At 45.8% G+C, this 144,179-nt stretch overlaps 5 protein-coding genes across 10 annotated transcripts in view; 3 read left to right on the top strand and 2 right to left on the bottom strand.

Annotated features, from left to right (window-relative positions):
* The window catches only part of mmadhcb (metabolism of cobalamin associated Db), a 9,871-nt gene extending 3,282 nt beyond the window's left edge, over positions 1 to 6,589 (top strand). For all 4 annotated transcript variants that reach the window (XM_037489430.2, XM_037489431.2, XM_062565260.1 and 1 more), the window contains exons 6-8: positions 90 to 220; positions 1,342 to 1,428; positions 6,279 to 6,589. In XM_037489430.2, the coding sequence (XP_037345327.1) occupies positions 90 to 220; positions 1,342 to 1,428; positions 6,279 to 6,473 (413 nt within the window). In that variant the 3' untranslated portion in view covers positions 6,474 to 6,589. The remainder of the gene's footprint in view (positions 1 to 89; positions 221 to 1,341; positions 1,429 to 6,278) is intronic.
* A 23,916-nt stretch (positions 6,590 to 30,505) lies between these two features.
* Positions 30,506 to 42,379, top strand: dcbld2 (discoidin, CUB and LCCL domain containing 2). 2 transcript variants are annotated; one of them, XM_037487970.2, is made up of 15 exons: positions 30,506 to 30,900; positions 33,173 to 33,397; positions 34,093 to 34,230; positions 35,143 to 35,194; positions 35,275 to 35,347; positions 37,188 to 37,321; positions 37,507 to 37,547; positions 37,734 to 37,949; positions 38,283 to 38,407; positions 39,267 to 39,417; positions 39,499 to 39,648; positions 39,753 to 39,846; positions 39,936 to 39,985; positions 40,068 to 40,205; positions 40,587 to 42,379. In XM_037487970.2, exons 1-15 carry the CDS (start codon positions 30,798 to 30,800, stop codon positions 40,994 to 40,996), a joined length of 2,100 nt encoding a protein of 699 aa, XP_037343867.2. In that variant the 5' UTR covers positions 30,506 to 30,797; the 3' UTR covers positions 40,997 to 42,379. The 2 variants fall into 2 exon arrangements, with proteins under 2 accessions (XP_037343867.2, XP_037343868.2); XM_037487971.2 differs by lacking the exons at positions 30,506 to 30,900; positions 33,173 to 33,397 and adding an exon at positions 33,441 to 33,917.
* An 80-nt stretch (positions 42,380 to 42,459) lies between these two features.
* On the bottom strand, positions 42,460 to 44,885 carry tmem30c (transmembrane protein 30C). The gene is made up of 7 exons (XM_037487972.2): positions 44,565 to 44,885; positions 44,224 to 44,340; positions 43,947 to 44,054; positions 43,491 to 43,581; positions 43,279 to 43,419; positions 43,006 to 43,218; positions 42,460 to 42,887 (listed from the first exon to the last, which is right to left on the bottom strand). Exons 1-7 carry the CDS (start codon positions 44,760 to 44,762, stop codon positions 42,700 to 42,702), a joined length of 1,056 nt encoding a protein of 351 aa, XP_037343869.1. The 5' UTR covers positions 44,763 to 44,885; the 3' UTR covers positions 42,460 to 42,699.
* Positions 44,886 to 45,109: 224 nt separating this feature from the next.
* On the bottom strand, positions 45,110 to 73,460 carry cmss1 (cms1 ribosomal small subunit homolog). The gene is made up of 10 exons (XM_037487973.2): positions 73,306 to 73,460; positions 47,318 to 47,454; positions 46,959 to 47,009; positions 46,740 to 46,872; positions 46,592 to 46,651; positions 46,412 to 46,514; positions 46,253 to 46,313; positions 46,072 to 46,159; positions 45,901 to 45,989; positions 45,110 to 45,418 (listed from the first exon to the last, which is right to left on the bottom strand). Exons 1-10 carry the CDS (start codon positions 73,352 to 73,354, stop codon positions 45,335 to 45,337), a joined length of 855 nt encoding a protein of 284 aa, XP_037343870.1. The 5' UTR covers positions 73,355 to 73,460; the 3' UTR covers positions 45,110 to 45,334.
* On the top strand, positions 66,661 to 71,863 carry LOC119228433 (filamin A-interacting protein 1-like). Of its 2 annotated transcripts, none has more exons than XM_037487969.2 (2): positions 66,661 to 66,773; positions 68,091 to 71,863. In XM_037487969.2, the coding sequence occupies exon 2, from the start codon at positions 68,367 to 68,369 to the stop codon at positions 70,488 to 70,490; it is 2,124 nt and encodes a 707-aa protein (XP_037343866.2). In that variant the 5' UTR covers positions 66,661 to 66,773; positions 68,091 to 68,366; the 3' UTR covers positions 70,491 to 71,863. The 2 variants fall into 2 exon arrangements, with proteins under 2 accessions (XP_037343866.2, XP_037343865.2); XM_037487968.2 differs by having other exon boundaries at positions 66,661 to 66,845.
* Positions 73,461 to 144,179: the final 70,719 nt, after the last annotated feature.

Here is a 144,179-nt window from a genome sequence, read left to right as displayed (position 1 = left end):
GTTATTTATTCTGCATTGACTTTCTTCTGCTTTTCCTGCTGATGAGAAGTGGTTCCTGTCTGATGTCTTTTTCCTGATGTGATGGACAGATTTTCAGTCCATGTTCCCTGAAGCACCATCCACTGTTATGATGGTGGTCACAGTGACCCAGAAGACCCGTAACGATATGACATCGTGGTGTGCTGAGGTGGAGCAGGAGAGGGATCAGATGCTCAACAAGGTGAGGTGGGATCCGCTCCTAAATGTAATGGCTGTTGCAAGGCGCAGCGTTTCTGTAATTTTTCTGAAAAGTGAACCCAAAAACGTAAATCCTTGGTTGAGGTAATAAATAATTTGGCCCCTAATTAAGTGTTGAAGGATCAACTTGTTGAACTACTGTTCTCTAAAAACCTAAAAGATTAATTTTAAGCAGGCCACAACAAATATTTCTGCTTGGTCTCAGAAAGGTTGGACCAAATAATTGAATACTATATTGTAAATATCTACACATGTTTCCTATTTATAGGACTGTTACTGACTTGATAAACCTTTTATTTATGCTGCCTCTGTGCTACTCTGAGATCTGTTGATGAAAAGTGCAATATAAATAAAATTATTATTATTATAATTATTATTATCTCTAACATTAAAGGCCCTAAAATCAGCATTTATTAAATGATGATGATAGAATTTACAAGATCAAAGTTATCCAAAGTGAAATAGTCCACTTCAGTTACTGCTTTATATTCGTTCACGATAGGAAGCACAAACTCGTGTCATTAAGGCAGATCTCTCACTGCCTTAGATGTGCTGATGTCCAAAAATATGTCAGGATCCCTCCATCTCAGCACCAGTTACCTGTGGCAGGATTAGGGCTGCTGTTCATTTATGCTAACCGTTTTAGATGTGTAATGCTTGAAGTGATTGAAGGTTAGGGTAACAAGTCTCTTTGTTCCCAGAGCACAGGAGTGGCTTTACCAGCTATAGGGTAAATGTCTCTATTAAGCCCATGTCCCATACGAGCCCAGAGTCAAATAAAAACCTCACTTGATAATCAATACCAATGTTTAAATATCAGCGATACTGCATGGGTCAATTCATTCTGGATAGACCTATATTCTATCCGTAACAATTACTTTTTGAATTACACTTCATTTTATGTTTGTGACAACTTGAGTTTAGGGTCATAGCAGCAGGTAACTTGTAGTAAGAGGAAACAATGTAGAATGTCATTCCTGGCAGAAGATTATGGAGGAGACAATTAAATGTATACATTCAGCATCAGATTGGACGCTAAAGACGGTAAATCACCAGCAGACACCAAATGCACTAAAGCGACCAAGTTGTTTCTCTGCTTTGCAGTTTTGTGATGGAGCACAGGAGATCTGCCACGCTCTGCAGATGGAGGGCTTCTGGGCTGACTTCATCGACCCGTCCTCAGGCTTGGCGGTAAGAAGTGTTGTAAGAAGAACACTTTGTAAAGGATGTGTTCCAAGAGAACTTTGTGGGCAGAAATCTGACTTTCAAACCAAAACACATAAGACAAAAATCCACTATCTTGAAAGGGTTTCGGTCTGTATAAAATTGGTGGCTCTGACGTGTATGTCCATCACCAGTTTTTGTATGTCTTATTTGCAGAGTAGTGTCAAAGTGGCTGAAGAAAATCGTTAGGTAATTGGTTCATACCAATTTGAAGCCGAATCCAAAATGGAACTTGCTGTTTGCTCTTATTTTATCTGCTATCATTGATATGACTGAGAAATCTTTTCTCAGTGCAGTTGTAGTGCCAACTAATGCCCAAACTTCTTCTAAGTCAACTGTGCAGCGATGTGCATGTCGATGAAGGGTAATGAATGATGAGTCCAAGGAAAGACTCACCTGACCAACTAGATGGTATGTTACACTGACCACCTGAGAAGCTTCAGTGGAAACTGTCTGGAGATGGGATTGGTTTAACCATCTGTCAATCAGATAAGATAATCCTTAATTAGTCCCGCAGCGAGGACATTTCCATGATTTGAAGCCGGATGATGGGTTTCATGTAAAATGTGATCCTGAGATTCTCACATTCTCTTCAGACATGGTGAGAAACAACCGGCACAACAAGCGTAAGGATCGATGTGAACATAGCATAAATAGTCAATGGGTCGGCTTCTAAAGACATTTTCAACTAGTCTGGCCAGTTAGACTTTTTCAAGTACTGAGTGAGTAGCTTGGTATTAATGTGCTATAGTGTACTATACTGTACTACTGCACAGCACGTCACACTCGAACCAGAGTATCATAGGTTTAATGAAAGTTCACATTCACACAACAACATCCCGACTGTTTGCCATCGGAGCTTGCAAATGGTGGAATGAGCTCCCCAATGATATCAGGACACCAGAAAGCCTCTAATATGAGGGGCCGTTTAGGACTTAACTACTGAGACACTCTCTCACACACACACTACTGAGACACTCAACCTACACATGGAGGAAAGAAGGCCTACGAAGGCTAAATGTTGACAAACCGACTGCAGAAATTTTGCTTAAACAACTAATTTCTTGTCTGAAAAAGTCCTAAAAAAGTCTACAGGTTAGTTAAAATGCTCATTTCCAGGCCTGGAAAAGTAATGGAAAAAAATGAAATCACAAAAGTATTGGAAAAGTCATGGAAATTTGTTATATTTATATTTTCACGTGGTTCATTTTAAGATACGTTTCAATGGTTTTAAGAGAGACTTAAATATGAGCAGGACGCTCTCATACTTGCAGCGCAAATAGTGGACACCGTGGTTTTGTGAACGCAACTTAAGTGAACCGTTCAATGGCCATAAAAACAGTATCTCAGGAATCATCCACTGTGCCAGGGACATGTAGATTTTACCATGGTCAGCTAACGCTACATATGGAAACGTGCATTTCATGAGTTGGGACAGAGACCCGGGACGAGCAGACTGTAAGTAATGTGGAGGCAGGACGGTTAGATATTTTAAACATGGAGAGCGGCAACGAGCCGTGCTAAAGGAAGCAGTGCGCCGCTGCTAGCGAAGCTGCTACAGGAACCACATCATAGGGCGACTGCTAGCGAAGCTACACGCCGAGCACTACGTCTCTCTTCGGCCACCGCCTCCGTACGAGACACCGACATTTTCCGACGCGCTGCTCGTCTGCTGGCGGAAGTTCCAAGTTATAAACCGGGTGTGTGGCGTTGTTCCTTCGGTGGTGTTTGTCAATGAGCTGCAGACACGTAACTTTATTTTCTTACGCGAATGACAGGAGATCGTTTGATTATTTTCGTTTGGTCTTTATTTTACGCTGCAAAGCGTCAACTTAAAATACTATTACATTGTCACACGGTAGATAAACGATATGCTCTCGTGCCTCATGCCGATCTTCTGTGTTGCACCTACTGCCATTGTGACGTTAACACATCGAGACACATAAGGGGCGTTGGTTCAGGCACTCTTTAGGCAGCGGTGTGTTTCGTTTTAGCACTGGTATCAGGAAAACGCCTAACGATACTCATCCATAGTGGATAATTGTAAACATAAAAATCATACTTTACTAATTTAGTTTGAAGTCATGGAAATCCGTTGGTCAAAATGTGTATGAACCCTGTAAAATGACATTCTGGCACTTGAATATTGTAGTATTTTTATAAACCTGGACCTACAAAAGGACGGGCAAGATTGGCGCTTTTGGCTGTTCAAAATCAGCCCTCTTCGCTTCCGCCTTCCGGTGTAACTGAGATGCCTTCCGTATGCTAGTGAGATGGTATTGGTGTCTCAGTAGTGTGCGTGAGAGTGTCTCAGTAGTTAAGTCCTAAACGGCCCCTGATACTCTAAAGCTAAAACACACCTCTTCCTGACACATACTTGGACTAGGCAGAACTTTAGTAGTTGTTTTAAGATGTCTTTTATAGCACTTCCGTTGTTCTGTTCCCTCTTGGTTGAATGCACTTATTGTAAGTCGCTTTGGATAAATGTAATACAGGCTGTTTTTTATGAGGGGCCGTTTAGGACTTAACTACTGAGACACTCTCACACACACTACTGAGACACTCAACACTCTCACACACACTACTGAGACACTCTCACACACACTACTGAGACACTCAACACTCACACACACTACTGAGACACTCTCATACACACTATTGAGACACTCTCACACACACTACTGAGACACTCTCATACACACTATTGAGACACTCAGACAGCATCTCTTTATACAACATGAGAGCATCTCACTATACAATGTGAGAGAATCTCAGTATACAGTGTGAGAGCATCTCAGTATACAGTGTGAGAGCATCTCAGTATACAGTGTGAGAGAATCTCAGTTACACCGGAAGGCATCTCAGTTACACCGGAAGGCGGAAGCAAAGAGCGCTGATTTTGAACAGCGCAATGCGCCAATCATACGCCCTTCCTTCATATGCCTTGAAGTCTGCGGTCGCCCGTCCAAGTTTATAAATACTACCATAATCAAGGGACGGAATGTCATTTTAGGACGTTTTCAGGCGAGAAATTAGGTGTTTAAGCAACATTTCTGAAGCCATCGTAAAAAATTCCATGGAGGATGTCTGAGACGTGAGGCGTAGTTAACGGGACCATCTGATGCCCCCAGCACCGGGCGGTCAGCCTCATCTCACGCCGCAGACAGCAGCCTGTTCTCGGCCAGACTTCTGTGAAATTGACTACTTGTATTAGGGGGATGTTGGACCGTCCTGATTTGCAATGCCCTGACGCGTATTTGTCCTCCTTTATTGGAGTTGCGCTGGGAAAACTGTCGCCCCCCCCCCCCTCTCTGGCCGTAACGTCCGCGCCACCCCCGCTAACCTGAAACGACTTTGACACCCCTGATTTAGAGCCTCACGAAATGTCCTTTTTTATGGTGTTATGGATATGGTCACCCTACATTGTATCTACTTTTCCGCAGCGGAGACACGTGTGGATCTTACAATAGAAATATTCATTAAATTAATATTTGGATTTTAATGTATTATTTAATCGATTATTATCCTTCGCTTTGAAGCTAATGCCCTGCTGCCGGTTTCCATGACGATCTCCCCACAAGACGTTTAATAAAGACACGATTAGTTTTATTCCACAATGATAGACAGTACAATACGCGCGCACACTATGGATACAGTATAGTTTACGTATAGTTTATTAAGGTTATGAATTTAAACTCTGCTCGCAAAATAGCCATTAAACAAACACCAGTCTCAGATTAGAGGTTATGAACACTCATCCTAGTTATACTAACGTATATATAACCGCTACGGAAAAGTGGATCGAAGCGGAGCATTTCACGGAAGTCTGGCCGAGAACAGGCTGCTGTCTGCGGCGTGAGATGAGGCTGACCGCCCGGTGCTGGGGGCATCAGATGGTCCCGTTAACTACGCCTCACGTCTCCGACATCCTCCATGGAATTTTTTACGATGGCTGAATGTTAACAAAACCAACCGCAGAAATGTTGCTTAAACACCTAATTTCTCGCCAGAAAACGTCCTAAAATGACATTCCGTCCCTTGAATATGGTAGTATTTATAAACTTGGACGGGCGACCGCAGACTTCAAGGCATATGAAGGAAGGGCGTATGATTGGCGCATTGCGTTGTTCAAAATCAGCGCTCTTTGCTTCCGCCTTCCGGTGTAACTGAGATGCCTTCCGGTGTAACTGAGATTCTCTCACACTGTATACTGAGATTCTCTCACACTGTATACTGAGATGCTCTCACACTGTATACTGAGATGCTCTCACACTGTATACTGAGATTCTCTCACATTGTCTAGTGAGATGCTCTCATGTTGTATAAAGAGATGCTGTCTCTGTTTTTACATTGTTATACCGTCACCATTACGTATGTTAATAATTAACAGCTAGCCTTTACCCAGAAATATTAAGTTAAACCATTTCATCAATAAAAATAAAAAAAGACCAACACCTTTTTAAAGCTCTAATAGATTAGGGCCTACCCGCTTCACTTTAATCATCAGCAGGCTGATCAGTAACACCAGAGAAGTTGGCTAATAAGGAGTTGTAGCATTTCTTATGTTTAAAAGACTTCCACTACACTGCTGTAAATCAAAGCTAATGGGTCCATGACCATGAACACACGCAGTGAAGGATGGATTTACCCGGGTTTGTGCATTGGTAACCTTCAACTATAGCACTCATTCTGTAGGTTGACTGTTAATGACGAATCAAAAAATAAATCCATTTGTAGCATCCTCCGTCAACATTCAAAGCAAACATAGTTGGTCTGTTCTTCTGGAGATGGATGATGATGAATGTGTTCCTCCCCAGTTCTTTGGCTCGTATACCAACAACACCCTTTTTGAGACTGATGACCGGTACCGCCACCTGGGCTTTCAGATTGAGGACCTGGGCTGCTGCAGAGTGATCCGACACTCTCTGTGGGGGACACATGTCTTTGTGGGGACAATGCTGACCAGTGCTCCACCCAGCAGCCTCATTATGAAGAAGCTGCAGAGCAGCTGAACACAATGATGTAACACCATTTTTAAGTACATTATCAACTGCCTTCTTTGTGGTTTTGCAAGATGTATACGTTTTTTCTAGATTAAAATCTCACAGGAAAAAAGCTGCTGACTTCATATCAATGTCGTTCTTGACTACACTGTCAACCATCTGCCTCATTATTCGATTGGGTTGTGTGAACAGTATTTCATGGCATGAATGCTACTGTAGCTGTGAGTACAATGTAAACTCCAGTCTAACATCTTAAAATGTACATCAAGCAAGAGAAAATAGATCCTGCTTCCGAACTTAGCAAAATGCATTCCCTCTTAGGGAACTCAAGCTGCGTAAAAACGCTGTGGGAACGCCTCTGCGTGACCGCGTCATGAAGCACGTGTGAAATCTTAACTGATGGCGAGCTGGTACGTCATTGGCGGGCGACTAGTTAGCTAGTTAGTGGCTGAGCGGTATTGTATAGCGCGTCACACTCGGGCGGGACTGGTCTGAGGACGGCCACCGCGAAGAAGGCTTCGTCCAATAAGCCCTAACGCCTTAGGGGTCAGGGCCCGGAGAGTGATCCCCACCGGAGGGGCTAGGGTGTCACCGCATTTTTTCGGTGCTCCCTTCTCCCCGGTGCTCTCCGGGAGTCGGTTGTCCGTTGTACCCGCCGCCGCTTCGGGGCACGACCGGGTCCAGCGAGCGTGAGCCCGAGGGCCGTTCTCCCCTCCGAGGAGGGCCGAGGCCCGGGGACTGGAGACTCCACCCCGAGGTGGTGGAGCTCCTGTGGAGAGGCGGTCTTACCGAGGTAGACCTGTTTGCCTTCATAGAGACCACTCACTGTCCTCTGTGGTTGACCCGAGTAAGGTTCGCGGACCTAATGTCGCTCCTCGCAGGTCCTCCGTTGGAGATTCCCATCAGGGTGGACATGCTGTCTCAGGCGTCGGGGTCCATCGTTCACCCCCGCCCCGAGCTATGGAGACTATGGGCGTGGCCCTTGAGGGGACCCGCCTCTTAGGATCCGGTCTCTCTCGACTCCGCTACAAGGAAGGCGTATGCCGGTGGAGGCTTTTGCCACTTGGTGTGGGGAACAACAGCTGGACCCAGTTAACTGCCCAGTTGGTTCAGTACCGGAGTTCCTGCAGGAACGTTTCTCCACAGGTTTATCCCCATTCACTATCGTGGGGGCCCTGTCGGCATCTCATGCCCCACTAGATGAGCGTTCGCTGGGGAGACACCCACTGGTATCCCGCTTCCTTCGTGGCCCTGAGGCTGAGGCCAGCAGCCAGCACTAGAGTCCTGGGACTTGGCCATCGTACTAGAGGGTCTCTCCGGTGCTCCCTTCGAGCCCATGGCAGAGGTCGCAGTGAAGTATGTGGCTCTTAAGACCCTCTTCCTGCTCGCTATTTCTTCCCTCAAAAGAGTTGGAGATATGCAAGCCCTCTCGGTTGCCCCCTCGTGCTTGGAATTGCACCCGGCGTGGTGAAGGCGTTGTTACTACCTTCCCCCGGCTACATTCCTAAGGCCCCGTCTACTACGGTCGGGCCTATTGTGCTGCAGGCATTCTGTCCTCCTCCTTTTCTGACGTCGGACCAGGCGAAGCTCAACCTCCTCTGCCCAGTTAGGGCCTTAGACTTCTACGTCCGCAGGACCGCCCTGTGTAGGCTCTCCGAACAGTTGTTCGTGTACTTCGGGCCTCCCCATACCGGGGGCCCAGTGTCTAAGCAGAGGAGGAGCAAGTGGGTGGTTGAGGCCATCACACTCGCTTATGAATCGGCCGGCCAGCCAGCACCTTTGGCTGTCCGGCCCCATTCTACCAGGGGTATGGCGGCTTCTAAAGCAATTTTTTCGGAAAAAGTATCATTGCACGACGTTTGCATGCGGCAGGCTGGTCGTCTCCCCACACGTTCGTGAGATTTTACCGCCTAGACCTTAACGCTACCCCTGGAGCACAGGTGCTCTCGTCTGAGTGTGCGCATTAATGTAGCAGGTATGTTGGGTTTTTTAATTAAATTAAAGTATGAATTAAAAGTTCATTGTTGGTAATTGTGTATCTTTGTGTTTCAGTTATTATCCCGCTACCTGCTGTCCTTTTGTTAGTTTTGTTTTTTGTTTTCAGCGGTTAGTCTGCTCCTGGTCCATTGTATTTTGTTTTCTTTGCGTGTTTTAGATGTAAGAGCGGACTAACCACTTTAAGTTTTTGTTTGTTAGTTTGTTTGTTTTCTGATCACTTTCCCCACATTCCAAGGTACACCTCCTGCAGTGCTCCGGGCAAACCCTGACCTATGGTGTGAACTGAAGGGGGGGTGTTTGCAGTGTGTGCCGTGATTTGCCGTGGTTGGCCTTATACCCAGGTGTGCTGTGCCGTTTTAAGCGGGTTTGACCGCGGTGTGTTGCAGGGTAACTCGGGGGCGCTCAGAGCCTGCAATGTGTCGGTGTATGTGGGGTCGGATTAGACCCATTTGTAATAAATATTATTAAACTATATTCGGCTTCCGTTTCTTATATCTATAAGTTAACATTAACTTCACACCACGGTCACTTGCTCTTATGTTGGAATGGGTATTGGCGTTCCCACAGCATTTTTACGCAGCTTGAGTTCCCTGAGAGGGAACGTCTCTGGTTACGTATGTAACCGTAGTTCCCTGAAGGGAACGAGACGCTGCGTAAACTTTGCCATACTCCCGGCTTGCCCGTGGCACTTGATCCGGCCTTTCAGAGATGAATGGTCCTGCCTTTATAGCGTCCTGGCGTCGCCCGCCTATGACGTACCAGCTCGCCATTGGTTAGATTTCACACGTGCTTCATGACGCGGTCACGCACAGCGTTTTTACGCAGCTCGAGTTCCCTGAGAGGGAACAGATATTTCCGCAATTGGAACAGCAGCTGACTTGATGACGTCACCACGTGAGCTGGTCTTGCTAATACGTTTTAATATAGTTTTTGACTTAAGTATTTTACTATTAACAAGCTTTTTTCATTTTCATTTAAAATTCGAAATTGTATATATAATATTGAGCACCAGATATATATATATATAATCAGTCATAAAATAATTAACAAAATATCTCAATGGATCAGATTAGAGTTGTTATACAGTCCAACATCTTTTTAAAGCAGATGAAACACCTGTAGTTTGTGGTGCTGCTGAATTTTACTGGATTACACCGACAGGTGTATATCTAATTTGTATTCATATTGGACAAAACATTACTGAGGTAAACATTTAATTCAGGGCTTTTGTATTACATCACACTGCATTAGCTTTATCATTTTAGGAGGAGGTTGGATACAAAAAATAAACAGTAAATATTTTACTGGATAATAACACATTCCGCACACACCTACCGTTTGTCTTGTTACTCAAACATCAAGAGGCTGATAATCAGTGTAGTGGTCATCGTACAGTTAAATGCACAAACACCGCTATTAATTAAATTGGTGATCTACCTGAACCAGTTCTGTGTCTTTACATGAATAGTGATAACTCATAGTATTGTATGTATATAATATAGTGATCAATGAGGCTACATACTGTAAGATATATTCAATTGAATTCATTTTATTTTGTATAGCCCAAAATTGCAAATTACAAATTTGCCTCAGAGGGCTTTACAGTCTGTACACATGCAACATCCTGTCCCGAAACTCACATCGGCACAGGAAAAACTCCCCAAAATATAAAAAAAACCCTATAACATAGCATATAACATAGCATATAACATATTTAATATCTATGATGCAGGGATCAATGGTGCTACAGTTAGATGTACATTTTCAAACAATTAAATATATAGAAACATTTCCAAGCATATACAAGCATATGCAAGCAGCTGACCAGACATTAAATATCATATAGAGAAATATACAATAATTCATATGTGGAATTTTTCTATTTATTATTATTACAATTCAGAGCTTCAGAGTTTCCTGCTGCCGGTTTAGAGTCCTGCTGCCGGTTTAGAGTCTCAATGACGGTCTACTCATGTCCTTTAATTAAAACACCGTGCACACAATGCAGGTCCTGGTTTATTTGGCGAGCCAGCCAGGAGGACTGTATTGGACAACAGAGAGATGCAGTTCCTTCTTGAAAGACGAACCTAGAGGAAGAAAAATACAACAAGAACTAGACCAGCACAAGGCAAAGATGGAGCAACTTCAGGAGGAGATCAACGCAGCACTGTGGACTCTTGAGAAACCAGAACTCATCAAGGTGTGTCAGCATATAAAGTGCAGTGAACCAACTAGGGAGGGATATAAAGGACAGTCCCGTCGGGCACTAATTCGGTTGATAGAGAGCACTCTGGACGAAATTGAAGAAGGGGAGGAATCTCAGATATTTCTGCAGTTTGTCATGGATCTCCATCTATTCATTCAGTCTTTACAAGAACATGGTACTGACCGAGCAGAAAGTCATAAAACTGAACTAAATGAAATAGAGAAACTAAAGCAAGAGTATACACAGCTTCAGCAGGCTCAGGCAGAAGCGCGTCGTGTTCTAGAAGAGAAGATGGAAGTGTTGGGGACACAGTTTAGCACAACAACAATAAGAGAGACGGATATCAAGCAGCCGGTAACACTCACAGCACCAGAAGTCATGCTGAGAAAAGATTTCCGGATCTGGGGTCAGATAGGGGAGTCTGGACAGAAGGAGAAATTATCTTTCACAAGCCTGACAAACCAAATTGAGTCTGGGCTCAAGAAGGGCTACTCAGAGACTGAAATCATAGAGGCTGTGATTAAAGCAGTAAGCCCTGGCCTTCACCTTCGAGACTTGCTTGAAGTCAAACGAGACCTCACACTTCCAACACTAAAAACCATACTGAGAGGGCATTACAGAGTGGACTCATCATCTGATATGCTCCATAGACTCATGAACATATTCCAAGACACAAAGGAATCTGCGCAAGGATTTTTATTCAGGGCAATAGAGCTCAGAGAGAAGCTGCTCTGGAAGTCTGGTGATGAGGATGAAGGGGAGCAGTTCAGCTCAGATTTAATCCAGCGAAAATTCCTCCGCTCATTGGAGACTGGTTTGCTTGATGAGGCAGTGAAGTTCCAGTTGAAGCCTCACCTTAGCAACCCCAGAGTCACAGATGAAGTTTTAATAGAGAAGATAAACGAGGCTGCCAGTCTGGAGCTGGAACGTCAAAACAAATTTCGGAGACACATTTCAGTGAAGGCACCAAGAGTAAATGAGATACACACAGATTCCAACACCAGTCAGTGTCCTCTGGCTAGTGAGAGAGAGGTAAATGATGCAACCCCGGCAAAAGGGGTTGTGCCAGTCTTGACAAAGAAAAAACAAGAGCAAGGACAGGGAAAAAGCCCTGATCCTGAAACTATTAAGCTTTTTGAAGGCCTCAAGGCTGATGTCCTCAAAATGAAGGAGATGTTCGATAGAACATTTGAAGCAGCCAAGCCCAGACTCAGGATAGATCCCCGGCCATCGCCTACAGCAAGAATGGCCAGAGGATGCCAGGTATGCAGAGAGGCTCACATCGGCGACACATGTAGACAGTTATCGCTGTGGGCAGGAAGGCCATCTTTCTCGCGGTTGTAGGCAAACCAGAGTTACTCAGGGAAACGGGAGAGGGCTGCTGAGCCGGGACCCACAGTAGCCCACCCACTCTCTAGGCCCCAAGTAAATTCGGTTTCCTTGCAAAACTCCCTGTCACCTTCAAATACTCTCTATGCCACCCCACCGACAGACAGCAGCAAACTCCAAGGTGACACAGCTACTGTATATGTACCCTCACAACGTCAAAACAAGCTTATCAGTCTCATCGGGAGAAGATGTTTGGTCCAGTGCCACCTTGACAATGTTCCAGTTGAGGCTCTGTGGGACACGGGAGCTCAGGCAAGTCTCATCAATAATGACTGGCGGAAACAACATCTTCCACACAGCACCGTCAGGCCGCTTTCTGAGCTGCTGGGAGAAGAACCACTGGTTGCACTTGCTGCGAATGGTAGTGAAATCCCATATGACGGATGGGTAGAGATAGAGTTTTATTTGGACTGTTACACTCACAGAGAAAAGATACTCCTAGTCCCAATGTTAGTATCCAGTAACCATAATGTTGCAGCACAACCTATTATTGGATTCAATGTCATTGAACAAGTAGTGGGTAAGTGGACTAAGCAGCCGAAATCACGCGACATACAGAATATCAGCAGGATCTTTTCAGTATCAGTGAGAACAGCCAAATCGATGCTAACATTACTAAAAACACCAGACCCAAGCCAAATTGTGGGGACAGTGCGGACAGGGAAGAAGGGAATACGCTTAGTGGGTGAACAGATAACTACTGCATATGTCAATGCGCTTGTTGGAGACCAATTTGCAGGAAAAAGCCTGTTGTTTGTTCCAGATAAACTGTCACAGCTACCAGAAGGTCTGGTCATCCAAGAGGGACTCGTTACAGTTAGTGAGGGAAGGTCAGTGAACATACCAGTCTCAGTTGCAAACACCAACAAACTTGATGTCACTTTGATCCCTCGCACCATTCTGGGACATTTGGAAGAAATAAAAGCAGTGTGTCCCATCACAGTGGAGTCCCCTGACAAGACAGCAGGCACAGCTGGACAAAACTCCTCACAACTTCCAATCCAGCTAAATCAGGTCATCAGCAACCCACAACAAAGTCAGAAGCCATCTCAGTGGGATCCTCCGGTTAACCTAGACCATCTCAGCAGAGAGCAGCAGCAAACTGTAACCCAGATGTTAAGAGAGGAATGTCATGCTTTTTCTTATGATGACGAGGACATTGGAAGCATCCCCACTTTAAGTATGCACATCACACTGCATGACACCACACCAGTTCGAAAGACCTACATATCAGTACCAAAACCTTTGCACCAAGAGGTAAAGGATTACCTCCAAGATCTGTTAAATCGTGGATGGATTTCAGAGTCACGGTCATCTTACTCTTCCCCGATTGTCTGCGTCCGGAAAAAGTCTGGTGAATTGAGGCTTTGCTGCGACTACCGAGAACTGAACAGAAAATCTGTACCAGACAGGCACCCAATTCCCAGGATCCAGGATATGCTAGACTCCCTGCACGGCAGCTCCTGGTTTTCAGTGCTTGACCAGGGCAAAGCATATCACCAAGGATATCTGGACCCGGAAAGCCGCTCACTGACAGCCTTTATAACACCGTGGGGCTTGTATCAGTGGAATCGCATTCCATTTGGCCTCAGCTCAGCACCAGCAGAGTTTCAAAGGAGTATGGAGGACTGTTTGAGGGGCCTTCGTGATGTCACCTGCCAGCCGTATTTGGATGACAACCTCGTCCACTCTCCTTCGTTCGACAGTCATGTGAATCACTTGCGGGTTGTCCTGCAGAGATACCAAACGCATGGTGTTAAACTCAGTCCACGGAAATGTGACGTCTTTAAGAGGAAAGTCCGCTTCCTCGGGCGGATTGTGTCGGACATGGGGTACACTATGGACCCAGCTGAAGTAGCTCCAGTTCAAGCACTCAAAGATCAACCACCGTCTACTGTAGGAGAGTTAAGCAGAGTTCTTGGTTTCCTCTCCTACTACAGAACCTATATTCCAAACTTTTCAAAGGTTGCAAGACCGCTGTACCAGCTGCTGACCCGGCCTCCAGACACAGTACCACCATCGGTGCCCAAAAGAAACGGAAAGAGGGTTAGTACAAAGCAGAATGGCCGACCACCTCCCAACACACCTATTAGTTGGAATCAGAGTCACCAGGATGCTTTGAATGTGTTGACTGACTGTCTAACTGAGCCACCTATTTTAGGTTATCCTGATTTTGCAGAGCCATTCATACTCCACTGTGACGCCTCACAAGAGGGCTTAGGGGCTGTCCTGTACCAGAAACAAGCAGGCGAGATGAAGGTGATTGCATATGGTTCACGGACATTAACACCCCCTGAGAAGAATTATCATATGCATTCCGGAAAATTGGAATTCTTGGCCTTAAAGTGGTCAATTTGCGAGCGTTTCAGGGACTATCTTTTTTATGCCCCGCATTTTGTTGTCTTCACAGACAATAATCCCCTAACATATGTCCTCACAACAGCTAAACTGAATGCAACAGGTCATCGGTGGGTGGGTGAACTGTCGGACTTTAACTTCACCATCAGATACCGTCCGGGCAAGAGTAATGCAGATGCTGATGGGCTGTCCAGGTTACCACTCGACATGAGTCAGTACATGGCCCTGTGCACATCTGAAGTTAAGCAGGATGTTATCAGTGCTGCTGTAGAGAGTGCAGTGCTACAGAAGGTGAGCAGTTTTCATGAAACAACTGTAGTCAGCCAGTGTGCCATCAGGCTTGTACAAGACACCACATCAGCGTCAGTTGGAAAGTTTTTCTCGCAAGAGGACATCAGGTTGAGTCAAGAGCAAGATGCTGTGATTGGTCGCTTTCTACACTTCAAAAACAGAGATTATCTGCCACAAGGTCACGCCCTCAAAACAGAACCTTCTGGTGTTAAAATCTTGCTAAGACAATGGAGGAAACTGCACTTAAACAATGATGGAGTCCTTTACAGGAGAGCCAATGGCAGAGACCAGCTCCTTCTTCCCAAAGTACACCATGACACTGTATTCAGAGAACTGCACAAAGAAATGGGTCATTTAGGGGCAGAAAGAACCCTAGGACTAATAAGAGATAGATTCTACTGGCCCAGAATGCAAAATGATGTGGAGCACTTTGTAATGCATGCCTGTGAATGCCTGAAGAGAAAGCGACCAAGTAAGATCACCAGAGCCCCACTGGCGTCCATTACCACCACCTACCCCTTTGAGCTTGTGTCCATAGACTTTCTACACCTTGAGACTTGCAAGCATGGCTACGAATACATTCTAGTGGTGATGGACCACTTTACACGCTTTGCACAAGCATATGCAACAAAAAATAAGTCAGCAAAAACAGTGGTGGAAAAGATTTTCAATGATTTTGCCCTCAACTTCGGTTTTCCTGCCAGAATCCATCACGACATGGGCAGAGAATTCGAGAATCAGCTGTTTTCCCAGCTGCAAAAGGTCTGTGGTATGCGTGGCTCTCATACTACCCCATATCACCCACAGGGGAACGGACAAGTGGAGCGTTTCAATAGAACTCTCTTGTCTATGTTGAGAACGCTGACCGACACTGAAAAGACTGATTGGAAGAATTCACTAGCAAAAGTGGTTCATGCCTACAACTGCACTAGGAGCGAGGCTTCCGGGTTTTCTCCTTACTATTTGATGTTTGGCCGTACTCCTCGACTCCCTGTAGATATTTTGTTCAACTTACCATTACAGGAGCAGCAAGTAAGCTACGACGAGTATGTGGACAACTGGCAATCACGAATGAAAGAGGCTTATGAGATTGCTTCAACAACAGCTCAAAGAGAAGCTTTGAGAGGCAAAGGATATTACGACCGAAAGAGCCACGGTGTGCAACTTCACCCAGGCAACAGAGTTCTGCTCCGCAATCTCAGAGAGAGAGGGGGGCCTGGCAAACTTCGTTCTTACTGGGAGGATGCAGTGTATGTGGTGGTTAGTCAAAAAAGCCCCAACATTCCTGTTTTTGAGATCAAACCAGAAAGAGGAGGAAAAAACCGCACAGTACACAGAAATCTTTTGCTTCCATGTGACAGCTTGCCGGTGGAAAAACCCGAAAGAAAAGGGCAGGACAAAAGAGAGAGAAGTATGAGGCAAGACAGAGGTAAATCACAACAACAGCAGCTACTACTTCAGGACTCAGATTTGGAGAGTGAGGATGAAGGTGAACTGGTGTGGAGGTTCTCACCCCGAGGCAACCCCGACAACAGGGTTGCTACTCCTGACACCTGTGAACCCCGGGAACAACGGGCATGGGAACGGCAAGGATCACACCATGGACTGGACCTACAGGATGTGGGAGCTGAGGAAGAACTGGAGCTGCAGATATCACAGGATCATCACGATCCAGAAGAGCAGCAGAATGAGCACACATTTGATGAAGAAGAACAACATGAAGACAGAGACTCTGACACAGAACAAGGATCACCGGCTCTGGCACTAAGAAATCGGCCTCGGAGAGAGCGACGACAGCCAACGAGGCTGACGTATGATGCTCTGGGACAACCTACTGTGGGACAAGTTGGCATGAACAATATTGAGTTCTGCAACTCTGCACTTTGCAGTCAGAGACTGTGGAGACCTTGGGCATCCACAGAGGTACAGACAATCTGCTAAAGACTATCAAACAGAAAGGTTAAGGACAATTAAGATGCCAGATGTAGAAAAAAAAAAAAGGGAAAACGTTTTTACTGAATAGTTACTTTAAGAACATACTTTAGTGTCACCGATTGTGATTGTAGTGTGACAAACACATGCTATGGAGTCTTAATGTGTAAACGGGAAAGCTGGTAACAGACTAAAGTGTTGGCCGATTATTGAGTCTGGTTACAGGAGATAATTCACCCTAATGTGGTAAAAAGGTTTATTGATCTTGAGGGTAAATTAAGGGTTACTTTACACAAGACTTGGTATTGGTACCAAGTAAGCAGGACTAACTTATACCATGTAACCGAGCATAGTGTAATGGATGCTGTTATTGGACGGGTAAATGCCATTGGTGTACAGTACAGTAGCGAGTGTTGAAAAAAAAAAAAAAAAAAAAGTAACTGCATTTTTTAAATTTTCTTTTTATTAAGTGGGGGAGGGTGTGGCACCCTGGACATTTTAAGGACTGCTACTGGTTGTTTGGATTGTATTGTTTAGTGCCATTCCCCTGTCATTGTATTATTTTATTGTGTTCAAAAACCCTGTCTGACTGTTTGAGTCTGGCTCTTTCTCCCTGGAGTGGCTACGGGACAGCACTTGTTTCCGCCAGCAGGTGGCGGTAGCGGGTTTAGTAGGCGTGACGGGCGCTGTAACACTTACACAGAGCAAGTGACTCTGGCTAAAGTCGGAAGTACAACAGGTTGTTGTTGTTTTTGATTTTGAGTGCGCTGTCTGTGTTATCATTGCAGGTAAGCAAATATATATGTAAGCCTGTTCGCAAATGTTTATGTATGTTAAGTTCGCCCGTTTTTGGTGGTTACATGTTTTAATGTCCTGTATTTAAACGTAGCATGTCGGCGACCAACAACGAGAGTAGCTAGCAGATTTTCCCGCGCTAAGTGTTAGCGTCGCCGATATCGGGTTTTGAATGTTCATCTCTAACACAGAGCAAGTGACTCCGGCTAAAGTCGGAAGTACAACAGGTTGTTGTTCTTTTTGATTTTGAGTGCGCTGTCTGTGTTATCATTGCAGAATAAAACACCTGAACGGAGCCTATATCTCATGTATAACCGCTACGGAGACGTGAAAACCAGCGGAGCATTTCACAGAAGACTTTCCGATAACAGGCTGCTCTCTGCGGGCTGAGATGAACTGACCGCCCGGTGCTGGAGTGTCTGACGGTCCGTTAAATACGGTGGCCCTGAAGTGGAAAGCAACATTACAAAGAATGAAACACTTTTACAAAGCTCGAGACAAATTAACATTTTGGAAAACAAATTAACATTTTGGAAAACACATTTACATTTTAGAAAACACATTTACATTTTAGAAAACAAATTAACAACACTTTTACCAATCCCGAAACAAATTTACAAATGACAGATTCTTCACGGAAAGAGAATGTAACACATACCGGAAGTGTTGAGCGCGGTGTTTTTGAATTGTCATTGGTTGTGGAGTTTATGGCGACAAAGACATTCATGGTGACCGTCCGAACATGGATTGGGATGTTTTTCCCGTTTTGTGGCAAACACATGAACAGCTTAACGCGGTTTTGAGTTACGTGTGGTCGGTGTTGAGTTTTTAAAGGACGCGGACCAGACGGAAACACCAGACATACTGCATCATTGCGTTCAATATTTTAACGAGGGCCACTCGTACGCTGTAATCGTGGACATGATGTGAAGCAGGGTTGGGTATCGTTTGAATTTGAACGATTCAGATTCCGATTCCTGGTTTCGATTCCGGTTCCCAGCGATTCTCGATTCCGATTCTTTTAAGAGGCAGGGTCAAAAAAGTTTAAGTTTAAGATATTTTAAATGACCTAGCTAACCAAGGGTCTTTCTGAAGGAAATAGTCTGATCTTCTCCATCAATGTTAATTTTATGAACTTTTTACTTTTTATTAATTTTACTATGAATTTCTAACAGGGCTGTACACTTTCCTCAAGAGAGCTTTATTTTTGAAACCTCACAAAAACACATTTCCACATGAGTGTATGATACTGCAGGTACTTAAACGTTACCTTGCTCCCACTGATGGGCCCTTGGAGCCAGAGGAAGATGCAGCGGAGGACGGTCGGCGCAGCGCGTCACAGACGGGGCACACATAGGTGCCAACTCTTCCAACCCTAAATCAGGGACACTTACGCTGACGGGGGGGGGGGGGGGGGGGGTGGATGCTAGCGGTCGACGCGGGGAGTGCTAGCACAATATTTTTTTCTTTGCAGCGCCAGCCTCACTGCTCATTTTAACAGATAGGACAGCTCCGCTCGGGCCACCCGGCACCCGCGCGCACACTGGTCTGATGCGTCACAAATTCAACAACTGGGACGCTACCCATGTTCGATCGCGCTGTTATATGCCAACACTTCCGGTAAACGCTTCTTCGTTGGTGTTCAGCAGTTTCTATTTCCGGAACTTCGTGGACCTGGACAAATATTTGGTTACCGCACGATGTGGAAGGTACTTAAACAAAAGTTGAATCTTCGAGTGAAGAGAGATGATGTGATGAATTTGCTCCGGGAGCTTAATCCTCGAGGGTGTGAGAGCAGAGCACGCAGAAGGTTTACAAGAAGAACCTACCACTCAATGGAACCAAACTATATGTGGCGCGCAGATGGTTATGACAAACTTAAGCCATTCGGTTTGGCCATTTCGGGATGCATAGATGGATTTTCACGTAAAGTATTGTGGCTTGAATGTGGACCAACAAATAATAACCAAACAGTGATCACTATTGTCATGTCATGTGTGCAAAACCTCGGTGTCATCCCCATGAGACTGCGGACTGATTGCGGCACTGAGAACGGCATAATGGCTGCAATTCAGTGTACCCTACGCCACCATCACAGTGACTACTACTCTGGTCCAGCCACATGTACGGCTCATCTATAAATAACCAGCGTATTGAGTCCTGGTGGTCTATATTTAGAAAGGCTAGGTGAGTTGTCTTCATAAAGGGTCATTGCATCTTTTGGTCATTCGATTTTCTTCTCAGGAACGAGTAATGAAAAAGGAGCACAATAATGAGCAATAAAAATTACGACCAAGTCATAAGAATTTATGGTCCTGACGTCCTGGAGTGTCAATTGGTTAATTCACCAGCCATCCCGCGTGCCCCGCTGCGGCCGCTACCGTTGGTGGAGGTCCCGTTCGAGCGCATCGGCATGGACCTCATCGGGCCATTCCACCGGAGAGCACGCGGATACCGCTCTGTGTTAGTCCTCATGGATTACGCAACCGGGTGTCCGGAGGCAGTGCCATTGCGCAATATCTCTGCAAAGAGCGTCACCCAGGCTCTGTTTCAGGTCATCTCCCGGGTTGGAATCCCGAAAGAGATTCTAACAGACTAGGGCACCTCGTTCATGTCGCGCACACTGGGAGAACTTTACGGGTTACTGGGCATTAAGTCCGTCCACACCAGCGTTTACCATCCCCAGACCGACGGGTTGGTAGAGCGTATGAATAGGACGCTGATCCGTAAATTTATTAGTGATGATGAACGTAATTGGGACAAATGGCTTGACCCTCTGTTGTTTGCAGTCCGGCAGGTCCCCCAGGCCTCCACAGGGTTTTCCCCCTTTGAGCTTCTGTTTGGCAGGTCACCAAGAGGGGTGCTCGACCTTATTAAAGAAAGCTGGGAGGAAGGTCCGAGCCCCGGAAAAAACGAAATCCAGTACGTCCTAGACCTGTGAGCAAAGCTCCAAATGCTGGGTAGGATGTCACGGGAGAATTTGCTCCAGGCCCAGGAATGACAACAGCGGCTGTACAACAGAGGAGCCAGGCTGTGAGAATTCACACCAGGAGAAAAGGTACTTGTATTACTTCCTTCTTCCAACTCGAAACTCCTGGCTAAGTGGCAAGGGCCCTTCGAGGTCACACGCCAGGTGGGGGATGTTGATTATGAGGTGGTGCGGTCTGACAGGGGCGGTGCTACACAAATATACCACCTCATCCTCCTGAAAGCCTGGAGGGAGGTGGAGTCTGTTTCTCTGATTTCCACAGTATCGGAAAGAGAGGACCTGGGGCCGGAGGTGCCAAAAGCGGTCAATCCCACCCGCTCCCGTGTGAGGGTCGTCTCTCTGAGGACCAGAGGGCAGACATTGCCCAGTTGCAGAAGCGGTTTGCGGATGTGTTCTCCCCCCGGCCAGGCCGGACCGACCTGATAATGCACCGAATCGAGACTCCGCCGGGAGTGACGGTAAGGTCACGACCCTATAGACTTATAACACAAAAGAAAAGTGGTTCGGGAGGAATTAGCGGCTATGTTGGAGATGGGGCTAATAGAAGAGTCCAACAGTGCCTGGTGCAGCCCCATCAACTGTGTGGTTCTGCGTGGACTACCGCAAGGTGAACGACGTGTCACAATTCGACGCCTACCCAATGCCCCGTGTCAACGAACTCCTGGACCGGCTGGGCACTGCACGTTTCTGGGCTACTGGCAGATTCCCCTGTCGTCAGAGTCCAAAGAGAAAACGGCTTTCTCCACTCTGTATGGGTTGTACCAATTCACCATGCTTCCCTTCGGCTTGTTCGGTGCCCCGGCCACATTTCAGCGCCTCATGGCCGTTAAACTTCAAAGTGGTCCATAGGCCGGGGACGCAGATGGTTGTGGCGGACTTCCTCTCCCGCCCTCTGGAGGGAGGGGGGGGGGAGTAAGCTAGGCCGGACAGGCTCCCCGGCCTAAGTCGGGCGGTGGGGGTATGTGGTGGCGGGCGTAGTTTCAGCTCGGCTGCAGGGGGGAGAGAGGCGGAGTGGCTCGGGGAACAGTGCCACTTTACAATTAACTGGTGATGATTGACGTGTGTGTGTGTCCCTCCCTATTTTAAACGCAGTGAGGCGGGCGAGCGAGAGAGGGAGTACGAACGAGCTGGACGCCGGCACGTTTTACTGAGCAGAAACAGTTAAATAAAACATTGAAAATCACCACCCTGGTGTCAAGTGCAGTTTGTCCGGAGCCGTACCAACCCACACCGTACACACACGTATAGCAAAAGCGCGTTAAGCTGTTCATGTGTTCGCCACAAAACGGGCAAAACATCCCTCGGCCGCAATCCATCACCATGAACGTCTTTGTCGCCATAATCTCCACAACCAATGACAATTAAAAAACACTGCGGTCAACACTTCCGGTATGTGGTACATTCCCTTTATGTGAAGAATCTGTCATTTGTAAATTTGTTTCGGTATTGGTAAAAGTGTTTAGTGTCTTGTTAATTTGTTTTCTAAAATGTAAATTTGTTTTCTAAAATGTAAATGTGTTTTCTAAAATGTAAATTTGTTTTCTATAATGTAAATGTGTTTTATAAAATGTTAATTTGTTTTACAAAATGTTAATTTGTCTCGAGCTTTGTAAAAGTGTTTCATTCTTTGTAATGTTGCTTTGCACTTCAGGGCCACAGTAGTTAACTACACCTTACATCTCCGACATCCACGGAGCAAATTATTACAAAGGCTGAATGTTGACAAACCAACCGCAGAAAGGTTGCTTTTACAACTAAATTCTCGTCTGAAAAAGTTCTAAAATTACATTCCGATACATATAGTTGTGTTTATTTTGTTGCCTGTTGCTGAGATGAAATACATTCTGGGATATTTGCCTCTCACAAGAACGGAATAACCTGCTCCGAGGCATGACCGGTAAAGTGGGCGGGGCGAGTCACATCCGGGTATTATAACCGTTCTCGGCCAGATGCGGACTTTAGAATTGGAACAGTACTCAGGCTGCAAGTGATGACGTTTCACGAGTCAAAGAGAACAAAAGTCCACACAAGAACGCATATTGAGAAAGGGCCAGAGAGAACCCCTTAAAAGGGTTGACAGCAACTATGTTATTGGTTTAGCCACAGGGCCGCCTCTGTTGGTCGCATACACATGGGTGCAGCCAATCTCCGCTGATTGGATAACTCTGGGAGACCAGCTGAAGAATATCTAACTTAGGCGTGGCATAAAGGACGTCTTCCTTCCAGAACTACCGCTTATAGTTTTTTGAATTGCTAAGAAGCATTGTTCAATACTGAAACCACACTTTCAAAATTCTTCACACAGTCTGCATTTCCAAGATTAATATTGACCAAACAGTTAATCTAACCTACAAAATTCACTCAAACCAACAAAACACATGTGTCAAAAAAAGCTCGTTCCACCGATCACTGGAAGCTGATTCTTATTCAGTAAACGTACATGTCACTCATAATACACTGACCTAAAAAACATTAGCACCAGGGAGCATTACATTACAATTACCATTTTTGTATCTATTGAATGTACTAAAGCATACTTATGTTATAAGAAAAAATTAGAAAAAAATTGTTTTGCCTGCACATTTGAAAAGTTTCAGCCTCTCCCTCCCCGCTAAGGCAACCGTTGGATCCAACAGTAAAAGACAACAATTACTGTATTGTAATAGGATTTGAAATGTAGACTTTGTATTGTACTGTAACACGTATCATCTCACCTGTTGTTCTGCCGAATAAAATGTGTACTTTTGCCGCAACTATTGAGCGGTGCAGATTTGGCTGCAGCCTCAGACCGGCCTCTCAAAGTGAGACCCCGTTTTACAACATTTACTTTGAAGTTTTGAAAACAGTATGTAAGCATGTGCAAATTGGTCTGTAGGTACACAGACAGTTACGCTCTGTGTTTAGTTATTAGCCAGCATACAGCTCACTAGTGTGTGTTTAACTCCTCATAGCCTTTGGCTCGTCTGACTGTGGCGGTGCGAGACCCGTAGACTTGCATGTAAAGTCTTTTCTATTGGAATTAACAAAGGATGACCAGGTATGCAATACGGCATGATTTTAAGCACATTCGCCTAGGCAAAGCGACCGTGACATGGGCCATATTATTAGTTAGCCATATTACTATACGTGTAATGTAATCATACTGCCCTATTTTAATTAGTTAATTTTTTATTGTAGTTATTATTCTCAATGTTGTCTTTTTGTGAGTAGTAGAGGAATGATGTATCGGGAAAATGTGCAATATCTGCTAATGTGAACAATTTCTGTTGTAGATCTACAAACGATCATCATTTGTAGCCGGACCACTGTTTTCCTTGGTTTATTTCTTTTGTTTGTTTGTTTTTTCTTTGTTTTTTATACTAAAAGCCACGTGTCCTGTGCTGTTTGTTGATGTCTGTTCTCCTTTGTGGGCTCCTTTTTGGGCCTAACCCAGGTATAGCTCTACTGTGAGGGTATAGCTGGCATTATTCTGCCCTTAAAACCTTGCAGTGTAAACACTCTTAATGGTTGAGTTTCGATACAATTTGTTTCTTGTGTGATCTTGCTTGATGTCAACGTGTGATTTAACTTAGGCGTTTTAAGTTTGCAGTGCTACACTAGCGTATGCATGAGTATATTAGTAATCACGCATAGCTGATTTGTCCATTGTAAATTTAGCAGTACGACTAATTACTTGGGTTGGTCCTCTGGGCCTATGTTATGTGTTTTGTTTCCTGGTCCTTTGTTATGATGTACGGTATATTGATTAATCTATACTTTGTTACCCCTGCCAAGTACAAGCAAAGAGACAAACTAAACTATTGACTGTCTGTAACTGCCTCTGGTTTTATCCATTTATTTGGGTAACCTGCAATACGGAAATACATGGTAGCTATTGAAGCTTGCACCATGTTAAAAAGGTTGTTGATTTTAATTTATAATAATTCAATTATAAGAGCTAGAAAGCTGAAGTACATAGCACCCTTCTCCTGAATGAGCTGAACATTTTAATATTTGAACGGTTTAAATAGCTGAAAGTGTGAAGGAGTTGAAAGGGAGCGCGGAAGAAATATAATAAAAATAATAAGTTGAATAAAGATTCGAAGAACAATACTTGAATGCAGAACTGCATTCCAACAATTAACGATGACATCAGAGCTACCATAGTGGACCATTTAATCAGCCATGGAATGACCCTGAGGGAAGCTAGCCAAAGGGTTTGGCCTAACTTGAGCCGCTACACTGTAGCAAGCATCATAAGTATATTTTGAAATGAGAATCGGTTAGTACAGTCACTTTGCATGTTTTGTAGCAATGCCATACATGTAAAAATACTGACACTTTACAGAATCGCTAGGTGTCCAAATGCTGGGGGCAAAGGAAGAAGGATCACTGCAGAACAAGAGACCCATATAGTCAACATGATGATTGCAAATAATTCTGTATGGCTACGAGAAACATACACAATATGAGCAAGATAATATCTTGTGTACTCGTACAGAATCGGAATGAAACAAATCTACAGAGTCCCTTTTGAAAGAAACAGTGAACATGTGAAAACAACAGCGATATGACCATGTGCAGGTGCAAGCTTTAGCTTCATTGATACTGTTGTGCTGTGCATGGGCCTGCTGTGCATTGAGAGTGATGGAGCTGGAGGCAGAAGTCAGGGGTCATGAGCTGCTTTTTGTGGATGAGGCCGGTTTTAATCTCACTTAAACAACAAGACTCGGCAGGAACATTATTGGACACGTGCCACAATCAATGTCCCAGGACAACGTGATGGTAACATAACATAATATGTGTGCAGCTATAAGTGAAAATGGTGTTGTTCACCACCATGCAACCCTGGGCCCATATAACACTGTACACATCACTACATTCTTGGAAACTATACATGACATGCTCACTAATGTTTAGGGCAGACCAGATACTTCCTCAGCACAGGAAGCTTTCCAGTAAAGGTCCTCACTCCAACAGTTGATCACAGTCCTGGTAATGACAACTGGTTATTCTGTGCATTAATCTGTAGTGACCATGCATTTATTATTATTATTTTTTCCAACATAAGCTTATGATGTGTGATATTTATTAAAAGAAAAGTACTATGTTTTGACTTCAATACGACACCACCAAAACTGAGACCACATATGATATGATGATATGATCAGCACCTTTCCAGAGTAACAACCTTGTTATGCTCACAGAAGCAGCTCAAGAAAAACACACTTAACTTTCATTTTTCTTCCTGAAGTCACAGTGGACTGCCGATGGACCTGATGGCGGGAAAATGTTTTAGCTCCAGAACATGGTAAAAAATAAGGAATCTTTACTTAACCACTGGCCACTTTGTTAAGCGCAACTAAATAAAACTGTTCTGCCAGCCAGCCCCATTCTTATGTCTTAAATGTTTTACATGATCATAAAGGGGTTAACTTAATTATATATTTTAACATTGAGCTCATATAAGTGGTGAAGAGAAGTTTCTAAAATGACCTATGACCTTAGTTGTTTTACACAGTCGTGACAAGTCAACAAAAATGAACTTTAAAAGCTTTGTAACTTTGTTCATGGCGGATCTTGATCTCTGCATTGAGTTTATCAGTTAATGCATACTCCATTTAACATCAAATATTTCTCTAATTGGTGTAAGAAAGCTTTATGGTTATTAAATGTGCCAGGATGTTTGTCAACATTTAATAAAGTAACAAGCAAGAAACAAACAAAAATATTTGAAGAGGAAAAGTTGAAAACCTCCAATTTGATGCAGGAACATTCCACTGTATTCCATTAAACCTACCTTACAGATTGTTATCCATATTGAAAGTTTATGATCATTTATAAGAAGGCTTTTCAGGGAGGTGTCTTAGGAAGCCTGTCGCGGTGATTATATTGGAGTTCCCCTTGAGTCCTTGTGCAAATGTGTCATAGGAATACAGATACAGGGAATTTGAAAACAGACTGAGGGCGTGTATGGGAGAGAAAGTAGAAGTGGACCATTTCAGCATGAGTTACTATTTGGCTGCATTTCAGAACACTTTCTTACACCCTCGTGGCCTGAAGTAACACACAGATCACTCACACACACACACACACATCCAAAATGAAGAAAAAAAACGTCACAGGCTACAGGCTAAAAGTGTGTTTGTTGCCCCATGTTACTATTGGATACTCTTGGCATTTGCATCCCATCGAAGTGCTTTGCAAAGGCTGTATTGTGTAATGAAAATAATAACGGCTTCACTTGATGGTATCCTCAAGCCTGGGCATATGGTGTGTCATTAATTACGGTACATTTGGTTGCTTTTTAGTTCGGTTGTAGAGGCAGAGGCTCGTAAGTGACAGGACAGCACATTGAAGGATTACAGTTTTTTTCAACTGCTAACACACAATTTAGCAAACTAGTCTGGTTTTATCAAAATACTTAACACAATTCACAAATCCACACAACCAAACTGCAAAATACCTCATATATCCTGCAAAATGAAGCACTGCAACCAAAACTACACGTGGCATTATCAATATCAAACTTTTGCACAAAATGGCACACACTTTTGTTCTACAATCCACATTTTTGTCTAACCAACTACACATTGTTGGGCATAATGAAAAGCACCTTCATCTTTAGTGGTTTGCCATTATACTAAAATATGTATCAGATTGTTCACATGCACAGAAATATTTGCAGATACACACACATGCTTTTGAAACATTTATTTTTTTATTTTTCACCACAGTAAAAAAGTCAGTGCAACATATGCACAGCTGATATATTTACATCGGACTGAACACAAATATTCTCACAAAAAGACAGTAAACTGTAAAAGAAAATTTCACAATAAATATATTACAGTAAAAAAAGAGGCAAGAAAAATAATTAGGCAGCACAGATGGGTCTGGCCTCTGCCTCGTCAACATCACAAGCAATATCTTCCCTTGCCAGACATCAAGGGAAGAAGTGCCTTGAGTACCTTATGCATCCCTGAATCGCACCCACATCAATCTCATCACATGCCTCTTCCATGGCCTGCACAAAAGGCATGTGCACAAAGGGCTGCCGGTCGTATGCCTTTCACCGCCATGCCGAAAATAACTCTTCTACGGGGTTCAGAAATGGTGAGTATGGTGGAAGGTATTGCACAAGAAATGTTGGGTGGTCAGCAAACCAGTTTTGGACTGGGGCTGCGCGATGAAAGCTCACGTTGTCACATTCTACAACGTACCGGTTTCTTTGATGGTCTACATCATTCGTCCGCTCTGTTGGTATGAGAATGTTGTGAAGTCTGTCCAGAAATGTGAGAATATGGGCTGTGTTGTGTGGTCCAAGGTTGGCATGATGGTGGAGGACACCATGCATACTGGAGATGGCAGTGCACATTGTGATGTTCCCACCACGTTGGCCAGGAACATCTATAATGGCTCTGTGGCCAATGGCGTTTCTCCCCCTTCTTCTGGTCTTTGCTAGGTTGAACCCAGCCTCATCTATAAATATGAACTCATGTGGAATTGCATGAGCATCCTTTTCCAGAACTCCCTGAAAACAAAGAACAGAAATCAGTCAATATGGTGTTATCCAATACACTGGGAAACAGTGTTGCGTGTACTGTACTGCAGTTAATATTTTAATTACATCCACATATGCTCGTCTGACCTCTTTGTTTCTTTGAGAGTTCCTCTCAAACGCCACCTTATAAAGTTGTTTCATTCTGATTTGGTTTCGCTTGAGAATGCGAGCCAATGTGGACAGACTGACTCGTTGAATGTTGTTGGATATGGTGTTGTCTTGGATGATGTGGCTTTGAATTTCTCGTAATCTGATTTAATTATTTTCCAAAACCAAGTTTACAATGCCAGCTTCCTGTACCCCGGTGAACATTTGACCCCTTCCTCCACCATGGTTTTGTCTCTGTCACGGTGGTGGTACGTATCGGGCGGAAAGGATCCACACGCAGAGGGACGTCACAGAAATGAGGGTTTTAATATTCAACTGAAACAACGAGCCGAGCTCGATGGCAAAACATAGAACGAAAATGTATTCTCTAAGAGACCAGCTAAGCAAAAGGCAAAACACAAAGTAATCCTCCGGACGGGGAAGTCTCCTCCTTGAAGAGGGAAGCTCGACAGGAGCCCACGGGATGCAGCCTCCGAAGCGCGACGCTGGAGACCGGGCGGGCAGGACTAGGCTGTGCGCAAAAGACAGCGGGGTCTTGAGGCTGCTGGACAGGGCAAGAACTCGACTCACAATAACAATCCGACAAGACACAAAGGGAACACATGCAAGATATAGACAGGGTGATTAGACATGACGAGAAACAGGTGTAACAGCAAACGGGGCGGGCACTGATTGAAATGAGCGGCAGGTGGGTGGGAAGACTATGTGAGAAGTGGGTGTGTGCGCTAAGGTGAGACTAATGGGTAAATGAGTGTGTCAGTGAATGTATATGGCAGAGGGGAAGAGAGAGAGAGAGACCCGGATCCTGACAGTCTCTCAGTCCTTTAGATAAACAAAAAACACAAAAATATAGGACATGGACAATCCAGCCTAAAGATTCTTCCCCACAGTAGAGGACATTGTACGGGAAACTTGTACAGTTCATGAATGGCTGATGTCATACACTAAGTAAACAGGTGTCATCCAACTAATACACTATGACATGGGGTGTACTACATACATACACATTTTGGTTACATACCTGTTCTCCAGTTTACTGTAAATGTCTGGATGACAGAGGCGGCAGTAAAACGGCTCAAGTTTGGCTGCACTTTCTGTCCAGCCTCTTGCATTCTAAGCCCATGGTTGATGACATTATCTACTAATGTTGCTCTGATTTCATTTGAAAGTTGTTGTCTTCTTTGGCCATGAACTCCTCTACCTGCTCTACCCTTGCCTCTCACTCTTCCTCCCCCTCATTCTCAACCTTCCTCTTCCTCTCTCTGCAACGTCTTCCATTGTTGTTGTATAAACAAGGTGCTCACCTGTGGTCTTTTCATAGTGCTTACATTCTGATTGAAGGGTTAACAATTAACCATTGAAGTGTTTGGCCAGGTGGGACATATGTTGGCCAATTAGCTCTTGTAGTGTAATTTTGAATGGCAGTGTTTTGAAAAGGCAAACATGTGACTTTATGTCAGATTGTTGTGTCTTATGCAGCCAACTGTGTTAAATAGTACCATTTTTAATTGCACACAAAGCAGAAAATGTGTTGACTTGAGAAGAGGTTTTGCTCTCTGTGTGTCAGTTTAAATAAAGCATTTGGAAAAAACTGTAATAAAGAGTGGATGGGATTATGTGTTAGCGCATACAGACCTTTATGAAACATGTGAAAGAACAGACTGGAGTCATTAAATAGGACCCTTTAAACGACCAACACCCAATCCAGCAATGCTTATTCACGAAAGTATTATTTTGTTAAAATATACTTTCCAAGACTCCATACTTTTATTTACTAGCAATAGGGCAGAATTATTCCATACATCGCTGTATTACTTTTACACTGTTGTAGTCATCAGATGGTTGTTATAGTGATACTATGCAGACTGTGTACTGCATTATTTTATTGTATGGAGCTCAAAGTACAAATATGTACAAAGATACGATAGGATTTTAATTGATCTTGTCAAATTGTCTTGTGGGGATGAGATCTTCCTCATAATGAGTCGTTTTAAGAAAACAAAAACGTTAGAAATAAATCTTCCTTTATTACCTGGTCTGTTGCCTGAACTTTGATCATGTTTGCATTTGCAACAACATTATAAGGTACATGTTTTAAATAGCAGTGGTAGAAAGTGAAGTATTTACTGTGCTGAAACTCGATTCTTTTAATTTCCTGCTAATTATCTACAGCTCAGGGAGAAATATTCTACTTTTAAAACCACTACATTTATTTCACACCTTCCTTACTGTGAAATGTCTAATAACGAAAAAAAAAATATATATATATAATATTAGATTAGACATTGTAGATTTACTTACAACTTTTGTTCTTCCACTGAGCTCCAACTTTAAATGAAGTACATTTACAATAGTACTTCAACACCGCGACAAAGGAGTGATATCTGTGATCATTCACGCCACTGGGGGGACTCGGGTGCGCCAGTGCCAGATCGGGGTGTGTGCGAGGGCGGGGCCTCGCTGGAGGAAGTGGCTCTCACAGCTCGGACGTGTGTATCTGTTGGACGTGTGCGACTGTAAGCGCGTGGAGCAGCACCTCCGCCGGGGAGAGCGTCGCCAACCACTGAATCGCCCCCCCAAAACGACGAGCAAATCACGAAAAAAAACAACCCCACGCGCGAACTCGACATCGATGGTCGGTTTCCGTCTCGCCCCCTCCACAAGTTGGAGCGGTGCAACTGGTCCAGAAGCGAACACTACCATGCATTCGGACTGCAGGCTGCTATGGGCAGGGTGGTAATGGAGGGCAGGGACCCGCCAGCGGCCGGGGTTCTCCTCCGGTCGATCCTCGTCGTGCTCGCCGCGCAGGGCGGTCGAGCGCAGAAAGGTTGGTGACAACTGAGGCAGCGACATGCGGCCGTGGTGGGTTTTTTAAAGAGTGTGAACTCGGAGGCTTTTTTGACGAGTAGGGGGCGGGGGGTTAAGACTGTGTTTACATCGGTATTGTCCTCCCGACCTTACGAGGCCCCGCTCGGGTGACTGGGGGAGACCGGTGGAGAGAAACCAGGCGAACCGGTTATGGGAGGAACAAAATAAAATAATGATTGCTCGCCTTGGTAGGAGCTCGCTGGAGGAACGTGTGGCGTTATGGGATTTGTTAAAAGTTAAAGAGACAGTATAATACTTGTTTGCCACCCGGGTGAGCTAATAGTTTGTCTTTTTTAATGGAGTCCGAGTGTAAGGTTTAGGGCCACGAGACGACAGCGCATTTAGCCGCTCGGGGCCTCGTTGTTCGTGCCAGGTAGTTACGTTATTTCACTTTACACCCGTGAATTTACGTCGTTTTACCCCACACCGAGTGTTGTTTAGTAGCCTTGGAGAGGTGGTTGGCAGTGAGGGGAGGAGGGGGTTATCTCTGTCAACACGTGGACACATTTAGTCATAACTAAGATTCGCACGGACAGTAGAGTATGGAAGTATCTCCTGGTGTTTTGTGTCATTATATGAATACTCCTCCGAGCTCTGATGCCTAAACACAGTGGGATGGATTGAAGCTGTAATGTTTTTATTTTATTTTTTAATTTGAGGAAAGTAATCAGAACTGCTCGAGTTGAGAGGGAAGCAGCTTTTGTTTTTGTCCTGTTGAACTGGACAGTGTCGCTGAGGGGCTCATAACTCCATGCTCCCAGAACATCCACTTAGCACCCTGAGGCGTGACTGGGTGTTATCTGAGTCCACATCATCCACAGCTCAGATGACACTCAAACAAAACTCATCCTTAACGAGTCCACGGTCCTTTAGTATAATGATCCGCTGGGTCGTCTTTGATTCTTGCTCTTATCTTGAATTTTATGATTCCATCAGTTTAGGTTCCTGCAACATGACCAGATGTTTTTGATATGTTGCCGTAATGTTGCTCTGCAGGGATTTTCTCTGTCGATTAAGTTAACTCAACATCCAGATGTCTCCGACTGTCCCGTTTTCTTTTACTTACCGTCCCTTTTTACCCCAAAATATTCAGTTTGGTCACAAGCCAAAGTAATACTGCAGCTACATTTAAAGAGCTGGAAACCGAATATTTTGCTTTTTTATTTTCAAATTTTTGGAATTGATCAATTGTCCAGATACTTGAGGTATACTACTGACAAATTCTGTTTAATGTCGTACTCACAATTAATTTGAGGTTTCATAACTTGTTTAACGGCTCTGCAAATTGTCAACGGAAGTTGATCCACTAACCATTTATGGATGCATAAAGCTGTACATCTTTGTCATTACATGGCCTAATCCCTTTGTGTGCCAAAGGAGAGTGGGGCTGCTGATTTATTGATGAACAAACATGCGCTGTGAGGTAGATCCTTATCAGCCTGTGCTAGTCAGTAGGAAAATACAAGGAACTGGGGGTAAAAAGACATTTAAAATCTAGGTGGCATGTTTTTCTTATCAGCAAATCCAGTGTAAAAGAAAATAGAATATTCAGTATATAAGAAGAATATTTTCAAGTGTTTGAAATGTATTTAAAAAATACAATCAATAAAATCAAGTCAGTTTGAGGCAAAAGTAGAAAAGCGTTTTGTTGGTGACTAGTTTTACTTGTGGATTCCAGCACCCTTCATGTAGTTTGCAGCAGGAGATTATTTGTGGGGTTCACTCAAAATGAACGATAGTCCATATAATGAAAAATGATTCAACCGACAATCTCACTTTCAAATCCTTGCAGTTAAGAATACACATCTGTCTATTAAAATGCCATTGATTTGAACAGCACTCCTCTTCACTAAATCCATCTGCTTTCTATCAAACTAACTGAATGAGGGCTGAAAGTTGCATTTACAGCCACGAAAAGCAGGCAGAACACCCGCGTTCTGTCCACCTCTCTCTCTTTGAGTATTACGGACAGCGCACGTCAGACACTGTTGTCCTGAAATGACCCATATGTGAGTCACATGGGTTCCAGCCAATGATTTGTTTTGCTGTTTTTTTTTCTGTAGTTATATTCCAAAAAAAGTCTACGAGCGAACAGAAACCTGAGTTCAACAATCAGTCGACAGAAGGCGAGACTTGACCAAACAGATAGCACTTTTAGTCAGTTTTGTGTACTTTATCAGTTGTCTTTTTTTCCCTTGTTCTCTTAAATCTGTGTTTGTGTTGTCCTGCAGGTGATGGCTGTGGCCCCAGTGTGCTTGGCCCCAACAGTGGGACTCTGTCCTCCCTGGGTTACCCGAGGACATATCCCAACAACACGGTGTGCGAGTGGGAGATCAGCGTTCCCCATGGCGACCGGGTCCACTTTCGTTTTGCGGAGCTGGACATTGAAGACGGCAACTGCCAGGTCAACTACCTCCGCCTCTACAACGGTGTCGGGCCTGAGAGGAGCGAGATTGGTGAGAGACAAGCAGACACTCAACACAGTGAAGAAGTGTTTCCATACGTGTCTCAGGAGCTTCTTCTCTCTCTCTCTCAGGGGAACAGTAGAAATTAGGTAAACCAAATTCTCCCTGACCCTGGATACAATAAAAAAATAAAATAGATATATTATTGTGCTACATGAAGAGATGCTTAAATAATTTTAAAATTAGTGAGTTCACCGTGTTGGTTTTTAGGGTATACACCAGGTTGTTTTTCTTTCTTTTTAGCCATGAAGATATTTGATACAGGGCCGAATGGAACCGTTTGCACTATTCTCACTGTGATCCTGCAAACATCAAAGTATTTGTTTGCACAATTATCAAGATATCAAGCTGCTGCAGAAAGCCGGGTTACTCGAGTGTGTGTAATCTTAGTGAAAGCCGGGGGCCACATGATCGAGTCGGACACTTGTCCCCATGCCAGAGTGCCGCAGGGCCTGACTCCAATGACAGTGGCTGCTGATGAACATTAAGCTCAATAGGACCAATACATTTAGTAAGTTTTCCCTTTTGATGCCTTTAGCCACGCTACTTACACTCACCACTATACAAGCGTTCTTCCAGCGCTAACGTCTTTCATCAGATGTTTTTATTTAATTTTTTATGTGTTAAACTGAAATAAGCTTGTTTGACCGAGCCAAATGTCCTCCTGTCCCTTCCGTGTCTCACAGTGAAGTACTGCGGGCTAAATGTGATGGTCAAAGAGCTGATCGAGTCCACTGGAAACCAGGTCACTGTCCAGTTCATGAGTGGGAACCATCAAGCCGGACGTGGGTTCTACCTGTCCTACTCCACCACCAAACACTCCGGTAAGGCTTTTGTAGCAAGCATGTACAAACACTGAGTTTGGTGCATCATAAACGAGGCTGCACCGACAAAAGACGACTGGAGAATCAAAAAAGACTGCAAGTGTAACCGGCCCAAATCCCGACCAACACTTTGCCGAGGAGAGATGCTGATTTGTTGTGCATCGGGCCCCCTGAGTATCTCTAAACCATATTTCAGTAAATACAATGCATTGTATAAAATGCAGTTCTTCTTTTAGTGACAGTGTTGTTTCAGGTGGGGCTGTTTTTGCATGAGTTTGGGGTTCGGACACATTGGAGCTTTACAGCCCTCCGTGTCTAATGCTAAAGCTGTCAAAATTGCACAAAAAAAATCTTTGAATATTCCCTTTAAAAAACACATCTATCTATAGGTATAAACATATTTAACAACATACACAAAAATAAGAAAATGAACTAATGGCCAAGATCACAGACCTCGGTCGCTCGCTCACACGCGCTCTCTCTCTCTGTCATGTGGAAAATCTTCAGATAAACAGATAATTGAAGCCAAAAGAGGAGAACGGTGACTTTCTGTGTTTACAGGAGAGTAATTGTTCTGTTAAAATGCCCCGGTACTACAGATTCCCACAGAAAGACAAGCCCTCAGCGTCCTGTTGGGCATACGTGGTGGGCCTCATTGCTGAAATATTTGTGTCAAACACAATTCGACGTGGGGATATTTAGATGGTTATTCTCAGCCGTGTTGGACGCATAACCATAAGTTTAACTGGCTTGCTTAAGTTTTGAAATAATCATCAGGATCATTCTTTTGGGGGTAAAAATGTCCTGTTTCTGCTGTGAAAAGCCCTGAAGGGTATCGAGTTTCTGTCCGTTGTGCAGTGTGCATGTGTCACAGAAAAACTAGTTATGACACTGTTGGTCCCTCCGTTGCAGATCTAATCACCTGCGTGGACAAAGGGACGGATTTCCCCGAAGCAGAGTTCAGGTAAACAATGTTCAGTTTGTGTCGATATTTGTGCGGTGATCACGCTGGTCAATAACCATTTTGTGTGTGTGTCTTCTTAGTAAATACTGTCCGGCTGGCTGCTTGACTTCCACTGAGGAGATTTCTGGAACTATGCCTAAGGGATATAGAGAGGTGAGTACTTGTGTGTGGGTGTGTTTTTGTTGGGGTTTTTTTCACCTCGTTGTCTCGCTGGCGTCACATGCTCAGGTGAGTCAGGTTGGTCTGGTGCTGTTGGGTCACAGAGTCCTCCCGACTGCCGCCATCAGCTTTCTCCTGCTTTCGTGGCGCTGCCCTGTTGTTGTTTGCTTTTGTTGCCCACTGCTGGTCTGCATGCTTGTCTTTTGGGCCTCTGCTCCAGAGAGCGAGATCTGCACCGATGCACGCACGCACACACACAACGCGTGAGGTCATGGGCGCTGAGTCGCCGGTTGATGACTTCATGCCGGTAGCTCTGGAGGGGTGTTGCTGGCTGATGGGAGGACAGGGAGGAGCAAGTGGGGGGAGGGGGGGGTGCTTCAGGGAGTGAGGTGCCCCACAGGAACAGAGGAGGGGCAGGGTCAGTGGGTGAAAGGGAGGTGAGATAATAGTTTGGCTGAAAATAATAAGCTTCTAATCCAGTCCAGCTGCAAGAGGGCGCTGAGCTCGGCTGAGTGTGTGTGAGACAAAAAGCTGAGGAGAGCGATAGAGACCCTCTTTGTTCACATGCGTATGTTTTCTATATGCACGAATGATTCATTTATGCCTGTGTTTCAGGTGTGTCTTTGTGTGTCAAGGCTGTAATATGATAGTGACTGGAGGCCTGTTCCAGCCCGCCCAGCGCCTGTAGCTTACTTTCTCTATTCTTTTCTTCTAAACTTATATCTGGCGTTACTTACCTTGATCAGCATACTGGTTTCTCTAATTCCACTACCCACATACTATGTGTGTTAGCGCAGTGTCCTCTGTCGGACGCAGGGTGCAGGGAAAGCGCTGTGTTTGTGTTAGTGGTTTAGTATGGCGCTTTTTAGGATGTGCCGTTTGCTTTTTGTTTGTGTGTGTGTGTGTGTGTGTGTGTGTGTGTGTGTGTGTGTGTGTGTGTGTGTGTGTGTGTGTGTGTGTGTGTGTGTGTGTGTGTGTGTGTGTGTGTGTGTGTGTGTGTGTGTGTGTGTGTGTGTGTGTGTGTGTGTGTGTGTGTGTGTGCTGCTTAATCGGTCACCAATGTTTTCCCACAATCGTGTCAGCTGTGAATTCCACTGCGGGTCCACCTCACTCGAGCAGTTGTTGTTGTTGGTGGAGAAGGAACTCACGCCAGGGGTGATTTGGCAGCAGGTTGGGACAGGAATGCAGCCAGCAGTGAATCATTACCATCAGTGACCCTCAGTATCCTCCACACTGAGAGGTGACATAATGCTGACTCATCAGCCTTTTATCTGCAGCGGTCTGATGGTTGAGTGCTCGTTCTTCATGCTCACACTGTAAGGCAGGAAGTATTGCTTGCCTTCTAGGAACTGCATCTTCACCAAAGACCAGAGGTTGTTGTGTGAACCGCTCAGGGTAGAGCATGATGTCTGTCATGTAGGCAATATCAGTGTGCTTATTGTGTGACATGCGTTGCTTTTCAATTTAAAGGTCTTGCCATTGGCAATATATACTTACATTTATATTTCTGTCCCAGTCAGAACATCTGTTCTAAAGAGAGATGAATCTAATTGAGTTTGTTGATCATGAGGCCAACCCTGATTTCTGTAAGGAGTAGTATGCAAAAACGCTTGAGTTGGATGAAAAATACTTCTGCAAAGCGGGAACAAGGACAAATTCATGACCTAAAATATAATAAAAACAAAGAATTGGTGAATTGTAATTTTCCAGATCGTCTCAGTTCATCAGTCGCGCTGGTTTAGTCTTTAGGCTTTTAGTCAGTCGTCCCAGAAACGGAATGGCGCATGACCAGCTTGTCTTCATTCCGTCTCTATCTCTCCTCTACCCCATGCAGTCCTCGCCTGTGTGTGTGGCCGCCGTCCATGCAGGTGTGGTGTCCAACGCCGAGGGAGGGAGGATAGACGTGGTCAGCAGCAAAGGAATCCCTCACTATGAGGCCATGCTGGCCAACAATGTCACTTCCACCGGGTGAGGCGGAAGGAAACGCTGTGAACAAAATAAAACTATGCAAGACATGGTTTAAATTTGGATTGTTAAAAAACAACTTAAGGAGGAAGCGTGCTATAACTGCTCCTGTTTAATTACGTTATCAGGGTCAGAGAAGTCTTAGATGTACTTATCGATGTGTTTTAATCCTGCACTTCTTTCCTCAGAGGAACTTTGTCCAACAGCCTATTCACCTTTAAGACACACGGTTAGTTTTCTTATTTGTGCCTTCATGAGTGACCTCATGAGTCAGCATTTGTTGTTTTTGAATTGAGTGTAAATGTTGGTCAATTAGTGTGCATGGGAGTGTGTACATATATATTATATATATATATATATATATATATATATATATATAATCTGTATCTCTCTCTCTCTCTCTCTCTGCTTGCAGGCTGCTATGGAAGGCTTGGTTTAGAGTCCAGTGGTGTTGCGGACACCCAGCTGTCCGCTTCCTCTGTGTGGGAGTGGAACAACATCGTTGGTGAGGACAGTGTGTGGGCGCCATCAGGAGCCCGGCTTAACAAGGCGGGGCTGCCTTGGGCATCTTCTGAGATCAACTCGCAGCAGTGGCTGCAGGTTGATCTCAAGAGGGAGAAGAGGATCACAGGTATACACGCAACTACACACCATCATGTAAAAACAAAAATTAATGTCCTTGTTGTAATGACTCCATGCTAAAAAAACATGTTTAATATGAACCCCCCTGTCCTCCTGTGGAGGATTTTAGTCATGTACATTCATTAAAAAATTCCTCAGGAGTTTGGTGATCACCTGACTTTTCTCTAGCGCCACCAGCTGGTTATTTGTGGTTCTATGTGCAATGTCTGACAACTATGGAATCAGGATGAACAAGGATTCCTCGCCTCCCCTGACTTCTTATCACCAGGATCTCGATTTGTCCAATACAAAATATTTCCCGTCTTATCGTCCTCTCATTTAGGTATCGCCACCACCGGCTCCACCCTAAGAGAATACCAGTACTATGTTTCAGCATACCGGGTCCTGTACAGTAACAATGGCCAGCAGTGGTTCATCTACAGGGAAGCAAATTCTTCCCAAGACAAGGTAATACAATCACCAAATCAATAAACCCTGCTTGCTATCTATAATGTCATGGCTTTTAGGTTTCCTCCTCCTCTAAATTAGTGCAAATGGACAAAAATGTCACTTTAGAAGACCGCGGGGGCCACAGACTTGGACTAGTTTCCATAGCAACTGGAATAGACAAAGAGATGTTTGTGGAAGGAAGTGAGAGCCGTCCGTGGTTTAAGTTAAGTGCTGTGATAGACAAGCCGGGACACTTGGGCATTAATAATGAATGGATATGGATTTTGGGGCGGCGGTTCTCACAGGCTCTATGCATGTATGTGCGAGCACACATGTGCCTCGATAGTCCAGAGTACGACAATACTGTGAAATGGATATGGGTGAACGGCACATTCTAAATAGCAGTGAATTTTCTGTTAAAGACGTGTGTGATTTATGGTCTCGCCTGTCTTGCTTTTAAACCTGGAAAGAGATGCACGCCCCCCAAAAAAAGCCTCCCCATTTCTGGGCTAAAGGTGAAATGTGCGTACTTCAAAAGATGAAGTGAATAATGTGGACTGCCCTGCTGCCACGTCACAGGTTTTTGGATGTGCAGCCTTGGGACGTACATCACAGGGCATTTTAAATTATTTAGTATTTAGATTGCTGCATGTACATGTAAATATTAGCTACAGGAAACTGCTGAGAAGGAACATTGTTTTTGGCTATTAAGGGCAATACTGGATCACTCTGCGCATGTAATCAAAGTCATTGTCTAGAGGGAAGTTGTTGGCCTTCTGGCACAAGAGTTGCTCTGCTGAACTTGTATTCTTTCTACCAATATAAGTTTGGTTTAAATCTATGGCATTAATAAGAGTTTGTTCACATTTATTGGTAGATTTTTCAAGGCAACATAAATTACCAGCAAGAGGTGAGAAATAACTTCATCCCCCCAATCGAGGCCCGGTTTGTGAGGATAAATCCAACGCTGTGGCACCAACGAATCGCGCTCAAGTTGGAGCTGCTCGGCTGCCAAAACCCAAACGCAGGTCGGTGGGAGGTCGTCAATTCGCACAGACGCCAAAAAGACGCACATGCTCCTGCTCAATTCTAAACTCTGTTGCGGACAGGAAGGGGTAAAGCAGATCCAAGGTCGAGGGGGTCTTCCCCCTCCCACCATACTCCACCTCCCGCCGGTACAAAACGCCCCCCCCACCTTGACGGAACCACACACACCCCGGACATTAGAAATACCACTATGCCTCCTCACACTGGCAAAGGTGTGTCTCAGTTTTGATAAAACAATTTTTTTTAAAGAAATCAAGGCGCTACTTTGATCACAAGTGGGTATTCTGCTGTTTGCTCTTGTGTTTTTGGCTCTCAGATGTGGCCCTGGCAGCAGTTCTGTTGCCCGTGTTGGTCATGGTTCTGACTGCCCTCATCCTGATAGTGGTGTGTGCTTGGCACTGGAAGAACAGGTGTGTGTTCTCACCATCACACAAATAGAAGAGAAAAAAAAATCAATTTGATAGCTTTAGTCTCACTTTATTTTTCTATGTCTTGTCAGGAAAAAGAGCTCTGAAGGAACGTATGATCTCCCTCACTGGGACCGCACAGGTATGTAATCTGTCTCACGGCACAAGCGGACCCGTCTCTGTCTGCGCCACTCACTCTGCGCCGCACTCTGCTCCCGCTGCAGACTGGTGGAAAAGCATGAAGCAGCTGCTGCCCTCTAGGATGGTGGAGACTGAAGACGCGGTTCGCTACAGCAGCAGTAGTGAGGTGGGCCGACTCACAGTGGGAGGTGCTGCACCCAGACTGCATGCTGAACCTGCAGGTAAACGTCTGCTGGTCATAGTGATTCACTTTGAACCCTGTGGGATTTTTGTTTGCAAAATGCAGATTTTTTTTTTTTTTAGAAATTTACCAGGAGTTTGGAGAGTTCTCTCCCTTGCAAAATCTTTATTTTGAATTTTGTACGAGCTTTTCATATTCTTCCCCTCTTTTATTGTGTCAATGCCTCCCTTTTTAGAATGTCACAGGAGGCCTTACAGAATGGCCTAACCATCAAGGGGTGATGCAGCAGTTTTTAAATAACTTGACATGATTTGTCATTTCGGTCCTTTCTCATAAAACACTTTGCACAACACTGATCACGGAATACCAGACCAATAGTTTGTGGCTGATGGGACCCCCGTGTGCCACGCTGTGCTTTCAGAATATGCTCAGCCCCTGGTGAGCGGCGTTACGACGCTGGGGGCCCGGTCGACCTTTAAGCCGGATGAGGGGCCCGACCCGGGGTACTCTGACCCCAACCTGTACGATGCCCCCATCTCACCAGACGTGTACCACGCCTATGCTGAGCCCCTGCCCGCCTCGGGATCAGAGTACGCCACACCCATAGTGGTCGACATGGGTTGCCACCCGTCCTCTCTGAACCAGCCCCCAGCAGCGTGCGCTTTCATAGGTGCGGGGCCGGTGTCCCTGCTCCCGCGCACAGACAGCAGCCAGGCAGGGCCGTCGGACTACGACACGCCCAAAACATCCACGGGACAGGTCATGCCCACCGAGGATCTGACCTATCAGGTACCTCAGGGTAGCACTCAGAAGCCAATGGGCAAGAGCTGAAGAGCCTGGATGCAAATGGATTTAATCTGCCCCATCCCCCTCTGACTTACAACGCAACAGACAGAAGTAGAGAGTTGTTGGCGATGGAGGAGAATCTGTGAGCTGGAGTCTTGAATGAACACTACCGTAGCTCTAGATTCAGCTGGAGTTGTCTGTATTGCCTAGATTTTTCTTTCTGCATGGTCACAATCTGCTCGCGTAGCTCCATAACAGTCCTATCACTGAAACCACACAGATGAATGTGTTTTTGCCGGCGCGAGAGGGAAAGCCGACTACTGTTTGATAAAGACTTTGTCCCTGTTCTGTGATCCTAAGTAGTTGTTGCATTGTGTGAAACTGTGATCTCCATTGTTCTTCTGTTACATGCGGAACCAACTGAAATGTACCCGATGGGTGATAGCCATCACATCTAAAGGGTTCTTAGTGAATGAACGGTATGTTGCATTCAGGGCCCCTCGATCCACAGGAAAGGATTCCTCTTAGAGTTGTTTTTATCCATTTCCATGGTACGTCTTTGTCTTACTTTGTTTTAAAAAGCATGACTTGAAATGTTTATTGTACTATCTCCCTGATCCCCTTACTACAACTCTCAGATAATCCACTGATTATTTTTTATTTCACAACCTGCTGAGAAATAGCCCACCAGTACTGACACTGACTACAGAGTAGGTTTAGAAAAACAATACTAATATAATTTACCTTGTCAGAGAAGTTGTATGTTAACTTGAAAAAGGTAATCAGGAAGATTCATTCAATGGGATTCTCAAAGTGAAGATACTGTCACATGAAAGACCAAATGTTGCCCTTTCCTGTGTACATGCAACATTTGTTCTCGGCAGGACCACCTTTCACCATTGTGCCAATAGAGCAAGTTTAGCCAAATGAACCCGTAAAGCAGTCTTAATGTGGGAAGATTTTAAAGGCCTAGTTAGTAGGGCTGCACAGAGAAGTTAATCTGTTACGGCTGATCATTTTAGTTCTGTATGTTTGTCTGGAATGTTTCCACTTTTTGTTTGTGATTGTGTTGACATGTTCTTCCTCATCTGTATGTGTGGTAAATATGTGTTGTGCTTTTGGTTGTATAGGAAGTTTTTTCAGTAATTGTCTGTAGCACCAGTTAGACTGCATTCCTCTCCACCCGTGGTACCAATCTGACCAAACACTCTGTGGCAGGGGTGCAGATGGGACAGCTGCTTCATAAACTACAGAATAGCAACCTCTCCTGGTGGGAGGGGAATGATATTCACACAGCTGTGCCAGCAATCATGCTTTGATTGTCATCAATAACCAAGGTCATGTACATACAGAGTTGAGGTGCTCACTGGTCAGAGTATTATGTGGCTCTCACTGATTGTACACAGAAATAAAGAGTTTTAAAAGGAATATTTTTTCATAGCAACTAAGTACAATACGCCAGACATACTAGTAGTTTATCTGACAATGGATCAAAGGCATAAAATACAATAACCCCTCAGTAAATTAATAAATATCAGACATTGACAGTGCATCACCAAAACGGAATGTATTTAAAACGATGCAAAAGTTTAGAGAAATCTCACAATAAAATCCCTGATGTGTCTGGACATTGCTGGGATGGTAATGTCCAGACATAAAACACAATTCTAAATTTATTTTTCATCCCGTTCTCCTTAACCATCATTTGCTTGCATCAAAGTACATCTCAACGAATTGTCTCTCAGCCTTCATTCCTGCATCTTCCTCTCGTTCTTCCCAAACTTGAACCACACCACCGTGAGGACGACGGCCACAAGGAGGATCAGGCAGCTGGTTACGAGGTAGGCCACCGGCAGGAAGTGATTCTGTCCTCCGAACCAGGTCAGCGTGGTCAGCACCACTTCCTTTCTGCCTCGGAAGTACTGCACAGGGAAGTCTGGAAAGCACGAGGTCAAGGCCCAAAACGGGCGATCGGAGAGAGAAGCCTAAAATAGTCACTGTGTGGTCAACAAGGTAACACCTTCTCTCATCAAAAGACAGGCGGTGAAGGATACTGTAGGACACGTTAAGTCTGTAGTTCCCTGCAGGCAGACCCTTGGTGAAGGTCTTGTCGCCTCGGTGCAAGACCCCGTAGAGCTTCTTGAAGTTGGGGAAGGCCGCCTCTCTCATCCACACTATCAGGTCGTCGTTGATGAAGCCGTTGTTGTTTGGGCTGTGGGTGTCGAGCTCGTACACGGGTTTGTGCCAGTACGGCGGCTGCGCAGTACCTGTGGGGTCATTGCATCAGACATGACAAATTACGTATCATTTCCCCCCCACACACTTACCTTCAAACACTTGAGCTAACGGCATGCTGCCGTTCGCCGGGTTGCGGTACTTGATGTTTTTGTCAGTGTACCAGCTGATGCCCGTCCGTAACAGAGGGACCACGGAGCCGCTGGTGCCCAGATAGTGCAGCGTGAAGGAGTCTAGGAGGAGGTCAGGGGAGAGGTTAGGGGAGAGGAAGCGAAGGGTGGATGCATGTTGTGATTGAGTTTACCGTTGAAGATGCTGTTGGCCACAGCACCGCAGGGGGCAATGGGGAGGCCATCTTGGTTCGTTTCGAACGGCGTGCAGTATGTGCTTGGGTTCTAGTAAGGGAACATGTATCCAAGCAGTGATGTACTGTACTTCAGCACATATTGGTGGATTGTATTATACAATTGTTTCTTTCTAAGCATTACTTCAAATAGAATATGTTGCATGTAAAATCTCAATATATTTTTATATATTACAACATCCATTAGTACATAAAGTTAAGATTAACGCCATCTCCACCACTTCCTTATTAAAGATTGTTAACACACGGTCTTTAACTGAAGTAAAACACCAGATGCGTCTAGCTATCTGGGGGACAATCATTTATCCATTTCCTCCCCTTGTCTTTTCAGTATTTTATGTCAAAACATAATACAATGTTATTGTAATAAATTAGCACAGATTATTGAGTGAGTACCTTCAATTTATTCTTTCTTCCAACCATCTGTCCATCATCTCTGGAGTCCATGTATCTGCGGAGGTTCTGATGGAAGTTCTGGAGGCCATAGTAGAAGAAGACATCTCCCTGGTACGGCAGAAGAAGTGTGCTTGTTGACTTTCAGCCTAACGGCATGCAAAAGACATAATAATGCAGGAGCACATGGAATAATTTTAACTACGGTTCTCATACACCTTTTGACCCCACTTGAGTAACTTGAACGTTGAGATTTGTTTGTCAGTTAAGGGATAATTACCTTGAATGTCTCCTCAATTTGAAACTCCAGCGTGCATTTACAAGTATCTGCTGCTTTGCTCAAATTTTTCCGCATTTCAAAACAAGTTATACATGTCCCAGCATCTGTGTAGTCCAGCTGAAAAGACAAGCGAGAAACAAAAAAAGTTGTCAATGGCAAATAAATTTAACTCAAAATAACCTTGGACCTTCCCTCACCCAGTCACTCCCTTTTTTAATTGCCCACGAGAAGTTTATAGTCTCTGCGTCTCACATGTACGTACGCATTTTAAAACACATTTCCACATAATACTGACTTACTAAAAAAAAAAGAGTACTGTTCAGAAAGGCCTCCTCACTCACCTTTAGTTCCTGTGTGTCCTGCACAGTTAGCAGCAGCCACACGCCGAGGAACATGCACAACAGAGCCATGAAGTAGAAGAAGGGCAGCACGGTGTTAGCCGTTAGCATGGGAGACCAGGCAGGGAGCCGCTGCTGTTTGAAAGCAGAGTTGTCTGGCCTCCGAGCCAAGGGCCCACACTTGTCCTTCACTTTTCCCATGAAAGGAACCTCAGGCAGCTGGAGATCCAAGAAGTGTGTCAGAGATGGCTCTGCTCAATCTTCTCTTCCTGTTCTTTAGCTGAGCGTTGTCAGTCTGCTTGCAAAAATGGTTTCCCAGCAGGCTTTGCGGGGGCGGGGGTGACTGTCATTGCCTGTTACTTATTAACCACAATGCCTCACTACCGCTTTGTTTTCTCCTACTTCCATAACCTGTTCATTCTGGTCCAACACCCCAAACTGCTTTAAATGCTTCATCAAAAGACTTATGATGAATGGGACTCCCTCGTCGGCAAGTCTGATGACCTCATACTCTCAAGAAGGACTTCCTTGTCAAATTAAACAAACAAAAAAGATGCTGGTTTCTCGGACTCTGTTTATTCAATCCATCGTGTTGGACAACAAGGGCGAACAAACACCACCACACATTTGACTCTGAAAATAGCAAAAAGGTACAGAACACATTTTACACTGACACGAAAGAGAACAAACAGGATGAGGCGCCTCAGCTTGTTGTGAGGAACATTGAATTGTAGCTTTGAATCATCAGCACACAGCAGGTCAACAACGGCCAGTTAAAATAGTCCAATTTTGACTTTGTCTTCTTTGCAACGCTTCAGGATACCGCCCTCCAGCAGCTTCATTAAGTCCAGTTTGATCTGAAATAGACACGTACGAGATATCAGATTGATCAAAAACACTCCGCTTGAATAACAATCTGCATCAGATACGGTTTTTGACGCCCCCCCCCAAAATCATCTTAGCCACTTCCTTATTGACACGTTATAAGAGTTCATAGCCTCGGGATATAGCTGAACCAAAAGTTACTCATGATGCAAAGTGATTTAAGATATTTAGTATTCATACTGCATGATTTGATGATTCATTTATTGGTACACATTGATGTGGCAGCTGCAGTGCAGTGCAGCTGTATACCGCAAGCTGGCTTAACTTTATAGTTTGCATTGACAATCTGAACCTGCAGAATAATTTAGAATTTAAGCAGATGAATAAATGTAATGAGATAAAAAGTACAATATCTGCATTGAAAATGTAGTGGAGAAAGAAAGCGTGTGACTGTATACACTTCATAACCAGCATGCTTATTGTCTCTTTGGTCCAGCAGGGGGCAGTAGCTCACCTCAGGAACGTCCACCATCCTTCTGAGCTTTTGGTCCCTCCAGTTCCAGTCCAGGACCACGTACTTCAACGCATGCAGGCTCAAACCCTCTAAAAAACAGAGTTTGCACGGGTCAACTTTGAAGCTCCCGGAGGTCTGATCAGTCACAAGACCTGGGGGGCCAACACTTACCCTTCTCAACAAGAGCGCTCATCCTGCCGGGTGTCCCTACTCCTATGTGGGTGGTGCCCTTTTGGAGCAGCTTCACCTGCTCCTCTATCTGTGTGCGCAGAAAGAAACCGGCCATTCTCGTCACTCTACACACACGGCCCATATCATCATCATCATCATCACAACCCATCAGATTTGCTACCTTGATGTGTTTAGCAAAAAGTTTCACTGCTTTAGCTTCGCCCTTGAACGCCGTCATCTGCCTAGAAATAACGTGGCACAAAGAAATCGTATGAATAACATTTAGATGGTTTCAAAAAGAAGGAATCAAACTCACGCCACATGGCATGGTATCGCTTACTTGATGAGCTTGATGGCTCGAATGGCGGAGCTACAGACAACTAGCAGAACCAAGGCCCTCTTCTCAGTGTGCTGCTTTTGAATCTTCGACCACTTGGGGCAAACTGAAAATAAATAAAAGTAAAACAAAGTTAGATGCTCTCTTAAAAGTGAGACATTTTTAGTTTGGAACACCACGCACCTTGTTTGAGATACGAGGAGACTGTGTGCGTCAAGTCATTACTGGACAGGAAGCTGGAGTCTGCAGGTGTGAGAGGGCAGAGGGTGACCTCAATGGAGCGGCAGTATTGACCTGATTTCCCCGTGACAGTGGACTTGCCCCGACTCACCCAGCAGTTTGAGCTCCTCCTGCTCGATTACAGAGAGCTTGTCTGAGAAGTGCTGCGTAAGCAGGTTCTGCAGGTCTGCTGGAGAGCCCGGTTTTGGCTCCAAAGAGGACAGCACATCTGTAATAGTCTTCTTCTGATAAAGGAAGCACAGCAGTGTACAGTAATATTCACAGACTAGTTACAGTTGTCCCTCTTAAAAAGAGCTGACACGACACTCACCTTCCTCTTTCTTTTGGATTTTGTTGACTTTTCATCCTCAGCAGCTTTCTTCTGTGGGGTAATACACAAAGAACCAACATGAGGATAATTTTGCATGATCTTCAGCGGTTAAGTCTGAGTTCATTACAATGTGGGAAACTTTTTATTTATTGTGTTATTTATTTATTTTTAATCAGGTTATTTCTTCCCTGATGGTTCTGGTTCTAAAACACACAGTCCAATACGACACTATTCATTCTATACATGACCTATTCCGAATAGTAGAAAACACAAGCTTGTGCTCAGTGAGCTAGAAGAGTATTATATATATATATATATATATATAATACTCAATTGGCAGCTTGTGCAGAACATAATACCTGTTCAATCTCTTTCTTCTTCTTGGCTTTAACGGTTGCCTCAGTTACACACTTCCTCTTCTCTGGCTTTTTCTTTTTGTTGTCCTTCTCTTGCAGCTGTTTCAGTGGTTGTGTGTCCTCCTCGGCCGCAAACGCATCTGAAAAGGGGGAGACGTTTCCTCATTACAGGTCTGAGCGGGGGCGGATGGTGAATAGGGGCGATTTGGGCAATGCCCCACCAACTGGGAGAAGGGGGGGGGGGGGTTCAACAAATTCTATCACAGCAAAAGTAGTTTTCAGTGTTCTAGACATTATCTGTCATTGTCCAATCAGATTCGTCAGATTCGGGTCACGTTTCAAATGGTCGCGCGCGCCCGCCCCGAGTCCAGCCTCTCTCAGGGCCAATTCATTGACGTGGCAAATTGCCCAAACATTCTCAAACTTTTTTTCCCCAAAAATCGAGCCTTCAATGCATTTTCAATGGGGATTTGGGGCTCACACTTACGTGCTTGCGTCATACGTAACTGAGCAAAGCACACTTTTTTTTTGGTCAATGTACACACAGAAACAGACAACATTGTAGCAGAGTTTACTGGTGGGAGTGTGCACATGTCTGCAGGCGCATCGAGGCCGAAACGCCAGAGCACAATACAGAAATGACATAAGAAATACCACGAGGCTGTTTCGTCTGCTTCATGAGATACCACAGTTCAATGACTTCTGTTTTCATCTGCTGCTACATACAACTAGATTGAAACAAAATTAACTCAAAAAATCAATATGATGGTAGCTTAAACACTGGCATGGATACGGGTCTATAGACTTATAGAATCGGTTTCCATGGTTTTACCCACGCAAACCCTCGCCTCCTAATGATACTGTTAATGATACTTACATTTCAGTCACTCCAGAAAATAAACTGTCCTTTGAGAGAACAATCACGCAGCAGACCTCAATCAGAACGTTTAAGTACCTGCAGTATCATACACTCATCTGTAAATGTGTTTTTGTGAGGTTTCAAAAATAAAGCTCTCGAGGAAAGTGTACCCATTAAAATATATTCATAATTTATAATGTTTGTACAATATTCAAGTTCATAGTTTGATATTTATATTGTAGTTGAAAACAGCAGTTAGAAATTCATAGTAAAGTTAATAAAAAGTAAAAAGTTCATAGAATTAACATTGATGGAGAAGGTCAGACTATTTCCTTCAGAAAGACCCTTGGTTAGCTAGCTCATTTAAAATATCTTAAACTTAAACTTTTTTGACCCTGCCTCTTAAAAGAATTGGAATCGAGAATCACTGGGAACCGGAATCTAAACAAGGAATCGGAATCGTTCAAATTCAAACGATACCCAACCCGGAACAACTCTGACCCTCTGGCACCACAAACATGAGGGTTCTTTCAAAATACCGTAAACAGTCGATAAATGCAAGGATTCACTGTGTTGCCCTTCCTGAGAGGGCTTTTTTAAATACTTTTATTTTTCTTTGTGGCGATCAGTCTCCATTTTCTTCAAGTGCTTTAAGTTGTAGTGGTGACTATTTAAATGACATTTTGTAGAAGTTGCCAAAAACCGAGAAGCACCAAACAAGGTATTATATCATTAAGCCCTGAGGCAACATACCTGCTGGGACTCACTGGTGGGGCTGTGGCCAGAGGTGCAACACAAGTTTTGACCCATTAAGAAAAAGGCAACGAAGAGGATGAGTGAGGATGTTTGTCCCTGAATGTTTTAACACAACCTCAAGAATTAGGTGGGAAAACAAACAATATAAGTGCTAGATGCAGGCTAATATGCAGGCTAGTTTTTTGTCAATTTGGGTGTTTAAAGGATCTACGTGTACATCTACAAGTACATTGCTGCCACGAGGGCACACAACTCGAAGAGTTTTATTTAGTTTTTGGAAAATATTGTACATTTAAACTGAGGCGATTGCCTGCCTGGAGCTCTGCTTCCTTTTGAGTTTGTTACTCTCACTGTAGCAGGTCTTTTAATTATATTATTCAATAACCACACCCCTTCTCCACATCATCCCTCACACCAAGAAGTCATCTGTCCATCTGTACACTCCTCCAGCTGAAAGATCATTCCCACTTTTGATGAGTCCAAGCGATCACTTCCAACTCTCTTGCTCTGCCAGAACTCAACCTTTTCTCTCTCTCAATGAAGGATACACTTGTGCCAAAGAAAAGGGAAACCCAAGGACAAAGGGATGAAGGCTGAATTAATCACAGAGGACGACTTAAATAAATTGAAGATCAATGGATTACAAACAACGAAGTCCAGGCCTACCTATGACCAGTAGGCCTGCAGCAGGTAAGTGTGCATGGTGGTGATATTCACGGGTCGGGGTCGTGTTTTGGGGGGGCATGTGTGGTATCAGCTGGGAGTTTAAAAGGGAAAAGGAGATTGTAACCCATTATCAAATATCAGCTGGGTAAAAATGTCCAGAAGAAATCTGGCAAACAGTTCCACTTTCTACAAAACTTTTGGCATTGAGAAGTTAGCGGTTATAGAACATTTGCTTTGGTTTTCTTTATCTTTGTAAGTCCTGTCAAAGACAACATGTCCCTGGAGCCTTCTGAATTCATGAGAGCCTGGGGGCCCAACGTACCTAAAGTCTTCCTATCGGTTTTTAATTAGCACCTGACATATTAAAGCCTGGAAATGGATGGCGAGAGGCACGTTACCGCCGATTAATCGCGTGCAACTGGCACCTTTTAATGACAACCAAACTGGGCTGATGGTAATGTGCCTACCTGATCAATAATAAGAGTTTGAAATGAGACACACGAGTGAACGATGCACTTCTATTCATCAGTGCTGCAGTGAATTTGCCATGCATACATGACAATAAAAGGTGTGAAAAATCAAAAGGAAGGTTTGGGCTGCCACAGGCGTCTGAACAGTTTCACTTCTCTCAGAAGGGTCAACACCATTTTCCAAAATGTATTCCTTCATTCAGAATTGACAGTGGCACCAACAGAACAGTGTTTGTCCAACTTCTGCCACGGACAGTTAGTGGGTTAATGTGAAGGAATCTGCTGCGCTGGAAAAGTCAACTCAAAGAATGTTCCATGAATCAATTTGTTGATCTGATCGACCGATCTGGAACACCTTCTTCACAAGGGAATCGCACAAAAGCCACACTTTAAACGTTGGGTTTACCAGATATGTTCATAGTTTCTTGGAAATAAATTGTTCAGCGTGAAAAACCATTACCAAATGACAACTTTGAGAAGGCATTATTATGCTGTAAACTTAAAAAGGATATGTACAATTTTAGGTTTCTTTTTTATTTGTCATCCCGCTTTATAATGATAGCAATGGACTGTTGAGGTTTGTGGTAGTAAAATAAGACTGAAGAGGAAAAACAATTATTTTTAATTTCTTATTGTGGAATTCTGCATTTAGACTGATTTTAAAGCAAAACCTAGGCAACTATAAAATTCAATAGGCGATCAAATGACAATTAAGGAATTCTTACACTTGCTTGTAAAGAAACAATAAATGAATATATTGGGTGAGTGAATGAGAGCGGCTAACTAATCTGTATGCTGGATAAATAAAACGGCACAGTTGAAGTGTGATGATGTTACAGCTCAGCTGACCTTGAATCAATGCAAGGCAACGGCTGCGCAGAGGGGCTCAGTGTAGGGAAGTCGATCAACACTAGGGTCGTCACGATACCAAAATTATGACTTTGATACTGTACTTGCCAAAATATTACGATACTCGCTGCTTTCGATACCACAAATAAGATACTGGAACATTTATCTATGATAGTAATAAATAAAACATCTGTAAGGTTCTCTTTTTACCAGCCTGTTCCTGCCCAGCTTTTTGAACACTTAACAAATGACATTCATATTAGTATTAGCCCACAGCACGGTATTAATGAAAACGACATGGTAAAATCATAGCATTGATTATACACGGCTATGTAGGCCTATTGTCTGTATCTGACTATATGACTACATAGTTATTTCCATAATTTTACAGATGTGTTTGAGGTGGAAAAAAAACCTAAAGCTATGTGTGTTGGATACATTAAAGATGGACACACAATAAAAGGCCAATTTTCACCCTCTATTGAAAAACAATAAAAATTGCATTAAGTGTGTATTTTGTACAATTCTGTGTGCATTCTGACCTCATGATCATATAGGCCCATGAGTGAAATTGTAAGTTTTTTTTTTTGCTTGCTTTTCGTGTTGCACCTGCTTGATGTTTGACTGTTAGGAAAGTTGTTGTCAAGCCAACACAGCTACAGGGCTGCCATCTCTCACGGTTTCCCCTTGTAACACACGCTTTTGCATGTTTTCACACGCACTCACGCCACACATCCAATGTCTCACACTATTTCAAAGTGTACAGTAATGGTTTATGGAAATATACATGGGCATAGAGGAAAGGTAAATGACGAATATAATGGCATTTTTGCTGACTTTGTCTTCTATTAGATCAAAAGGTACACAGTAATATTTGATGGAAATGTACATGTTTAGAGGAGGTCCACCTGAACTAGGATCAAGTGTCAGTGTTAGCCAGCTTGGATCTGGTTTAACCCTTTTAGTCCTATAGGCGTTTTTTAGGCCTCAAGCTTAAAATTGCATTTACACACTAAAAATGTGATATTTATGAAAGCAAAAGGTTTATCTTGAAAATTCTGTATTCTTGTTGTCATGATACAAGGGAACATGTGTGTTTAGATGTGAAAATCAGTGTGTGTATATGTGTATGTGTGTATGTGTGTATATATATATATATATATATATATATATATATATATATATATATTATATTTGTATGGCACACACAAAAAAAGAAGAAAAACTTTGCTTGGGAAAAAACTACTTACAGGGGCTTTACCCCCATAAAACAAAGGACAAAGCCGGGAAGTCTTTTATGTTAGCCAGGTGTGTGGACAGTATATTTGTAAAGGTTTAACTTTGATTGAGTAAAGCAGAACAAATACAGAGAGGCTTTAGTGGAGGCCTCACGGCCACTTCACGCCCAGGGCGGACATGCAGTTTTCATATCTCAGCCGTTTCCCGGCAAAATTCTAAGTCCCGCCTCTCTATGCAATCGACAGAGCCAATGGAATAGAGCCAGACCCACGTGGGAGCGCCAGCTTCCCAGGCAAGTTAAAAAAGGAAACGTGTAGAGCGAGAAATGACGCTCCGCTCTGAGGGTCAAGACCGAAAGTGCCCCCCCCACTTCCCATGAAAACTGAAGGGAAGGTTTTGAAAGACACACACATGCGCTAAGCGTTTAGCATTCGAACCCCCGGGAATTATGCATTCTTTCATTGAAAACTCAAAAAAATAAGGCAATTTATGTTTGAAAAGTCATAATGTGATTTGAATGCTTTGTGCCTTTAAGGCTGAAAGCCCTTTTACCGTAACGCCCGCAGTAGAAGTGCTTTTTCTTTTTTTTAAATGCGGTCCACATGACCGCAGTTAAGAGTTGCATTCCCATGCTTTCCTAAAGACACTCAAATATATGTAGAAACAAATAAACGGAAGGTCTTCTAGTCTCTGACTTCTCGCTAGAAATGCCATCGAAATGCATACAAATGTTGATGCTTTCTTAAAATATTGCGTTTTTCACAGATAATATGCCGACAGTCCGCCATGTTTTTCTTTTCGCAAGGGGAAACTTGAGTCACGCGACCTAGTTGCGAGGCAATGTAAATGAATAGGCCCAAAAAACGTGACATTCTAACGTTTCTTGGGGGAAATCGTAACAATACCACGTTTTCCCTTGTGGACCAACTAGCTATTACACGTTTTTGACTGGGTTGCCTTGAGATGACTGAGTGACGGCTGCCTGTTGCATGTGAGAGCTGGTAGCCCGGCCCACCGTACGGATACACTGTGCAACACTAATCAACACAGGCTACTGGTTTTAATGGATGTGGTCGACGGGGTTGCCTTGGTGAAGGGAAGAAAATGGTCTATTGTTTCACTTTCAGAAAAACGACATTTGGATTTGGTTTTGCTGTGCACCATGTCGCCACAACTGCTCTCTTAATCGTCAACAGTTGGCTCTTAAAGACATCACTTTGGGGTCTTGGGGGGGTAAAAAAGTGTACTAATCTCTCTCTTCAGGCCGAAACACGTCCCATTATGTCCCACTTGGGGCTGGGCGATATATCAGTATAAACGAATATATCGATATATTTTTTAATGGGATATGGAATTAGACAATTTCGCATACATCGATATATTTCAATTTGCGCTCTGAAAGCAAGCTGCCGACCCGGAGCGCTCTGCACTGCTTCTCGCCCCGCCCATCCTCTTTGACGCGCAGAAGGGGGAGGGGCATCACACGCAGAGGGGGGAGGGGCAGGGACACACACTTCAACAAACATGGAGGAAGCAACAACGTCTGCGCAGCGTGCGGAGGAGGAATTGGTTCGTTAAAAAAAGCAGTGGCTCAGTAATTTGAAGATGGTTCGGATTTAAAGTATCCGATGAGAAACAAAACAACGTTATATGTAGGGAGTGCCATAAACAGGTTACAGTAGGGTTGCCAATTGTCCCGCATTACCCGGGACATCCCGAATTATGGGCAACTTTGATTTGTCCCGGCCGGGACAGCTCCAGTCCCGATTACCAATCACAGCCTGCTAAGTCAATGACGCGCGAAAAACTCCTGGTTGTTGTGAAGTTGTGACGTACCTGTTAAAATGAGCAGTGAGGCTGGCGCTGCTCATTGTGCGCTGCCCCCCCCCCCTCCTAAAACAACGGCTCAAACCGCTATACGAAGAGTGTGTGAAACTGAACCAGGAACAACAACCAGAAACAACCCGAACAAGCTCCAGCCCTGAAACAAAGCTCACTGCAAACCTCATTTTCCCGCAGTGTGCCTTATGAAAAGAGACAAGTGGTGTACTATAACGAAAGCGGTGTCCTATCACATTGCTAAAGATATGGTCCCTGTTGCAACTGTTGAACAAGTCGGATTCAAAATGCTGCTGAAAACGATTGACCCGAGATATGAGCTTCCCAGTCGCAACTACTTTGCAAGAGAAGCACTGCCAAAAATGTATCCTGAAGTCAGGCAGAGCCTTGCTGACCGGCTCGCTAATGTGACCCATTTTGCATTGACCAGCGTCCTACATGAGCGTGACAGTTAACTTCATTCATTACTGGGAGATGAAAACAGGATTTTTTTATTCATATGTGCACCTTATGGAGCTTTGTTTTCAAAAAATACTCCTGTTATACACTATTTATGTTTAAATATTATTATTTGAACGGCTGAACATTTGTTTATGGTTTCATTTAATTTATTATTTATTCATTTTTATTTGATTTTTCAACTCCTTACTGAAATAGCTGGTTTCAATTAAACGACTGATGACATGTCATATTTGGCTTTAACTTTGCTTTGACATTTGTGTTCAGGTTTTCTTCCCTTTAATGTGGAGAAAATATCGGGATATATACAGTATATCGATATCCAGCAAAAATATACTGGTATATGACTTTTGGTCTATATCGCCCAGCCCTAATGTCTTTGCATATATGTGGGTTTGTGAGTACTCTCACATTTTCCCCGTTCTGTTCTGGTTAAAGCAAACATTGGATCACATGATCTATGACCCAACCTCTGATGTCAGCTTCTCAGGAGTGGTAATTCGGGGAAGACATCAGCTACTCTTTTCAGTGGCAGTCTTCATGTTCTGTACAGCATTTGTTTTTTGATACCGTTAAGCCGCATCCACCCACATGTTTGATTCAAGTGTGATAGAAGCTCCTAATGATGTAGCAGAGGAGGTGCTAATCACAGACATACATGAGGAGATATAAGAAACCCAAAGCTCTTAAGCTTCCACAACCAAATGAGAAAAGCCTCTCCTCCACTTGCCTTGACAGCATATCGAACGTGCGCATGGGCATATTGTGGTCTGCCAAAGATTAGACTTCCGACCCTACACTTCCCATTAACGTTACTGCTCTTCCTCTTTTAGCCAACAGATCTTACCCTCATCTTTTGCTTTCACTCCTCCCTTATTATTTTCCTGACAGACATCGGATGATGTTTGCAACACTCCAGTCTTTCATTCCCGATCAATCATCAACAAAACACTGATGCAATAAATGAGGGATCAACATCCGGCGTCGGAGTGAGGATAGGGTTAATTGTGTTGAGTATTATTGTTCCATGAACTTCTTGCTCAACATGAATGACTTCTACTTGACCAACATTACATCATGACAAAGCGACGTTGACCATATTTCCTGACATCACTGATGTCACAATGGCTGTTTGCTTTCCACAGCTATGCTTAGCGTTTGATTTATAGGCCTCAGTCACTATAATCCAGCAGAGACCACCTACGTGCATACAAGTCATTCAAAACGTATGCGCAAATGCATCCATGTTATTGAGTGTAATGTATTCACAGTAACTCATTTGACAACTAAAATATTCTACTCCATTGTCAAAATACGTTCACAGTATGAATGTATGCTGTTAAAACAGGACCTTTATTTTAGTTCAGCAACAACCACCAGCATTATCTAGACTTCAAAGACAACTTGAAGATCGACAGTAAGGAAAAAACTATTGATGTAGCCCAGGGTTCAGATCATAGGAATCCAAATGAAAGAAACATAAAAAGTAGGTGCTCTTTCATCAAGTGCACACGCACCATTAAGCAGTCTGGTAAACTTTAAACCGCACTAACGTCACTGAGCGTTTCACTTTCACAATTTCCCACTACTCACCGCGCAGTGAGCTGTTCACACACCATCACCGTTAGTCAACCAAAGGCCGAGAGCAAGGACGCTGAGGGCTGGGTCCGGGATTGACTGCTCACATTAAACGGCCCTATCAGAGATAAAAAACTGTCCGAGGGCTTAAATAGAGAATACACCACAAAAGACCGCCAACTCCCATCCTCACCACCAGACGTCAGCTATCTTTATCGGTAGCAACTAGGGGATGAACCTGTTTATTCTGAGAATTTTTTTTCTTCCTTTTATTGTAAACTGTTTTATATATTTTGATTATAGCCTGTTGTAAATAGTGTCAGCCATCTACGATTCCTGTGTGGCGCAGCCAGTTCCGATCATTTTTAAACAGTGACCTCATGAAAATTCCCCAGCAAATGTGTTAAGAGCTTTCATCATCCCTTCCAGTCGCTGAAAACAAGTGGAGTTAAAGGAACGAAGGGACAGCTGAGACAGCTTCATCCGTCTCCCTGATTGATACCGAGGGTGGCGAGAAGAAGGGAGGGAGACTGGGATTGTAGTTCTCCTTCCTGCACAGGAGCCCCGAGAAAAAATACCTTAATGCAAACACAATCTATTAAGTGAGCCAACGCTCTGGGGTATTCAATACAGAGAGACAGCCCTGGCTGTGGTGTAAGCCAGCTCAAAAGGCACGTGTTCCGGTTTTCTTACACAATGATTGTCCGTCATGCACCCTCGTTGTTTCGGTTTGTTTAGAGAGACTCGTGATCGCTCTCCAACCGCGTTGACAACAAGCAGATGCGTCCCGTGTGTGTGTGTGTGTAGGAAAGTGACTGAGACAAATGGAGAAGAGGAAGTGGTCTCATTGCTTTCCCGTTCAGTAAAAACAACTGCAGTGACATAAACTGGCCTGCATACATTTGATAAAATCCAGACCTTTTCTGGGTGTTAGGGTTAGGTATAAATATGCCTTTGTATGCGCGCAGTCGGCGCTCGCATTAGCGGACAGATTAGTTTCCCGTTCGCCTGACTACTGCCCCCTGAAGTTGTAAACCTAGGTGAAACACTGAAACTAATTGCTTTTCGTAATGTCTAAAAAAGGTGGGAAACCCAAGGACCCACATTGTCCAGACAAGGCCTAGGGAATAAAAGGAGTCCTCAGACACGCTGAGAGCCTGGATCGGAGAAGCAGAGCGGAACAGCAGAGAGATTACATCATCCTCCACTGATACAAACCTGCTTGCTTTTTGTCTCTAAATATGGAATGAGAACACCCGGCCGGCCAGCCGGTCGCACACGCACACACACACACACACGCGCGCACACACACGCAACCGTCGGTCTGTCCTGTCTCCGGGTCGCACCGGACCGCAAGCTTGACATATGTGCTCTAAATAAATGAAGGCAACATGATGCATTTCCCAGAAGACCCAACATTTGCGTGATCAGTAGCTGCTAATGATTTAATAGCCCCGGAGCCGTTGAAAGACTGATTAGCCCGGTTTGACATGCTAGCTAAAGTTAGCTAAAATGGGCTTGTGTTCGCTTAAACTGCGGTTAGATTTTTATTGTATGCAGTTCAGGACTACAGACACAAAAATGTGTTAGACTTAACACATTCAGCCAGTTGGAACAGAAAAACAACCCCAGAACAGGCCTGTTTAGTAAGCAGGATTTGATGCCCGCATTTCTACACTTATAAAATGCAATTCAATGTGGAAGTAATCTTAGTATTCAGAATACAATACTCAGATTAGTTAATGTATTTCAATTACATTTTTGGGCATGAATTCTGTAACGGAATACGTTTTGAAAGTATCCTTCCCAACACTGCAAGGGGATTGCATAATCTGCATCTGACGGCCATTTACAAAAGCCTCAAAATAACCAGTTGTACTGTGAAGACACCGGGTGTAATAAACTGCTCCTTAGAGCGCACATTCTGTATATGACATGTAAGGTGCTTTAAATTACAAAAATAAAAACCCAATAGATCTAAACAACAGCACATGGTATGAGGTTAAAGACAGTCAGGTCTAGAAATCAGATTCTTTTATCAAACGTTTGTTTGCGTCCATTTTTCAGCTGCTGTTTCCAATAAACGCATCCCTCTTCACTCCCTGGTGACAGACTTGAAGCCATGCACCCACTTGGTAAAAACATGAAAATGGTTTCTTGGAATCGACATGATCAAAAGTCACACAAATCAAAGACCTCCCCCCCCCCCTGCAGACCCCAAACCGCCAATCCAGAGGGCCAACGAGCGAGACCAGAGGGAAGGGACGGAACGATTGAAGAGCTGTCACAGGATGACTTGTTCCTGCTCAAAATTCGGGAGGGAGAACTACAGGTAGGCTCTTTTACGTTCCATCCCACATTCACCTTTATTCTGTAGCTCAAAGTCACATGACAAAGGCTGTGTTCTCCTCGGATGTTTGTTACTCCAAGCCAGAGCCGAGGTAATTGTCGCGTTGAAAACGGCGACCGAAAGAAGCTTTCTGGATGGCTACAAATCCTGAGTGCCATGTTGAAGAAATTTCCACCTGCTGAATGGAGATATTAAAAATGTGCCACAGTGGGGGAGGCCTTAGTAGGCACACTAACATTTTCCTCTGAACATCTCTATACACCCCCCCCCCCCCCCCCCTTCTCCTCTCAGCTCAACAACTCTGTGGAGGCCCAGAAGCGCTCGTCCAAGTGGATGCAGAAGCCGTTCCTGGAGGTGTCCCACTCTCACGGTGATGCCCTGCATGGGCTTCTGGAGAAGAAAAAAGCCACAAGGCCTTTATCCAAAAGGGCGCTAGCCTCACCACTTTACTGGAGGACGACAGAGAGGTCAGGGCACTGAACCCTGGAGGTTCAGATGGTCGCTAATGCAAACATTGACATTCCTACTGAATCGTTCGCCTGTTTCTTGGAAAGACATGAGGATTAGACAGCAAGCGTCGAAGAGGCTCAGGGATTAAATTACTTCGGGGCACTGGAACAAGCCACATCTGAGCTCTGATGTACACTTGTGCCGGCTTAAATTCTCGTAGTCTATAATAGTCTTCATGGCTGAGTGGGAGAGCAAAGGCTCTCTTGGCTGCTGAAACAGTTGGTTTGTGAGTGTTGTCAAGACTGTACTAGTCCTCTTTACATTCTGGACTCGGTTAAACCTTGCGGTCAGCCTGGCTCTGCTGACTCTCCCTTGTAAACGCATAAACATACACTTGTATGCAATTACATCTTGAGTCTAAATTGGCACCCTCCTGCCCAATTCTACAATACAGGCCTTGCATCTGAAACCCAAAGAAGCCGACAGCTCGTTTGTGGGTGAAAACATTCCCTTCAGAAATAGAGAGGCCAGTCAGATGTGGCTCCGGGCAGAGCGAGGTCCGACATGAAGGAGGCCATCGGTTCTCCCTGTGCAATTTGAGGCCCGTTGTGTCGAAGTCCCGGGGCTTCTAGCTCATGTAGCATTAGAGTCTGCTCTGTAATCTAGTTTAGCGTTTTCCATATCTCAGACGATCTGTTCACCAACTACTAGGGTTGGGTTTCGTTTGAATTTGAACGATTCCGATTCTGATTCCGATTCCTTGTTTCGATTCCGGTTCCCAGCGATTCTCGATTCCGATTCTTTTAAGAGGCAGGGTCAAAAAAGTTTAAGTTTAAGATATTTTAAATAAGCTAGCTAACCAAGGGTCTTTCTGAAGGAAATAGTCTGACCTTCTCCATCAATGTTAATTCTATGAACTTTTTATTAACTTTATTATGAATTTCTAACAGGGCTGTTTTCAACTACAATATAAATATTAAACTATGAACTTGAATATTGTATAAACATAAATTATGAATATATTTTAACAGGGGTAAACTTTCCTCAAGAGACCTTTATTTTTGAAACCTCACAAAAACACATTTACACATGATGATACTGCAGGTACTTAAACGTTACCTTGCTCCCACTGATGGACCCTTGGAGCCAGAGGAAGAGGCAGCAGAGGACGGTCGGTGCAGCGCGTCACAGACGGGGCACACATAGGGTGCCAACTTTCTCAACCTCAAATCAGGGACACTTTCGCGGTCGGGGGGGTGCTAGCGGTCGACGCGGGGAGTGCTAGCACAATCTTTTCATTGCAGCGCCAGCCTCACTGCTCATTTTAACAGATAGGACAGCTCCGCTCTGGCCACCCGGCACCCGCACTGGTCTGATTCGTCACAACTTCACAACAACCTTGAGTTTTTTGCAGAGTTTTCGGTTTGTTCCGAAAAGTGTAACCACACTTTGGACCGCCGACGCACGCTATACATGTTCGATCTTGCTGTTATGCCAACACTTCCGGTGGACGCTTCTTCGTTGGTGTTCAGTGGTTTCTATTTCCGGTCGGCGCCGGCGGACTGAGAATCGAAACTAGGAATCGAATTTTAAACGATACCGGGTAAATCGCAAAGCTAGTCCCGATTCCAATCGATTCTCGATACCTAACCCTACCAACTACTACCTCTGAGAAACGCTGTAGCTATGTGGAGACTGGATCCGCACTGGGCCTGCAGCCTTGGGAGGAGACTAGTTGTCTGCATTCGGTGAGCCAAAGTGAAAAAAAAGTTTACTCATTCACCACAGGCACGTACACACAATTGAAGAGAAAAATAGCCAGGCTAGTGGAGTGATTAAGTTTACTAGAGTTCTGTCCATTCAAATATAATATGGAAACCCTAAGCATGCACACATGAAGGCTTTGTGGTTGTTCGCGCCCTAATGATGATTAATACATGAGTGGACGGCATGTCTGTGGTGCAGTACGAGCCATGCGTGACTCACACACCCCTGACTGTTTAAGCACAGATGAGGGTTCTCGTCTGCTTTGACACAAAATTGTTTAAAGAGCCACACTTGAATTTGTTGATGAGAAGTTGCAATGCTAGGTTGGTAAATCTACAAATCTTTTGTTGGTCTCAGACCAAAAACAATCAATTATTTGTGACATTTTACAGACCACCAATTACATGATTGTAATTGGGAAAATCATTTGCAGATGGATTGACAATAAAAGTAATTGTTGCATCCCTGAGAAAGCTTTAGCATATTCACAATCAACCTACCTTTTGCCTGTAGATGCTAACTTGGGTTCTAAGGAACACTTGAAAATAGGTTTACATTCCCTTTCTTTGTGTTCAACTGAATTTCAACTTCTTTGAGCTTGGCACAAAAATATTTGAGCTGAATCAATGCTTGCATTTATCCACAGGGTAAACAACACGAGGCACATGGCGATACAGCCGGTTCCTTTCATCTCCCGCTTTCTCACAATTTAGCTCTGCAGTAGCCTAAATATTTAACTGAAAAGATTTCCACTCCTACTCCGAATCCACTTGAACTCTTTCAATCTCCCTCCCTGTTACTTTTCAAAGAGTGTGCTCCGAGCTAAGAGAACCACTCAGCATGGCTTCAAAACAAAATTGGCGCCCCTCTTTTCCGTTTCAGCAATTAACTATATGGCAAAAGTCCAGTTACGGCATATAATCACTTTATGCCGTAGCATGATGCCCGTTGCATGTCAGAGGTTGATTACAAAGTAGACATCATAATGCAGCGATGTGGTCCTTCCAACCTCAGAGATCAGAAAGTGTGTGTGTGTGTTTCCGTTGGTCTGTCAATGGAGTGACAGCATCACAGCGTTAACCTCGCACATATGTTCAACACAAAGACATCCATGCTCTCATCTCTTGACTCCAGCTCTGAATCGCACACTTTTCACAGGCTCTACCCGTAAGCCACAAACCACTTTTAAAACTAGTTTTTTTTTTCCTTCCTCGACCTTCTCAGCTATAAGTCAGCAGCAGTAATTGCTACAGACGTAGGAAAGGAATGATCCAGAATTTTGTTTTGAAGAGTCCACAGCCCTTTTATACAAAAAAAAATGATTCAAGCCCTTCTGAGATGTTTAAATGGCGTTTGCTTTATTTGAATAGATCTAAAGGGTGAACATATATATAATCAATAGCAGCAACTTAAAATGGTTAAATAGTTTCGCTTATGAGATTTATTTAGGTTAAAATGTGTGTGTCAACTCAAATTCATTAATTCAGGACGACAGTTTGCGCATGTGCAACATTTCGCGCTTTGCCGACTGAAACTAGCTGCAACATAATTTTCTCTGGCTCTGGTGAAAATCTGTTATTTGGTAAGTAACGTTAACTATGTTTTTTGTTGTAGTATATAATGCAACTCATCAAATAACGCATATACATAAGTTGTGAAACGTTCTCAATAAGTTAAACCAGGGAAATTCTGCTCGATTTTACTGAAGTCCGATTTGGCAGCTGAGCATGGTTAGCATTATGAGTCGGTCATCTTCAAAGCCATGGGGACGTCAATCCCTGCCGACATTCTTTCCTGTCAGTTAACACGGCTTTGGAGCAAGCCCAAAGTGCGTAGCTTTAGTAAACGTTAGCCAACGTTAACTAGCGTAAGCCAACGTTTAACTTCTCTAATATATTTATCTTTTATAGGAATCAGGAAAGTTTATTGCCATAATATGTTGGACATAAATGGAAATTGTCTTGGCGGTTGGTGCATGACAGAAGACAGTACAACATAGTGCAGCAATAAGATAAAAATAAAATATATGCTATGGGTTAGTACGCTAAAGCTAGATCTATGGGTTAGTAAGTTAGAGGAGATAAGATAAAAGTAGAAATAAAAATAAAGTGCACCAGCTAAACAAAGTGACGAGTGAAAGTGACAAAGTGAATGAATGAACATGGGAGTCAGAGTCAGTCAGGGGGGGCCCCGGCCTCTGTTGATGAGCCCGACTGCCGTAGGGAAGAAACTGTTCCGTGTGGCGGAAGGTCTTGGTCCCGATGGACCTCAGCCTCCTGCCGGATGGAAGGGGCACAAACAGTTCATGTCCAGGGTGGGAGGGGTCGGCTACAATCTTTCTGGCTCGCTTCAAAGTCCTGGAAGCGAACAAGTCCTGGAGAGACGGTAGATTGCAGTCAATCACCCTCTGTGCAGAGCGGATGACACGCTGCAACCTGCCCTTGCCCTTGTCCTTAGCTGTGGCTGCAGCGTACCACACGGTGATGGAGGAGCAGAGGATGGACTCGATGATGGCCGTGTAGAAGTGCACCATCATTGTCTGTGGCATTTCTTCAGCTGCCTCAGGAAGAACATCCTCTGCTGAGCCTTTTTCGTGATGGAGCTGATGTTCAGCTCCCACTTGAGGTCCTGGGTGATGATGGAGCCCAGGAAACGGAAGGAGTCCACAGTGGTGACGGGGGAGTCACACAGGGTGAGGGGGGATGGTGGGATGGTTTGAGCACCTGATTGGTCAGGGGAGGTGGTGGAGTTGTGGGGGATGGAGTCAGGACATTGTCTTTCAAATCTGCAGTAGAACTCATTCAGCTCATCTGCCAGGCGGAGGTCATTCATGGAGTGGGGGGTTTTCGGCTTGTAGTTTTTGAGGTGTTTAAAGCCTCTCCAAACCGAAGCAGAGTCGTTAGCTGAGAACTGATGTTGGGAATCTCTCAGAGAAGTCGTTTTTTGGATCGGGATTTAAGGTTTATATTCATTTACATTGTTAATAATGCCTTCTGACTTCCTTGAGCATTTACAATAAAAACGTCTGAACTACATTATGTTTCATGTGTCATAATAGGGGAGCAAATAAAAATAAAATTAAAAGTATTAGATGGAAATCCTACACACAAATTAATTGACTTCTTCCAATGACTTATTTTTTTGAGTGTAGTGGCTATACTTGGGCACAGTAGTTCTATGGGCTGAATGCTAAAGTCATCATGCTAAAAGGTTCTCTGTGACAATGCTAACATGCCAATCGATCTAGTACTTGATAATTTGCTCAAAACACCAAGTACAGGCGGGCTGATGAAAATGACACAAGCCGCAAGTATTTAGTTATAAACAAGTGTTGCCCCCGTAATGAAAAGCAAGGAAATCTGCAAAGTCATTGTCATTCATCCTAGAAGAGACCATTAATGGAAATCCATCCAACAGTTGTTATAGATATCCCTCAAAATCACAGACACTCATTGTGCGTTAAAAGGAATGCTAACATCATTCAAGTTCAACCTCGGTGGACCATAAATTAACAAAAAGCCATTGCAATTTCATAGCTATTGATACAATAATAGCGGTTAGGTTTCACTGAAACTTCAACCTGCTTGTAACGCTGGAGACAGACAGAATCAACAAAGCGGACAGACCGACGTCGCTGCCCCTTCAGCTGCTCCGTTAACCTTGCTAATGTGTTACCAATAAAGGAGAAAAAGCTCTCTGGGCAGCTTTAGCATTAAACATGGGGTAGGAAACATTTTAGGAAAAATTCTCCCACGTCACAGCGGAAACAGACAGCTGTTCTGAATCCGTCCGTCCCGCACACTCAACACACCCACCATCTGGCCCGAGCCAATAATGTGTCAGAAGAAGAGGTGCATAATTTACCATAAGGGTCTGGCAGAGCGCCTCTTCGAAATAGAACCGCTGTTCTGATCACAAGCTGTTGGGCCTCTTTAGCTACAAGAAGGGTATGAGGTTGTTTTAGTCATCGCTTTGGTTTACTGAACCGTGTCCCGATAAATGAAGAGAAGGTAGTCAAGGGAGGAGGACTCAGCGTTTCTGGAGGATTGTATAAAACTCAATATCCCCAAATGACACTGCTGTATGAAAATAGGAATCCATGAAAACAGATCAGAGCGTGCTCTTCTCAAATAAAAAGGGAAATGTTTGGGTTTTTTCTTTATAATGCCTTTGAGGGAAAGGGCTGGGGATTCCAAACCCCACCTCTCGACTAAAACAAGACCTTGTGAACTCCGTTTGGGAGCTGGTCCGTGACAACAGGAACGGTCACGAATGAGGATTTCTCCCTCACATTCCACAACCAGAGATCTCCTTGAAAATTGACTTTAGTGTCAGAGCGGATCAATCAAGCCTGACGATTTATTAAAAACACACCGTTGTCTGATCTGCAGCAACACAGAGCTAATGATCAATCTGCCTGTGCTGACGGTGAAAAGACCATCCCTTAAATTATTCAACAACACGCAATACCCATCCCCGATGATAGCCTCTCTGTGAAAAACAACCAAAACCATTCATCATCAAGTTATCGCGGTTACAAACAAAAACAAGTCACGGTGAATTGCTATCCATGTCAAAGATCTCAGACTTTGAAGCAGGTGGCCGCGGTTGCAATCAATCCATTAAGAGATTAAAGAGAATGCATACGAGGAGTAGAATATAGGTCTTACATCATTAACTCACATAACAGCTTCTGATGGTAATTATTTATGGTAGACTACAACACATATGGTGTAGGGGTTAATGCTGCACACTTACTCTCTACTTCCACTATGTTGACTTAAACAACAACGAGCTTTGGTATGAAAACCGATGTTTAGAAGTGACTCACGATCGAGTGATAATGCAGTAAGGGATGACATCATGGGTGAAATACTCTAAGAAATGTGTTGCCACTGAGCAGTTGGATGTGGAGTTATAACCGTATAGACCTCATATCAATAAACTATAACTGTTTTCTGAAACACAAATGTCGGCCAGTGGCGCAACCTTCTGTTGTTTTCTCTGAAAATGCAAGCTATTTCGAGTCCCATGCCTGCTGAGAAAACTTTATAAAATAATAAAAAAAACTGAAGTCATTTGAATCCGCCTTTAAAGCAGTTTTGTACATGTTTGTGTGGCGACATCATGATACAGACTAACTGGGTCTCGGTTAATCTCCGGACACTTTCTGGGTTTGCAGGAGGTAAATTTTCAGTGAAAGCTGGAACTGAGCTCTCCACTGCAGGAGGGGAACGCACACAGTCATATCTATGTTTATTTTTCTGCTGCAGCGCTGGTGGTCGTGTCATCTAGTGAGAAGAAATGGCATTCATTTTACCATCACAACTTTTGGTATTCATGTTGGGACGGACGAGACCAGCAGGCGAAATTATGACGGTATGATAGGTCATCCCTCCCGACTCATCCCGGATTGCAAAGTAATAGTATAAATTGCAGTTAGAATTCATAACTACAAGCAAGAGTCAACAGAGGATTATTGTATATACATTTGTATTGTTATTCTTTGGCAAAGTTTACTTGAAATGTTTATGCCAATAAAGCCCTTTTGAATTGAAAGAGAAAGCGAGTGGGAAAAAGGGTGACAGATTTAATCAATTGTTCTTTAGAATCTCAAGTATCAATCTTGACGCTTTGGCAACACTGTCCTCAATAGATGAATGCCAATGAAGCATACCAAAAGAGACACACATGGATGGAATTATAGGCCTATGAACTGATGATGTCATCTCAGTCAGGTTATCAGGCCCCAGGGAAAGCAAAACACACAAAACATGTCTCTTCTAAAACACACACATCAGTTTCTAAGACATGTCGAGTTTGGCCTTGCAGCACTTAGGCAAGATAGTTAACATGTTTGCTCAGGCTTCTCCTGCACAGTGTTAGCCGTTTTAGTTTGAATGTGATCGAAGCTTCACACACAGCCAAACACATTCTGTCCTTCCCATTAGCCTCTTTGGCATTGCTACGCAATGACCTCATCTCGAATGGGCTGAACTCCAGTAAAACACACACACACCCCACCAGTGGAGCCTGTACAGTCCCATATAAGGAGTTGCTGATGATGTAATGGGCGCCAAGGACTGTGAGTGAGACTCAGTGTGCAGCGCACTTCTCATAATGTTTGGTTTTCCGGATGGAATGTCCACATCACTGGGATCTCCGGGAAAGGGAGAGGTAAAAGAATAGCAGCGATTTATTCTCTAAGGATTGTTTTTAAAAAGAACAGAGGCCAACGGCACAGCACAGGTAGGAGCAGACCGGCGGAAAAGTTATGTGTATTTAAAAAAGTATTGACCTACAAATGAAGTAAGTCACAGGCTAAATAAGTGCTCGACAGTCCCGGAGTTTCAATAGAACATCTTTCACTTTGAGGCAATGAAAGAGCATTACAAATTATGTCTAAAAAGTGTACGCTATATGTGTAAAAAACACAAACGAAGAAACTATCATTAAGTTTAGTTAAGTCTTTGCTATTTAAATGAGCATTATTGAAAAGACAATGCTCACAACTCAAAGTAAGAGCATTAAAAACGAATCTTGGGGTAAGGCACTGTAACCTTACAAACATCAACTTTCCAACCAATGATCAATTAAACTTGGAACATTAGATATAAATAAATATCTAACCCTTTAACCCACGCATGCACATTGTAGCTGCATGGAGATGATATGAATCAAAGTACAGATACTCAAAATGTGCAGACTCATACTCATCACATTAGTTTCCCTAAATATCCTATTCACAAAGCCCTTCACAGGCATCTCTCCAAATGTTAAACCTGGGCATTTTCTACTCGGACAGGTGGTAGGAGATGCACCGGTAAAGTCCTCGGGGACTCAACACCTCGCACGGGATTTACTCCAAAGAGTTCAAATGGACTGGGACAGAGATCTCATTGAAAAGTGTCTCGCTTGCAGTAGCACAAAAAGACTGTACAGTGTGTATTAAAATGTATTTGTACATTGCTGGCATGCGTCTGGGGAAAGGCAGGGGAGTGACAGCACTTGTAAATGTAGCTGGACTGTAATTACTTATGGAACTGGGGGGAATTCCTGCTTCTGCTCAATGAAAGTGGGGTAGTGCTGAAAGGGGCACAGAAGGAGGGTGATTGGGTGCAGTATTGAGGGTGCTCAAGGGTAGAGGAATTTCTTAATTAGCAAACACTTCCGGCCAAGGGACCATCTGCCAGAATGGTATAAACATCCTAGAGATTGCATGCTGCCTGGATAGAAGTGCACAATGACCTGGAATTACATGAACTCCGTGTTTTAGGTTAACCTTACAAGGGGCGGAAGCAAGGATAGGTGTTAAAAAATAGGGGGGGGGGATTTGGATTCCATTGAAAAATAAATATTTATGATGCAAATAAACAATTTAGGAACATATTTGTGTTTCATGTGTGGCCAAGAGATTAAGCATTAACAATACACAGTGTACTATAACATTAAACCATGCAAAATAAGTCTAACATCAGCTTTGTTTCTCTGCAGACCCATGATCCTCATTGTAAAGGAGAGCAAATACCAGCAGATTAAAGATAAAAAAGAATGATTAACTCTAAAAGGATGAGCTCACGGAGCTGAAGGCGGCTGGTTGTGGTAGAGCAGCTGCTTCTCGGCGAGGAGCAGAGGCGCTGCGTCCAAGAACTGACCATCATCACTGACCACATCGTGCAGGGGTTCGGCGCCGCTCTCCCTGCCCCAAAGGGGAAGGAGGAGCTCAAATACCCGCATCGCAATTAAGTCCCCCACCAGAGCCAGAACGCTATGACGGCGCCGGGCCTTCTGTCGGAGGTGGAGCTACTGAGGAGGCAGGTTGTGGAGATGGAGGGAAAGGACGAGGAGCTGATACACGTGTGGGACCAGTGTCGAGACCTGGACCACAGCCTGTACACGGAGACCAGCCACTGCCGGAGCTTGAAACTGGAGGTGGACAAACTCAACAGCCGGATCAGCGAGCTAGACCGGATGGAGGAGAATCTGGGGCAGAGCAGGCAGGACTGTAGCATCCTGAAGGGCAACTTGGAGCGAGAGAGAGAGGTCGCCAAGGGGCTGGCCAACGAGCTTGATGCTCTCAGAGTCAGGGTGAGAGAGCTTGAGGCCGCCAAAGGCCAACTGGAGAGGAGCGAGTCTGCGATTAGACAGGACCTGGCCCAGCTCAGGTCACTGACTGTGGCGCTGGTGGAGGACAAAAAGGCCATGGCCGAGAGGCTACGACTGGCCGAAGAGAAACTCAACAAGAAGGAGGGAAAGAGAAATGAGCACAGCAACTTGGCTTCAACGACGGAGAGGCAGCAGGCATTGAGGTGTAGGGCAGATCTGGATGAAAGAATTACCGTCATCACAAAGGAAAAGTACGAGCTCCAGGGCAGACTGAAAGCCGAAGGGGAGAAGAATGGAGAGCTGCAGAGCAAAGTCTCCATGATGAAGAAACGGCTGCAGATCTTGGAAAACAGGAGGGAGAAAGAGAAGTACACGCACAGCGACATTCCAAACAGCGTTGAATACCGCAGCCACGCTGGGGACAACAAGGTCAAAGAGCTGACCCTGGAGCTGGAGGGCCTGCAGAAGAGACTACGAGAGAAGGAGATTCTGGAGGAAGCGCTAACAAAGGTGGAAACTGAGTTTGAGGCGCTGCAGAAGCACTTCGGGGAGGAGCAAAAGAGCTGCCGGGCTCTGACGGAGGAGCTAGAGGTGGCAAAAAGGGAGCTAGCCAGGTACAAGCAGGCGGAGAAACAGGAGGTCAACCAGGAGCACCTGCTCCTCTGCCGCCTTCAGAAGGAGCAGGTCAAGTCCCGGCTGCTGGGCCGAGAGGTCGACGCCCTGAAGCAGAAGCTCCAGAAGCTGACGGGAACCGAGCAGTCCATCTGCAGGGTACGGATGGACCACTCTGCGCTGCAGAGGAAACTCACCCAGCAGGAGGCCAGCAACAGAGAGCTGGCCCGGGAGATGAAGGAGCTGTGCAGCGAGCTGCACCACCACGAGCAGACCAAGAGGATTGCGCATGACGCAGACAGAGAGCACCCCCGTCGGACCTCCAGGGAGGTTCAGACGGAACGCCGGGAGAGGCTTGGTGGGAAGGACGATGAAGCGAGCGATGTCAGAAGGAGCTCCCTCGTCAACAACCTGAACAGCGGCAACATCAGCCCGTACAGCGGCCGGGCCGATGCGAACCCAGGGGCCAACGGAGAGGTGATGATGCTTGCGCACACGCCGGGGCAGCCCTTGCAGATCAAAGTGACGCCGCATCACGTCCTCAACACAGCCACCCTGGAGATCAGCAGCCCCAACGGCGAAGCGGCAGCATCCTACACAAGCACCGCAGTCATTCCAACGAGCGGGGCCTCGCCGAAACAGAGAATCACCATCATCCAAAACGCCGCTCTGTCCACGGTCTGTGGCAGAACACCGCCTCTGAGCCCCGACCGCACTGCGGCCGCCCCACTCGACGGTGGGCCCTTTTCTTGGGCACTAAAGCCAAACTCGCCACGCTCCACCGCGCACGACCATGGCGGCTCCCCAGTTCAGGTTGTGAACGTCAGGAACTGCTCTCCTGAGACGCCGGAATATTGCGAGACGCCGGAGCGGCAGAACAGCTGGCAACGCGGGCGGTCTGGCAGCAGCGACGCGAGTCCCAGCATCATTGCCGCAGAGGACAAGATCCACATCCACCTGGGGAGCCCGGTCGTCCCGGCTCTGAGCGGGGGGACTCCCGGCATCCCGCAGCCCATTGGGCCGTACTACCTCCGACACGAGCAGAGGACTCAGGTGCTCAACAATGGCTGTCACGTCAAGGGAGTCGGCACAATTACGAGCAGCATCACCATATCCCCTGCTGCCTCGTCAGCGGCACATTCCTCCAATATTACAGTGAGTGGTCTTTTCGATTAGGGGAGAATGTGGCTGTGCTCGACATACTGTGCCGTGTCTTCAGTCACATTGTAGGACCAGACAATTGAAAACAATTCATTTTCCATGATGAGAACCCTTAGTTTTTCGATTTTATAAAATTTATGAAATAAATGCTTTGTATTTTCCCATATCTTGTTAGTGTGTACATGAAAACCATTTGACTGTATGAGCAAATGTGTAATGGTTTTTTTTGATTTTCTGTTTCATCAATGTTTATTTTCTGTTAATAAAAATTCTTGTCTTGATTCACTTTAAATACTTTAGCAAGCGTGTTGGAATCAAAATAGGTTGCCAGCCAGTTTAAATGCAGAGTAGTTTAGGGTGATTATTTGAATATTCTTCTAAAACATCAAGCTTTTGATGTTAAAAAACAAACAGCCCTAGGAAATGTTTGTTTTTGCTATGATTGATGAACAATTGAGTTAGCAGCTATTTCAACCACAGCAGAATGCCTCATAACCGTGTGTGTTTGAGTGCAAAACCTGTAGCAAAACTAAATAAAAAAGTGAATAGTAATGACCATAGTCTTTAAATGTTTTAAATGGATAACAACACACATTTGAATACCTTTTCGACTTTTGCACTACGCCGCAAAACATTCTTATAATTTTCTGCCAAAGAAATGGGTTCAGGATGTGTATGGGGTGCAGCCATTATCATGCCAATCCTGCTCAGCCGTTGTTAGCCGCATGTTTCCACAGCAGTAAAAGCATTTTGCACAGTCACCCCTCTAATTACAGACCAATAATACAGTTAACTCTATGGTTATGTTGATTCGCCTACGCCATATATATATATATAAATATATCCCCCGTGTCCTCTATCACAATTTTACTGTTTGTAAAATGCATGTGAAACTCAAAGTTAACAGAGTCTAAGTATCTAGTCGGAGTTTCACTTAAAAATGATAATCCAATACTATAATCAGATTTTTTTTCAAAAAATGAAAAACTTTCATTGCTCAAACTGCACTAATGTTGCACAGTGTATCGGTACTAGAAAGGTACCGCGGTACACTTACGTTGAAAACGGTACGGTTTTAAATATTTTTAGTTCTGGTACTTCGCAAAAGCGTGTGTGTCACACAGGGGAAAACCGAGAGAGATGGCAGCCCTGTAGCTGTGTTGGATTGACAACAACTTTCCTAACAGTCAAACATCAAGCAAGTGGAACACAAGACAAAGCAAGACAGCAAATAAGTTACTGAATAGTCCAGCAGAAATATATACATGCAAACCTACAATTTCACTCATGTGGGCCTATATGATCATGAGGTCAGAAAGCACACAGAATTGTACAAAATACACACTTGATGCAATTTTCATTGTTTTTTTTCCAATAAAGGGGGAAAATTGGCCTTTAATTATGTGTCCATCTTTAATGTACCCAACACACATAGCTTTAGGTTTTTTCCACCTCAAACACATCTAAAATTATGTAATTCATACTTATACAACTACATAGCCGTGTATAATCAATGCTATGATTTTACCATGTCGTTTTCATTAATATCGTGCTGTGGGCTAATACTAATATGAATGCCATTTGTTAAGTGTTCAAAAAGCTGGCAAAAAGAGATTCATTATTATCATAGATAAAGGTTCCAGTATCTTATTTGTGGTATTGTATTGAAAGTATCGAGTATCGTAATATTTTGGCAGGTATAGTATCAAAGTCATACTTTTGGTATTGTGACAACCCTACATGAAAGTCATACTGCTTCCTTTGCATCTCCTCTTCACTCCTATGACTTTAAGGCAGTCCCATGCACTCATGACCACGGCTAATTCCAGAGTTGTAAGGCTATGCTAGTAATAAAAGGCAAAATATTCCACTTTGAGAAGTGCGACATTTCAACATCTTCACACACACACACATAAAAAATGCTTCAATCACCCAACTTCAGGTGAAATGCAGCATAAGCATTGTCAACAATCGCATCAAATAGTACAACCCCAAACACTCTCCGTCAACTAACAGCATCAGCTCCAGTAGTATGAGATAGTACTCTAATAAAAGGTTAGTAAATTCCCACCACTGGCTTTACGAACTTATGCAATCTACAGTCAAATAATTGCAAACGTTTCATTTGGGAACGTTACCCCTCGAAAGTAACGTTATACTATAACCTATGACTCCATCCCAGTGTACTCGGTGACCTAACGTTAAGCCACAGGCCTCGGCCTGTCACAAGACTGCCCTCTATTGGTATACACGGTGCATGGAGCTACGGAAGAAACATCCGCAAGCAAACTAGATGAGGATGGGCACAGCAGAATAAAGAGCAGAAGGTTATTGGAACTGAAGCATCATGTATACGGTTCAGGGCTGTAGCGCTTGACTGACCTGGTTGGAGAGTTGACTTTAGCTAAAATAACCAAGTAACGTTAGTTAGTAGCACACGTGTTCACACTCACACACACACACACACACACACACACACACACACACACACACACACACACACACACACACACACACACACACACACTGCTCGTAACAAGTCCTAGAGCCAACGCTAACTTTCGCTGTCCGGTAGGGTAAGCCGACGAGAAAAAAGCCGGTGCTTTGTCAATTACTTTACTATTCCCCAAGTCTTTAATTGTTAAGTTCCAAGTTAACATACAAACTGCTGGTAAGCTAACGTTGGCATTCAGTTAGCAACTCATGTGTCGCAAAGGCTTCAAGGTAACGTTAAAGAGTTCGCTTATCGGGATCAACTAAAACGCTTCTGGAACGTTCATTTCAGAGACACGAGAAAAATAAAGATGTTTAATTTAGTGAATAAATATACCTGAGTTGCCCTCGTGTGTCCACCACTCTTCACCCAGGTCGTCTCCCATTTTCCTCGTAGCAGAAGTCCGTCCAATCAGAATCTACCGCTGAGAGCGCGTGCGAGGGGTGTGTTCACAAGCAGCACGTTAAAAACACGTAGTGAGTGTTGCGTAAAACTTAAACGGGACACCATGAAAACTAAACCATGATGTAACATAATTTACATTAGTAACGGCTGTAAGCGTTGGCCACAAAGCTGATGTACAAAAACAACGGTTCAAATAGAACACAATTTGCAATCACATATTTGAAAACTGTTTTTAAAAGTAGTTTTAATAAAGACTAGAAAGCAGAGCATCTTTTTCTAAATTTGAAAAATAAAAAACACGAACTTGTTGTCTGGTTGATGAGGATAATTTAAGTCTATTCGTTATTATTTGGGTACATACACATGATAGATGAGACCAATGACTAAGTTAGGAGGATTTTCCATCAGAAATGGCAAGTCTGTGGTGGGCCTACTCTACAACAACATTATTGTCCTAAATAATTTCAATTGAACCATTATTACTCAATTCACCACTCTGCCGTGAACTGTGTGAATCTTTGGCACAAACTAATATTCTTCAGTTGGAATTCACTAATGAAAAATGCCCCTGTTTTATTATTCATTTTTAAGTTATCTCAATTTCTCTCACTCAGTGAGCATCTATAACACGACATTGACAACACTGCGGTGAAACATCAAACCCATAATTTTCTCAACAGATTAATGAGGAATAAAGGCAGATCCTTTTGGTCCAGTTACCTCTATTAATTACACAGTCAAGTATACAATCCCTTATATTGTATTTAGCTTATGAAACACCAATGTTAACCTTTTCATAAATGACACATTCAATTACAGTCCAAATTCTCATTGATTACCATAAGGGGATATTTCCATAAAGGAGAAGAGCATTGACTATTCTACTGATTGTTTTCTCAATGGAGGACATTACAAAAAACCTCTTCACATCTTCTGTCATTATGGTTTGGCCGGTGTGGTCTTATTTTCTAACACAAGAAAGGAAAGCGAAGAGAAGGTGGTTGTGTTTGGAATAGTGCCCTCTGCAGCTGTAGCGGAGAGGAGGGACAGGTCCTGTGAGAGTAATTGCATGCTTTTGTCAGTTTCTGTCGGAACAACACATTTCTGGCTGGCGGATGCCGCGAGATGTTTGATTAAAGCTTTGTACAAAAAAAGAACGGACTGATTACTGCGGAAGTTATAACGGGTACAGAATGGCTATGGTGTATGACCCTTGATATGGGGGGAGAAAACAAATCAAGACAGAGAGAAAGGAAGGACGTCGTCAACACGCCTGCCAACAGGGAGGACAAAGGATTCTAAATGGCAGCTTTGTATGCAATTAAGCATGATTCCCATAAAACACAGACCTCTTCCTCATTCTCTCTGTTCGTTTGGCTGCATTTTTACACGGAACAGTGTGGCGTACAAAAGCACATTCCTTCACTCCAGACCCCGTGGGGACGGGTGGGGGGCTTATGAAACATTAAAAACAGTATGCCCTTTGTTAATCATCCAACCTGCATTTGAAAGAGAAACAGTTCTGTAAAAAACGTAAACTGCACAAGGAGATACACCATCCTTAAATACGAGCAGAAACAAGTAAAATAATCCTAGAGGAACATTTGTACTTGTTAAGAAAAAAATGGAAATTACCCTTATTTTCATTCAATGAGCTAACTTTATGTGTATCCAAAGGGAAAATTGCTGTGTAGCAGGATAGGTCGAGGTAAAGACTATGAGGACTGATGATAGTATATGAAACACCACCACTACCACCAACCAGGGGTTCTGAACCTTCTGTAACTTAATAGCCCACTTACCACAGGTTACTTCACACGATCTGAAGACCAAAGATGTCTGAGAAAAAAACATAATAGGGAAAAAAGGCCAAATAACTTAACTGAGTTATATATATATGCTTACCCTGACCTCCTTAACATATGCTTTGCAGCCACATATTTGTTTGTCACTTAGAATATTCTATTTTAAGACGTCAGCTGGATTCACAAAGCTTTATTCTGTTTTCAGTTTGTATGCTAAGCTAACTAGCTGCTGTCTGTAGATGCCAATCAAACAGACCGCTTTTGAGAGGGTTATTGATCTTCACAGTTTTTAGTGCTGAAGCAACAGGAAAACAAAAAATCAAGAGCCAAAGAGATCTAAAGTGAGAAAAAGAAGAAAGTTGTGAGAATGCAGAAAAGAGTGAAAGGGAAGATGCACATCGCTGTAATTAAAGGCGGACAGCTGCCTCCTCCGGCCTCTGTGATTGCACACTGTGGTGCATTGGTGTTAATGTGTTTGTTTTGTTGTAAGCAGCTGTTCCGCCATTCTTTTTTTCTTCATTCTCCTTTCTTGTCTTTTTTCTTTTTCCACTGAATATAGAAAGAGAGGGAGGAAAAACAAAGTGAAAACAAAAACAGTTTAATTACATTTTTAGAAAGTTCAGAGCTGATTACCATAATGATATCAAGGAGGCATACCAACTTACAATTGCTTTTGTAGTCTAGAAGAGCAAAATGATGCGTGAGATGACAATAGATTATTTGATCACTTGCCTTATTGGTATAACCTTGTCTGATTACTAAATGATGATCTAAGTTCATCCATAATCCAACTACATTTTCTAAACCAACCCTCTCCATTTCAAAGAGCATTGGAAAACAAAAATCATGATTCAAATGAATATAGAATTAAATACAGCAACTGTCGTTAATAAGCAACAGCGAGAACGGTGGGTCAGCAAGGTAGTTTGCGGCCTGACAGAAAGTATGCAACCATGTGCAAACAAACAGGAAGTGACCTTGAGCATTCCGAAACTTCTCCACACATAAAAGCTTCCCATGCAGGTCTCCAACTTACAACTGTATTCATGAGCATCTGGCCGAGCCTGACCCGCATGGAGACGTGCTGCATTCTAAACACCAACATCTATGCTTTGCAGTTTCTTCGCAATTTTCTTTGAACATGTATTGACACCAATTTGATACACTGAATATATTGGGACATACATGGTATTAATCAGAGTGATATATCTAGAAGGCTTTTGTGTGTAAGCAATCAGATTGCATAGAATGTCCCTCATTTGAGATTAACCTGCCTTCCTGCAGATGTGTCAGAGGGGGTTAGAGGTAAGACGGCGGCAATCTCGTCATTATGGCGAAGGTCCCAGTCACTGTCAACCTCGCCAACTGTCTGACCACATCGGTCGGACACCTGACAGAAGTTTTAAGGCCACACGCTGCAAAGTGAGCTGGAGAAGAAACAACTGCTCAGAAGTTACTTTACGTTGTCCGGTCCAATCTTCTAGTTACAGGAAGGAGAATAGGTTCAGTCAGTGTTATTTAAGTTTTATTCCCTTTCAAACGCATGAAGCCACCACTGATGAGTAGCTTTGGAAACACTCATCCAATGAGGTCGTGTTTTACTGCCTGTGGATCAGAAATGCTGATGTAACAGTGTGTAGGACAGTGGCTGAAATGCAACACAATGTGTGTTCACCTGAAGTGAAGGTTGACATCTTGGCTTGGTGCATGAATTACCGTAAATATTGTAATGTTCAGTCATCATGTCTGACATTCAGACTCAACATTTAAAATTTACATTTATTGTAAAATTTACATTTAACATTTATATATAGCATTTAACATTTATATATAACATTTACATTTGTATTTAAAATGTATATTTATATTTAACATGTACATTTACATTTAACATTTACATTTAACATTTACATTTAGATTAAATATTTATATTTTTTAACAACTGTGTTACTGCCAAACATTATCCGTGGAAAAGTTGCATGTATTTACATGAATTTCTCTCTAAATGTTTGAAAAAGTGACATATGAAAGTTGTCCTGCTTTTTTTTCATATGATAATGCTAAATGTAACAAAACTGAGCTGGATTTTAGAACATGCGACAATTTACAAACGGCGCCCCATAATATTTGCATGCCAAAATTGTGTCCTCACTCATACCTTTTGTTTCCAGCAGATGGACTGGAAAAGATATTCCCCCCGTGCGAGACCTCTGAATGTATGGACACAGCTTGTTGACGCGGCAGCCAGCACAGACTCGGCAGTGTGCGTCCGGTGACATGACATCTTGCCCCGTTTCTAATTATGGTAAGCGATGAAAGTGATTGTTGTTAGCTGCAGAAGTGACAGCGTTAAAGGGCGGAGGGCCACCCACACAGCTGGGAGCTTAGGGAAACATACATATTTGTCCTCACGCACGTCACCGAAGGGACACAGTGGCACGAAACAAGGTGAGAGGGGGTTTCTGGTTAATGCACCTGTCAGATAGGACCTTGCTGCCCGTGTGCAGTTATCTGACCCAGCAGAGCAAGGCCAGGACAGTTGGAAAATTAATAAAAAATCCTGTGTTGTTGGCTTAATGAGATGTGACTTGTAGCAAACAGCCTGAGTATGAATTGGCTATTTTCTTTTTAGCAGAAAAGGATGTAATGTTATTTGGATCTCATTTTGTGACATCATATGTACTGTCTCATCCTAAAAGCCACGATTATTTGGATCTTGTGAGTCCTTGATTAATATAACTAAAACATAAAATGAATTGAATATCAGCCTCAGTTCACTTTGAGAAGTAGGATACTTTCCAGTGTGTTCTTTCTACTGAAAGTTTAGGGAACTTAATACACACAGATCAACTCCACATTCACACCATTGAAAATTCAGAAGCAGCAAATCTAAAGAACATACTGTGCAAGCTCATTGTCAGGCCATCACTATCAGTACCATTTGCTCAGGAACTCGGTGTGAAGATTATTGAATTTGATGTCAAATGTTAGGGCAAATGTCTGCCATTATTGATGGTTAGCATACGGCGGAGAGATGGCATTTATATGATTCGGAATCCATGCCGTCGTTACAATCTACCTCTGAATTCCTGTTCTCTGTTGTGAAACGACTCAGAATTCTGGCAGGATAGGATAGAATTCTACCTTTTAAAGGTTGGCTAATGCTTTTGCGACAGAGTAAATAGGTTCCTTCGTGGTGAATGATCACAATCAATACGTTTTTGTGTCATGTGGGCAACCAAGTCCGGCTTCACTTATTTTACATTTTTGTTTTGCCTACTTAATGCTAGTAACGAAACAAGAACACTAATTTTACGAAAAACAAACCAAACTTTTGTAAGCTAAACCAAAATCATTCCCTCACCCTAACGAAGTGCTCTTGTTGCCTAAATCCTAAAAAAAATGTAAACCTGCATTGGAAGTTGGAAGAATACATAAGGAGAAGATAATGGACGTTTTCCGTGAACGTAATAGGTTGATTTTGAAAGATACTTTGAATGGACAGTATGAATGAGTGGGGGAACCTTCAGGGAGGAACATTGTGTTTCAGTGGAACTGATTTATTGTAATAATGGTATGACTGAAAACTAATTTTACCAAGACCACCCTAACCTTGCAATGTACTGTATTTTCAGGCTGTTTAAACCTCCTTTTATAAAACTGAATTCTCCCCCCCAAAATTCTGACGCACAAAATTAAGATTTGTGAAATTGGTAACTGTAAAAACTGAACTGTGAGTACATTTGAAAAACTATTGTAAACCTTTCTCTACTAATGTTGACCACATGGTGGGTTACTAATATGCAGGAATCTTAGTCAAAAATACCATACGATGTTCATCCTGCTGTCAATGTGCAAAATGACGCCCATTTGATATAAATAATTAAATAAAAACGAGAAAACCCCACACAGTCGGTCAAAGACTGGAGAGACCACAAACTGCGATGTAAATATGTATTTTGCCATTGTTAATCCTGTTTACAAAATGGTTGTTTCCGAATACCACATGCATCAGAAATATTTTTTAATTCATGTTAATTCTTCACGACATTTAAATGAGAAATAACTAGCTTCGTAAATTACCTCAAATCGTTATATTAAATACAAGATCAGTTTCAGTCTTATCCCCCGCTCGACTAACAGTGTTAGCAGTGCTAGCCATGCAAACAACTACAAAATACCTGACAGAGCGAACGGTGTTTAACTGACTTGGAACCGGAAATTTGGAGCCAAATCCTGCAAAGCCGCTGTCATCAGCGACGACCTCGTGGTCTGTAACCGGACAAAATACAAAGTTTTATCTCTGCATTTGTCATTTTTTACAGGGACATTAGTGACAGAAATGTTTTATAACCAGTAATCATAATCATAGAAAAATATACCCGCTAATGCTCTTAGTGCTTCCGCTGTACCCCGCCCCCAATACCATGTTCATGCTTAATGTAAATCACTCATGAATGTATGAGCTTAGTGAGATATCATACATGCGGATGATAAGACGGGCAAGGAAAGAATGAGGAGAATGCAGGAGAGAGGGAGAGAGTGGAGGAGGGAGAGAAATAGGCTGGAGGTTGCATTAAACTTCAGAGCAAAGCAGTAAGAGGCCAAGTCAGGAGCTCCCACAGGTCATGAATTAAAAGACGAAAATAATAATTTGGGAAATTCTTACCCTGATACAGAATTTCACATTGTGGATATCAAAGAGATTAGTAACATTGAATCACATCTCTTCTCCTTTCCCTCTGTTCTACTTTCTTTATATTATTTTCATTTCTCGCTCTCGATTCTTTCTATCCCTAAAAGCAACATACACACACTGTACAGTTCGCTCGCTGAACGTTGTTCTGATTATCCTGTAGGTGCCGTCCCCACGGGGCATTTGCATCGTGCAAATTAGGTTTGAGTTCATCCTTGGAGAAGCTATTAGCCCCTCACTACAGCCCCCTGTAACTGTGTGTGTGCGTGGGGGGGTGGGCATTATGAAGGAAAATATCTGTTTCACCAGTACATCATGTTCTCCTCATTAATAAAAGAAGAAGAACACTGACTCTCATATGCTAATAGATGAGCTAACTTTCTTGACTAAAACAAAATGCTTGCAATGATAACTTTATTAAAGCGTCTTGCATTATTACTCTGATAACGAAGCCCATGTGTTGTGCTGAAGGACTGTAGGCGGAAGGAGGGAATCCTTTCCACGTTCAGCAGTAATTCATGTTCTCATCTAGGTGGAGATAGTGACTGTGAGGGACCACGCTGGGGTTTCTGAAAAGATGTTCCCCAGAGAAAGATTTATCTTGTCACTGTTCTCTGCGGGCCCTCGCTACTCATTACTATTTTACACCCAGTTCTTGAGCAGCTGTTCCCATTGATAACAAACTGATGTGTTTCTCTGTAATATGGGAGATGGGATGGGAGAGCCTTAACTAATGCAGACATCCACAGAATCATAACCACTGATCCAGAGAGACATTTATTTAGTCCCCACTTTACCTGTGGGTATATTCTGCGAATGTTATCAGAAACCTTGGCATTCAAAGGCTGAGTGTCATCTAATATTCTTTTACGTCAACTAAAGAGTTAACCTCAGGTAATGTCCCACAAGCTCTTGTTGTTGGGAGGAGCGTTTCAGAAGCAGCTACACAATACATTTGATTATTTTTTGCTGTTCTGCTGTCGGCTGTGATAGGAATAGAAAAACACGCTGGCAATAGAATCTACTAAAGCAGTACTACATCTACATTGTGCTTTTTCAAAACAATAGAAATACCATCTTCAAGCCTCCCCCAGTGACTGCATTGTTTTGTCAGATGTGCATTGACGGTAATTTCTTCATGTCTCCTAAGGTAGCAGTTAAAGATCTCTTTGATAACTCAGAGAATACCACCATCAGGGAAGGAAATGCATTTTGGGGTCAAACTAATGATGTCAATGTGTCATGCTAACCTACATTACGAACTTGGGCAGAAGTAACTTAATTTATTCCACAGAAAACTTACTTATTCTGACTTATTCATGATTGCAGTTGTAGTTGTATTAGGGTGGCTCTGCACCAATTTCATCTATCAAATTCTGTTTACCTTGTCACCGCGAGTACCAATGCGACTCTCATATCCTGCTGTACCTGCAAAGCACCACATGGCAGACCAGCAACTAGTGAACAAAACGGAGCATTTAGCAGCTAAAGAGCCAGATATTTCATTCAGGGTTTCGTGTAGGCAAACCACAGAGCTAAATCAGTGAATGTTGAGGTTACGTTAAGCATTTATGCCATTACAGCCTAAAAGTTGACATGTCAATAATATGTCTGTTTGTCATTGCATGTTTAAGTTGTCTACCCTTTCACATGTTAAGTATGACTCACTTTTAGGGGGGCATTTTGTGCCCCCTAAAAGTGAGTCATAAAAATATCTACCTTCTCCTTTGATATAAAAGAAGGTCTTTGTGGATGATAGAAGATACCATACTGCTACACTGGCAAAGTGTAACTAATCACGTCAGATCAGTTTCTTGGCTCCAAGGAGGTGTAAATAGAAAGAGGGGAGCTTGGCAAAGGCGGTGGAGAAAATTATTTGAGGGAACTGAGTTAGTGTTTATTTCCTCTCGGCAGCAGCAGAACAGCTTATTCACTACGCCACCAGGAGATGGAGCTGAGATCCTCTCAATGCTCCAGGGGTAGCTGCAGCTACAAAGCGAGTGTAGATGGACATTTTGATATGAGGATGTTTGTGGAGTTGCTCTATTCCACCGGGGTCATGCTGGTTCTCCGGCCCGGGTGCCGGCATTTTACTCTTTGAGCTGTTTTCTTTTTTTGAAGGTCAGAGTAGGAAAGGATCTAGTGCTCATAGGTGGACTTCCTGAAGCAGCGTCATCACTTGAGGTGCCTGTTATGACCTGGCCCTTCAGACTTCACACGCCGGTTTTGGGGGAAGAGTTTTGGGGGGGTTCGTTCTGGACAGCGGGACCAGAGTTGGCGCAGGGTAAGTGCGCCTTTTCTCACTGCCAATGCCTCATATTACGCCTTCCTCTATCATGTTCGCCCCGGCGTCTCCTCTTTCCTCCCTCCTCTCCCCTCTCAGTGTCCCTCTTGAGTTTGCATACCAGCCCTCCGGCCCCGAGGAGCATCTCATTCCCCATATGCCCAGTGCCTTTAAGCCTGGCCCCCAACGCAGGAGCCAATCACATATTTATCGGCAACATGAATTAGCAAATTCTCTATTTTCCATCACACCAACAACCTAATGGTTGATTTCACTACTGACCTGCTTCTGGTTGTACATCACGCAAACACACAGATGGCACATGGGAAGTTGGAGAGAGGAATAAGTTGGCAATAGGAGACACAATGAGCTGTTTGAATCCAGGTTGCAACATGTCATGAAATTGTGTGTGGAGGCGATAGATATGCTTTTGCATTTTTTGTTGAGCACCGTTCATCAACTAGCACTATACTGTAATCAACAATCCAACCTGAGGACCCCAACTAAGGGTTGAAACGTAATTAGTGGCATAAATACTCTAGTCAAAGGTCCGGCAATGGGGTCAAATATTGATTGCCGTCAAAACTTCAAAATCGCTGTTGAGCTCCTAACATTTTAGTTTCACATCTACACTAAAAAAAATGACTCGTTGGCATTACTTAAAAAAATCATGGAAAGAATTTCCACATTATTTGATTCATTTCTCTCAATGCTAAACAATAACGTTACTCTAACACTATGTTATTGAGTTGGGTTAATATAGTTTTGTAGAGTTTAATTGATATGAATGGTTCAATCAGTTTCAACTAGATTTAGTTAATTTAGTTGAACTTAATTTAATTGATTTCAAATTAAACATATTTAACCTATTCATTTGCATTAACTTAACTCAGTGCAATTAAGTTGGCCGAATATTAACTTCTTAGTGGTCACAGAAAGCCATTCAATCAAATGGAAATCCTTTCCATGATTTTGTTAAGTTAAGTCAAAGAATAAATATTAAGTGCAAACAAACACAAAGAAAGAAACCTTATGTGGTTGAGGCAAGTTTAATTACATGTCATTTAAGCTGACGCATTTGCATTGCATTACATTACATGGTTTACATTTTTTATCCCATAGTGTTTAAACACGGATGGACTAACAACTGATAATAGTATTGAACAATATTTCCTTTGCATAAGAGAATGGATGCAGATATTTTGCTTTACACAATGTGACCAATGGTTACTCAAATAAATTGTAGCAACAAAGTGAAAAAAAATAATTGAGTAAAATGTATTGAAAAGATTAATTAAATCTACAAGAGATATTTAGTTAATCCAAATCAATTTAACAAGAAAAATTGATTCATGTTTATTTATCAAAAGTAATTTTTAATGAAATATTTGGGTGAAATTGACTTATATTATATACTCATATATATACTCAATAGAGACATTAATTTACATTTACTGAATATTTATTTGAAATGGGTTTATACAGTTGTTTAATTGAATTTGATTTACTGAATAAAATAAGTCTGGACTCTCCGACGTGTTCCTGTAGGTTTTCATCTTTTGTATTGCAAGGTCCTGTGAAACAGCGTCTTCAACAGCATCCTGAAATAGCGAGAAGACTGCATATTACGCACTTTACATCAAAAATATTAGGTCCTAATTGGACATCTAACAAATTACATAACAAACATCTTATTTTACATTCACTAACAGGCAGGTCATATGTCAAATAATTTCTATATGATAGTATAAGCTCATTCCTAGTGCTCTAAGTCATCCAATGCAAATATGTTAAAGGGAGTCTTGGCTTCTTTGTTAATGGCTCTGAATTCATTCAGTTGTTGGTGTAATCAGATGGAGATGCCGAGCATTTACTAACAGTCTCCATTTCTGCAGTAGTATTAAAAGCATCCGTCATAGAATTCAAAAATGTGCACACATACCCAGAGGACAATTATTATTATCATCAATGAAAATGTAAAACCCAGCAGCTTCTGCGACAACTTACTAGAAATAACGATATGATTGTTGTGATTTGACCATACCAAGACGTGACGGTAGAAGAGAGGTAAGAGAGATCACTTTATTTTTATGTTAAACATGTGCTTCAACTTACATCACACTCTTTCATGAGTTGATCCATCGACTCCACGAGGTAGACCTTGAATGACAGCATCGCTGGTCGTGGTAATGCTTGGGTTGCTGAGAGTCTGAAATGACAAAAACAAACATTTCGAGTTAAAATCATCCACTCCAATCCCAAATTCCACAAAACCAGCTGTGACTACAGGAAGTCTTCATTAACTCCCACAAAACTGCACAAGATATTTTACTGGAATACTATATATTCTGACAACATGTATGTAAATATATAGTACAATTAAGACTAAATTTGAATAACGATGTAGCTGATAGTGTCAACTTTATGGAAACGAAAATGCATGCAGTTAGAGGACTCTTTTTAGAGAGTAAATCTGTAAAAAATTAAACATTGCCTCTGGCAGATGTAAGTTATAGGCAAATTATATTCCTTTTTTTAAATCATAAAATAAAACATTTCCAAACATAATTAAAGCTGCGAGCAGCGATGAACGGGCCTTCGCCGCTCCTTGCATGTCGGGGGGGCAGCGGTCAGCCGGACATGCGGGTCAAAAAGAGACTAAAGAGACTAAATAAATCACTCCTGGGGCTGGTATTCAATCCTGAATCTGTGGTTTCATAAACGGAATCCACCAACACTAGGCTATTGCCGAGCTGCAAAAGACCTGAAAAAAAGAAAAAGAAAAGAAAGAAAAGAAAAGAAATGTAGCAGAGACAGTAGAGTAATTGTTACGGGTCTCGGGCACAATGACCACAATAACGAAAATATGTATTCCTGTAAAATAAAGGTAGAGTCTGAACAGCAAGAATCACAGCAATACTTCTCCAGATTGCATCTGTATAATTGATTCAACACAAAAAGGGTTTCCACCTCTTTGCAAAAAATACAGGGAATATTCACACTAAAAAAATTATAACTGACTTCCTGTTTGTTTTAGAACATAGTCCTCAGAGACTTTTTCAGTCTCCCTGTAATACATTTGTTAAAAAATCACCGTACTTGTAGGTCAAACAGGGTGCCGGCGCTGCTTCGTCAAAAACTTCCAGGGGGCGCTATGGAGGCAGTTTTTCACTTTTGATCCAAAACTCCACATCAGGTCTGTAAAGGTCATCACCTAGGACACTCACAGAGCTTTTCAAGAGTGAGAGTTTGCCAAGGCTCAGAAGATGTGCTTGAACTTTCATGGGAGGATGTTGTCGTCACGGCAACAAAATTTGTCAAAAACTCCCAATATTCACTGTCACCTACAGTATAATCACAGACATACGGTTTATATTCCCAGATTTGAAGTGGATCAGATTAAAGGGCTAGGAGTTGGACATAAAACTGTAGACATTTTGCATTGACCTAAGCCAATAGGTTGCGCTATACTTTGTTGAAAATCACTTCAGGGGAATTCTTATAGGCCTACACAAGCATCATGTTTATAAATTTCGAGCCAGAAATATCAATGTTTCTTGGAGTTATACCATTTTACATTTTGAAGAAAATCGTCAAAAATTGTCCAAAATGGATGCAAGATCACGCCCAGGTAGTTTTATGAAAACTCTTGATTTTAATAACTTTTGATCCCACAGTTGTCAGGATCAACGTGCCTGACAACTTTTGAAATCGATCGGATTAAAACTCTTGGAGTTCGTTTGTTTGTAAAACCAAAATACGGTGGAAATTGCAAAAAAACAGCAAAAATACAGAGACTCACTATAGCGCCCCCTAATGGTCAATTTAAAAAAAAAAATTATATTCTAGGACCCAATGTGAACAAGTTCTATAGATTTGGTGATGACAGGCCTTTTACTTTTAAAGTTATTGGTCTTTCCTTTTTAGGCCACACCCCTTACAAATTTATTGGTCCATCAATTAAAAACCCAATGAGATATCAACAGGCTTTTAATAACTTTAGATGGCATTGAGCCAATGATCATTTTAGTAAAGATTTCGTAAAAATCGGACCAAGCGTCTGGGAGGAGTTTGCAAAAACGTGTTTTTCACAAAATTCTAAATGGCGGAAAAAAACGCCAGGTGCATTTGCATACCATAATTGACTTTTTTGTAGAGCACATCCAAGAGCACCTGTGTGCAAAGGATCAAGTAAATCGGTAAAAGTAGGAAAAAATGTCCCCAAAGGAATCCCTTATGGGGGTGCTAGAGAGCACTTTTTTCATCCCCTAATGGCATGACCCAAAGAATATATACATTTTTCGCACTTCTGAAGCGCGTGCAAAAATTCAAGAGTTCCAAAGAACATGATGAATTCCCCATAAGTGCGATCGAAGTGACGTAATAATAATAAGAATTCTTGCAATTTCAATAGGGCTTCGCCCCACTTTTAGTCGGCTCAGGCCATAATAATGAATGGAATGCCTTGAGTGGGATGCCTTCAGCCTCAGCTCCAAGGCTGAACTTTGGAGTGGAAGAAGTTGAGAACATTGAGCGTGTTCCTCCTGTTCGGACATGAACTTTGATTCAAGCTGCATGATGTGATTCAGCGAAACTCATCCTGGATCTTTAAGACAAGTAATGACATCAGTTTTAGAGCAACACATATTACAAGTGTACACATGGTTCTTAATGCTGTGTTCACACCAGAGTAGCTTACAAACTCTGGTTTGAAAGTGACTGAACAATTCGCTTCACATGATTGTCTATGTCCCAAAGTCTTCACATCACATAGAGAGCAGAGTAGAGACAAATAACATCAAATAGCCCGCGAGTAAGCTCACGTCACTAAAGCGCCTCTGGTGTGGACACAGCGTTATAACATGCATATTACTGCTACTGGTGAACTTGTGATAGTCAACAAGATACCGGCCACAGAGTGAACAACACACTATAGCTTAAAATAATGTCGGGTTTTAGCACTCTTGGTTAGTTTCTTTCACTGACTATTCTCCAGAAATGTAACGTTAATGTTTCGTTAGTTTCACTGACCATTAAAGCCACATGGTCTAACCGGGCGGCTTTTAACAGCTTGTCATGTTAAAGTTACTCATCGAACGACGTGCAGGGATATTCATATAACTCATATTCCTAATTAACTTACTCTACTAACCTTTGGAAGCAAGAATGTTTGTTCTCCTTTTGCAAGCACTAACCGTAATGGGTTTCTGTGCTGCTGATTCTTAGGTAAAGCTAGCTAGCTAGGTTAGCTTCTCACGGAAACTATCAAACAACATCAACATCATAAAAGCCACTAGCGTTAGCTTAATGACGTAAATACATTTACAGCGCAGTAAAGTTGGCATGTTTGTTAACTTTACAGAAGAGCAAAACAGTCGTTAAACAACAAACAACAAACTGCTTTAGTACCTTGTTCACTACCAATAATTACAAAGGTCTTACCTTTAGGAAAACATCATCCCTTCCAGACGCGGGCGGATGTCCTCATGGTTCAAAATGTGTGTCACTCAATTGGAAACAGCGACTTCTCTCAATAATTAACAGGATCTTGTGCAGAAATGCAACTCTATCACTTAACCCTTGTATGGTGTTCATTTTTTTGTTACCCAGCAGGTGTTGTGGGTCTGTTGGACCCGTTGAATTTTGGGTTTTTTAATTCAACACAAACAACTTTATGTTAAAATATTCAACAGATGTTTTATTTATCCCAATTAGAAGCAATATAAACAGCAAATATGGTTAATATTTGCCCTTTAACTTTGTTATAACACATTTACAAATGAAAGTGCTACTCAAAATCAAAAAATCAAGAAAACCATTTATAATCAAGATATGAGTGGACAAATTTACAAATGAAGCAAGGTTGTTCATAACCATTGACTTTTATTTATTTGAATTTCATTAATAAGCAGGTCATTTTACATAGCAGAGCACACAGTTTACATTGAACACATTACATTGTTGAACACATTGCCTTTTCATACCAGCAGATACCAGCCCATTCAACACATGAGTGGCAGAGTTTTACTGTGTGTGTGTGTGTTGCATATCAGGAATCAGGAAACGTTTATTGCCATAATATGTTGGACATACATGGAAATTGTCTTGGCGGTTGGTGCATGACAGAAGACGACATAGTGCAAATAAGATAAAAATAAAATAAAAGTATAATAAAATATATGCTATGGGTTACTACGCTAAAAACTAAAGCTATGGGTTAGTAAGTTAGAGGAGATAAGATCAAATTAGGAATAAAAATAAAGATAAAGTGCACCAGCTAAACAAAGTGACGAGTGACAAGTGAAAGTGACAAAGTGAATGAATGAACATGGGAGTCAGAGTCAGTCAGAGGGGACCCGGGCGACGAAGTGGAGGGCCATGTTGACAGCATCTACAGACCTGTTGGTTCTGTAGGCGAACTGCAGGGGGTCCAGGAGGGGGTTGGTGGGACAGGACTATCCGTTCAAAAGACTTCATGACTACAGAGGTCAGGGCGACGGGCCTGTAGTCATTCAGTCCTGTGATCCTGGGCTTCTTGGGAACAGGTATGATGGTGGAGGCCTTGAAGCAGACTGGGACGTGGCATGTCACCAAGGAGGTGTTGAAGATGGCGGTAAACACAGGAGACAGCTGGTCAGCACAATGCTTCAGGGTGTGGGGCCAGACTGAGTCCGGACCGGCTGCTTTCCGGGGGTTTTGTCTTTTGAAAAGCCGATTGACGTCGCTCTCCAAGACAGAGAGGGGCAGTGGGGGAGGGGAGAGTAAGCACCTGATGGGTCGGGGGAGGTGGTGGAGTTGTGGGGGAAGGAGTCAGGACATTCTCTTTCAAATCTGCAGTAGAACTCATTCAGCTCATCAGCCAGGCGGAGGTCATTCATGGAGTGGGGGGTTTTCGGCTTGTAGTTTGTGGGGTGTTTAAAGCCTCTCCAAACCGAAGCAGAGCCGTTAGCTGAGAACTGATGTTGATGATGTTGATGTCTGAGTCTCTCAGAGTACAGTCGTTTAGCATCTCTCACCGCCTTGCTAAACCTGTATTTAGACTCTGTGTACAGGTCTTTGTCCCCACTCCTAAATGCCTGATCCTTCTGCAGACGTAGTTTCCTGAGTTCGTTGTTATAACTCACCCTGGTGCATGATGGCACACAGCTGTCCTCACAGAAGCCGATGTAGGAAGTTACAGCCTCTTTGAACTCATCCAGATTGTCAGAAGCAGTCCTGAAAACATCCCAGTCTGTGCAGTCAAAACACGCCCGAAGATCCTCTAGCGCCTCGCTGGTCCACTTCTTGGATTCCCTCACCACAGGTTTACAGAGCTTACGTTTCTGCCTGTATGCAGGAATCAGGTGGACCATGACGTGGTCAGAGTGTCCCAGCGCAGCACAAGGGACGGCGTGATAAGCCCTGCTTGAAGTAGTGTAGCAATTATCCAGCGTGTTCTCCTCTCTCGTCGCGCATTTAATAAATTGTTAACTTAGGAAGTTCATGGCTGAGGTTTCCTTTGTTAAAGTCACCGAGGACAATAACCAAAGTCCGAGTCCGAGTCCGGGTTGGTCCGCTCCACATGCCGTATCTGGTCGGCGAGTGTCCGCTGTGCCTCGTGCACGTTGCCCGGCGGCGGCATGTTAACACCGACCAGGATGAATGAAGCGAACTCACGGGGGGAGTAGAAGGGTTTACAGTTGATGATAAAAGATTCCAGAGCAGGAGAACAGTGTTGTTGGATCACTGTTACGTCGTTGCACCAGTCGTTGTTGAAGTAGAAACAGATACCTCCACCCTTTGTCTTGCCGGAGAGCTCCGTGTCGCAGTCCGCTCTGAGCAGCTGGAAGCCGGCCAGCTGGAGCGCCGAGTCCGGTATCGATCCGCAGAGCCACGTCTCCGTGAAACACAAAACGGAGGATGAAGAAAAGTCTCTGTCCCTTCTCACCAGCAGCTGAAGTTCATCCAGTTTGTTGCACAGTGAGCGCACGTTGGAGAGAAAGATGCCCGGCAGCGGTGTGCGAGAACCAGGTTTGCAGAGTCGCACCAGCGAGCCGGCACGTTTTCCTCTCCTCCGGCGTCTCACCACGTGAGTAAAGGTGAGCGCACCTTTGACTAGAATGTCCAGTAATTCCACAGATGAGGGAAGGAAAGTTGGAAATAACTCCACTGGAGTTGTTCCACGGATGTTCAAGAGCTCGTCTCTGGTGAAAGAGCTCCGGGATTCGCAACAGGAAACACAATTAACGACGAAAACAACAAAAAACAAAGAGCACCGAAACACCGAGGCAGGCATCTGCGGCGCCATCATATGTGCTTCTTGCACCAGATGCATGTATTTTGTGTCTTGTATCTCTGTCTGTCTTCTGTCTGTGTATCTTCTGTCCTTCTTGGGTCCACACACTTCACAGCGTTTCTTTTTGTTGCTGCCGGCCGCAACCTAGAATGATGAAAAGATCATGAATTGTACTAAAACCTCTGTCTTGCAAGGTATGAGTGTTAAACATATACTGCAACAGCATTACACACTTACCTCAGGCTCTGCAGATGAGTCGGTAGGTTGGGTGGATGGGACACCAGCATTGTCCTCCTGAGTTCTCTTCACGGTGGTTGCAGAGTCTGAGGTTCTCAGAACATGCTGTCTTCTCAGGATTTGTGGTTTCAAGAGCGTCTTCCCAAGTTCCTTGAGAAAGAGGCGTCTTCTCTGGAGCTTCCCTCTGTTCCACTCTGGGTTCAATGCCATCCAGATGACAAAGGCATTGTACGCAGAGATGTCCAGTATGTCAAAGAAAATCACCAGTGGCCAGGGTCCTCCTATTGCAGCTGTAGGCAGTGTCGTGAACGCAAAGCAAGGATCAGACTTGAGACTTTAATCAAAGCAATATGACAATGTTTATTTGTGACAGGAGTATTCAGTCCTGCAGTCATACGTGCACGGACCTGTTTCAAGCTATCTAGCAAAAAAGCAATGAAAAGGCGCTTAATACAAAGTGCCCTCGGAATATATAGTCTTTAAGAGCATTCTTGATTGGTTCACTATGATGGAGGCGGCTCCTTGTTTATGACCTTCGGAGAGCCCCATTGGAGCACAGGGATGTCCATTCCTCCAGGCTCTCGGATCATCACGTCTCCTGTTGTTCCTGAGTTCACTGCATACTTCAGATAGTTGGTGTATTGAGACATGTTAGTCTCAATATTCTGTTTTATCTACGATTGACCCTGAGAGAGCGTGTAGTTATTTAGCCTCAGATTCACTCCATATTTAGAATGTTTTCCGTGTGAGCCATGGTCACCCCGTCCCATGTATGGACGTGACCCTGAGAGTGCGTGCAGCCTTTTTATCAACATGTTCGTGTGCTCCGGGTCATACACAGCCTCCACTCATTATTAGTATTACATTATTGTTTAAGTCTACTTGCAGTCTAGCGTAAGCGTGCATGATTATATTTAATACTCAACAACTCCCCCTTTTCACACCTACTAGGTGTGACCTACTCATCAAGGAGGAATTCTCCAGCGGAAGTGCAATCAACATTGCCTTCTGGAAACGGGAGTTCAATATCAAATGCGAGCAGTGGGCACTGCTCGTATGGCGGGGGCGGGCGTTCCTCCTTGGAGAGGGCGGTCGTGATTAACCGGGATGTCATGGTACGTAGGCAGGGAATGCAGCAACAGCCACAGGTGACCACAATTCCTACGAATACTGCGACCGAGACGGCAATCGACATAACCAAGGATTTCCATTTTCCAAATCTGTTTTCCATCCAGTTTCCAAATGGGTTATCAATTCCGGATGCCTCATGCATTTCCTTGGACAATGCGCGCAGACTGTCCAGAGCCCTTGTAACTGATCCATCGGGAGCGGTATTATTTGGAATAACCGTGCAGCACATATCCCCGAACATAGCACACACTCCCCCTTTTTCAGCTAGTAGCATATCCACTGCCATTCTATTCTGCACTGCCATAAGGGAAGTGGGGGCCAACTGGTCTGACAGACCCTCAATGGCGTCACGGGTGATATTGGCCACGCGCAAGACATTATAATGTACGTAGTTGATGCGGTCGACATTCTTATTTGGCGTTATGAGGAAGATGGCGGAGATCCGTGGAATGTTTTCGAAGCCTGCTGCTATCTGGTCGGCCAACTTGAACCTGTCTGGGACGCCGCGAGGGATGCCAATGGCATCTATGTAAGTGGGTCCGTCTGTTAGATCAAAGGAGCTTGTGACACTTTTTTTCCGCAGAATGTGTCTCCTCCGCCGTTGGGTGAGCGTGTTGGATAGGGAACTAGTAGTGGCCAGTCGGTCGCCTATGAGAGTGAGTGGAGCTGCCAATCGTACCATGGCACACGTCCCTATTGTCTTACGGTGATCTATACTTACAACCAAGCGATGGCCTCCACAGTAGTAGTACAACCCACCTCGAGCCCAAGGGCCGATCGTTGCGCCTGGCCCAGTAGTATTGCACCAACCTGGGGAAATCTTGCCAACATTCACACTGGGATGAGTAGCCGTGAAATCAAAACATTGGTATCGCCCTGCTTCGCCTCTATTGGGGGTGAAGGCTCCCCCTTTTGTGTCATTGGCAACTGGAGGGAAAACCACGGCTAACCCGGCGCAACCTGTGGGTGTCGCCTCATGAGTCATTGCCAGAATGCATTTGTACCCTTGTATATCAGAATCGGGGTCAAAGGGGCTGGTTCGGTTATCAATCTAGGTCGCGCGCTCGCGCACGCCACGCAATTAGACATACGGTGTGTTCTAGCGTTTGAAGCTATCCAATTCATCCAGATATTGTCATCCCCGTACCCCGTGGCCATCTGTATCACTGTCAAGGGGGTCAAGGCGGTGTAATCCTGGGATAAAACCATATAGCCTGTATCTTTTACTTTTGAGCTTGTGCTAGTGTCCTGTGCAACCTTGAGCAAGGGCGGGTCAAAGAAATTTATTTGTAGAATCCCCATAGTGTCCGTCCCTGATTGGTCTACCCCCATAACCGCAGTCAATCTGTCCCGGGAGTAGTTAAGGCTGGCAAGAGACATTGTGATGGGATTGTTGCCAGCACTATAGTCACGCTGTAGGAAAACCTTGTCCCATACTGCTCTCCCCTCAGTCTTGGTGCCACGGATGATATCTGGAGACCACTGCCCTGTATACTTAACCACAGTATTCCACCCATAGCACCACTGTCCCCTCAGCCATCCCTCTGTCTCGCAAGTGTACATAGCTTCATTATTGTAGCACACATACACATCATACCCCCTGAATGAGGAGCCTTGACCGCCACATTCAATAACGTCACACAGGTCAAAGGTGAACGCTGTGGTCGTCCCTCGCGTATAGTTGAGAACGATTCTGGCACCGCACGCAGGATTATGTTGGGGGGTACGGGCGGCGGCGCGCCGCCCTCTGCTCGGGGCCTGTGTGGAGACCAGATAGGTACCATTGGAATGCGGGGCTGTGTCTGAGTAGCGGGTCGCGGCAGTGTCAATAAGGTTTTTTTTATCCTTTACTTTTTCTCTATACGCTTCTTCTATCCCCCATAAAGCGAGCCCCACTGCGACTGCGAGGAGTATATTTATCCCTGCAAACAAGGGGCCCCGACATCCTAGCCTTTGCCAGGGTGTCCTGTATTTTGACGGCCCGGGGCCCCCACCCCGGTGCTGGGGCACAGTGTGTTAGGTGGTGCCAGGGAGCGCCTGATTTACCTCTGACCTGGACCGAGTGTGACGTAACTTCCTTCACTTCGTACGGTCCAGTCCACCTGGGGTCCGCCCACTTTCTCTTGTGGACTCTGACCCTGACCCAGTCACCTACTTTCACCCGTGGTGGCTCTGGATTCGCCGGATCGATCGCCTGGGCTCGAACAACCTGGTTGGAGAGAGCTTCAGTGAGAGAGGTTAATGCTTTAACATATTGACTCATTTCTATTTCTAACACATCCAGAGGTGGCATATGACCTCCATCTCTGGGTGGTCCTGGCATTACTCTGCCAGTCAATATCTCATGGGGTGAGAGGTGAGTCCTCCCCCCTGGTGACGACCTCATTGCCATCAGCACCAGCGGAAGAGCCTCTACCCATGTCATTTTGTTTCCTGCACACATCTTCGCGAGTTTAGCTTTGATTGTTTGGTTTGCTCTTTCGACTAAACCTTGTGACTGTGGATGATACACCGACCCAAACTTGTGAGTTATGCCCAGGGCCAGTTCCACCTTTTGTAGGAGTTTGTTGTTGAAATGTGTTCCGTTGTCGGACCTGATGCATCTGGGCACTCCATATCGCGGTATCAGTTCAGTTTGGAGCCATTTGGCCACTGTTTTTGCGTCTTCTCGTCTCGCTGGGATTGCTTCTACCCATTTAGAAAATCTGTCTACCATTACTAACACATACCTCATCCCTCCCACTACATGTTCTGCTCCCATATCTGTAAAATCTATGCTTATGTCTTGGAAACAGGCTGCTGGCAGTGGATACGCCCCCATTGGAGTCTGGTAGGGCTTTCGCGGGTTGTGGTTTCCGCAGGTGGTGCATTCGTCGCAAAACAGGTTAGACATGCTCTCCAAGTGGGGGTGCCACCATAGGTAGGAGACTCTCTCCAATGTTCGTCTTTTTCTTTCGTGCGTCTTCCCATTTGCTTCTTTCAGGAGAATCGGGCAGAGCTCTGCTGGCGCCACTATGCGCCCATCGTGTGATCTCCACAGCCTGGAGCCGTCGGAGGTGGCTCCCTTTCTTCTCCATTCTGACCATTCATAGGCTCCTGCCTTCTGCTGCATTTGTCGTATGTGTTCTTCGGTCAGCTCTGGCAGTTGCTGTTCTCCTGGTGCTTGCATCACCATTTGGTGGGGGGAGTATCCCCCTGCTGCCTTGGCGGCAGAATCCGCTGCGTTGTTTCCCGCGCTAACTCTGGATTTTATTTTGTCGTGTCCTTTACATTTCATCACCGCCACCGTCGCCGGGGCCAGTACGGAGTCTATCAGGGCTCTCAGTTCTTGTTGGTGTTTTATAGGCTGATCATTTGAGGTGATGAACCCCCGTCTAATCCATGAGGCTCCGTCCACATGAAGGGCTCCATGCGCATATGCAGAGTCTGTAAATATGTTTACTTTCTTGTCTTTTGCCCACAGGAGGGCTTTGGTTAGTGCTACGACTTCGGCCATCTGCGCCGACGCCGGTTGGGGATTGATGCCCGACTCTAGGGTCTGATGTTGGCCATTTTGCATCTGTCGCACCACTGCATACGCCGCCACATTTCCCTGGGGTCCTTTGTAGCAGCATCCATCCGTATATAGCCATTCTTCGGCATCTGGTATGGGATCATTTTGCAGGTCCACTCTGAGTTTGACTTCTTTCACCGCACATTCCTTGCACACGTGTGGATCCCCATTCTGTAGGTTGCTGGCCATGTTGATGTTGGCTGGCACGTATGTGATGTGTGCATTGGGTTTGGATCCGTGTTTTCCTTGCTCTGCTGAATGTGAATTCTTTGCTCATCAGGAACGCAGCCACACCGTGATGCGTGTGGATTTCCAGGGGGTGGCACATAACGATGTGGGAAGATTTCTCGATGGCTTTGGCGACCGCTGCTACATATCTGGCGCAGGTGGGCTGGCCGATTTCTACCACATCCAATTTTGATGAGTGGTATAGCAGTACATGTCTATCTCCCCCTTTTTTCTGATAAAGGACCGCATTGACAAATGCGTTTTTTTCAGAAACATCCAAATGAAATGGCCGCGTGTAGTCAGGTGACATGAGCGCTGCCGCCTGAGACATCATTTGCTTGACGGCTGGACTCCATTGTAGGGCGGCGGATAGGTTCCTAGTGCCTGCTTCGCGGACAATGTCCCGGAGTGGCTGAGTGACGCTGGTGTAGCCCGGTATGTGGGAACGGCTGAAGCCCGTAAGGCCGAGGAAGGAGAGCATCTCCGAGACAGTGGTGGCCTTGGGATGGTGCAGGATGGTGTGACGATGAGCATGTGAAACTCCCAGTCCTGACGAGGAAATGGAGCGACCAAGGAAAACAACTTCCTGTCTGCAACACTGCACCTTCTCCCGCTTGACCTTATAGCCTTTGGATGCGAGCAGGGTGAGCAGGCGACATGTCGTGTCCAGGCAGAGTGTAGCTGTCTTAGCCGCGAGGAGGAGATCGTCCACATACTGGATCAGCACCGCATCCGGTGGCATCAGGAGTTCGGCGAGATGCATTTTGAGGGCACGATTAAAGAGGCCCGGAGAACAACGGTAGCCCTGGGGCAGAGTTGCGTACGTGTACTGTTGGCCATTGAACGTGAAAGCGAAGTATGGCTGGCAGCTGGGGTCCAGTGGGATGCTGAAGAAGGCATTGGCCAGATCCACGACGGTAAAGTACGTAAGTTCGGGGGAGAGATTGGTGAGCGAAATGTGGGGATCAGGAACTGGATGGGGGTCGGGAATGGTGGCGTCGTTTATGGGCCGAAAATCTTGAATCATGCGCCAGCCTCTACCACCGGTCTTGGGAACCGGGAACATGGGTGTGTTGAATGGGGAGCAGGTGGGATATATAACGCCCGCCCCCAGGAGCCCCTCGATCGTAGGGGCGATCCCCTCAATCTGCTCAGGCTTTAGGCGGTATTGTATGCGCTGGACAGGTGGCCGTGAGGGGTCTATGAGGCGAACCTGGATGGGGGTGACAGAAATACGTCCAACATCGTAGGGAGAGGCAGTCCAAAGAGTGGGGGGCACCGAGTCGAGTGAACGAGCTGCATCCGGGTGGTCAGTGCAGGGCAGGCCGTGGTGACGTGGGAGAGGGAGGTGTTCAGGTAGCGTTGCGTCGATTGTAGCAATATTCACAAACCTCCACATATCTTCTTCTTTCGCGTGCCTAACCGCAGGGTCCACTGTTGGCTCCCACGTAAGAGAGGCGGCTCTCTTCACCATGGGCCCTAGGCTGCGGGCCTCGTGGCCAAACCCCACCGCGAGGGTGATATGGGGGGCGGCTTCTGAGTGTAGCCTGTACCACTCTTTCAGAAACGGCGTAAGGATGACATCTACGGCGACCCCTTCTTTTCCACAGTAGATGTTTTGGGAGGCGATGGACGGACAGAGGTGGGCCATATTTTCCTCCCAGTCCTGCTGATATGGCTCATCAGGGAGCGAGGTAACGTTCAGGGTACAGTGAATTACGTCCACTGGGGTCTTGTATGGATGCAGCGAGAAGATTTTAGGCTTTAGCAAATTGAATGCATATTGGACAGCCGGTGTGTGAGGGCCGGCCGGGGTTAGACGCAGCCAGTAGACCTCCTGGTCCATAGTAAGGGGTGGTGGCGGTTGGGAGAGGAAGAGCACCCGTACAGGATGCTGCAGAGACGCTGGGGGGATGCAGGGGGAAACATGCACGCCGTCTGCAGTCAGATAAATATGCATGTTTAGCTTGCACATTAAGTCACGGCCCATCAGGTTGACAGGGCAGGTGGGTGCTTCCAGGAAGGGATGGAAAATGGATGTGCGTTGCCAGGACACATGCAATGGAACAGTAAAGGTTTGTCGGACGGGAGACCCGGTGACGCCCACCACCGCCACTGTTTCCGATGACAGTGGATGGGAAGTGCGGAGACAAGAATATGTGGCCCCGGAGTCTGCCAACATTGTATGTTGGACGCCATTAATGACGCAGCTGACCAAGGGCTCTGTAGTCAGGGGGAAATGCAGTTCCCCCTGTTCTCCGCTAGGTGGTGGGGAGTGTCAATACTGCTCGGGCCCCTGGCCCGGCCATAGTTGCTGTGCGGCTTGGGTTACCTGAGGGTCATACTGCTGAGGATATACGTCATGCTGATACGGGACAGGATATCTAGGCGCAGGTCCTGGTCGCGGGCCATAGTACTGTGGGGCGGGTCTTCTGGTGTAACTGCGACCTCTTCCTCTTCCCCCTCGTTGCGGTGGGGGCCCTATTCGGCAGGTTCTAGCAAAGTGTCCTGGTCTTCCACACGTGTAGCAGCAGTATGCGGCTCCTAGTCCTCCTTGTGGCCACTGTGTAGGTGCTTGAGGCGGACCTGCATACCCATGAACAGGGGGCGGTGCTAAATATGGCACCGGGGCTTGCGGTGGCGGGGGTTGGAGTGCCGCCATCTGTGCGGTGACTAGGGCCTGTATCCCTAGTGCGAGGTCAGAGGCGGGGGTCGTGGTTGCCATTTGCTTTGCCGCGGCCTTTTTGGCTGCCTTGTCATTGGCCAGCTCCTGTTGTTCTTTCTGTAGGTTGCTGCGGAGCAGTTGCAGCTGTACGTCCATGTGGTGGCGCACGTGGCCAATCCAGGTCTCATCATTGGCCTCTTCCAGCTCCATGATGTCGCTCAGTTTGTCACAAACTCTTAGGGGGAGGCCATTCATAACCATCGTCCTCCACAATGTTGAATTTACCGGCGAGGCATCATGTGCCTCTTTGAATGCCTTGCGCCACTGTACTTGAGTCTTGGTGAGGAACGAGGTGGGCGTGTCTTCTTCATTCCACATGCAGCTGGTCATTGCACTGCGGTCCGTAGGGGTGGGGAACTTCCGACGAAGAATAGTCCAGAGGGGATTTCTAAAACGGCGGCATGTTGTCCGGCATTCCAGCCACGGCCAGATATTTTACTGACCGATGTCCATCTAGGCTCCTGTTTAGGATGGCCCGTATGTCTCCCACTGCTAGTTCATGGCCTGCGACGTACGATTCCACTTCCTCAATCCATGGCTCCGCTCCAGCAGGTAGCTGGGGAAGCTGCTGCATCATGGCAGTTAGGTCTGCAAAGGAGAAAGGGGAAAACTGGATAACGTTGGGGGGACCCCCAGCAACGGGACGGAGGGGGAGTTGGTGGCTTGCCTTCTTCCTTCGTGTGTCCCTGAGCCTGGCGGACATTCTGGAGGGCATTGCCTTTGATTTGGAGGAGACGGTGATGACACGTCCCCGCAGTCGACCAGCAATGCGGTACAGCTGCCCTCTTGGAGCTGCGGCATACTCCTCTTCCTCCTGTCGCTCGTGTTCCTCCTCATCTCTGCCGTCCTCATCCTCGTCCTCCTCTTCTTCTTCCTCCTCTTCCTCCTCGTCTTCTTCCTCCTCTTTGCCTCGATCTGTCACCAGGGGGCCCTTCCTTTCGGCCTTGCCGACGTAGGAGTAGTACCGTGTATCCCCATAGGTAGAGGTAGGGGGCGCCCCTGAGCCGATGGAGGAGGGCTGTGGGGTCCGTCCCCTGTTGGAAGGTCCACCCTGAGACTTCCCCCCGCTGGGGAGGGCTGTTGCGCTTCTTTCCGCTACAGCTCCGGCTCCTGACCCTGAGGATGTGCTGTCTCCACTTTGATCACCAGGTGGCGCTGTCGTCATACTTCTCAAGTGGTGCGAGAGGGCTTTCAAATCCCCCTCCAGGTGTTCCATTTTGCCACTCAGCACTCCCACAACTCCGTCCAGCGCCGTATCTTTCACCATCAGCTCCCCATTGTGGACCTCCATGGTCAATCTTCCTCTCTCCACCTCTATTACCGGTGCCATCACAGCTGGGGACGTGGGGGAGGGCGCCGCACGCTCGTCTGCGTGGGGTGGGGGAAGGGTTGGGTACAGACGCTCGCTTCCCACCACTCTTATCTGTGTGTCCTTGACGGCTTCGCCCTTTTGTTTTGCCTCTGCATGTTCCTGCTCCATCATCGTCATAGCAAACTGGGCCGACACGGGACTAATCCATATCCTCACAATCTCATCATGGCCCTTCAGGCCCACTCTCATTTCTTCTTCGGCCCGCTCTTTGTCCCGTACGGCCCTAGAGAAAAACCCACTTTTCTTCTCCCCAGGTTTCGCCTTGGCCTGTTCAACCGCCTCAACAAGGCTCTTCCGCATCGAGTTTGTGTCCCTTTTTGACGGAACGACGGGGCCTGGACGCAGCCAGCCATTAGCCTTCCACCTCCCCATTACAGCTTCCCATATTATCTTATCTTTCTTCCACTGACCCTTTTCTGTCCTGTGCTTGACCTTCTCGGTAAGAACGGTCTCGAAATCCCCCCCAACTCCACACATCTTGTCCTGCTGGCTCCTGCTCTTCAGTCTTATTCTAACCCCTTTTCTCCACCCCTTACGTTACCCTATTATCTCTACCGCAACTTGGTCAGCCAACGGTCAAACCATAACAATACAGCAGTAGCCTATGGTGTTGATCACCGGAATTTGGCACCGTTTTATCAGGGTTTTATACATTAGTGAGTCAGAATGAGATATGTTTGTGTGTGCAGAACGGGTGTCTGATGCGTGTGTGTGCGCCTCCCCAGGAACTGTCACGGCGGACTCCTCCTCAGTCACAAGTACAGACAGTTAATATTCATCATCATTTCTTTTGGTACAAATTCGCAATTTTGTAGTCACCCAACACGTCAACCTACTTAGGCTCAGTTTTACGACGTGTGATCATACACAAATTGGATCCCGAAGGACAAATAGTGGTGTTTGCCAAATTCGCAATTTTGTAGTCACCCAGCACGTCAACCTACTAAGGCTCAGTTTTACGACGTGTGATCATACACAAATTGGATCCCGAAGGACAAATAGTGGTGTTTGCCAAATTCGCAGCTTCGTACTCACCACCCCGTCAACCTGTTAAGGATCAATTTTACGACGACCGATCATACACAAACTCGACCCCGAAGGGAAATTCGTCTATATCAATATCGACACCACGGTCAACGGACTACACAACAGCACTCATTGCGACCAAGTTATTTGTTAATGCAATCACGTTAACACGGTTCGATACTCCGCCATTTTGTAATCACTGACCCGTCAACCTCCTTAGGCCCTGTTTTACGACGCGCAAAGCTACACAAATGCGGTCCCGAAGGAATACTAGGTTTAATTTTAATCCGCAATTTTGTAATCACCAACACATCAACCTAATAAGGATCAATTTTACGACGTGCGTTCATACACAAATTCGGTCCCGAAGGAATACTAGGTTTAATTTCAATCCGCAATTTTGTAATCACCCCCACGTCAACCCGCTACGGATCAATTTTACGACGTGCGTTCATACACAAATTCGGTCCCGAAGGAATACTCTACATGATCAGAACAATCCTGTCACAGCGAAACACCTTACCAGTAATTTTAATTATTAACTGCAGCGATTCATACTCACCCCCACTTTCACTGATCAGAATTTAGATACCAACACACAAATATGCAGATTCATCACTTTCGGTGAAATAGGAACTGCTCACCTTTTGGGGTACAGCGCTGTTTTGATCAGTGTCCGCGGGGTGAGAAGAAAAGCTCCGCCTCTGGGTTGGGTTGCGGCCTTCCCGTCCAGCGTTCCTCTAATTAGTCTGCGTCCCTTGCTGCTCCACGAACTTACACGAGTCGTAAAACCATCCTCTGCTACCAAATTGTCGTGAACGCAAAGCAAGGATCAGACTTGAGACTTTAATCAAAGCAATATGACAATGTTTATTTGTGACAGGAGTATTCAGTCCTGCAGTCATACGTGCACGGACCTGTTTCAACCTATCTAGCAAAAAAGCAATGAAAAGGCGCTTAATACAAAGTGCGCTCGGAATATATAGTCTTTAAGAGCATTCTTGATTGGTTCACTATGATGGAGGCGGCTCCTTGTTTATGACCTTCGGAGAGCCCCATTGGAGCACAGGGATGTCCATCCCTCCAGGCTCTCGGATCATCACGTCTCCTGTTGTTCCTGAGTTCACTGCATACTTCAGATAGTTGGTGTATTGAGACATGTTAGTCTCAATATTCTGTTTTAGCTACGATTGACCCTGAGAGAGCGTGTAGTTATTTAGCCTCAGATTCACTCCATATTTAGAATGTTTTCCGTGTGAGCCATGGTCACCCCGTCCCATGTATGGACGTGACCCTGAGAGTGCGTGCAGCCTTTTTATCAACATGTTCGTGTGCTCCGGGTCATACACAGCCTCCACTCATTATTAGTATTACATTATTGTTTAAGTCTACTTGCAGTCTAGCGTAAGCGTGCATGATTATATTTAATACTCAAAAGCAGACACCAGCTTGTCCATCTTGTCCAAACCTCCTTTTGTGGCTTTGTAGTCCATGATTATCTCTGGTTTCTGATGCTGCAGGTCACAGATTCTTCCATCCCTGTGCAGTGTACTCATGAGTACCACATTCTTGGTTTTCTTTGGGACATAGGTTACCAGGGACGTGTCACCTGTGAAGAAAAACTTAGAAGAGTCCTATCAACTCATCTTTGTAGGCAGCAATTGAGGAGGGAGCTCAGACCGTTTTTTTCTCATCGTTCCCACCATGGTCAGCTTCCTCTTTAGGAACTCCTGTCCCACTTGTACGATGTAAAAAAAATGTCCCATGTGATGTTATGTCCACTGAGTCCCTGAGCCATGTCCAGGACAACTCTCATCCCTTGACCCACACTTAGAGCAGGCCCAGACATGAGGAGGACAGACTCAAGGTACACAGGACCTACAATTGCCACACTTTTACTAGCCCGGGTCCAGTGGACCCGAACACCCTGTATGTACCGTATTTTAGCGACTATAAGGCGCATTGGATTATAAGGTGCACCTTCAATGAATCGCCTATTTTAGAACTATTTTCCTATATAGGGCGCACCAGATTATGAGGCGCATAGAATAGAAGATACTGCAGTAAAACGTTTGACTGGGGTTGCGTTATGCATCCACTAGATCATTTTGTGCTAAACTTTATTTCAGCGTTCTGAAAACTCTTCACTCCCATGGTAACGTTGTTCAAACGTTAATGTGGATATTAACAATATCTCTGAACCTCCAACTTTCGTTCTTGATTAATGAAAACATTCTTGGCAAATGCTTTCGTCCATCTTGCGCCGAGAGGCAGCGGCTGGAAGAGACGGTGGCGCCTCGCGGCGGATCGTCAGCTCGATCCCGAGATCCAACTACAAGCTTTTTAACTACAGCAGCTTTAATATATGCTGGTAATATACGGAGCTGAAATTACCGCAGCTGCTGGCACCAGACTTTCCCACCAATGGACCCTCGTTAAACAGTATGAATCAACCAATTGATCCATATATAAAGCGCACTGTCTTTGTTTGAGGAAAAACAAGGATTTTAAGTGCGCCTTATAGTCGAGAAAAAACGGTACATAGAGATGAGCGAGTACAGCATTATCTGTATCCGTATCTGTACTCGGACTGGGCGGGGCCTAACCCGAAAGTGTGCGGGGATTAACCAGGAAGTAGGAAGGATTTACCCCGTAAATTGTCGGGTTAAGCCTTTCTGTGGTTAAAACAGCATTCCTTCATAATTCTTATCACTGATGATCATGGGAGAGAGAGGGGAAGTGTGTGTGTGTGGCTTAATTTGTAATATTAATATTTAGTTATTTAACACAACTAGTCAACGTCAGACACTGAGTGCGTGAAGAGATCCAGCAGACGGTAAAAAAACTGATGAGAGAGAGAGGGAGGGAGAGGGAGAGGGAGGGAGAGAGAGTAGGTCAGTGCGTGAAGTAAAAAAAAAAAACTGGTTAGAGCCAACTGAAAAATAACTCCGACAGGCAGAGACGCAACGCGAGTCGCATTCTTAAGCACCACGTCTTAACAAGCCCCACGTTTACCTGAACTCTACTAGTTAAGAACAAAAAACCGAAGTAAAAAAATAAATGCGAAGAAACTGCAGGACTGAGGGAGGGAGAGAGGAGTTCTGTGTATGAGTGAGCCGAGCGGGACACTGCAACAGAAACAGTATGTGTGTAGAGGAGGGGCGCTGTGACTACCAGACAATCACAGAACGCAGACACAGACAGCTACCCAATGAGGACTTTTATTCAATCCGAGCACAGATATTGACTCCTATTACTCGTATAATACTCGTACTCGCCAAAAGTGCTTTATCCGTACCGGATACTCGTTTCAGCCGAGTATCCGGCTCAACTCTAACGGTACACTATTGGAGCTGGAATTACCCCGGCTGCTGGCACCAGACTTGCCCTCCAATGGATCCTCGTTAACCAGTAGGGATCAACCAATAAACCAATTGATCCATATATAAGGCGCTTCGGATTATAAGGCGCACTGTCGTTGTTTGAGATTAAAGGCTTTTAAGTGCGCCTTATAGTGCAGAAAATACGGTAATATAAATGTGTAGGGGGGGAGGGGGGGGTTACGGTGTGCGGTAGATGAAAATTTGTCTGATATATGTTCTTTGCAGAAAATGAGCCAATAAGTCTGAGTTTGAAAAATATTTCTTTATATTATTTTTGTTTTGCTGAAAAATGAAAACGGGTCCCACAGACCCGAACACCATAGGGTTAATATCGACGTGACTGAATCTTTTCAAAGTGAAGTTGTTGAATATTTTGTAAAACGAACACAATGTGGTCACGTTCATCTTGCAAACGTAAAACTATATTGTAGATAAACATTTTGCAATCAAGTAAATTGGACAGAGTTAGGGTTAGGATATATGCGACCAAACTGCAGGTTTGAGAAGAACTAGCTGCCCGGTGGTTCTCTCCTGCGAGCTTGCAGAAAGACAATTGTTTTTACTTCATTTCACAGCCTGACTGCCTCTTATACTGACAAAGACTCCCAAAGTATTTGTTAAGACTGTCCTGCTGTGCACCTAATGCCAAATGTTTTTTTTTCAGTTAACATGTCCTATTATGAATGAAATTACTTGATTAGGTTTGGTGTTGCTTTATTAGGAGAAGAAAAATAAGTCGGACGTTAAAAGTACAACATATATACATAGTTGGTAGATTTTGCTTACTCCTTTGCACCTCAATGATTGATTAAGTAACTACAAATGTGGAGGAAGGTAAACTCCTTGTTTCTGGCATCAGTCCCTCGCTGTAGCTGAAGGAGGGAATGCTTGTTGTGTGTGATTGTGTGAGAGGCCAAGCATGTTGAGACACCTGTGTTATCATAGTAGATGTCTTGATACATGACATTTGTAAGTGGTGATTAAAGGGAGTGTCTGTCTTTCAACATGACAGTCCAAGGACACAGTTCAAAGCTTTTCCGGGTGTCAATGGAACCCTTTGAAGCCTCCTCACTCACTCTTCCCAAAGGGTAGAGGTAAGAGAAAAGGAACCAGTTGTTGGGGAAGAATTTGAGGAGCAGCATTTTGTGTGTGAGTCCCTCAGGACTGTGGGTTGACCTTTCTCGGGAAACCTGTGACCTGTAACCTGTCCGAGTTTAGGATAGCCTCCGGGCTAAACAGAGAAGCCAACAATTGCCTTGACTAATCCATATCCTGGGGGTTATCTGTATCTTGGGTTGTTGATTGATTGGGCGCCACCAAGGGGGGTCAGGAGTGTGGACTTATGACCTTCTGGAATGTTCCTAAAGTCCGTCCTGAGGGTCGAGGGGGGGAGGGGCTGGCAGTGGTCCCTTTATAAGAGTCTCGGTTTTCCTCTGTCCCTTTGTCAGATCCTTCCTGCTCCTCTGAGGGAGAAGGAACAATCTGTCCCTTTTCAGCTGAATTGTAGTCATTTGACTTCTGTCTGTACTTATGGCTTGTGTTGGTGATTTCTGTAATCTTTATCATTTTTCTATATTCTAGTTAGTAATAAATATTTAATCATAAAGCGAGTTCAAGATACTTTTGATTTCTCACAAGGCTTCAATCCACAAATTTCCACCACAAACTTGGCGACGAGGATGGGATGGACGCGTAATCTGGACTTCTGACGGACGGGCAGAAGGCCATATACTATAGATGATTCCTCCCTTTTGGTGAGAAGCTGCCGTCCTGACGAGATCCGGATTGCTGATCCATCCAGTTGAAACGAATGACACGCGGTGAGAGATCGGAATTATTTTAAGGCAGACAGAGTCATTGACAAAAGGGTTTTTAGGCCTATCTCACAACAATGAGAGTTGTGGACAGACGTGTCTTGGTCATCAGTAGTATTTTCTCGAGTTGCATATCCTGAGTCTCCTGAAAAGTCGAGGGCCAACTTTAGAAAATACAGTAGACTGGATGGCCAGAGAGAGCAACGGTCACTGACTTGCCTTAGTTATGCATGTGGTATTTCGTGAGTTTGTATGCACCCTTAACATGTTTTTTGGCGCACATTCGGGTTATACAGATACAGATAACTAAATGGGTAGTGTTCAGAGAAAAGGGGAGACGGGTGACAACCATGAGACTAATATCCTACCACCATTGTGTAAATTTATGTCAGGACATTATCCTGGCAGTTTGAATCAAATACGAGAATGGGTTGAATTGGGGTTTCCTTCAAAGGGGAGTTTGTGTGAGAATCTTTTGGAACAGTTGGAATTGCAACTAAGGGAAAAGGAGAAGAACGATGCAGCTCAGCATGCAGGCCTGTCGAGAAGAAAGCAGAAAAAGAATGTGGTATTTAAGGCAGACTGGGAAGCTTTCAAGATGTGGAGGTATGAGTCGGAGAGAAGGGAGAGACAGAGGTTGGTAGCATCTAAATTATTAAAGATTAACAATTCTACAAAAAGTTATGAGATTTGTACCCTCTCTCACCCAAAAACACTTTATCCTTGTTTTTATGAGTTTCTGAGGAGATTGGTGGACACGGATCTGGACTCCCCCCCTCCCCTCACTGCTCCTCCAGCCTGCATGAGCCTGCAGCCGCCTCAGCAGGACGCAGCACAAGCAAACCTTACTCAGCTTGACAACAGCCCTCCAGGAGGAAAGCCAGATTCAACCTCCGACACCAGCCAGGCACAACAGCTCGGAGAAGAAAAGAGGACGTTGTTTGATCCTGCAGCTTCCTTTCCGATGGCAGGGGCACAAGGGACAGTACTCGTTTTCCGACCCTGGTCAGATGCAGATGTGGCTGAAGCAATGAGTCACGTCTGCAATCCTAAGGACAATCTTGCTAAATGGGAGACTGATCTTCAGCAATTTGTCAGAGAATACCATCCTACAATGTCAGAGCTGCGGCGTATGATGAGCAAACTTCTGAGAAAAGACTATCACAAAGTTCAAAGTGTGTTCACACCAGCAATAATGACTTTTTGTCTTAAAGATCCTGATTATGAGAAAGGCACAAACACGGACTTTAGGAACACCGTCGATGCTCTCATTGTGGCTGTAAAGGAACGATTTCCTCTGATACCGAAACTTCCAACAGTCATCCCTATGACACAAGGGCCACATGAAACATGCAGCTCATTTCTGGCACGTGTGACGACAGCTTTTGACACTCACAGCGGCCTTAACCGACCCGATCCAACGGGGGCACAGCCCCTGATGCCATATGAAGTCCATCTGAAAAAATACTTTATGGACGGAATGAGACCCGAACTCCTGCAGATGGTGAAGAGTTCGTGTTTAACCTGGAGAACGTGTGCTCTTGCAGACATTCTACAGCACGCTGAATATGCTGAAAATGAGTTACACAAGAAAGAGAGCAGACTAAAAAGTATAGAAAAAGCTCAGGTTGCCAAATCTACGCGCTTGCAGAACATACAATTTGCCCAAGGCCTACATGGAAGAGGAAGAGGTTATGGAAGAGCCCGTGGCAGAGGCAGATCGGACTGGACTTACAAGGGTTATGAACCAGATGTGTGTTACAATTGTGGAAGACAAGGACATTGGCGAGCACAGTGTCCTGAGCAAAAGAGCATGAGATACACCACATATCTGATGGAGGAAGGCAGCGGGAGGGGCGGACCCCAGAGACGGAACACCCCACCACAGAGGAGAAAGTAATGCACCCTACACACACTCATATACGAAACAAAATAGTTAAGACAACTGCAGACACACACGAACACGTCTAAATTGCATGTTAAATAACTAACTTTATATCTGACTAACATTGATGATTTCTTGCCATCTGGTAACACTTGTAGTTGACTCAAGAGCATTTGGCATTGTGGTTGAGCTCAACATCAGATGGCATTTAAAAAAAAAAAAAAAAAAAAAAAAACTGAAGACTAAATTCTTATTATTTTAGATGTTTAACTACAGTCCAAAACCCTTCTATATGTATATGGATGAGAATTATTAGTATACCTTGAGGCATTAATTACTCATAACGTTTGAGAAATTGCACACGCACACACACAGTACTGCAGAGAAAGATTACATGCATGAACATGTAAGCACAGGGCGAGATAGAAGGTATGAGGAAGTATGGCATGACCAAAAGTTTGAGAAAGAGGGATTATGGTTGAAGCATGTGTATTGGTCAGAGGAGGCTGCTGCGGTGTCTGTATCTCTCTCTCCCTCCCAGGAAAAGTGTTCTTGGTTCTACTCAGCACATTTCATTGGCTAAATCATCTCACTGGAAATGGCAGGATCTTGGTCCATGGTTGCAGCAGTGTCTCGGCCTAACAGTGTTCAGACCGGGTGCAAAGGATCCTCAAGAAGGGAATAGCGCTAGTGGTAATGTAGGTCGCACTACATTAATCACATGAGTAGGTGTACACGGAGCAGTGGAGCTCATCGAGGAATACACACAACACGCAGACTTGTATACCCACTCAAACAAGAAGTGATCAATAATATCCCTTTCGGGTAAATCGGGTATTATATCATGTACGTATCATGTGAGAATTCCCCGTTGCGCACACCTTTTTTTCCAGTAAAGAAGAGGGTTTGCGATAAAGGTCTGCCCACAGAGTGGGGATTTGTGCGGGGTCCACCGGGCTCCACGCATTTTTCCAGTTCACCCTAATAGTTTTATCTGGGTTGGGTTTTTCCTTAATAGGGCTGGCTATACATGGACTAGATGTCCAATGGGTTACCACAAAAGTCAAAGTGTATTCGCATAGAGATGATGATTTGCAGCCCATCAAAAGAGGCTTGTAAATTGTTAGCATAAGGCTAGCCTACAAAAAATTAATTAAATTCGCTCTAAAACAAGTGACTTATCAGGGACATGTGATCACAGCAGAGGGCAAATCCCTCTATCCCAAACGTATTGCGGCTATTCAATCGGTACCAAAACCAATTTGCAAAGAAATTAATGATTAGCTTTTTAGGAATGACTTCATACTGTAGACAGTGGATCCCAGAATTATTCAGAAAGAGAGGCCTCCCTCTCGTCCATGGTAAAGGCCTCAGCGCGCATGACAAACTGACTTGGACTACTGAAGCTGAAAAGGCTTTTCAGAACTTAAAGACTTTTTATCACAGGCCCCGACTTCGGGCCTGTCAAGACCCGACTTACCGTGGACTCAGTTCCTAGACCAGAAGGACTGATACATGACATCAGTTTCGAAACTTGGGCTTGTTGCCAGCTTTTCCTCGAAACTTGACCCAGTCGCTTTGGGTCTTCCTCTCTGTTTGCAAGCTGTGGCAGCAGCAAGAAAGCCATTTAGCATCACATGACATTGTGGGCTACTCTGACGTTACACTTATGGTCCCACATGCTGTCTTCCATATCTTACAAGCCCAGAAGACTTCTTACCTCTCTGCTCAGAGATGGCTCAGATATCATACAACATAGTTTGAACTGCCTAACATTACTGTCAAACGATGCAATGTCCTTAACCCAGCTACACCTCTTCCAACTGCAGATGATGGAGAGCTTCATGATTGTGTCGAGGTCTTGCAGCAGACATGCATTCCAAGGCCTGATCTGTCTGACACGCCTCTTCCAAAAGTAGATTTTGAGCTGTTTGTAGACGGCTCTGCTTCTCGCTCATCCGAAAACGGGCAGCAGTCAGGTCTGGGTTTCAGTGGTCACACCACATGGCACACTTGTTAGTAGCAGGCTTCCTTCACACTTCTCAGCACGGGCAGCAGAGTGATTGCACTCACGGAGGCATGTAAGGCAGCTGGAGGTAATACACTTAACATCTACACTGATTCACGTTATGCTTTTGGCGTGGTACATGATTTTGGACCTTTTTTGAGACACAGAGGGGTTTCTTACGTTATCTGGCAAGTCTATTGCACATCATACACTTGTCTCGGCTCTTTGGATGCCATTTTGTTACCAAAAGCCATTGCAGTCCTTATTTTTTGAAGCTCACACCTCTACTCTTGACCCTGTATTCACAGGGAACGGGGGAGCCGATGCAGCGCGAAGGAAGCAGCCTCACGCGGCATCCATTTTCGCCCTCACTCAAACGCTTTCTACAGCAACCGATTCCAGTCCTTATGCTGATCCTTCCACACTTCAGTCTCTTATCGGTGCACAGTAGCGTTCCCTGTGGAAACAACCTGGTGCCATTCTTGAGTTCAGAATCTGGACGGGGCCAGACAGTGGGCCGTGTTTGCCACATGCTCTCTTCCACATTTATGCTTAGTTGTCTCACGGAAGAGATCACGTGGGCAAAGGGGGGATGTGCACTGTTAGAAATGAGCATGCTGAGATATTGTGCTAACCTCTCCCCCTCACTCTCAGTACGGCACGGACAGGTGAAAGCGGCGTTTCCATCACCGGCTATTGCAGTCCAGCACCACCTGAAACCAGGAGACTGGGTCCTCATTAAAGACCACCGGAGAAAGAACTGGAAGCAGAGATGCTACACGGGGCCCTTCCAAGTACTCCTGACCACAGAGACGACAGCTAAGGGTGAAGGGAAAGCGATGTGGGTCCACGCAGCCACTGCAAATGCATCCCGAATCCAGGAGGCGAAGGAGCACCTCCATCTGGTTCCGATTAAGGGGTTGAAGGAGGACAGCGCCTTCCCCCCACTGCAGTGTTCCAAGACACCACCGAGCCCAGCAGAGATGGCAGAGACAGCAAAATTCCACACCACCCGGAAAACAGCAATGGAAGACAGAGATATCCAGCCCCAAGGAACACTTCCAGAGAACATGGTTGGAGCATGAACATGTATCACTACCACGGACCACATTAGTACTGATCCCCAATGAACTGCAACCCCCTCATGTGAACGCCACAGATTCCAGCTTTCTCCATGGGTCCAATAGCAAATTTCAGGAAGGGAAATTAATTTTCCACTGTCCAGCTGAACCATTTGATAAGACTGAGTGTTTGCGCCACACAATACAACATGGCGCATGGGTTAAAATAGAAAATCACTTAATTTAAACTTGGTGTTTGCTAGGATAAAGGGAGATAGAGTCTGTACTTTTGGTGCACAGAAGATTTTATTCAGCAGATCCACCCTTCTGGTGCAGTAAGCCAGAATCGTGTTAGGAGATACCAGCCTACAGTGGCTGCGGCAACTGGAGGGAGGCATGCAATGGAACTTATCAGTCTGAAACAACACAGCCTGAAACTATTTACGAGGCAGAAAACCCCCAGGGCCTGACCACCAGCAGGTCAGAGCTTCCCCCCACCCGAGCAACCTGGACTGAGGTTGACCTGGGTTGAACTCTTTCAAGTGTCCAAGAGGGGGGTGTGGGGAAGAGGGTCATAAAGGCAACATATTACTGCTGAGTACACCACACTTAGGTCACTGGTCGGTCCTGAACTCAGAGGATTTTGGGATTGCACAGCGACTTTAAGTTCTAGGTATGATGCGAGTTGGGAATACTCGTTCAGGTGCCCTCAAACCTGCAGACTGTAGAACAGAACCAGCCCATTTCACTCGACTAGATTGGAAGTATGCATGCAAAGTAAGCCTAGAGTGAAGGAAACTTCAAACCCGTACGAGCACAACAATATTGCATTGGCTATTAACAAAACGAATGTCCCTAGGCATTGGATATGTCAGCACATGCCCACTTCATCCAGAGCACCTATGCGGGTTCCTGTTCCATTTACAGAAGCCGACTGGGGTGTCATGGGGTGGCCAGAGCTATCTCGTCAATTTGTGGGTAACGATGAAGACTGTTACACTCCGCCACAACAAACGGCAACGACAGCTCAAAGCACAGTTGGCTATGAGGATGAAAATGGGGAAGTTATAGGTTTTGCTTTTACACAATTTAATCGTGGAAATAGACCTTGGTTTTAAGCTAGTGGTGTTGGTCAGATTAATTTATTACAGAAAATACGTCCAACAAGGGTTAAGATATCAAATGCAAATGACTCTGGCCGAAACAAACTGCACGGCAGAGGGTGAAGTGATAAACACTGTATGTATTTGCAGATGGGTATACGGAGCATACAGTGGGCTAAACAACTTAAAATCACACATTTGACCTGAACGAGACATAATTGTAGTAAACCCTTAATTCAACCAGAGATTGAACCAATCCAACACCCATTCCAGTACATCCCTTAAGCAAGTCAGCCATCGAGTTGACTTCTATGTTCTAGGTCGTTTCCCTTTAGGTACGAGTGACTGGTAGGGATATTATCAGCCTTGCCACTGAATCCAAAGACCTCACATTTGTGGAGCAGGTCTGTGGTGGCGGGCGTGGTTTCAGCCCGGCTGCAGGTGGGAGAGAGGGGGAGCGGCTCGGGGAACGGGGCCAGGTGGAAACACTTAACAACCAGCTGGGGGGAATTAACCGGTCTCCTCTCGCCCCCATAAACAGTGAGGCAAGCGAGGGTACGAGACGGACCGTCCGAGCGAGCGAGCGAGCGAGCGAGAAATCGTGTGAAACCAGAAAAATAAAACATTTGTTGAAACCTACCACCCTGCGGTCCCGTGCAGTATCTTCGCCCACGCACCCACACCGTACAGTGGCGCCCAACTCGGCAGAAGGATGACGGACGAAGGGCAGCAGGGGATGCCGGCCCAGCCAGCAGTCGCGCTGGCGCAGATGATCGGGGAGCTGGCGGGGATCCAAAGGGAACAAGCGGAGGCGAACCGCCAGTTCATGGGGGTGCTCCAGGCCCAGGTGGGGAGACAGGCCATGGCACTGGAACAGCTGGCGGCGCGGTCCGGACTCGCACCGCCACCACCGGGGCCGACGACACTGGCGAGCCCGACCCTCCACCGAATGACAGCGGAGGACGACGCCCAGTCGTTCCTGGAGGTGTTTGAGGCGACGGCGGAGGCGTGCGGATGGCCGGTGGGGGAATGGGCCGTTAGGCTGCTCCCACTGCTGATCGGGGAGGCGCAGACGGCCGCCATGGGGCTACCTCCAGCGGCTCGGCGGGACTACCCCGCAGTGAGGAAGGCAGTAGTGGACCGGCTGGGGCTACTGCCGGAGGACCACCGGCGGCGATTCCGGGGTGCCAGGCTGGGACCGGAGGACCGGCCGTTCTCCTACGGGCAGCGGCTCCGGGACGCAGCCGCCAGGTGAATCCTGCCGAACGGGGTGGGAACAGCGTCGGAGGTACTGGAAAAGGTGGTACTGGAGCAGTTTATGGAGGGGCTCCCGGCCCGAACAGCGGCGTGGGTCCGGTACCACCGCCCCCCGACGCTGGAGGCAGCCACCACCCTGGCCGAGGACCACCTGGCGGTGCACCCCAGCGGGCGCGACGGCCGGGAGGGCGCGCCACCCTCGACCCTGGAAACAGCCGCACCACGGGGATGGGGCCAGCAGCCGACCACAGGGCGACCCCGACCAACCCCACAGCGGGAGCCGATGGTCCGACACCGGGACCCCCCGACCGCAGCAATCCCCGGCACTCTTCCCGACCCACCCGGAGGTTCTCAAACGCCAGGGCAGGAGTGCTGGAAGTGTGGGCAGCCCGGCCATCTGCGGAGGGAATGCCCGCTGATGGAGGTGGGGCAGGTGATCCGGGTTGCCGGCGCTCCATCACCCTCCCCCGGCCCGGGAGCGACGTACCGCGTTCCGGTAAGAATCCAGGGGGGTACACGCCAGGCGATGGTGGATTCGGGCTGCTCGCAGTCCATGATACATCAGAGCCTGGTTCGGCCAGGGGCATTGGTGGAAGCGTCGCGGGTGAAAATTAGGTGTGTGCACGGGGACATTCATGAATATCCCATAGTGTCCGTCGAACTTAGGTTCAAGGGGAAAAAATATAGAATAAAGGTCGCGGTTAGCTCCCACCTGACGCACCCAGTAATTTTGGGAACGGATTGGGAGGGATTTAACACGCTAATGGGAGAGGCTGCGGGGGTGCGTTCACGACCGGCAGGGACATGCGGTATCTGTGCTGTGCTCAGCGGTGACGCGAGGTCGTCCGACGCCGCCGGGGGAGAGGGGGAACCGGCGGAGCCTCCCGTGGAGACTCCAGCGGTTCCCGAGTTCCGCTCCATGGAAGATTTTCCACTCGAGCAGTCTCGGGACGACACTCTACGCTCAGCCTACGACCAAGTGATACGAATTGATGGTCATTTGGTGCGCCCTGACGCAGCACAGTCATACCCGCACTTCTCATTGATTAGGGACAGACTGTATAGAGTGAGTCGTGACACTCGAACGGGGCAGGAAAACACACAGTTGCTGGTGCCGAAAAGCCGCCGGGAAATGATTTTCCAGGCGGCTCACTATAATCCGATGGCGGGTCACATGGGATACGGGAAAACACTAGACCGGATAATGGCCCGATTTTATTGGCCAGGCATCCGGGCGGACGCGCACCGCTGGTGTGCGTCCTGCCCGGAGTGTCAGTTAGTCAATGCACCAGCCATCCCGCGTGCCCCGCTGCGGCCTCTACCGCTGGTGGAGGTCCCGTTCGAGCGCATCGGCATGGATATAATCGGGCCATTCCACCGGAGCGCACGCGGATACCGCTTTGTGCTAGTCCTCATGGATTACGCAACCCGGTATCCGGAGGCAGTGCCATTGCGCAATATCTCTGCAAAGAGCGTCGCGCAAGCACTGTTTCAGGTCATCTCCCGGGTTGGAATCCCGAAAGAGATTCTAACGGACCAGGGCACCTCGTTCATGTCGCGCACACTGGGAGAACTTTACGGGTTACTGGGCATTAAGTCCGTCCGCACCAGCGTTTACCATCCCCAGACGGACGGGTTGGTGGAGCGGATGAATAGAACGCTGAAGTCCATGATTCGTAAATTTATTAGCGACGATGAACGTAATTGGGATAAATGGCTTGACCCTCTGTTGTTTGCAGTCCGGGAGGTTCCCCAGGCCTCCACCGGGTTTTCCCCCTTTGAGCTTCTGTTTGGCAGATCACCAAGAGGGGTGCTGGACCTTATTAAAGAAAGCTGGGAGGAAGGTCCGAGCCCCGGGAAAAACGAGATCCAGTACGTCCTGGACCTGCGAGCAAAGCTCCACACACTGGGTAGGATGTCACGGGAGAATTTGCTCCAGGCCCAGGAACGACAACAGCGGCTGTACAACAGAGGAGCCAAGCTGCGAGAATTTACACCGGGAGAAAAGGTACTTGTATTACTTCCTTCTTCCAACTCAAAACTCCTGGCTAAGTGGCAAGGGCCCTTCGAGGTCACACGCCGGGTGGGGGATGTTGATTATGAGGTGGTGCGGTCTGACAGGGGCGGGGCTACACAAATATACCACCTCAACCTCCTGAAACCCTGGAGGGAGGCGGAGTCTGTTTCTCTGATTTCCACAGTATCTGAAAGAGAGGACCTGGGGCCGGAGGTGCCAAAAGCGGCTAATCCCACCCCGCTCCCGTGTGAGGGTCATCTCTCTGAGGACCAGAGAGCAGACATTGCCCAGTTGCAGGAGCGGTTTGCTGATGTGTTCTCCCCCCGGCCAGGCCGCACCGACCTGATAGCGCACCAAATCGAGACACCCCCGGGGGTGACGGTGAGGTCACGACCCTACAGACTACCCGAACACAAAAGAAAAGTGGTTCGGGAGGAATTGGCGGCTATGTTGGAGATGGGGGTAATAGAAGAGTCCAACAGCGCCTGGTGCAGCCCCATCGTTCTGGTGGCCAAGAAGGATGGGACTGTGCGGTTCTGCGTGGACTACCGTAAGGTAAACGACGTATCACGATTCGACGCCTACCCAATGCCCCGGGTCGACGAACTCCTGGACCGGCTGGGCACTGCACGTTTTTTTACGACCCTGGATTTAACTAAGGGCTACTGGCAGATTCCCCTGTCGTCAGAGTCCAAAGAGAAAACGGCTTTCTCCACACCGTATGGTTTGTACCAATTCACCATGCTTCCCTTCGGCTTGTTCGGCCCCCCGGCCACGTTCCAGCGCCTCATGGACAAGGTGCTGCGCCCGCACGCCGCATATGCAGCCGCATACCTGGACGATGTAATTATCCACAGCACCACCTGGGCGGAGCATGTGCGGCGGGTGGACGCGGTGTTGGAGTCGCTGAGGCGGGCCGGGCTCACCGCCAACCCGGGGAAGTGTGCAGTTGGACGGAGGGAGGTACGGTATTTGGGGTACCACTTGGGGGGGGGGGCAGGTGCGTCCCCAGGTAGACAAGACAGCGGCAATTGCAGCCTGCCCGCGCCCCAAGACGAAAAAGGAGGTGAGGCGGTTTTTGGGGCTGGCAGGTTACTACAGACGGTTCATCGCCGGGTTTGCGGACCTCACCAGCCCCTTGACCGACCTGACCCGGAAAGGTGCGTCAGATCTGGTCCAGTGGTCGGAGCAGTGCCAGCGGGCGTTTGAGAAGGTAAAACAGACTCTCTGTGGGGAGCCGCTCCTCCACACACCTAACTTTTCTCTCCCGTTTGTTCTGCAGACCGACGCGTCGGACAGAGGGCTGGGGGCCGTTTTGTCCCAGGAGGTCGAGGGGGTCGACCGCCCGGTGGTCTACATCAGCAGGAAACTGTCGGAGAGGCAGTATCTTCGCCCACGCACCCAGACCGTACAAGGTCTATTTAGTTTGTGGCAACATCGCTTATAGCTGTGTTCCAGTTATAGGGAACCATCAGTTACTGGTAAATGCTATTTAACGTATCTTATACTCCTGATTAGACAAGCTAACTCCGTACCACATACGTCATAAACGTGCCATTTCACTAGGTTCAAGGTTTCTGAGCATACTAATACCGGCGTATGGCACCTACAGGAGCCAAGAGAGAATAAAGGCACTCTCAACAGTGCTAGAAAGACACATGTTACATCTTAGATGCTGCATCATCAGGTTATGATGTGGTGGCAGTTACGGAATGAGGCATTAAGGAGTTGCATGAAGATCACGTGTGGAATCCGTTTGGGGGAATGCAGGCTTGGGCTGGATGGGGAGCTTCTCTCTTCAAGGGATTGTTGAGGATTTTGAGGGTCATCAGTTGATTCTGGGTTGTTATAACCTTAATTGTAACTGCTTTCAATGTCTGTTTAACTGAACAATTTTTATGTGTTGGTGGTTCTGTCGATGTTCTTATGTACTTAAGGCTAATGATGTGATGTTCTGAAATCTTTGTGAATTTACACCACCGATGTATTTTCTAAAAGTTTTATGTTTTCTTTGGGTTGATTTCGATTTGTTTAATTGATACCTTAATTGTCAAAAATGACAAAAAGAGAGGGATGTTGGGGAAGAATTTGAGGAGCAGCATTTTGTGTGTGAGTCCCTCAGGACTGTGGGTTGACCTTTCTCGGGAAACCTGTGACCTGTAACCTGTCCGAGTTTAGGATAGCCTCCGGGCTAAACAGAGAAGCCAACAATTGCCTTGACTAATCCATATCCTGGGGGTTATCTGTATCTTGGGTTGTTGATTGATTGGGCGCCACCAAGGGGGGTCAGGAGTGTGGACTTATGACCTTCTGGAATGTTCCTAAAGTCCGTCCTGAGGGTCGAGGGGGGGAGGGGCTGGCAGTGGTCCCTTTATAAGACTCTTGGTTTTCCTCTGTCCCTTTGTCAGATCCTTCCTGCTCCTCTGAGGGAGAAGGAACAATCTGTCCCTTTTCAGCTGAATTGTAGTCATTTGACTTCTGTCTGTACTTATGGCTTGTGTTGGTGATTTCTGTAATCTTTATCATTTTTCTATATTCTAGTTTTAATAAATATTTAATCATAAAGCGAGTTCAAGATACTTTTGATTTCTCACAAGGCTTCAATCCACAAATTTCCACCACACCAGTATTTTCACATTTGGCCATGTGTCGAGCCCTATTTACCTTGCTGGGAATTAAACTGTTCTCATCTGTAAGAGGAATTTCAAAGCCTCTAAAACATCCTCCTTACATTTATTTCTATGGCGACAAAGCCCTGCCTGCATTATGCTATTTAGCCCCACCAAACAACACTCCACACACCTCCATCGCAGTATTTCGAATGGCCCGAAGCCACATTAGTATGGAAAACTCGGCGTGACAGCAGTTTTGTGACAGTGCTGTTATGACAGAGTGAATATGCTCATAGTTTGGGCTGCTCTGGGGTAAAGCGGTTCCCTCCAAAGTGTGTTAGCCAACAGAGGAGCTGGAGGGGAGGGGAGGTGCGGGGGAGAATAAAGGATTGGGAGGAGAGTGGGGATTTGAGAGGGGATAGGGTGTGGGGGAGACTGCAGGTGAGCTAAATTCAAGTTCAAAGCCGCAGAACGTGAGGCGAGAGTGAGCCGGGGAGGAGCTGTAAGGCAGACGTAGAGTAGGGAGTTTGGGTGGGATGCGTGAGTGAATGGGCCATGGCGGCTTGACAGTCACTCCACACACACGTTTGAGTCACAGAGGGGCCGACAGTGCCGGGCTTATTAAAAAAGACAAGGGAGAACACTGCAATCAGCTCTTTCCCGCCGGTGAGGAAGGAGTGCAAAATCACATGAAATATCGGGAGACTACACAGAACGCTGCTTCTGTAGTGAGACACGTGATCCCCGAAGGATCATTGTGTCATCTTATAAGATAGCTGACTGAATTTAATCTTTCTCTTCAATACAAATGAGTACAGAGTCAAAAGTACAATTGACCTTTCAAATGTGTATTAAAAGTACCATAATAATGTGCATAGGAAATATTCTTCTTTGTAATTCCCGCATTTTCACTCTGAAGTTAAATATTCCACCGTTCAAATGATATCTAACTTTTTAAGTCACCAAAATCACGGGGTGATTTTATTTGTATATTCCTCCCCTTCAGAATGTTCAAACCATCGTAGACAAATGACATAGTTGTAATTGCCAACTTGAATTGGCAATTACTTCTGCTGCTTCCTTAATTATGACGTAATACAATATCATGAGTCTCCTGCAGGGCAGGTAATAATGAAGAATCATATTCTAACCAATGTGGTTGTATTGATGCCTTCTTACCACCATGACCCAGTCCCATGTACTGTAGTTAACCACTAATTTGTGCATATTCTCTCCCTATCTAGCATTCATTTTGCTTTCTCATCACACTGTTATGTAATTATATCCTCAAAGTGTAAGAAAATAAGATTACATCTTCTCGCAGATGGGAGAGTAGAAAAAAGACAAACGATCAAATGTTAAATTAATCAATTTGCGGGCTGAATGCAACTTGAAGCGAAGCTGCATTCTTTACCCCTTGATTATTAGAGCAACACTCCAGCAGGCAGGTGTTCATGCTGGCAGGGAGATTAAGTAGAAGTCTTACCAACAATTACGAGCAGCTCCACTCAACTTCAAAGTTATCTCTACATCATTAAAAACAGGTTCTGGAACCTTTATCTAATATTGTTAGCGACCCAACTGGAGATGAGCCTAATTTGACTCACAGTTTACACGAACCAGCTACATTCAGTACTGGTGCTTAAACAGTGCATTCCTCTGGCTTTAGTTAAAGTATGGCAGACATGGTTTGGTGCTCTTTCCGACTGATTGACCATGTCCACACGTGTTTGACACTGAGCTCAATGTTTTTCCTTCCATAGGCCCATTCGCTTCATGTAAAACAGCAAGGATGCTGTTTTACATGGAGTGAGACTAAAGTGAGACTGAAATCCACTTGTTTCCATAGCAGCACACAATGAAGTTCCCTCTCAGGGAACTCGAGCTGCGTAAAAATACTGTGGGAACGCCTCTGCGTGACCGCGTCATGAAGCATGTGTGAAATCGAACCAATGGCGAGCTGGTACGTCATAGGTGGGCGATGCCGGGACCAGGGCACCCTCTCTGTGCCTTCATCTAGTGCGTGCAACGTTTTTCCACATAGTAAGGTTTGTCCAGTGTGTCCCCCCCTTGCACCCGTTTTATTACGGGCGGTGACTCACACGCCTTGTGTGTTTTCTGCCTGGGCGTGGAGCACGCTCAGCTGGCCCCCTTAAGGGCTATCTGTGCAGATTGTGAGCGCCTGTCATGGCAATCCCGTCTCTCCCGTCGAGCTCTCTTCACTGAGGGCGGCTCGATGAGGCGTGCTCCCCGTGGCTCCGGTCCAGCTCGTGCTGAGGCAGAGCGCCTGATGTCTTCATGGGGATCACAAATGGATCTCGCGGAGGATTCCTGGACGGCTGAGGTCTTTTCCCAGCCCTTCACCGCGAGGTCCATGCGCTCGTTTCCGGCGTCGGAGGCACGCTCTGCGGCTTCCTCCACCCCAGACGAGACGCCACTCTCACGTTCTCCCGGCTCTGAGGAGCTGGACGTGGTGAGCGTAGAGGCAGCGGGGGCTGACGCTGAGGCAACTCATTCCCCCGCTGCCGCCGAAAGAAGGAGAACTGCTGGAGGTCCTCGTCGAGCCACTGACAGGTTCCATATCAGCTGGCCGACGGGTAAACAGCCTGCTGCTTCCGGTAAGCTGGATGAACGGTTTCTGCCTTCACGTAGAGTACCTCCGTGCCGGTGCTTGCCTTTCTTCCCGGACGTCCACGCTGAGATGTCGGCGTCCTAGGGAAGCCGGTCTCCGCTCGCGTTTACAACCCATGCGGCTTTGTATTCGTCAGTGGCGGAGGCTAAGCGACATGGCTATGCTAGCATGCCGCCCGCGGATGCGGCCCTGTCTCGGCGGCAGTGCAGGCGGCTTTCTGCCTGCATACGATGGTGCTACCTCGTAAGAGCCCGTCTGCGCCACGTCCGCGGGACCGCTCAAGGGCGGCCTCGGCCGTCGTTAAGCTCGCATCACCTGGCGCAGCAGGAGAGCGTCGCGCTGCGTGCACCCCCTCGTCGAGGCTGGGCCGTAGCGCGACACGCTCAGGCGGGGCCCTCTCGCGGCCGGACTGGTCTGAGGACGGCCGCCGCGAAGAAGGCTTCGTCCAGCAGAGTATCCCCACCGGAGGGGCTAGGGTGTCACCGCATTTTTCAGTGCTCCCTTCTCCCCGGTTCTCGCCGGGAGTCGGTCCGTTGTCCCCTGCACGACCCGGTCCAGCGAGCGCGAGCCCGAGGGCCGTTCGCCCCCTCCGAGGAGGGTTCCGGCTCTCCTACACTAGTGCTTCCCTGCCAGTACGCTGTTACAGGGCGCTGTGTCTGGGGCCTGTGCCCCTAAGAGACTTATTGGGAGAGTGGCGAGCCCGCCCCAATGTATCTCAATGGGCTCTGCGCACAATCGACGATTTCGCGGGGTACTACCCACTTTGGTAGATCCCCAGCAGGCTTGGATATCGGAGCGAGAAGTACAGACCCTTCTGCGGATGGGAGCCTCAGAACGAGTTCTCCCTCCAGACAGAGAGTCGGGCTACTTCAGCCGCTACTTCACCGTTCCAAAGGAGGATGGGGGTTTGCGTCAGATACTAGATCTCCGCCGTTTGAACCGCGCTGTTGCGGAGTTGAGCTTCAAGATGCTCACTCTCAAACAGATCGCGTCCCAGATCAGGTCCGAGGACTGGTTTGTCACGGTAGATCTCCAGGACGCTTACTTTCATATTTCCATCCTCCCACGACACAGGAAGTTCCTGAGGTTCGCTTTTGGGGACAAAGCTTACCAATATTGGGCTCTTCCCTTCGGCCTAGTCCTCTCACCCCGTACGTTTACCAAATGTGTGGACGCTGCTCTGGCACCATTGCGTCTCCAGGCCATCCGCATTTTGAACTACATAGACGACTGGTTCATTCTAGCGCCATCCGTGCGGCTGGAGGCCCAACATCGAGGTGTTGTGCTTGCCCACATCAACCATCTGGGGCTGAGACTCAACGCCAGGAAAAGTGTGCTGTCCCCAGTGCATAGGACCACCATCCTGGGCGTTGTTTGGGATTCGACCACGATGCGGGCACATCCGTCTCCCGCTCGAGTAGTTTCGATCCTCTCTGCAGTCAAGCAGGACAAGCTAGGCCAGCCTCTCACTGTGAAACAGTTTTAGAGACTGTCAGGTCTCCTGGCAGCGGCATCCTACGTGATCCTTCGCGGCCCCTTACACTTGAGACCGTTGCAGTGGTGGCTCAGGGCCAAAGGGTTCTCCCTGAGGGGTAACCAGCGCCGTCTGATCAAGGTCACTCGGCGTTGCCTGCGGGCGCTGGCCCTGGGGACTGGACTGCTTGTAGCCCCGCTCTGGCCGGCCCTAGTATGGTTCGCGCACCTTTTGTCGCTCCTCGCAGGTCCTCCGTTGAGACCCCCATCAGGGTGGACCTGCTGTCTCAGGCGTCGGGGTCCATTGTTTACCCTCGCCTCGAGCTATGGAAACCGTCGGCGTGGCCCTAGAGGGGACCCGCCTCCTAGGAGCCGGTCTCTCGACCAAAGTCGTGGAGACCATCCGCCACTCCAGAGCCCCCGCTACGAGGAAGGCGTACGCCGGTAGATGGAAGCTCTTTGACACTTGGTGTGGGCAACAACAGCTGGACCCAGTTAACTGCCCAGTCGGTTCAGTACTGGAGTTCCTGCAGGAGCGTTTTGCCACAGGTTTATCCCCGTCCACCATCAAAGTATATGTGGCGGCCCTGTCGGCAACCCATGCCCCACTAGACGGGCGTTCTCTGGGGAGACACCCGCTGGCATCCCGCTTCCTTCGTGGCACCCTGAGGCTAAGGCCAGCAGCCAGCACTAGAGTTCCATCTTGGGACTTGGCCATCGTACTAGAGGGTCTCTCCGGTGCTCCCTTCGAGCCCATGGCGGAGGTTGCAGTGAAGTATGTGGCTCTTAAGACCCTCTTCCTGCTCGCTATTTCTTCCCTCAAGAGAGTTGATATGCAAGCCCTCTCGATGGCCCCATCGTGCTTGGAATTTGCACCCGGTATGGTGAAGGCGTTCTTACTACCTTACCCCGGATATATTCCTATGGTCCCGTCCGCTACTGTCGGCAGATTAAGCAGAGGATAAGCAAGTAGATGGTTGAGGCCATCAGACTTGCTTATGAATCGGCCGGCCAGCCGACACCTTGGCTGTCCGGGCCCATTCTACTAGGGGTATGGCGGCTTCTAAAGCCCTGTTGTCGGGAAGAGTATCGCTACACGACGTTTGCATGGCGGCAGGCTGGTCCTCTCCCCACACGTTCGTGAGGTTTTACAACCTTGGCCTTAACGCTACACCTGGAGCACAGGTGCTCGTCTGAGTGTGCGTCTTAATCTTTACACCACGGTTACTTGCTCATATGGTGAGTGGGTATTGGGTTCCCACAGCGTTTTTACGCAGCTCGAGTTCCCTGAGAGGGAACGTCTCTCGGTTACGTCCCTTTATAGCGCCCTGGTCCGGCGTCCCCGCTATGACGTACCAGCTCGCCATTGGTTGAATTTCACACGTGCTTCATGACGCGGTCACGCAGGGGCGTTCACACAGCGTCTTTACGCAGCGTCTCGTTCCCTTCAGGGAACGAAGGTTACATACGTAACCGAGAGACGCTTTCAGCCAGCTACTCAAAAAGACAAGACTGTTGACATTTTCAGGCAACAGTCATCCATCCCCTAAATATTTTTTTTCAAAGAAAACGTTAATCTCGCATTAAAAAAATGTATTGATCAAATCCTTGCCTCCTTGCAGAAAGTAGAACCACGGTTTAAGGGTCTGACAGCGTCTTGTCTGACCGCATTGGGCACCTAAAGTTACATTTGGGCAAGTTTATCATTGTATAATAAACCATTCACACAGGCATTCACCTTCAAAAAATTGACATGTGTTTGCTGGCTTATTTCTGAGAGATATAAATAGTGGTGCTGATGAGACATAAAATGATAATGAAGAAATATTGATGGGGATCGATGGTGTCTGCATACCTTCTCTCTAAACCACAACTTCCGTCCCCCATGGACCCACAAACACACACAATCACTCCTCTACTGTTATGAAACAGCCTTCAGGGGGTCAAATCATCTGTCCTTCAATATAGCGTAATAGTTTAATGCGACCATTGATGTAAAAATTAAAATCAATTTGTAAAGTGCCTGACAGAAGGATGGAATAGAAAAATAAAGTTTAGATTGGCTCAAATTTAGAACATCGTAGACCTTTTTTTCCGTTGCTGGATTTGATGAAGCCCTCTCAGAAGGAAGCAAGCAGTGAGACTCTTTATTAAGGCATAGCCACCAAGGGGCCCCTATGGACCGACATAACAAAGTGTGTCATTAAAAATGAACTCTGGGTGGAAGCGTCTTAGTCACAGAGGAGCAAAGCAGCACTAGCTAAGACCAGCCAGGCCTGTAGCTCTGAAGTGACCCTACTGCGGCGCGAGCAGAACTCTGGGTTCACGGCCCCGCTCTCCCTCTGGGACCTCACGTGGCCAAGATGACCCTGGATGCGGGGGACAAAAGGTGGTGACTGTCAAAATTAATTTAGGGGACTCTTTTGTTCACCGATAGAGCAAAAAGGTTGTAGTCATAATTTTGTGATGCATGTTGATAATTGACAATAGATCACAATGATACATTAAAGCTGCGAGCAGCGATGAACGGGACTTCGCCTCCCCTTGCATGTCGGGGGTCAGCGGTCAGACGGACTCGCGGGTCAAAAAGAGACTAAAGAGACAAAATAAATCACTCTTGGGGCTGGAATTCAAACCTCAGTCTGTGGTCTCATGAACAGAATGTCACGGTTTGGGTCTGCTCTCTGTCTTATTTTGTAAGTTTCATGTCTTTCGTGTTCCTGGGGAACTTCACTTCCTGCCTTGTCCCGTGATTGCCTGATTGTTCCCACCTGTGTCCAATCACCTGCACTTCCCTTGTGTATTTAAGCCCTGTGTGCCAGTTGTCCTTTGTCGCGTCATTGTATCACGTCAGTCGTCGTTGGAGCACGTCTTCTATTAGTTTAAGAATAAAGAGCACTTTGTGTGGAAACCTCTGCGTTTGAGTCCTGCCTGCAACCTGCCCCAGCCCGACACCCTGACACAGAATCCACCAAGACGAGGCTATTGCCGAGCTGCAAAAGACCAGCAAAAAGTATATGAAAAAAAAAAAAAGTATATATTGTTCAGTCAAGGCAAAGGACGACAGCTAACCACACTACTTTTACTACACACCAACAATCATGCCACGTTCAAAGTCACTCAAATCACCTTTCTTCCCCATACTGATGCTCGGTTTGAACTGCAGGAGATTGTCTTGACAATGTCTACATGCCTAAATGCACTGAGTTGCCGCCATGTGATTGGCTGCTTAGAAATTAAGTGTTAACGAGCAGTTGGACAGGTGTACCTAATAAAGTGGCCGGTGAGTGTAGGCGACCTACACTCACCGGCCACTTTATTAGGTACCCCATGCTAGTAACGGGTTGGACCCCCTTTTGCCTTCAGAACTGCCTCAATTCTTCGTGGCATAGATTCAACAAGGTGCTGGAAGCATTCCTCAGGGAGTTTGGTCCATATTGACATGATGGCATCACACAGTTGCCGCAGATATGTCGGCTGCACATCCATGATGCGAATCTCCCGTTCCACCACATCCCAAAGATGCTCTATTGGATTGAGATCTGGTGATTGTGGAGGCCATTTGAGTACAGCGAACTCATTGTCATGTTCAAGAAACCAGTCTGAGATGATTCCAGCTTTATGACATGGCGCTTTATCCTGCTGAAAGTAGCCATCAGAAGTTGGGTACATTGTGGTCATAAAGGGATGGACATGGTCAGCAACAATACTCAGGTTGGCTGTGGCGTTGCAACGATGCTCAATTGGTACCAAGGGGCCCAAAGAGTGCCAAGAAAATATTCCCCACACCATGACACCACCACCACCAGCCTGAACCATTGATACAAGGCAGGATGGATCCATGCTTTCATGTTGTAGACGCCAAATTCTGACCCTACCATCCAAATGTCGCAGCAGAAATCGAGACTCATCAGACCAGGCAACGTTTTTCCAATCTTCTATTGTCCAATTTCGATGAGCTTGTGCAAATTGAAGCCTCAGTTTCCTGTTCTTAGCTGAAAGGAGTGGCACCCGGTGTGGTCTTCTGCTGCTGTAGCCCATCTGCCTCAAAGTTGGACGTACTGTGCGTTCAGAGATGCTCTTATGCCCACCTTGGTTGTAACGGGTGGTTATTTGAGTCACTGTTGCCCTTCTATCAGCTCGAACCAGTCTGGCCATTCTCCTCTGACCTCTGGCATCAACAAGGCATTTCCGCCCACAGAACTGCCGCTCACTGGATGTTATTTCTTTTTCGGACCATTCTCTGTAAACCCTAGAGATGGTTGTGCGTGAAAATCCCAGTAGATTAGCAGTTTCTGAAATACTCAGACCAGCCCTTCTGGCACCAACAATCATGCCACGTTCAAAGTCACTTAAATCACCTTTCTTCCCCATACTGATGCTCGGTTTGAACTGCAGGAGATTGTCTTGACAATGTCTACATGCCTAAATGCACTGAGTTGCGCCATGTGATTGGCTGCTTAGAAATTAAGTGTTAACGAGCAGTTGGACTGGTGTACCTAATAAAGTGGCCGGTGAGTGTATATGTGGCATATATGCGCATCTATGAAACCTATATGCAGTTTATATGCTGCATATATGCACATATATGATAATATACTGTATATGCTGCATATATGCAACATAAAGGCTAAATTGTGGTGCCTATATGTGCATATGCAGACAATATAGGTCTCCTGTATTGCTTATATCCACATATAAGGACTATGTACATACGAGATATGTCTTATATTGCTCATGGCAGGATCTGGTCATTATGTAGCTCATATCTCACTGGCATACTGTCATACATGATGCCTAGCTCATATTATTATCAAAGCATTAATTAAGAACTAACTAAATAAAAATTCTGCAAGAACTTGTGTAAATGCAAACACGTGAAATTAGTATCACATGTCATGTGATGTTATGGAATTTAACTATGGCAATTAAGTGAGGAGATGGAAAGCTATGACGGCTACACATTTTCAAATCTTTCATGTATGAAGATAGTGGTTAAGAAGAAAATGTAAAACAAAATGGCTCGTGTTTTTATTTTATTTTGTCAATCAAGCCTTTTTTTGCAATGTCAAGTCACTTGTTCACAGCTCATACACATCCACACATTCACATTAATGCAGTTAATGCAATGGCTGAAAGGTCATTAGTCTAAATGTAGCAAAAAAAAATAATCATCATCATCCCATATCTATCTGAGCATTTCACTGTGGTTAATTAATTTGAACACAATGTCGACATTTCCGTACACGGTTTTAATGAACAGACACATTTCTTTAATTTGAGATGCTTGTACAGCAACTAATGATCCCAAACTTTTCCTTACAGGTATGAAATAACAAGGATTCTTAAATTGGCCACAGATGTCCTGTTTCACTTTTTGGTAGTACTTCCCCACTGCATAACATGTCTCCCCCTGCCCCAGATCACAGACAATGAATGTCTTCACAGAGAAAAAACTTTCCTCTCGATCAGAAAGAATGACAGTGTACGAGTTTCTCTGAAAAGCACGCAAGTAGTTTTGTGAATGAACTATTTCACCATTAACCACTACTCTGTAAAAATACTTCACAGTAACTCTGTTTTCTAGGTTGCTGATGCTGTTCAAGGCCAGAAAATCATCATTTCTGATTATACAAATTTTAGGCCTACCCAGAGATGTAACACCATCAGAGCGACTTTCTTCCTGCACCATTTTTTTCTCAACTGAAAAAGACTCTAAGAGAGATATGTAATCATCAGAAGCTGTCTGCAAGGGTTTTTTGAAAAATAATGGAAATGCAACCTGTAGCCAAACTGTTTTCATGATCTGCAGAGAAACTCCCTGGCTGCTCTTTATCATATCTAAAATGATCCCATTGTATGACTCAAACACAAAAGCGGACTGTGCCGCGGACTGTGTTCCTTACAGTATTGGGCAGATGAAGGCACAAATGTACATTGAAAGTGACATTATTGAACCCATAAAGCGTCTCCATTTCCTGAACAAACTCTGTTAGCAACAACTCAGATTCTGATATGTGCATTGGTGCATTGATATATTCTCACCAAGTAGAAGAGAAACCCCCTTTACCAACTTAAACCAGTGCTTCAGATAGTTTTCAGGTAAGATCCCTTTCAATGTTGGTATGCTGTAATAAAAAAACACATGTTTCACTCGTGTGCCTTCCAGAACTTTTTCTCTTTCATTGAGCGGGGGACACGGGAAGCATTACAGGGGGGTTTAATAGAAGTTATAATGTCATCAATCTGTTCTGTTGAGCGTCCGATATACCATGGTGATTGATTGTTTTCAGAATTAAACCACAGCGTTGTAATGCTTCTTGCTACACCCAGCAGCACATTGTGCATATAATCTGGAACACAGCCGTCAATGATATTAAAATCAGGTAGGCAAGACAAAATACTAGGCCCTTTCACTCCCTTAGTGGGGTTTCCAGCAAGAGCCTCTTCTACCAGATCATCAGTCTGGGAGGGATTCCTCAACTATGCTTTTTCATAGGGATAAGCCCTTACATGCCCCCTGCGTTTTAACACACTTGTTCCTTTCTGCATACAAAGAGAACACCCAAACTCTCCATTAAACTGCTTAAAGTTCGGAATTATTGGCCGAGCCACTGAATCTGCCACCATGGTAGTAAGGAGTACTTTACTTGTGACAACTTCCCCAATTTCACTTTGCCACGTAAGACCATTAGAGTACAACTCTATGCATTCATCGACAAATGGTTTCATGTAAGTGTTCATATTTGGTTTGTTTTGATCAAACCACAGGCCACAAAGCATTACATGTTTTGCACATAGTTGTATTGACAGCTCATTACCAGTACACAAAATTGGCCACAGACTTTTTGTGTTTGATTTGTCCACTCTCTCTCCATCACAGTTGAAAGTCAGTGATATGTTATCGGGTGATGCAAGCGGTGATAGTTTTTTGTATAAATGTCCATCGTATATATCTTTGATGTAGGCATCCTTCTGCTCAAAACGGTGTTTCGGGTGTTCCCCTAATTGGTGGTCCTCAAGCAGTTTTTTAATTTGGTATTTTAGTGGCAAGTACAAAAAACACTGGTCTTTTTGTGCATGCGCTTTTGATGTGTCCTGGTGACACACTGGGCTCTTGACATTAAAGGGACCTTCCTGCATGTTTACGTTGCAACTCTTGCACACATAATGTACTTCTAATATGTCTTTCACTGAATCAAATGCTTTTTAGAAAAGGTACTTTGAGCCACTAACCAATTCCCCACCAGGACCAGCTTTAAAGTTGATAAGATGCATGATGTCCTCCAAGGCTCCATTTGTTAATTCGTGTTTGAGTTTTAATGCCAGCAGCAGGAGTTCCACCTGTTCTTTTGTTGGTTTCTGGTCTAAAGTTAGAATTGTGGGGTCTTCTAGATGTTCCTCTTCTGGCTCGCCAGGTGAAGAGCTAGGGCCAGGTATGGGTTGGTTCATCTGTGAATTTAAAACATTGGATAAGCAATCTCAAATTTGCAGACTGTACAAATGTACAATTTCATGTGGTTGGTAACCACCTGCATTTGAAGTCAGGCTCAAATGTATTTGAGTATATTTTTAACAGTCCTTTCTATTGATTTTGTGGTCATTAGATCATACATTATTTTATTTTTTTATTCCGTGCCCCCTTTTGTCTTTTCATCTGGCAAGACACTGTGAGACAGGTTCTCTCATTTTGTATGTGGCCAGTTGAGAGAGATGCTGCATTTGCACACAAAAAAACTTGTTTTTTTTCTTCTAACAAGATGAAAATATGGCTATTTCTGCAATATGGAACAGATAAAGTAATATGGTATTTCCAATTTGTGCTCTACTTTAAGGTGGAAGTTTGGGTTGTGGAATTATCTTATGATGATTTACAGTAAACTAGCGTGCATGCACATGCACATGCACAAACAAAACAAAAAACACCTAACTTGAATATTTTAGCCATTTTTAGCAACTTCATGAGAACCGGGTTGTCCTCTTGGGTGAGATACATAAAAAATCCTTGATCAAGAAATATGTAGGCCTAATGGATGTGTGCATGTGTTCTACTTACTGAGGTAGTAAAAATGGAGACATCAGCGTTCCGCTATGTCCTACTTGAATGGACTGAGGGTGATGATAGTGGGGCGCATAGTATTTTGGCGATGGACTGTGTCCGGAACTTTTCAGTTGAAGATTTTTTTGCCTCGACTGAACAAACCGAGAAGCTGGTGGAATGACGAAAAGGCCGCTAACCCTGGCCGGTTCACCGAGCCAAAATTATTGACGTGGCAAGTAAGTTATGTTACATTCTATTATGTATATCACATTCAATTTTGCTCGCACTTAAAGAAGTGTAAAATGGATCTTGTTACCTGACTAGCTTAGTGATAGGGCACAGTGGATGATTATTATGCTTTGGGAACATCTTATACAAATTTATCATGTGCAGCTAAGGAGTGGTACAGCACCAGCTGACTGTAAAAGAGGATGTTGTACACATAAGCGCTTGTAAACTCTGCACCCCTGACACAGGCAAAATATCACTACATAGGTGTAGAAATCAATACACATGGACTCCACCCCAGACACAGGAGTAGATATCAATACATATAAACTCTGAACCCCTCTAGAACAGAGGAAGCCCCCGCCCCTATGTTCCACCCTGTTGTTGTGTATGTGTGATGGATGCGAATAAAAGGCTGTTGTAAATGAAAGTTCGTCGGAAGTCGACACTGCATACGCTGTGTGGCTGGGCTTCCCTTTTGCAAAGTGAAATATATACGACTTGTCTGTGGTTTGTTCTCACCTCTCGGTAAGGTAGCAGAAATATCACTTAGTATGCTGGCTGTTTTGCTAATGCTAATGCTAGCTACCTAATTTGCTAATGTTACCTAAGTCTCTTAATTGGGACTAATGTTATGTTTGGTAACGTTACACATGATTAGACAAACGTTTGCAGTTAACATTTCAATTTTATTGCACCAGAATCTGAAAAACCTCTGCAAATTAAACTGCGTGAGTCAAGGTGGAGAAAAAGGGCACACAAGGGCAAACAAAACATCCTCACTTCCCAAACTCAAAATACATTAAGCAGCAGGGGAAGACTGAGGCTTAAAAAAAAAAAAAAGGTACCGGTAATTGACTGCACCATTTGGTGCTTTAGTTCAAGTTATCTCCCCTCTCTTGTTTCTTAATGTGTAGGCATGTTTGTAGGTTTGTAATTGTGTCAACTTTGTCCTCTCTCTTTCTCTCTCCCTCCCAGCGGGCCAGAGAAGAGGAGGAGCATATTGGGGATGAAGAAGACAAAGTACCAGCCTCAAAGAAAAAGGTAGCCTAAATGCTGACATCCGGTGTGTGGTGTATGTGGCTAGACAACCAGTTACATAAAGCCAAGTGGAGGGATTTCTGCCGTAGACTTATTGTTGAGCTGAATCTGGACTACATTTCCCAGAGTGCACCAGCAGCAATCCCTGTAATTGTGGAGCACCTGTGTAGAGGTCCTCATTCCCCTTTTTAAACAGCCACAGCGGAGTAGAGGCCAAGTTACTCTACGGTTCGGTCCAAAGACGCCAATGGTTGGTAAGATTTTATTTACTTTTGTTTAAAATGCTGATTTATGTTTAAACCATGGGTAACTGAGTAGGGTGAATCATTGCAGCATCAAGTGAATTCTCAGGATTTGCTAGAATATTTAATTAAATTTGAAAGTACAAAGATGTTTATTTAGATACAAACCCAGTTAAACTTAATTTGAGAATGTTTAATTTTGAAAGGTAACTTATGTTCTTTGTCTTTAAAGGTTTACGACCTAACTGAACTGGCAAATCAATGGACAAAGAAAAACCAAATAAAAGTGATTGAGCCAGAAACTTTGAGTTGTCCGCGTGTCCTTTGGATTTTGAGTTGGAGATAACTTGACACTTATTGCCACCTTCCTCTTATATTTCTTGTGACATCCTCCCAGAAAATCAGAATAAACCATTTACAAAAAAAGTTATATAACAATTAGCTGTTGTTCTTCTCTGTATTTCTTTTTCTCATAGAGCGCTATTGAATTTAGAAAGAAACTGGACGAACAGATGTGAGAGAGAAAAAAAATTGCTCAAATGCAAATAAATTTGCAGGAGTTGCAAAATGAAGTTCAGTCTCTCAAAAGTGAAAATACACATCTGAAAGATATCATAATCAATCGTAAGTATTACTAATTTTAAGATTTATTAGCAGGGTTTTTTCTGGAGATGGATAGTGCAATGGCAGAGAAGTATAAACTTTGAAATATTTTTGAACGTTTTCCATTCAAGAAATGACTGATTTTTCTTCATCATACTTTTTTTTATACTTTGACATCATAGACTGCGGGAGATATCTATTAAGCTGCATTCATGCTCTGATCTCTTTTGAAATATAAGAAGTAATATGGTTTGTCCGTTTAATCCCTGTAGACATAACTTGCTGTTTACGTTCATTTTATTAAACCACTTACACGGAGTCGCACAGCTGCATGCGCGAGCAGTCAGTACAAACAAATTTTAATTTGAAACTAAAAGCAGCCTTTTGTTAGCGAGGTTTATATTTTAAATAATACGTATGTAAGTACACTGCATTCCAAACCACATAAACGATAACTTCGTAGACCATTTGTAAGGAAAATACAGGGCGAGACCGCACCCTTCAAGTGTAACATCAAACAGAGCGCGTGTCTCTCACAGCGCATCCTGTGCATTGAAACCTGTGAATGTCTTTTATAATTTGCTTCAACCTTTCCGAACTTTATAAAAGATACGATAAGGTACGTGTGTGAGGAATTGTTAGCAAGCAGAAGACTGGTGTTTCTAAAGCAAACTCCGCGTCATCGCACATCTGGTTAAAAACCTAACACATTACGTCTTCCAGGTTGGTTGTGAATGACTGAAAGTCAGACTTTCAAATGAGTTATAATCCAGTTTTGGTTTAAGGTTTATTAAAAGGCAGGAGTCATAAATAGCTGCCACTCCACCACGGATATGAGTATTAACATGACTTGGAGGAGTCGCTTCGTTTAAGCTTAAGTACTCTCCATTCGATAGCCATGTTTCAGTAAGACAGAAAATATCAACATGGTTGTCAGATATTGGTTCATTTACTAAAACAGCTTTAGAGCACAGAGATCTAATATTCAAAATCCCCCCTTTAATTCTCCTAGTTTGTTGCACTGTTGTATTATTACTTTTAACTTTGATTAAGTTATTAAATATAACTCCTCAGTTGTTTACCTTTAACTTAAATAACGGTGTCCGTTGTTTGGATAGTTAGTGGTAATATGTAATTTACTTGCCCCACATGCATAAAATTGTTGATAAGATGTTTTTCTTCTCTAACAAGACTCCGGCAACAACTAAAACCTCAGCGAAACCACAGGTGAATAACATTTTGTAGTAAGGATGAGTATAAACTGTATGCTTTGTAGGATCCAATTATGGCACTTTTCCACTGCACGGTACGGCTCGCTTTATATGGTACCTGGTCTGTTGATGTTCCAAGCGTACCGTACCGGTACTAAAACGTGACATGAACACACTGAAGTGGTTGGAGCTAAAGCGAACCGAGCGGTGCCGTACTGAGTCGAGTCGTACCACGCAGTGGAAAAGCAAAGCGAGCCGAGCCGAGGCGTTACATGCAGTGGAAAAGCGCCATAAGTGACAATCATCCTTTCCTCCTTCCCTACTCTCCATCCAACCTCCTCCTTTCCCCCCACCCTGTCCTCCTCCTCCTCCTCTTCTTCATTAACATTTAGGACAATGATTAATTTTTCATATCTTTATCATTAATCTGCATTTATACATAACAACCTATGAACTATTGGGAAGCTAAGCATAAGAATCAATATGAAACATGAAAGTTTCTAAAACTGTCATATTGTGATGTGAAATTATTTTTCAGATTGAAGTAATAAATGGCTCTGGTTTTTTTTTGCCATGCCGAAGCTTGGAAAGCAGCCCGGCTTGCCAACTCGGCTACTGCCATGGTGCGGAATCTGCTGCTGGGCACCTTTGACGTAGACACTTTATTGAAAAGCAACCTGAATGGTACTGTACTGACAAAGTCCTAAACGAAGTCTAGTACTAGTTACTAATAAGGCGGATAGTGTCAGGATGGGTGCTGGTGCAGACTGAAGCAGGACTCAAATGCAGGGTCTTCCAACGAAGTGATCTTTATTCTTTACCAAATCAAGGTACATGCCTCATCCTTGCCTCCGCATCGTTCGTACGACTGCGCCATTGACCTTCTCCCGGATGCAGTTCCCCCTCGGAGTCGCCTGTACTCCCTGTCCCGTCCGGAGACTAGGGCCATGGAGGAGTATATTGAGCAGGCTCTCCAAGCAGGGCACATCCGTCCCGCCGGGCGGGATTCTTCTTTGTAACTAAAAAGGAAGGAGGGTTGCGCCCCTGCATCGATTACAGAGGGCTAAACGACGTCACCGTCAAAAACCGCTACCCGCTTCCCCTCATGTCGTCTGCGTTTGAGTTGTTACAAGGAGCTACTGTCTTTACCAAGCTGGACCTGCGGAGCGCCTACAACCTGGTACGCATAAGAGGGCGACGAGTGGAAGACGGCGTTTAACACAGCATCCGGCCACTACGAGTACCTGGTAATGCCCTTCGGGCTAACTAACTGTGGTGGCGGGCGTGGTTTCAGCTCGGCTGCAGGTGTGGGAGAGAGGGGGAATGGCTCGGGGAACAGTGCCAGGTGAGAACGTTTGGTAATCAGCTGGCGGGAATTGATGTGTCCTCTCCTCCCTAGTTAAGAACAGTGAGGCGAGCGACCGAGAGAGAGGGCGAACGAGCGAGCAGGACGCCGGCGAGCTGTATTAAATAAAGATATATTGAAACCGTGTTACCCTGGTGTCCAGTGCCTTCCTCCTGAACCAGCCACGCACACCGTACAGTGGCGCCCAACACGGCAGGATGAAAGACGAGGGACAGCAGGCGATGCCGGCCCAACCAGCGCTCGCACTGAGCCAAATGATCGGGGAGCTGGCAGCAATCCAGCGGGACCAAGCGGAGGCCAACCGACAGTTCCTGGGGGCGCTCCAGGCCCAGGTGGGGAGGCAGGCCCAGGCGCTGGAGCTATTGGTGGCACGGTCGGGACCCGCGCAACCACCACCGGGCCCGACAGCGATGGCGAGCCTGACCCTCCACCGCATGATGGCGGAGGACGACGCTCAGGCGTTCATAGAGGCCTTCGAGGCAACGGCGGAGGCGTGCGGATGGCCGGCGGGGGAGTGGGCAGTGAGGCTGCTCCCGCTGCTAACCGGGGAGGCGCAGACAGCCGCCATGGGGCTACCGCCGGCGGCCCGGCGGGACTACGCGGCGGTGCGGAAGGCCGTAGTCGACCGGCTGGGGCTACTACCAGAGGACCACCGCCGGCGATTCCGGGCGGCCAGGCTGGGGCCGGAAGACAGGCCGTTCGCCTACGGGCAGAGGCTCCGGGACGCTGCTGCCAGGTGGCTCCGGCCGAATGGGGTGGAAACCACGGCGGAGGTCCTGGATACGGTGGTGTTGGAACAGTTCGTGGAGGGGCTCCCGGCCCGGACGGCGGCGTGGGTCCGGTACCACCGGCCACCGACGCTGGAGGCAGCCACCACCCTGGCCGAGGACCACCTGGCGGTGCACCGCAGCGGGCGGAGCTGCCGGGAGGGCACGCCGCCTGCGACTCAACCAGCAGCAGCGCCACGGGGAGGGAGCCCGCAGCGGACCGCGGGGCAGCCCATACCGGCCCCACGGCGGGCGCCGACAGGCCTACACCGGGACCCCCCGACCGCAGAAAGCCCCGGCACCCTTCCTGACCCACCCAGAGGTTCTCAAACGCCAGGGCAGGAGTGCTGGAAGTGCGGGCGGCCCGGCCACCTGCGGAGGGAGTGCCCGCTGATGGAGGTGGGGCAGGTGATCCGCGTTGCCGGCGCTCCATCACCCTTCCCCGGCCCGGGAGCGACGTACCGCGTTCCGGTAAGAATCCAGGGGGGTACACGCCAGGCGATGGTGGATTCGGGCTGTTCGCAGTCCATGATACACCAGAGCCTGGTTCGGCCTGGGGCATTGGTAGAAGCGTCGCGGGTGAAAATTAGGTGTGTGCACGGGGATATTCACGAGTATCCTATAGTGTCCGTCGAACTTAGGTTCAAGGGGAAAAAATATAGAATAAAGGTCGCGGTTAGCTCCCACCTGACGCACCCCGTAATTTTGGGAACGGATTGGGAGGGATTTAACACGCTAATGGGGCAGGCTGCGGGGGTGCGTTCACGACCGACAGGGACATGCGGTATGTGTGCTGTGCTCAGCGGTGACGCGAGGTCGTCCGACGCCGCCGGGGGAGAGGGGGAACCGGCGGAGCCTCCCGTGGAGACTCCGGCAGTTCCCGAGTTCCGCTCCATGGAAGATTTTCCACTCGAGCAGTCTCGTGACGATACTCTACGCTCAGCCTACGACCAAGTGATAAGAATCGATGGTCATTTGGTGCGCCCTGACGTAGCACAGTCATACCCGCACTTCTCATTGATTAGGGACAGACTGTATAGAGTGAGTCGTGACACTCGGACGGGGCAGGAAAACACCCAGTTGCTGGTGCAAAAAGCCACCGGGAAATGATTTTCCAGGCGGCTCACTATAATCCGATGGCGGGTCACATGGGATACGGGAAAACACTAGACCGGATAATGGCTCGATTTTATTGGCCAGGCATCCGGGCGGACGCGCGCCGCTGGTGCGCGTCCTGCCCGGAGTGTCAATTGGTCAATTCACCAGCCATACCGGGTGCCCCGCTGCGGCTGCTACCGTTGGTGCAGGTCCCGTTCGAGCGCATCGGCATGGATCTAATCGGGCCATTCCACCGGAGCGCACGCGGATACCGCTTTGTGTTAGTCCTCATGGATTACGCAACCCGGTATCCGGAGGCAGTGCCATTGCGCAATATCTCTGCAAAGAGCGTCGCGCAGGCTCTGTTTCAGGTCATCTCCCGGGTTGGAATCCCGAAAGAGATTCTAACAGACCAGGGCACCTCGTTCATGTCGCGCACACTGGGAGAGCTTTACGGGTTACTGGGCATTAAGTCCGTCCGCACGAGCGTTTACCATCCCCAGACCGACGGGTTGGTAGAGCGGATGAATAGGACGCTGAAGTCCATGATTCGTAAATTTATTAGCGACGAACGTAATTGGGACAAATGGCTTGACCCTCTGTTGTTTGCAGTCCGGGAGGTCCCCCAGGCCTCCACGGGATTTTCTCCCTTTGAGCTTCTGTTTAGCAGGTCACCAAGAGGGGTGCTGGACCTTATTAAAGAAAGCTGGGAGGAAGGTCCGAGCCCCGGAAAAAACGAGATCCAGTACGTCCTGGACCTGCGAGCAAAGCTCCACACGCTGGGGAGGATGTCCCGGGAGAATTTGCTCCAGGCCCAGGAACGACAACAGCGGCTGTACGACAGAGGAGCCAGGCTGCGAGAATTCACACCGGGAGAAAAGGTACTTGTATTACTTCCTTCTTCCAACTCAAAACTCCTGGCTAAGTGGCAAGGGCCCTTCGAGGTCACACGCCGGGTGGGGGATATTGATTATGAGGTGGTGCGGTCTGACAGGGGCGGGGCTACACAAATATACCACCTCAACCTCCTGAAAGCCTGGAGGGAGGTGGAGTCTGTTTCTCTGATTTCCACAGTATCGGAAAGAGAGGACCTGGGGCCGGAGGTGCCAAAAGCGGCTAATCCCACCCCGCTCCCGTGTGAGGGTCGTCTCTCTGAGGACCAGAGAGCAGACATTGCCCAGTTGCAGAAGCGGTTTGTTGATGTGTTCTCCCCCCGGCCAGGCCGCACCGACCTGATAACGCACCGAATCGAGACTCCCCCGGGGGTGACGGTAAGGTCACGACCCTACAGACTACCCGAACACAAAAGAAAAGTGCTTCGGGAGGAATTAGCAGCTATGTTGGAGATGGGGGTAATAGAAGAGTCCAACAGCGCCTGGTGCAGCCCCATCGTTCTGGTGGCCAAGAAGGATGGGACTGTGCGGTTCTGCGTGGACTACCGCAAGGTAAATGACGTGTCACGATTTCGATGCCTACCCAATGCCCCGGGTCGACGAACTCCTGGACCGGCTGGGCACTGCACGTTTTTTTACGACCCTGGATTTAACTAAGGGCTACTGGCAGTTGGACGGAGGGAGGTACTGTATTTGGGGTACCACTTGGGGGGCGGGCAGGTGCGTCCCCAGGTGGACAAGACAGCGGCAATTGCAGCCTGCCCGCGTCCTAAGACGAAAAAGGAGGTGAGGCGGTTTTTGGGGCTGGCAGGTTACTACAGGCGGTTCATCGCCGGTTTTGCGGACCTCACCAGCCCAGTGGTCGGAGCAGTGCCAGCGGGCGTTTGAGAAGGTAAAACAGACTCTCTGTGGGGAGCCGCTCCTCCACACACCTAACTTTTCTCTCCCTTTTGTTCTGCAGACCGACGCGTCGGACAGAGGGCTGGGGGGCGTTTTGTCCCAGGAGGTGGAGGGGGTCGACCGCCCCGTGGTTTTCATCAGCCGGTAGCTATCTGAGAGGGAGGCCAGGTACAGCACGGTGGAGAAGGAGTGCCTGGCCATCCGGTGGGCGGTGGGCTCCCTGCGCTACTACCTCCTGGGACGCTCATTCACCCTCTGTTCGGACCACGCCCCGCTCCAATGGCTCCACCGCATGAAGGATACTAACGCCCGGATCACTCGGTGGTATCTGGCCATGCAGCCGTTTAACTTCAAGGTGGTCCATAGGCCGGGGACGCAGATGGCCGTGGCGGACTTCCTCTCCCGCCCTCTGGAGGGAGGGGGGGGGGAGTAAGCTAGGCCGGACGGCTCCCCGGCCTAAGTCGGGCGGTGGGGTTATGTGGTGGCGGGCGTGGTTTCAGCTCGGCTGCAGGTGTGGGAGAGAGGGGGAGTGGCTCGGGGAACAGTGCCAGGTGAGAACGTTTGGTAATCAGCTGGCGGGAATTGATGTGTGTGTGTGTGTGTGTCCTCTCCTCCCTATTTAAGAACAGTGAGGCGAGCGACCGAGAGAGAGGGCGAACGAACGAGCAGGACGCCGGCGAGCTGTATTAAATAAAGATATTGAAACCGTGTTACCCTGGTGTCCAGTGCCTTCCTCCTGAACCAGCCACGCACACCGTACACTAACGCACCGGCATTTTTCCAGGCGCTGGTTAATGACGTCCTACGCGACCTGTTGAATATTAGTTTTTGTCTACCTAGACGACATCCTGGTGTTTTCTAAATCTGTCCAGGACCATGTCAACCACGTGCGCCAGGTGCTCCAGCGGCTCCTGGAGAATAGACTGTTCGTGAAGGCAGAGAAATGCGAGTTCCACCGCTCCACCATCTCCTTCCTGGGCTACGTCATAGCGGCGGGGAGCATCCAGATGGATCCAGGGAAGGTAAGGGCGGTGACGGACTGGCCTGCCCCGACTACCCGTCCGCAGCTGCAATGCTTTTTGGGGTTCGCTAACTTTTACCGGCGATTTATCCGGGGTTACAGCACGGTGGCAGCTCCACTCACGGCACTCACGTCTCCTAAACACCGCTTCTAGTGGACACCCCAGGCCGACGCCTCCAGGAACGGTTCACGACGGCGCCCATCCTGATCCAGCCAGACCCCACGACAGCAACGGATCTGGGCGGAGATGGCCAGGAACGCCCTGCACGTCCACCGGTCTCTCCCCGTTCGAGTGTTCCCTGGGGTACCAGCCCCCCTTGTTCCCGGACCAAGAGGTCGACGTGGGAGTCCCCTCGGCTCAAGCCTTTGTCCGTCACTGTAGGAGGGTCTGGCGGCGCGCCTGAGCTGCCTTGCTCCGGACCAACCGTCGTCGCACCCCCGCCCCTCGCTACCGTGTCGGCCAACGGGTCTGGTTGTCCACCAAGGACCTGCCCATCAAGGCCGATAATCGCAAGCTGGCTCACCGCTACATCGGCCCCTACTCTATCACGCGGGTGATCAATCCGGCGGCGGTCCGACTCAGGCTGCCCTCTTCCCTTCGTGTCCACCCCACTTTCCATGTTTCTCGTGTCAAACCTGTCTCTCACTGTCCTTTGTCTTCTGCCCCCAGACCCGTTCCCGCCCCCCGGACCATAGACGGTGGCCCCGCCTTCACGGTGCGGCGTCTCCTGGGGGTCCGACCGCGGGGCCGGGGTTTCCAGTACCTGGTTGACTGGGAGGGTTACGGCCCCGAGGCGCGCTGCTGGGTCGAGGGGGCGGTACTGTCACAGCTGGTGTCTCGTCAAGTGTTTGTTGCTACCGCCTCCCCAGTGTATTTAACCTCTGTTCGTTTGTCGGCTCCCTGTCAGATTGTCTTGTTATGTTTCCAAGCCTTCCAGCGTTCCTGTCTCCCTGTCTTTTTCCGGCCTGCCCTTCGTACCTGACACCCGCCTGTCTCGTGCCTGACCCCCCGCCTGCCTGACCCCCGCCTGGCTGACTACGCCCATCTCCTGTCTGACCCCCGCCTGGCTGACTACGTCAGTCTCCTGCCTGATCCCCGCCCGGCTGACTACGTCTGTCCCCTGCCTAAACCCCGCCTGTCTGACCTTCCCGCATCGTGCCCCCGCTCAGGCCACGCTGCTCATAAATAAAAGCTCTATATCCTGCTTACCTGTGTCCCGCGTCTGCTATTGGGTCGTCTCCTGTCGGTGCCTGACAGATTAGGTTTAGACGTGCGCCCTGTGCGCTCGAACACAGCAAAAACCGAGAATTCTTTGATTGTTGCAATTATTTTATAGCGAAAAACTTTTGCTCATAATACATTTACCCAAAATAACAAACCGCATTGCTCACCACAAAGGCACACATGCACACTGGCACAGACGAAAACTGTTTGCTTCCCAAATTAGCAACACCTGTGTCTGGAATTCCAGCAGGTTAAATGGCCTACCTGGGCTGATCCGAGGTTTAGCTGTGCCACAAAGCACATACAGCCCCCTAGTGGCACAGAGCCAAATTAAATGAAATGAATATGGCTCCTACAGGTACAAAAAGATGTTGCTAATCTCTTCTGTCCTTAAAAAAACAACAAGTCAGTCATATTCTGTGGAATAAATCATGTTTGTGTGTGGGCATACCATCGCTTTTTTGTATTTCCTTGCACCTCAAGAAAACGTGATGTGTGTGTATATATATTAAAAAACTCTTCCTTACTCCACCTTCATTTTACCCGCCTTTCATAATAATTTTATATTATTATAATATTACTTTAAGGTGGGAAGCCAACCAGAGGGGACGGGGAGCAGCTGGTTGCCCTGGACAAAATAAAAAAGGCAGCCATTATTGGTGAGTAAATGCATCATGTGTTGAGAAGGGAAAACAAAACTTTTAAGACTTTATAAGTTCACCACTTTAACCATAGCCTACTTCTATCAATGTTTATTAGGCATCAATGGAGACTACATGAGGTAGGTGTAGGATATTAAAAAAAAAATTGACCACCAGGTTCATAAATTAACTATAGATAAAATGCATTTAGTGTACAACAAAACACAACCATGATTGTGGGGATACGTATTCGATAAAGTAATAGGAATGTTGTTAAACCACTGTAATTTTGAAACTGTAATCAATAGAATAATATCAATGTACAGTTATGATTGTATTCAATGTAATGTGATCTACCGAAATGCATTCATGTAATACTTGATAACGCCACAACTGATTGACTGAGAGGCCTTCAAAAGCCAAGCTACATGGGGGTGTGGCCACCGACTTTCACACCTTTACTGATAAGTATAAATACTTGTAGGCAGCCATTGTTCTCGAGTTCGCTAGTTGTAAACAACAGACATGGTCTAGGGATGGTCGAGAGACTGACTGTGGCCTGTTGGATGCGGAGACCAGTGGCTCCTCAGCTGAGATGTCCTTTTTAGCACAACACCCTTTCATTTATTAAATACTTTTGATTTTAACTGTTCACCCCAAGATGTCTCCCATCTGTTGAGGATTGAATATAATCATGCATGCTCACGCTAGATGGCAATTACACTTGAACAATAATGTAATACTAATAATGAGTGGAGGCTGTGTATGACCCGGAGCACACGAACATGTTGATAAAAAGGCTGCACGCACTCTCAGGGTCACGTCCATACATGGGACGGGGTGACCATGGCTCACACGGAAAACAGTCTAAATATGGAGTGAATCTGAGGCTAAATAACTACAGGCTCTCTCAGGGTCAATCGTAGATAAAACAGAATATTGAGACTAACATGTCTCAATACACCAACTATCTGAAGTATGCAGTGAACTCATGAACAACAGGAGACGTGATGATCCGAGAGCCTGGAGGGATGGACATCCCTGTGCTCCAATGGGGCTCTGCGAAGGTCATAAACAAGGAGCCGCCTCCATCATAGTGAACCAATCAAGAATGCTCTTAAAGACTATATATTCCGAGCGCACTTTGTATTAAGCGCCCTTTCATTGCTGTTGCTAGACAGATTGAAACAGGTCCGTGCACGTATGACTGCAGGACTGAATACTCCTGTCACAAATAAACATTGTCATATTGCTTTGATTAAAGTCTCAAGTCTGGTCCTTGCTTTGCGTTCACGACAATTTGGTAGCAGAGGATGGTTTTACGACTCGTGTAAGTTCGTGGAGCAGCAAGGGACGTAGACTAATTAGAGGAACGCTAGACGGGAAGGCTGCAACCCAACCCAGAGGCAGAGCTGTTTTTCTCACCACACGGACACTGATCAACACAGCGCTGTACTTCGAAAGGTGAGCAGGCCCTATTTCACAGAAGGTGATGAATCTGCATATTTGTGTGTTGGTATCTAAATTCTGATCAGTGAAAGTGGGGGTGAGTATGAATCGCTGCATTTAATAATTAAAATTACTGGTAAAATGTTTCGCTGTGACAGGATTGTTCTGATCATGTAGAATATTCCTCCGGGACCGAATTTGTGTATGAACGCACGTCGTAAAATCGATCCGTAGCAGGTTGACGTGGCGGTGATTACAAGATTGCGGATTAAACATAAACCGAGTATTCCTCCGGGACCGAATTTGTGTATGAACGCACGTCGTAAAATCGATCCTTATTAGGTTGACCGTGGTGTCGATATTGATATAGACGAATTTCCCTACGGGGTCGAGTTTGTGTATGATCGGGCGTTGTAAAATCGCTCCTTAACAGGTTGACGTGGTGGTGATTACAAAGCTGCGAATTTGGCAACCACCACTATTTGTCCTACGGGATCCAATTTGTGTATGATCGCGCGTCGTAAAACCGAGCCTTAGTAGGTTGACGTGTTGGGTGACTACAAAATTGCGAATTTGGCAACCACCACTATTTGTCCTACGGGATCCAATTTGTGTACGATCGCGCGTCGTAAAACCGAGCCTTATCAGGTTGACGTGTTGGGTGACTACAAAATTGGGAATTTGTACCAAAAGAAACGTGATAAATATTAACTGTCTGTACTTATGACTGGGGATGAGTCCGCCGTGACAGTTCCTGTAGCAAAAGATGGAACTGACGCTGGGCAATAACTCACAAGTTTGGGTCGGTGTATCATCCACAGTCAGAAGGTCTAGTCGAAAGACCGAACCAAACAATCAAGGCCAAACTCACAAAGATGTGTGTGGTAAACAAAATTACATAGGTAGAGGCTCTTCCCCTGGTCCTGATGCCGATGAGGTCATCACCAGAGGGGAGGACTCACCTCTCACCCCATAAACTGGCAGAATGATGCCAGGCTGACCCAGAGATGGAGGTCATATGCCACCTCTGGATGTGTTAGAAATCGAAATGAGTCAATATGTGAAGGCACTAAACTCTCCCACTGAAGCTCTCTCCCAGGTTGTTCGAGCCCAGGCGATCGATCCGGTGAATCCAGAGCCACCACAGGTGAAAATAGGTGACTGGGTCAGGGTCCAAGTCCACAAGAGAAAGTGGGCGGACCCCAGGTGGACTGGACCGTACGGAGTGAGGAAAGTTACGTCACACTCGGTCCAGGTCAGAGCTAAATCAGGTGCTCCCTGGCACCACCTTTCACAGGGTGCCCCAGCACCGGCCCCTGAAACGCTGGGAGAAACCAGACAAAATTTGGATGTGAAACACACACACACATCCGAGCAGCAACAAGCTCACATGGACATCACAAAGCCATTTGAAGCACAACAAAAGCTTTCACTCAAACACACATATAAGAGTTCAGGAAAATCATTTGAAATTATGCCCATCACTATGGGGAGAGTTCAAG

This window comes from Pungitius pungitius, chromosome 10 (assembly GCF_949316345.1).
Source record: "Pungitius pungitius chromosome 10, fPunPun2.1, whole genome shotgun sequence".
NCBI lineage: Eukaryota > Metazoa > Chordata > Actinopteri > Perciformes > Gasterosteidae > Pungitius > Pungitius pungitius.
The sequence above is the reverse complement of the archived record's forward strand: the minus strand, read 5'-3'. Positions and strand labels throughout refer to the sequence as shown.

Bases quoted from the DNA above. Each gene is read 5' to 3' on its own strand.
- dcbld2 (XM_037487970.2), top strand. From the start codon at position 30,798: ATGGGCAGGGTGGTAATGGAGGGCAGGGACCCGCCAGCGGCCGGGGTT. The intron at 34,231-35,142 runs GTAAGGCTTTTG...CCTCCGTTGCAG, and splicing joins CTCCACCACCAAACACTCCG to ATCTAATCACCTGCGTGGAC. The intron at 38,408-39,266 runs GTAATACAATCA...ATTTATTGGTAG, and splicing joins CAAATTCTTCCCAAGACAAG to ATTTTTCAAGGCAACATAAA.
- tmem30c (XM_037487972.2), bottom strand. From the start codon at position 44,762: ATGGGAAAAGTGAAGGACAAGTGTGGGCCCTTGGCTCGGAGGCCAGAC. The intron at 44,341-44,564 runs GTGAGTGAGGAG...TTGTCTTTTCAG, and splicing joins AGGACACACAGGAACTAAAG to CTGGACTACACAGATGCTGG. The intron at 42,888-43,005 runs GTATCCTTCACC...CGTGCTTTCCAG, and splicing joins CAGACTTAACGTGTCCTACA to ACTTCCCTGTGCAGTACTTC.
- LOC119228433 (XM_037487969.2), top strand. From the start codon at position 68,367: ATGACGGCGCCGGGCCTTCTGTCGGAGGTGGAGCTACTGAGGAGGCAG.
- cmss1 (XM_037487973.2), bottom strand. From the start codon at position 73,354: ATGGGAGACGACCTGGGTGAAGAGTGGTGGACACACGAGGGCAACTCA. The intron at 47,010-47,317 runs GTATTATGTTCT...ATTACCCCACAG, and splicing joins AGAAGAAAGAGATTGAACAG to AAGAAAGCTGCTGAGGATGA. The intron at 46,652-46,739 runs GTGAGTCGGGGC...TCACACCTGCAG, and splicing joins GGAGGAGCTCAAACTGCTGG to ACTCCAGCTTCCTGTCCAGT.